Source organism: Rosa chinensis, chromosome 1 (assembly GCF_002994745.2).
Source record: "Rosa chinensis cultivar Old Blush chromosome 1, RchiOBHm-V2, whole genome shotgun sequence".
Taxonomy (NCBI): Eukaryota; Viridiplantae; Streptophyta; class Magnoliopsida; order Rosales; family Rosaceae; genus Rosa; species Rosa chinensis.
In genome coordinates, this window is record NC_037088.1 from 52965068 (window position 1) to 53108305 (window position 143238).

General features: G+C 38.1%; 10 protein-coding genes, 2 long non-coding RNA genes and 2 other non-coding genes across 15 annotated transcripts; 5 read left to right on the forward strand and 9 right to left on the reverse strand.

The window, feature by feature from the left end:
• Positions 1-24786: 24786 nt before the first annotated feature.
• LOC112174131 lies at positions 24787-25708 on the reverse strand. Its single transcript, XM_024311852.2, has one exon. The coding sequence runs from the start codon at positions 25557-25559 to the stop codon at positions 24990-24992; it is 570 nt and encodes a 189-aa protein (XP_024167620.1). The 5' UTR covers positions 25560-25708; the 3' UTR covers positions 24787-24989.
• A 4110-nt stretch (positions 25709-29818) lies between these two features.
• On the reverse strand, positions 29819-30385 carry LOC112169605 (probable LRR receptor-like serine/threonine-protein kinase At3g47570). The gene has a single exon (XM_024306664.1). The coding sequence runs from the start codon at positions 30383-30385 to the stop codon at positions 29819-29821; it is 567 nt and encodes a 188-aa protein (XP_024162432.1).
• Positions 30386-33300: 2915 nt separating this feature from the next.
• On the reverse strand, positions 33301-34792 carry LOC112169614. The gene is made up of 3 exons (XM_024306672.1): positions 34601-34792; positions 34369-34515; positions 33301-34182 (listed from the first exon to the last, which is right to left on the reverse strand). Exons 1-3 carry the CDS (start codon positions 34790-34792, stop codon positions 33301-33303), a joined length of 1221 nt encoding a protein of 406 aa, XP_024162440.1.
• Positions 34793-59364: 24572 nt separating this feature from the next.
• On the reverse strand, positions 59365-59880 carry LOC112181608. Its single transcript, XR_005804877.1, has 3 exons — positions 59830-59880; positions 59647-59754; positions 59365-59493 (listed from the first exon to the last, which is right to left on the reverse strand). It is a non-coding gene; the product is annotated as an uncharacterized LOC112181608 (transcript).
• A 285-nt stretch (positions 59881-60165) lies between these two features.
• Positions 60166-61214, reverse strand: LOC121051036. Its single transcript, XR_005804878.1, has 3 exons — positions 61123-61214; positions 60383-60473; positions 60166-60263 (listed from the first exon to the last, which is right to left on the reverse strand). It is a non-coding gene; the product is annotated as an uncharacterized LOC121051036 (long non-coding RNA).
• Positions 61215-69533: 8319 nt separating this feature from the next.
• Positions 69534-70763, reverse strand: LOC121051764. The gene is made up of 3 exons (XR_005806858.1): positions 70600-70763; positions 70047-70096; positions 69534-69694 (listed from the first exon to the last, which is right to left on the reverse strand). It is a non-coding gene; the product is annotated as an uncharacterized LOC121051764 (long non-coding RNA).
• Positions 70764-84111: 13348 nt separating this feature from the next.
• On the forward strand, positions 84112-88221 carry LOC112182155 (RNA-binding protein 24). Its single transcript, XM_024320603.2, has 6 exons — positions 84112-85095; positions 85210-85342; positions 85622-85739; positions 85851-85887; positions 86008-86281; positions 86376-88221. The coding sequence occupies exons 1-6, from the start codon at positions 84880-84882 to the stop codon at positions 86441-86443; spliced, it is 846 nt and encodes a 281-aa protein (XP_024176371.1). The 5' UTR covers positions 84112-84879; the 3' UTR covers positions 86444-88221.
• Positions 88222-90980: 2759 nt separating this feature from the next.
• On the forward strand, positions 90981-92078 carry LOC112182156 (60S acidic ribosomal protein P1). The gene is made up of 4 exons (XM_024320604.2): positions 90981-91120; positions 91222-91294; positions 91490-91699; positions 91798-92078. Exons 2-4 carry the CDS (start codon positions 91226-91228, stop codon positions 91849-91851), a joined length of 333 nt encoding a protein of 110 aa, XP_024176372.1. The 5' UTR covers positions 90981-91120; positions 91222-91225; the 3' UTR covers positions 91852-92078.
• Positions 92079-92657: 579 nt separating this feature from the next.
• On the reverse strand, positions 92658-96448 carry LOC112182154 (granule-bound starch synthase 1, chloroplastic/amyloplastic). 2 transcript variants are annotated; one of them, XM_024320602.2, is made up of 14 exons: positions 96290-96448; positions 95858-96198; positions 95677-95757; positions 95499-95597; positions 95307-95396; positions 94774-94837; positions 94577-94677; positions 94382-94491; positions 94062-94305; positions 93803-93979; positions 93503-93694; positions 93321-93407; positions 93101-93229; positions 92658-93016 (listed from the first exon to the last, which is right to left on the reverse strand). In XM_024320602.2, the coding sequence occupies exons 2-14, from the start codon at positions 96179-96181 to the stop codon at positions 92894-92896; spliced, it is 1821 nt and encodes a 606-aa protein (XP_024176370.1). In that variant the 5' UTR covers positions 96182-96198; positions 96290-96448; the 3' UTR covers positions 92658-92893. The 2 variants fall into 2 exon arrangements, with proteins under 2 accessions (XP_024176370.1, XP_024176369.1); XM_024320601.2 differs by having other exon boundaries at positions 96286-96444.
• A 4035-nt stretch (positions 96449-100483) lies between these two features.
• LOC112182158 (vacuolar protein sorting-associated protein 8 homolog) lies at positions 100484-110471 on the forward strand. The gene is made up of 19 exons (XM_024320606.2): positions 100484-102076; positions 102214-102525; positions 102638-102877; positions 102997-103123; positions 103221-103378; positions 103510-104143; positions 104758-104822; positions 104914-105015; positions 105109-105251; positions 105497-105552; positions 105820-106484; positions 106587-106777; positions 106885-107176; positions 107652-107939; positions 108043-108152; positions 108514-108847; positions 109353-109754; positions 109850-110096; positions 110189-110471. The coding sequence occupies exons 1-19, from the start codon at positions 100643-100645 to the stop codon at positions 110212-110214; spliced, it is 5826 nt and encodes a 1941-aa protein (XP_024176374.1). The 5' UTR covers positions 100484-100642; the 3' UTR covers positions 110215-110471.
• Positions 110472-110856: 385 nt separating this feature from the next.
• Positions 110857-113167, reverse strand: LOC112182159 (mediator of RNA polymerase II transcription subunit 4). Its single transcript, XM_024320607.2, has 3 exons — positions 113015-113167; positions 112370-112478; positions 110857-112269 (listed from the first exon to the last, which is right to left on the reverse strand). The coding sequence occupies exon 3, from the start codon at positions 112236-112238 to the stop codon at positions 111015-111017; it is 1224 nt and encodes a 407-aa protein (XP_024176375.1). The 5' UTR covers positions 112239-112269; positions 112370-112478; positions 113015-113167; the 3' UTR covers positions 110857-111014.
• Positions 113168-113223: 56 nt separating this feature from the next.
• TRNAC-GCA lies at positions 113224-113295 on the reverse strand. Its single transcript has one exon. It is a non-coding gene; the product is annotated as a tRNA-Cys (tRNA).
• An 813-nt stretch (positions 113296-114108) lies between these two features.
• LOC112182161 (pyruvate dehydrogenase E1 component subunit alpha-3, chloroplastic) lies at positions 114109-117156 on the forward strand. The gene is made up of 3 exons (XM_024320610.2): positions 114109-114748; positions 115285-116065; positions 116601-117156. Exons 1-3 carry the CDS (start codon positions 114506-114508, stop codon positions 116876-116878), a joined length of 1302 nt encoding a protein of 433 aa, XP_024176378.1. The 5' UTR covers positions 114109-114505; the 3' UTR covers positions 116879-117156.
• A 10106-nt stretch (positions 117157-127262) lies between these two features.
• LOC112182164 (28 kDa ribonucleoprotein, chloroplastic) lies at positions 127263-128757 on the forward strand. The gene is made up of 3 exons (XM_024320613.2): positions 127263-127869; positions 127986-128291; positions 128381-128757. Exons 1-3 carry the CDS (start codon positions 127324-127326, stop codon positions 128429-128431), a joined length of 903 nt encoding a protein of 300 aa, XP_024176381.1. The 5' UTR covers positions 127263-127323; the 3' UTR covers positions 128432-128757.
• The last annotated feature ends 14481 nt before the right edge of the window (positions 128758-143238 follow it).

Here is a 143238-nt window from a genome sequence, read left to right on the forward strand (position 1 = left end):
GTTTTAGTCCACAGATTATGGACAAAACCATTTTCAACAAGCCAGAGCTTGTGTTCTTGAGGATGTTCACTCTGAACATTAACCAGGTATCTTCCAACATAAGGACTTGAAACAATAAAGAGAGTTGGAGGAACTAGGTCTTCTGGATTATGTCTTCCTATCAGACTGTGGAATTCATGCCAGTCTGATTCATTAAGTGCCATGACAGGAACTCTAGCACTTTCTGGACTTTCAAGGAAGAGAATTTTTTCTTTTCTTACAGCACTCTGCTGTATATGACTTTCTTCAAATTGTGGTCTGGCGTTCTCATATAGTTCCTCAGCTAGTGCAAAGAGTTCCGGGAACATTAGACCACTGCTTCTTTCTTGAAAAGCAAATAAGAGATTATCCAGGATTGCCTTCTGGTGATAAGCTAGTCTCCTGCCAGTTCTGAACACAGGAGTGTCAAAAGTTCTTAATTCATAATTAAAAACATTTATGACTCCAGTTGGAGTTGGTCTGCTTTTTGGCAAAGCAGCAGCCATCAACGGTCTTGATGAGCCTTTACCGTCTGCCGTTTGAGACGGGCTAGCCAATCCTTTACCCTGGGATTGATCAGTTGAGGCTAGTCCTTTAGGACTTAGCAGAAACCTTTTAAGAACCTTTTCTTTGGTTTCCATAGGATCTTCTTGAAGCTCATGTTCTTTCCCAGTCCTTCTGCTTCTGGGATTACGACCTTCGTCGTCTTCTCTCTGGCTGAACATTGCCATTTCCCTGGTCAATGCGTCTGGAAGATAATTCTTGTTACCTGCAATTAATTCAACATTATAATCATATTGGTTAAGAAATAATTGCCAGTTTGCTAATCTTCCTCTATCAGCAGCTTTATCAAGTTTGAAGTTTTTGAAATTCTTTACTCTGGCACAATCGGTGCGAACAGTAAAGGGTTTTCCAAAAAAAAGCTGGAGAATTTAAAATCGTTTTCTTGATAGCCAAAATTTCTTTTTCCCCTGTGGGATAATTTAGTTCTGCAGGGCTGAACTTGCCACTACAAAATTTACAGATCTTTTCAATGTTAGTTCCAGGCGCCTTTGCCAGAACCACACCGGACCAATAATTATCGCTCGCATCTGTCTGGAGGATAATTTCATCATTCTCTTCTGGTTGTTGCAGAGGAGGGAGGTTTTTGCAGAGATTTTTTATCTGCTTCACGATTTTTTCATCATCTTCTGTGAAGTTCCATTTTCTTTTGGAACTTGTCTTAGGAGATAACATCGCTGTTAACCCTGAGATTTTAGGGATGAAATCTCTCCCATAATTTATGACACCAAGGAATCTCTCTAGACTCTTAGCATCAGGAATTTTGTCTGGGAACTTCCAGATCTTTTCAAGAATATGAAGTTGGAGCTTTATTACTCCATTTTTGATGTTTATCCCTAGGAAATCAACTTCATCAAGGATAAAGAAGATTTTCTTTTCACCTAGGATGATTCCATGCTGAACTATCAGCTTTACTACCTCATGGAGGTGTTTCATGTGTTCTTCTTTGTTTTTGGAGAAGACTAGGATGTCATCTATGTAGACGACGCAAAACTCTGCCACATGCTTGAAGATGTTGTCCATCTTACTTTGGAAGATTGAGGGAGCTTGCTTTAGACCAAAAGGCATTACTAACCATTCGTAATGGCCTTGTGGTGTTCCAAATGCAGTGAGAGGTATGCTCTCAGGATGCATCTTGACTTGCCAGAAACCCGACTTTGCATCGAACTTCGAAAAGACTTTGGCTCCTCTGAGCTGGTTAATCAATACTCTTACTTGAGCAATTTGATAACCGTCTTTGACAGTCTTTTTATTGACATCTCTGTAGTCAATAACCATTCTAGCTTTTCCTCGTAGGTTTTCTGCATGATTTCTCACGTAGAATGCTGGAGCATGATGAGGGCTAGTGGAAGGTTGAATTAATCTCTTGTTCAGGAGATCTTCAATATCTTTTCTGAATTCTTTTTGATCTTCCTCTTTGTAATGAGGAATGGCTTTAACATGGCAGATAGCATTCATGTCATGCAATTTCAATTCACAGACCACTGGGTCTTTTTCCCAAAACTTCTGAGGATTTGTATCCACATTTTGCTCTAGTGTTTTCTTGATTTTTTCAAGAGTGGGAATTTGCTGAGACTCAAGCTTGTTCTGAAAGTGTTTGAGGTTATGCTCATGGATGAAACTAGCTTCTTCATCTTCACTAGTTTCTTCTTCTTCTTCTTCTTCTTCTTCAGAAGATTCTTCAACAAGTAATTCTTCTTGTTGCTTGATTTGGAGTATGGGTTCGAATTTTGGTTTGTAGGGGGTAAGATCACCACTATTCTGTTGCGATCTCTGATACTGAGTAGTAAAACCGGGACCAACCACAGTTCTGGCTTGTGTGAGGCGGTCTGCCCAGAACACCCTTTCTCCTTTCCTGAAGCCTATCGCTTCTTCGTCCTGAATGAATCGTTGTTGGAGAATAAAATCATTTCCCAACAAGAAATCAGATCCTTGGCCTTCAGATTGCCAAACATTCTGGATGATAAATGTTCCTCCACCAATGGTGATATGAACATTTTTTGCTACTTTTTTCATGGTGAGATGGCTTCCATCAAATGTAACACCAGTAGCAGACTTTTTCTTATCTTCTCTCCAGAGTTCATCTGGAATTGCAAATCTTTTTGCAACTGTAAAACCTGATCCATTATCTACAAAGGCATGTAGATGATATTTTCTGTAATCAGGGAATTTGAGTCCAATCTCTATGTAGTTGCTGTATCTACTCGTAGAGACGACTTTCGATTGATGAAGCTCATTTTCCTGAGCTTGTTCCTTTGGAATGAATGGTTTGCATTCTTCTTTTGGAACTTTTTCTGGATGAGGTGATTTATCAAAACTAGAAGGTTTTGTATCATCCCAGTTTGTAGGAACTATCTCTTTGATGTCTGGGTCACTGAACCATGACGGAGGGTCATATCTGAATTTATAATCAAACTTGCCCGATGGTTGGCCAAGTAGATCCCATGTTTCAGTAGCCTCTTGTCGTTCTAAGAGATGAACAGTTTTTGGTGGTTTCACCAGTTCTACATTTTCTGGTATTTCAACCAGTTCAATTTCTTCATCAATTTTTTCTTTATCGATGATTTCTTCCTTTTTCGAGGAAGATGGTTCCATGGTTTCCTGGAACAGAGTTTCCACTTCTTTCGCCTTTTGTTCAGCGAAATATTCTTCATATTCTTGCTCAACCAACTGGCTGACAAGACCATTTTTGGTTTTTCTTCTTGCTTCAGCTATGAAGCATTCTTTATGATAAGTCTTCTTGGACTCTTTACAAAACATAGGGAGACCATTCTTTTCATGACATAAGCAGTAGTCACAAACGAATGTACCAGGGTTCACCTGATAAGAAGACATGAAGGATTCTGTCTTGCTTTCTTCCCAATTTTTGATTTTCAAAACATTCATTTGTCTGGATTCGAAGTACTCTACTTCAGAATCGATCTCAGACTCGTCTGATGAAATTTCTTCTTCAGACCAGGCAGAGTAGACTGACCTGTCATCATCTTCATCATCAGAATAGGCTATTTCGTAGCCTTTCATGTTTGCTACCTCTACTATTTGCTCATATTCTTCGAAGAGAGCTTTAGTAGATCTTTTACCCTTTTCAGGGCATTCATTGGCATAGTGCCCTTCAGCTTTACATAACCAACATCTGCAAGCTTTCTTGCTTGGTTGTTTATGCTGATGAGTATTCTTCTTTTTCTTGAAGAATTTCTTTTTAAGTTCTTCATCCTTTTGTTTCTTGTAATTGGAACTCTTATTGAATTTCCAATCTCTTTTCTGATTACTCTTTTTGAATTTTTTAGAGTAATATTTTTCTTTTTTCTTTTTTTCTGTGGAATTTGGCTTCATGACATCCCCAGTTTGTGGGCATATCCAGTATTCCATAACAGAAATTTTCAACTCCTTTGAGTTGTTTCTTGGCCATCTTAGCTCTAAGATTGGCTTTGCATTGCTCCTTCAGTAATTGCCGGATTCTGTCGGCAATTCCTCCAACTGAAAATCTTTCAATTGGTTTTTCAGCTATGCTTTCTCTCACAGCTGTTCTCCATGGTTCAGGGAGTTTCCTGTGCAACAGATTAACTAGATCAGTATTCTCTAGTTCACCAATTGTACAGTAATATTCCTGAAACTCATTCAGGTATTCTTCGAAATATCTCATGTCACAGATCTTAAGAGCATAGATATTCGATTTTGCCGTTTCTTTGGCTTTTTCACTCAGATTTGAAAGATCTCCACAGAACTGATCGTACAGTGGTACTGCAAAATCATACGGAGATTTTGAATTTTTGATTTCTTCAAGCCAGTCTCTTCCTCTGGCAGTTTCTTTGAAGGATAGGTAATACTTTTTTGCTACTCCAGTGAGAGTAGTTTCATAGTACACCTGCAGATCTGGTGCTTCAAATTTGCCAAGGGCGAGTGCAGAAGCCATCATCAGGCTATCTACCCATTGGTCAATGGTTTTTCTTTTATCTAGACTCTTATCTAGATTTAACCAGATGCCGTAGTTCGTGATAGGAACTCTAGGCAGATTGTCCTCTGGGACAAATCTTTGGGAATTTCTTTCTCCTTTTTTACCCGTGGGGGCTTTCTGTAATGGGAGTTTTACCTTCCCTTTTTCTCTGCTAATGAAAGTTCTGGAGTTTTCTCCTTCTTCCATTTCAATATCTTGATAAGGAAAGACTTTTCTCGTCTTTCTGATTTTGAATTTTTTCATTTCCTCGATTAGTTTTTCTAATCGATCAGGATTTTCACAATTCTCAGCTTCTTTATAGAGTTCAGAGAGCCTCTCAGCTCTGAGCATATTGACTGGTCTGTTCAGATCAGCCTCCAATTCTTCTTCAGAAATTGGTTCTTCAATAGTGGGTTTTATACCACTGACACTAGCTTCTCTAGTGCTGTAGCTTCTTCTCAGAAGATTATTCTTGTTTATCCTGAGGTTCTCAGGACAGACATCACTTTTTCTGTGATTGTCAAAATTAAGACTAATTTCTCCAGTCTTTCTACTCTCGTAGATCTTTGCTTTTGCTCTTTCCGGCTGCTTTTTTGGACCGGATAATTTCCATTCAAGAGGAAAAGTCACTTCATTCCAAGTAACCTTGTGGATCTGTTGTGAATGGTTCTTCTGATTGGTGAGGAATCCAGTAGTAAGACCTGGGATATTCGTTATCCTTGTCTTAGGGGCTACTGTAGTACTCATCAATTTATAGTATATTCTATATACTATAGCAAGTTCTTGCATATCTTCTTTCATAGATATGCCATCTGTCTTGACTCTCAGTCGTAGACAATGAGCTGCATCTTTCAAGCTGGTGGTGAAGTTGGGGAAGCAGTTGAAATATGCTACTTGATCACATAAGGATGCTTCGAGTGTTTCCAACAAACTAGCTTGGAAGTCTGTTAACCTGTTGTCCTGTAGAACACATAGGACCGAACAGTTTATGCCTTCACGTGCAAGCAGATTTATGCCTACTTGGACTGCTCCAATATGCATAAATTGATATTTTTTTGCTTGAGCTCTAGCAACTTCTGAAAGAGTGATTAATAGAAGATCAGTCTCTCCACCTGCTGTAGCAGGGGTTGTGATTTCCAGTAGTTTAAAATAATGGCTATCCATTAGATCAAACTTTCCCCTTTTGTAGATTTGTTTAAAATCTAATTTTGGGATTGAGGAGTTTTTTACCTCTTGTTCAATTTCATTGAATTCGAATTCTTCAGCATTAAGGAGCTGTACTCCTTTCTTTTTTCCAAAGATGCTTAACATTTTCATTTCTCCTTTTTTCCGGGTTTTCATACCGGATACTAGTCTGACTAGTAGATGGTTCCAGAAAAATCATGTTTGGAACACGATTTGTGTCTGGTTTTTCTAATGGTTTGAATCCATTAGTTTTCTTTTTTACTGTAGGCCCTTTCTTGTCCTTCAGTATATTTTTCATAGATTCCAGCGTTTTTTGCTGTTCATTGATTTTTCTACTGACGACTGTCAGCTTTTCTTCTTCCGTTTTTGGAAGTTCTTTGATATAATCCAGTTTATTTTCCAATCTTTCCAATTGGTGGATTATAGCAGGTAATTTTTCTAGATGAGTTTGACATCTAGATATTTCTAGTAACAACTTCTGATATTTCTCATCAGAAGATTTCAATAGAGAATTTATTTTTTCTAATAACAATTCTGACATTGTCCCCATTAAGGAGGGGTTCTCCTTGAGCTACTTTACAAGCTCTGATACCAGTGATGTGCGGATCTAACCAATGCTCAAATAATCAAGAGGTTTTTGTTCCTCTTCCAGAACTTCTAAGAGATTATCTATCTCCTCTTTTATTCTATATATTCTAGTCTGTAGTCTATAGATAATATCCCAGTAATTGGGAGAATCTCTACTAAGATTATCTCTATAGGTTTTTAATTTTCTCAATTTCTCTCTCTCCTTTTGCAGTTCCTTAGTAGTAATTTTGCAGATAGCAATCAACTCAAGTCTATCAACAATCGAAATTATGAATGGTGAAAATAACCGTTTACCTTCGAGTATAGAGGATGGATTTGTACCTGAAATATGGTTAAACAAACAAATTCAAAAGCATGGGCCCACTACGCTCCGTCAATTTTATTTTTACCAAAGGAAGAGATAACTATTAAGGAAAGTAAAAGACTTACTAAAGACAAAATGTCCTTAAGTGTAAACTTTTGTCCTTAGATGTATAAAATCAAAAGTGGAGGAGTTATTTGTGTTTTGGACTTCTACTAGGGGGGTCTTTGTAGTTTGCTATTCTTTTAAATGTCTCTCCGACTGAACCAAAAGCTAAAGTGTGGTTTCTCAAAAACTATAGTAATTTGTACGTGCTTTAGCTTTCCTTTGGTTCTGGATTACTTAGTCTTGTAAAATTAGGTTTTTTTTTTTTTTTTCACTGCTTCGGAATTCGGATTAGAGTTGAAACTTATATAAAGGCCTATAAAAGTATATAAGCTCAAGCCCTTCATTATTGTAAGTACCTATTCGAGCTTAGGACAGCTTGGGAGTTCCACATCACTGATAAAATAATCTGGGGTTCACATCCAAAACCAATTGACAATGGATGGAGTGGCCCAAACCCTTATAAACCCATAGGCAATGTCCCATTTTTCCCATGTGGGATATATATATATATATATATATATATTCTCAACACGCCCCCGCACGTATGGCGAATTTTCAAGCCATATACGTGGACAATTTTTGGGTGACGTGGAGCCCGTGTGGCCGTTAGGCATGCACACGTGGGTTAACCGCTCTGATACCATGATAAAGTAATATGGGGTTCACATCCAAAACCAACTGGCAATGGATGGAGTGGCCCAAACCCTTATAAACTCATAGGCAAGGTCCCATTTTTCCCATGTGGGATATATATATTCTCATTTTTCCCATGTGGGATGTATATATTCTCAACAATCACTCCCTTCCAAAGAGTACAAGACAGTAATAGTATCAGTCCACCAGCAGTTTGATAAAGACTTTCAGCACTCTCTACAAGTCTAAAGAAGATCCATATATATAAAAGTACTGACAAGAAAGATCAACTTCCTCGTTAGTCTCTGATTAGCAAATGTGACAACATAACCATTTAGTACCAGCACCACATTTTCATCGAGAGTATTAAAAAACCTCTATACTATATAGTTCTTTCATCATTGAATACTAGAAAACAAAGAAATTTTGAATAAAAGGACATGCTATCAATGGAAAGTAGTTTTTTTTATTTATTATCATATGACATGGGTTTAAATATCCTAGAAGTTTGCATGAGAAGCAAAACTAGTTAGGAGGCCATGCATGTTAATTAATATTATTATTGTTGGGAAGGTCTCAGTTGTGGTGAAATGTCACAATTGAGTCGCAAAAGATTACAATAGATACCATCAGCATGAAATGAAACCCTACCTATATTGTCAGCAGAGTTTGTCATTATTGTTTTGATTTTAGTTTGGTCTAATAACTTCAAGAAACTGAGCAGGTACTCTGAAAAGACATGTATTCCTGTAATGAAGCATGTCACTGTTAGCTAGACTTATACTAGCTCTTGCAACAAATTTGATCAGGCAAGTGAAATGTCTAGCGAACCAGCTGCCTTCTTGCATGGCATTATACAACAACAATTCTATAGGGCTCAGCAACAATTACTTTAGAAAGTTCATTTGGCAGGCACCATCCAAGAGTTTTGATTAGGTATTGTTGTAATCTGTTAGTCGTGAGTTCTTGTCATTCTAACTTGTTTTACGAATATATGATGATATTGGACAACAATGAACATTAATTAAGTATTTGGTACGTGTATCTAAAGGGTTTCATATATCAAGAAAAAGGAAGAAGAGAGAAATTGAATACACTGGCCAGCATCTTGTTTAATAAAGTTCAATATAGCATGTGTTTAATGATTGATCTTAAGAAAATAATATTAGCGCTCCATCTAATTCTACTACCATAAGTCGGTTGCGTGATACTAAAGGTGCTTGTACTTCACACTTTAGCTAGCTGAACGGTAAGTGTACGTCCATGATTAAATTTCTTGAAGCAATTACAAAACGACAAGCTCTAAATACACAAAACTAACACTTCAAATATTCCTTTTAAGATTTCACGGACATAATTATTGCTGGGTTCGTAGTCACTATGACTTCAACTCTATATTTTGTGAAGGATTGTCGTATTGTAGCCCTAGCTAGGTTCTGCTAAAATTCATGGTGAATGAACAAAAGGTAGAAGAAGGCTAGCAAGAAATCGAAGAAATTCTAAGAAGGAAGACTTAGAAGAAAGACTACTGGTATTTGGTATTAGCATGATAATTTTACAAAGCTAAGAAGCTTATCTCCAATACATGATTAGACTTGGTCTATTTATACCAACTTTGCTAGCAGAGAGCTGTAACAAACTTCATTCTCCATTTCCAGATGATTGACACGTGTAGTTTGACTGTTAGAACTTTGAATTTCTTGTGCGTGTTGACCAAATTTGCTGAGATTACTCTTACAGGTTCTGTAAAACCAATTAGAAGAATATAATTGGTCTGTCATCAGCAACAAGAGTGACAGTCTGTGATGCTGTATGCAGTCGTGATTATCATGTTCCAATGAGATTTCATGGTGGTTTTATATGCATATTCTGTTTTATCAAATAACGGGGAAATTAAACATGCATGTTGACCTTTTTGGTATAATATTGAACAAATATACACGAGAAAATTAGAATTATATGGTATTTGCCACTTTTCTGGTATATGATTGGACATATACGAAATCCGACAACTATTAAAGAAGAACACATGATTAGAAAGTTGATGAGTAATCGCTACAGATGATGAAGAACAGACGGTGAAAACAACCATGCAACTTTTTCATTTAAAACAAGATTTTGTGGGGGTGTGGAATCCAGTTTAATTCTTATAATTCTACCACCATGCATGATAGAACTCACTGGGCCGGTTCATTTTAATCACTAGAAATCAAGGATTCCTCACCTAATCTCTTGTTGCTATTGGAGACTGCAGTATATGTATATTACTTGCTTTTTAATACAGCAGGTATGGATATCTGTTCATGATTCGTGACTCTTGCTAGCTTCCAATCTGAGAAAAAGTTGAACGACGAGATGTGATTATTGAAAGGGCATTCAAACAATTAAGGTTCTTTCTTTCTGTTTTTCCTGATTCTGACAGCAGAAATTAGGGTTCTTCAATACGCATGCATGGATGCATGTTTGTGTGTTCTGTCTTGTTCTTATGAACTTCTAGCTACTTCAGAGTATCAATAATCTTTCTCCTACTTGTGCAATATGTATCAGAGAGTACTACTCAATTCACAATCTAATCATTTGTTAATTAGCTAGCACACTTATGAGTCAGAGAGAGTGACAGGTTTTAAGCCACGCGCAGCTTTTTCGTTTTCTAACGTCAAATGTTTTGGTGAAGTTATAAAATGTCCCACGAGGAGACAACACGTACAATTAAATTTTGGTTAGTACCTAATTGCAGTTAGTGATGTCGATCTAATTATCAGTTTATTTGCCATATAAGAACACTGTATGAGAAGACAATTCACCTTTTTTTTTTTTTTTTTTTTTAAAGTTCCTTTTAATTTCTTAGTTTAGTGAACTCTGGAAGAAGACTTTAATTAAAAACTTATTCATACATTTTGTTACACTTGTTCTGTTATATATTGTACTCAAGTTTTTGTTTCCATGTGGTTGTTGTAAACTTGCAGTACAATTTTAAAGAAAAGAAAGAAAAAAACAAAACAAAAGAATCTCTGTAGCTAGATTTGGTTACTTGTGTATCATTGCTGTAGATTCCATTGAGATTGGAATATATATGATACAAATCAAGTAAAACATTTGATCGTTTCTAGAATCCATCCAAATGTCTACTTTTCGATTTTTAATTCTTTACGTACATATATTTAAAGACGATGCTCTTATATATGTAACGTAGCTGAAAAATTAAGAATTAGTTATGTCACTTCAGTTAGTAGGGTTGGCTTTATCAGTTCCATTCCATTTGGGCCTTCAAAGCCCAAACGCTAAACCAAGACATGATCAGGAACCTTTCATAGAGCTGGAAAGGCCAACCTCGACAATCATATAGATAATGGGCGCTTTAGAGCATCTGTAGTGGGGACCTATTTTTGGGTCCAAAATCAAAATTTGATCTAAAATTAGTGAAATTGTATTGCAAGAATTTGACCTATTTCTCCCCGAGACCTAAATTTTAAACCGATTTGGTCCAAGGAACTAGGAGGGACTCAAATCCATTTGGGACTCAAAATTTGTGGAACCCACCACATGGCAAACAAAATCCCACTTGTCTCTGATTTGATGCTTTTGATGTGGGGACCACCATCAAACCACCAATAGGGAGTGGAGTGGAAGAATTGTTTGGTCACAATTTCTTTTATATTTATATCTAAAAACTTTAAATTTTTTTTGTTATTATGTTTCACTTATATTCAACCCATTTTCATTTTCTTCTAGGGAACCACGTAAGGAGAAAAAAAAACCATTAATTTGAGGCTTGAAATGTGAAGTATTGAAGTTAGGAGAAGAAGACATGAAATTTGGACAAAAAAACGAAAATGTAATTTTTCGTTGAGTTTTACAGTGAGTTTATGGTGAGCCACCGCCACCCATGCAAAATCTCTAATCTAGCCAATAAGAACTTTGGTGGTGGAAATTTTTCACCATTTGAAAGTTAGATACCCCTTACATTAATGTCCATTGCACTCTAGCATGCAACTTGACCCATTTTTTGGTCCATATTGTAAGAGACTTCTTCTCCCATTTTACTCATAATACAGCTGACTTCAAATGTCAAAGATACCTTATTTTCATCATCTTCTTACCATTCACTCATTCTCTCTCAATTTTAGCTCCATTGTCTCTCTACAACTCATCCACCACCCTTAAATCCAAATACCAAACTCTATCTCCATGCCACTACTTCTAACACCAAACAATTCACTATTTATTTGTGCATAACATCACAACTTGTCAGGTTTTGTAAACTTGTGAATTGTGCATTCTTTCTAGTTTACCATTTAGGTTTTCCCTAGCTAAGAAAGGATTTGTACGTCAATCCTCATGGGTTCAACATCCTTACTTAATTTCCTATTGTATAACTTGTACAATTGCACCTCTTGCACTTGAGAGTGGCTTCAAAGCTAACAAGCATCCATCATGGAATGATTAAATTAAACTTTGAGGTTTTTTTTAGAGGTGATGATGTGTTCTGAGTCATTTGTATTTGAAATGAACATGGTAATCTCGTCATGGCTGCTACTAAAAATCTTGTAAAGATGGATGCGTTAGTAGCTAAGCAAAGCCTTTTGTGAATGAGTTTTAACACTTCATAATTATCAACACATTTTAGTATCGGTGGAAGATGATTTAAAATTGCCTAAAGATGGCATAGATTATGTTTGGACATTTCCTGTAGGTGAGTTATCAAGAACTTGTCTTCATCGTTTGAGTCCGTTCGATTTTCTCATAGTTTTTTTTTTGTTTTTGGAGACCAATTTTGTAGCTAAAGCAACTGATGCTTTGATATATTGTGCAATGGCATTTTCATTCGGTTGTACTGTCTCCCCTGTTTATGGCTTTATGCTCAATGTTCAATTTTGGTCAGTTAGGAGGGATTTGTGCTACAAATTTCTCTTTGTAATTTTAGTTTTCTCTAAATAAAAAATTACAAAGATTAATGAGAAATTTGTCAGTGGCTAATTTCCATGGAGAACATTTATTATTATTTTTTTAAAGAGAATAAGTTGTTCAGTCCATTAATAATTCAAGCAATACAAGCATGACCTGCCTCTGAAGGATATTAAAAAAGAGACATCACTTAGAGCAGAATATGTCCCGAATACAGCCCTTTTTAATATTCATTTTACGTCAAATGGTGACATGATAAAACCATGAATGCAAGTAAATGTTTTCTATCTCTATGCTATGGAATTTGAACACCGACAGTTATGAGTTAATTATAACTTTATAATTAAAGTGAAACCAGCCCCCCCCCCCCCCCCCCCCCCTCCCTCTTAAAGTAGTTTTTGAAACTGACTTCCAACTTATCATTAACAACTAATATCAATTCCATTCGATCACAAAAGAAGGAAAAGATTTGTGCAAAAACTGAAAAGGAGAGCAACCCTTTCAAAAAAAGAAAAGAAAAAGGCCATTGTGCACAACTTAGTTAAAGCTAGTTATCTTGGCACATATATCTAGTGGAATATGATGATACGGTAAGCAATCAAAACCTCTTTAAATTCATAGTCTTGATTACCAATTAACTTTTTTTTTTTAATAAAAATATTGATATCATTAGAATCAATAGCCGTAATCCAATTACGGCTAGAATCTACAAATGCTATCTAAACCAATGCTAAACTTATTATGCTATCTAAACCAATGCTAAACTTATTATGGTCTAAAGAGATGCTTGCTTTTAAGCAAGTCTAATTGAGTAAGACAAACCTCGCTTCCTAAGGAAAAATCAATCATCTAGCTCTCACCTACCAGCACTTAATTGTAGTACAAGTAAAAACTAGAAGGAAAATGATTTGTGGCCTCAATGAGGCCTAAGATTTGTGGCCTCAATCCTAGGTGTCATGCTATGTCACCTACACACATCACCTATTTGCCAAATCATGTCATGTAATTCTTGAGTAAAAAAACTATCTTGTGCTTCCAAAATCAAATGGCTCTAAATTATTTTGGTTTTCATCTAAAAATAAAATATATTATTTTGGTTTTCTTTTTCTTTTTCTTTTTTCGTTATATATATAATTATATATATATATATGTTTGTGAATATATATATATATATATAATTCGTCAAAAAAAAAAATTATATACAAATATGTGTTTGTGTGTATAAATATATATATATATATATATATATATTAATGTCATAATTTCAACCCACAAAATTAATAAAAAAAATTGTCTAAAAAAAAGTCAAATTTAAAATTGATTCCACAAAAATGGAAAGAAAATATATTAATATCTTAATTATAACCCATCAAATTTGGTAAATTGAAGTAATATTCAACTCTTTTAATAAATGAATTTAATAAAATTAATGGAAGATTAGTTTACCTTACACTAATAAGTTAATTAGAAAAGTCAAAAATTAAATTGGATCCACAAAAATGGAAAGAAAATGTACTGAAATCGTAATTAAAACCTATGAAATCTGGTAATTGAAGAGGTAAGAAAATATCATTAATAAATTGAATTGATAAAATTCTAGATTCCATCATTTCAAAATTTCTCGATAATTTAATATTGTCGCATCCAAACGCAACATTAGGAAGTGTTCCTTAAAGGTCAAGTGAGACTTCATTAATACAACTGTTTGTTTATTTTTACATGAAAAAACAATCATAATGTTATTAATACTATGTAGAAATTCAATGAACAATAGGTGTATAACACAGCAATAATCAAAGAAAAAGTGCAATTAAGCCGGTGTAAAATAGAAGTCATTGTCCACATTAACATTAAAGTCAGCTAACATGTCTTACATGAACAAATAAGTAATAAGTAGCTAATAATGAGCCAGTAAAGTTTACTAGAGACTTTTCCCTAATGGTATATTTACACTGAAATAGAAATCATCATCCACACTGAAATTTAAAGTCAACTAACATGTCTTACAGTAACAAATAAGTACTAAGTATCCAATGATGAGCCAGTAGAGTTCACTGGAGACCTTTACCTAATGGCATATTCACACTTAAATAGAAACCATCATCTACTGAAACTGAAAGAGTTAACATGTCTTGCACAAACAATGAGCCAGTAAAGTTTACTGGAGACTTTTCCCTAATGGCATATTTACACTGAAATAGAAATCATCATCCACACTGAAATTTAAAGTCAACTAACATGTCTTACAGTAACAAATAAGTACTAAGTATCCAATGACGAGCTAGTAGAGTTCACTGGAGACCTTTACCTAATGGCATATTCACACTTAAATAGAAACCATCATCTACTGAAACTGAAAGAGCTAACATGTCTTGCACGAACAAGTAAGTATTCAGTAGCCAATGATGAGCTGGTCAAGTTTACTGAGGATCTTTTTCTAATGGCATAATTACACTAAAATAGAAGTCATCATCCACATTGTCTTACAGTAACAAATAAGTACTAAGTAGCCAATAATGAGCTAGTAAAGTTCACTGAGGACCTTTTTTAATGACATAATTACACTAAAATAGAAGTCATCATCCATATTGAAATTTAAAGTTAGCTAGCATGTCTTACATGAACAATAAGTACTAAGTACCTAATAATGAGCCAGTAAAGTTTACTGGAGACCTTTCCCAAATGACATATTCACAATAAAATAGAAGCCATCATCCATTGAAACTTAAAATAAACTAGTGTGTCTTGCACGAACAAGTAAGTACTAAGTAGCCAATAGTAAAGTTCAACGGGGAATATTTCCCTAATAACATATTCACACTAAAATTGAAGCCATATATCATTCACATTGAAATTGAAAGTCAGCTAAGTACTAACATGTCTTATACGAACAAAAAAGTCCTACGTAACTAATAATGAACAAGTAGAGTTCACTGGGAACTTTTTTCTAATGACATATTTACACTAAAATAGAAGCTATCATTCACATTTAAAAATCATTATTGTCTATTGAAAAATTTGGGATCAACAAAACAAGTATACTTTCAAAAATTAATTTCCTCATGTGCAATATATTGTATTCCATACTAAGCAATTTCTTTTCAGATATCAACTTCCCAATCAATTTAGATATCTAGGTTTTCAATCACCAGATTATATGAGTTAAAATTACGAGTTAAATACATTTTCTTTCCATTTTTGTGAATCCAATTTAATTTTTGACTTTTCAAATTAACCTGTTAATGTAAGATAACTAATCTTCCATTAATTTTATTAAATTTATTTATTAAAAGATTTAAATATTACTTCAATTTACCAGATTTCATGGATTATAATTACGATATTAATATATATATATATATATATATATACACACACCACATTAATTTTCCATCGAAAATATATAAATTTTTTGGACGAATTATATATATATACACCCATACTTTTTTTTGAATATGTATAATGAAAAAAAATCCAAAATAATGAAAAAGAAAGAAAGGAAAAAAAACCAAACAATATTTTTTTTAGAAGAAAGTTAAAATAATTTAAAGCCGTTATATATTCAACAACATATTTATATATATATATATATATGTATATTTTTTTTTACGAATTATAGATAAATATATATATATTCACAAAAATATATAAATATAAATTTTTTTAGACGAATTATATATATAATAAAAAAGAAAAAGAAAAAGAATAAAATAATGTATCTTTTCTAGAAGAAAGCTAAAATAATTTAGAGCCATTAGATTTTGAAAGGATAACATAGTCTTTTTATTCAAGAATAGCATGACATGATTTAACAAATTAGTGAGGTGTATAGGTGACATGGCTTGACACCTAGGATTGAGGCCACAAATCTTAGGCCTCATTGAAGCCCTATATCATTGCTCAAACTAGAAATATCTCATAAAACTCCCTGAAGCCAATTAAATCAGGCTTATCACCTACCTACCAAAATTAGACAATAACAAGTTCGTTCCCCTTAGGGTCAGAGCTTGTTTCTTCATCAGCACCGTTCAGCTTTGCCAGCAACTTCTTTTTGGTTGTCTTCTTCTTCTCAACTCTACTCTCAGGCTTCTTTTCTTTCTTTATGTCAGTAGTGCCATAAGAGAGCTTGTTCAGACTCCCCACATACCTACCCCTATTCTTCTTTGCATACTAGACCCATCTCTGCAGCAACTAAATTCTTTCTGCCCATAGCCAAACTCAACCTCGATCAATTTCTTTGGAGAAATAATAGCTTCCAGTTAAAACCTAGACCTGCGTTTGCCAGACACAATCTCTACAATCGAGTCATGCTCCTCCAACTGCTGAATAGTCACCATACTACGAGGTTTCTGAATAAGATACACATGATGTACAAGAAATTGCTCTAGCAGTGTATTTGGAATTCTTGTTTTGAAAACCATATTTTGACCATTGACTAAAACCTTAGTGTTCAAAGGTCTCCTTCCCTGATTATTGATCATACCACCAAAACTGCCTTGCGATGAAGACTGCCCTTCCAAAGCAGTTGGCGACGGTGCAGTGCCTTCCTTCTTTAATGTCGGTCCAGAACATGGCAATCCTACATGTGTAACAAGCCCACTTATACCACAACGACCAAATAATTTTCGTACCTAAACTTCACCAGAAATTCAACGTTGTCCTCAACCCAGTATTGTTGTTGAAGGAGGAGAGCACGCGCTAGGTCAATCTCGACCCTAATCATCTACTTCCCAGTCTGAAAAGCTGGCTTGTCAATCTCCATGAAATCTCTCAAAGTATACCTGATCATTTACATGACCCGTTTAGATCTGAAAGCCGGTGAAATTCCTTGTAGAATAATCCACTAAAAGGATTTCACGAGCGATATGTTAAACAACGACAAGCATGGCCCGTGGCCCACCATTGTATCTATATTGTCCAAACTTAACCACCTATTAGGTGTTGGGTTTTAATCACAAAAAGGCCTCGGTACAATTGGGTGAGATCCACCCACTTAAAAGTTATATTTTATTTGTCACTTTTCCAATGTAGGATCTTTCCTCTCCAACACGCCCCCTCACATGCAACCTAGCTCTAGGTTAGCACGTGAAATTAATTAATCCAATTCCCACTTTGGAAATTGGGACACAAGCCTCATATCAGAGACTTAGTCAATACAATCCAATTCCTACATTGGAAATTGGGACACAAGTCTCATATCTGAGACTTGGCCAATATAACAATCCAAGGCCTACATCGGACACTTGGTAACAATCCAATCGGAATTTTCCGATGGCAATATAAGGTACCCAAATTCAGGCCCATGACAATTGGAAATGCAATTGGAGAGAGACCCGCTCTGATACCATGTTAAACAGCGACAAGCGTGACCCACCATTGTACCGAACTACCGATATTGTCCTAACTTAACCACCCGATAGGTGTTGGGTTTTAATCACAAAAGGTCTCGGTACAATTGGGTGTGATCCACCCACTTATAAGTTATATTTTATTTATCACTTTTCCAATGTGGGATCTTTCCTCTCCAACACGCCCCCTCACGTGCAACCTAGCTCTAGGTCTGCACGTGAAATTAATTAACAATGCAATTCCCACATTGGAAATTGGGACACAAGTCTCATATCGGAGACTTGGCCAATATAACAATCCAAGGCCCACATCGGACACTTGGTAACAATCCAATCGGAATATTCCGATGGCAATATAAGGAACTCAAATTCGGGCCCATGACAATTGGAGACGCAATTGGAGAGAGACCCGCTCTGATACCATGTTAAACAGCGACAAGCATGGCCCGTGGCCCACCATTGTGTCGATACTGTCCCAACTTAACTACCGATTAAGTGTTGAGTTTTAATCACAATTATATTGACCTTATATTGCCATCAGAATATTTCGAGGTAGATCTCACCCAATTGGACCGGGGCCTTTTGTGATTAAAACCCAACACCTATCGGGTGGTTAAGTTGGGACAATATCGGTACAATGATGGGTCACGGGTCACGCTTGTCACTGTTTAACATGGTATCAGAGCGAGTCCCTTTCCAATTATGTCTCCAATTATCATGGGCCTGAATTTGGGTTCCTTATATTGCCATCAGAAAAATTCCGATCAGATTGTTACCAAGTGTCCGATGTAGGCCTTGGATTGTTATATTGGCCAAGTCTCCGATATGAGACTTGTGTCCCAATTTCCAATGTGGGAATTGGATTGTTAATTAATTTCACGTGCAGACCTAGAGTTAGGTTGCACGTAAGGGGGCGTGTTAGAGAGGAAATATCCCACATTGGAAAAGTGACAAATAAAATATAACTTATAAGTGGGTGGCTCTTACCCAATTGTACTGAGATCTTTTGTAATTAAAACCCAACACATATCGGGTGGTTAAGTTGGGACAATATCGGTACAATGGTGGGCCACGGGCCACGCTTGTCACTGTTTAACATGGTATCAGAGCGGGTCTCTCTCCAATTGCGTCTCTAATTATCATGGGCCCGAATTTGGGTTCCTTATATTGCCATCGGAATATTCTGATTGGATTGTTACCAGGTGTCCAATGTGGGCCTTGGATTGTTATATTGGCCAAGTCTCCGATATGAGACTTGTGTCCCAATTTCCAATGTGGGAATTAGATTGTTAATTAATTTCACGTGCAAATCTAGAGCTAGGTTGCACGTGAGGGGGCGTGTTGGAGAGGAAAGATCCCACATTGGAAAAGTGACAAATAAAATATAACTTATAAGTGGGTGGATCACACCCAATTGTACCGAGGCCTTTTGTAATTAAAACCCAACACCTAACAAGTGGTTAAGTTGGGATAGTGTCGGTGCAATGGTGGACCACGGGCCATGCTTGTTGCTGTTTAACACGACACTATCTCCACTAGACATATGCCGTTGTACATAGCTAGTGCCACCGGCGCACGGATAAAACCTCATGGCGCTCTTTTCCAAACGTGATCTCGATCTGCCTTATCTGAAAATGTGAACAACACTCGAATGCGCTCTGCCTCTTTAACACGAAGGGTTCCATTAACCCTTCACACCCTGCGAAACATGCCCAGAACTTCATGAATCTTGAATTCCCTTACTGTGAGAAGCTTTCCCACTATAAAAATCTCGGGTTGTCTCAACCTCTTCCCTTGCGACAGTCGTAAATCCATTGAACTTTTCCCCTCCGCGATGGTGAGGAAAGAAGCAAGGTGGCCTACCATGGCATCAACAGAGGACATCTTGATTCTACTGAAGTTTGCAACCCCAGCTTTTCAGAGAGAGAGAGAGAGAGAGAGAGAGAGAGAGAGAGAGAGAGAGAGTCTGTGACTTTTTACCAATGAACCATATCAATGAGAAAATGTGCTAATAAGCTAAACCAACAAATTAAATCTGTGCACACTCCTACAAAAAAAAAAATTAAAAAAATCATAATTCAATCATTCTTGATAAATTTTTTGATAAGCCATGTACAAGAACCGAACTATAAGAACTCTCACAATTCTCATGTTAATGCCCCCCCCTAAATTCTTATTCCCTCTCACATACATTTGGACTCTTTTGCCTTGTGATTTCATGTTTTTTTTTTTACCAAGTTGAGATTTAGGTCAAACTAATTCTCTAGGGAACTGAAAATAAAGAAGCATGAAAACCCTATAAATACCCACTCGATTTAGGCAATTAACAAGCCAGTATTAACTATACCAGTTGATGCCACGTCACAATTTCATAGGAGACTCACCTTCGCCCTGATTATATCAATCAGTCACTGACCATAAGGTTTTGGCCGGTATCGGTTGTCAATTATGGGAGTGGTCCGCTTTTGCTGAGCCCGCAATTAAGGCAATTAACTCTGCAATTAGTATGGAGATAAATTCATGTCATGAATGCAGCGATTATTACAGCATTAATCATGATAATAATTACGCGCAATGATTGCGGCTATGAATGCGCAATGAATGACCGTCGTAAACAAGTCATGATTAACCGTCGTTAATGCAGCAATGATTATCATCATAAATAAATAAGTTAGTGCGATCATAAAAGCAAGAATAATGGTGGCTTTTCTCTCAAGTAAGTCCCTGCCTATATAAAGGTCACCCGAAGTCAAGGTAAGGCATCTGATTCCAACTCTTTCTACTCCATCACTAAGAAACATACTGACTTAGGCATCAAAGAGTTTTCTACAAGTACCCCCCCTCCTCTTTAAGCCGACGGTCAAACTTCAAGTCAACGATCAAATGAAGCTTCTTGATCCTCTATGGAATTTTTCATCACCAACAAGTGGCGTCGTCTGTGGGAGTCACTTTTCCATAAAAAGTGATGGTGGGAGCTGCACCTCAAGGAATCTCAATTTTGTCACTGAGGAGTGGCAGTGACAAAATCCAATCCCCAAACATACTTACCCTAAACCTAATCCAAGATCCGAACTTGCCTCTAAATGATGAAATGCAAAGACTGAGGTAGCTGCAGCGAGGCCAGCGACGGTGCTTGCCAAACCAACAGAGTAACAAATGCGGGCACCGGCGGAGGGGGCATGCAGCATACTGATTGGATGAATAATTGGAGGAACCAGTACAAGCCAATCCAAAGAAACATGCGCTGAGGAAAATGATCGAAGAATGTAACTGAGCCGATCCTCGGGGGCTCGCAGCTAAAATCTAAAGGGACGTTGGTAAGTCTCCAATCAAAATAGCAAATGGGCACCAACCCAAGTAACACCTTTAGCAGTTACTCTTGTGATTTTTGTTTGCAATTGATCTTGAAATACAATAGAATCCGGTGGCTGGAATGACTAAAATATTGTTCGCCTAACTTGGGCGACCTTGTGGACCTCACCCTCGTTGCAGGCAGGGGTTGGATGATGGACCACTCCCTCGCTATAGGTGGGGGTGGGATGCTATGCCTCACCCTTGAGGCGAGGGTGGGATGGCATGCCTCACCTTCGCTGCAAGCGAGGGTGGGATGATGGACCACACCCTCGCTGCAGGCTGGGGTGGGATGGCGTGCCTCACCCTCATCGGTGATGGGGTGGGATGGCATTCCTCACCCTCGCCTGAGGTGAGGGTGGGGTGATGGACCTTACCCTCGCTGTATGATGGGGTGGGACGAGGTGACGGATCTTACTCTCATGGGAAGCGGAGCAACGTAGATTACGAGATTGTCAGAGGATGCGGACCTCTCAGGGCATGGAGGCAATCCCATAAGATATCGCTGGTTGGTAAACCAAGTTTGGTTTCAAATTCTCCAATACATTGCTTTTTGTTTTATTTTTCTTCCCAAACTACTGCGTGCACAGAGAAGAAAAACAAGGGGGGCATGTAGGGAAGTAAATTATATGTCATGAAAAAGAATTCTTAAGGAGAAGAGTTTTTCTCAAAGAGTTGTTTACAAAGAGAAAAGCTCTCAAGGAAGCAAAGGCTCATGGAGGTGAGTTTCTCTCGAGGAGGTGAATTCTCGAAGAGACAAAAAAGTTAACTTTTAAGGAGGCAAGCTCTCGAGGGAGCAATCGAGCCAAGCACTCAAGGTTAGTACATACGATGATGATTCTCGAATGATTGATAATTTTTTAAAAAAAGGCATGTTGGTAAATGCTCGAGGAGGTGGGCCCTCAAGGTAGTTATCGTGCCAACCATTCGAGACGATCATCGAGGTCGGCGTCATTGACGTCGAGACAGGAGTCACATCATCCAGAAGGGCGTCACCAACGTCGAGGCCATGGAAACACCAATGACGGTCATCAAGGCCAGCATCATCGATGCTGAGGCAGGCATCACGGTCATTGAGGAGGGCGCCACCGACGTCTGGGCCGGTGTCGGGGTCATTGGGACAGACCTTACCGATGTTGAGGTCATTGAGACAGACGTTACCGATGTTGAGGTCATTGAGACAGACGTTACCGATGTCGAGGCTAGCATTGGATTCATTGAGAAAGGCATCGCCGACGCCGATGTCGCTGTCATTGGGAAGAAGACGTGACCGACATCGACGCCAACATTGCGGTCATTGAGGAAGACGTCATCCACGCCTACGTCGCAGTCAATATAAAGAAGACGTCAAGGCCGACATCGCTGAATGTTCAGAGAGTTCAGCGATCACTGACGTCGAGGCTGGCGTCAAAGTCGTTGAGAAAGGCGTCGCCGACGTCGAGGTCCTTGGGAAAGGCATCACTGACGTCGAGGTCCTTAAGAAAGGCGACGTCGACGTCAAGATCCTTAAGAAAGACTTACCCGATGATGCGGTCATTGAGAAAGGCATCGCCAACGTCATTAAGAAAGGTGTTGCCGACGTCGAGGTCATCGAGAAAGGCATTGCCGGCAACCCGGTCATTGAGAAAGGAGTCAACGTCAACGCTGATGTCGTAGTCATTGAGAAAAGCATCACGATCATCGAAAAAGGTGTCGCGGTCATTGGGACCGGCGTCACGGTCATCAAAGTCGGCATCGCGCTTATCCAGAAAGTCATCACTGTCATCGACGCAGGTGTCGCTGTCCTCGAGAAGTCCACTCTGTCATCGACGCCGAGATCGCAGTCATCAAAAAGTTGTCTCCGTTATCTGGGCTTGCATCGCGATCATCAACACCGTCATCGCGGTCATTGAGAAGTCTTCTCCGTCATCGATGCTGGCGTCACTGTTATCGACGTTGGCGTCGTGGTCATTAGTACCGGCGTATCAATCATCGACGCCAGCATCACGGTCATCGAGAAATCATCTCCGTCATCGACGCTGATGTCACGATCATCAGTGTCGGCTTAGCGATCATTGATGCCGACATTGTAATCATCGAGAAAGGCGTTGCCTTCACGGCTATGGAAACAGCGATGACAATCATCGAGGGTGGTGTCACCTTCATCGAGAAAGGCGTCACCGACACCGAGAAAAACATCGTGTTGAGAAGCGTTACCGTCATCTAGACTAGTGTTGCCGTCATCGAGACTAGCATTGCCATCGTCAGGATGAGCATCGTGGATGCCTAGATTAACAGTCATGGCCTAAGGAGCCAATGTTTAAGGATTCAAGTGATTGAAAAGGTTGAGAAGCTTCAAAATCGGGGAGCGTCATCGGGGCCCATGTAATTCGACAGGAGAGACTCATCTATCACAGGGAAATTCAATACCGTGTGTTCACTATACTCGGTGGCGGCGTCAGGAGCCAATATAAAAAAAATTAAAAATAAATAAAACACGGAGAGAAGAGAAAGAGTTCCGCAGCAGGGTCTTCAGGCTCGTCATCTGGCTTGAGCCGCACTGGGAGCACGGCTAAAGGACTAGGCCACTCGCCAGAGGCACCCCACTTAGGCGAGACAGGAAGCTAGGCTCAGGCGTGGTAGGTGAAGCACTGGGGGCACAACGCGCTGTTGGAGGTGCCATGAGCAGACTAGTCCGAAGCTGCGAGACAGAGGCAGATTTGAGTTTTGGTTTGGGGGACGACGCGTCGTTGGACGTGCCATAAGCAGACTAGTCCGAGGCTACGAGACAGAGGTAGATCTGAGTTCTGGTTTGGGCGTGTCAACTTCTTCGACAAGATAAGATGCAGACTTTGAACAAGGAACGAGGATCTTCTTATTGGAGCACAACGACGCTTTCAATGCAAGGAAGGCCTAGATGAAATTCAAGGAATGGTGCTCAAAGAAAAATATAAAGATGTAGAACCCAAAGAGACAATTTGAGCTTTAGAAATTTTCTCTTGGGACGAATTCCCAAAGAGAAAATTTGGGGGCATTGTGGAAGTAGTCAACTTTTGCTGGGCCCGCAATTAAGGTGATTAACTCCGCAATTAGTATGGAGATAAATTCATATCATGAATGCGGCGATTTTTACGGCATTAACCACGATATTAACTACGCGCAATTATTGCGGCTATGAATGCGCAATGAATGACCGTCGTAAATAAGTCATGATTAACCGTCGTTAAGGCAGCAATGATTATCATCATAAATGAGTAAGTCCCTGCCTATATCAAGGTCTCTCGACGTCAAGGTAAGGCATCTCATTTCAACTCTTTCTACTCCATTACTAAGAAACGTACTGACTTAGACATCAAAAGGTTTTCTGCAAGTACCCCCCTCCTCTTCGAGCCGACGGTCAAACTCAAGTCAACGCTCAAAGAAAGTTTCTCGATCATTCCCGGTCACCTCCCACTCCAATCCGCATTTATTGGTGAGTCAAAACCATCTACAAAATTTTTCGTCACCAACATAACCAAGTGGGATTGTTAGGTTGAACCGTTGAAGTCGACAAAACTTTGAAACCCACTGAGGGATCCACGTAAAAGTTAAAGACTTAAAGGTAGTGATGGCCGGGGTAGATTACAATTGACTGGGTAGATTATAATTGGGAATTAGCCATTGAAGGTAAAAAAAATTATTAAATGAAAACTTTCGGCCAAACCCTGATCATTTAGTTATGGTATGATCATGTATTGCTTCTGATAGGAATTGCTAATTTATGTAGATTAAATTAATCTAGAGGTTACAATAGCGTTATAGGGTGACCCGGCCTTCGGTGTTCTAGATTTTTTATTTTTTATTTATTTTCTTTAACTCTGAAAAAATCAATAAGATGATTTCGTAAGGACCCTTCGTGCTATATATAAAAAGACAATACATCTACACACTACAAATATTTCATATGCATGGACACATCGTAGTTCATAGTAATCTCATCTAAGACGAGAAATTTATAAACAAAAGTAAAAAAATAAATAAAAAATAAGAATAATAATTAAAGAAGAAGAAAGGCTTTTATTGTATCTGAGCATACTATTCATGGCGCTTCTTTCCACCTACTAGAAACAGTACTCCACTGTTCGGAACCAGCTACCGACGAGCCTCCGGTACTTCCACACTTAGCCACCGTCCTCGCGCTATCAATCAACTCCTCAGTTCTAGCTCCCTGCGACAATATCTCCGATAGCTCCTCAGGGCTTATGACCAGGTTTACCTTCCACACGCCGCTGCTCTTGTTACCGTACTCCGGAAACGCTTCCGGAACAGCCTTCTTTCTCTGGTAACTGTCGCATGATGACATGCGATACGGCGTGCATAGGCCGCTGTTCTGATGATATAAGTTTGGTGTTTTGATGGGTGTTTTGTAGGGATTTAGAGGTAGCAGATGGTAGAGCTCGTGGGGGTGAAGTTCTTCGTTGTGTAGGAGAGGCTGGGCCAAGAGGTCGAGGCTTCGGAAGATGGCGTGGCCGGGGAACTCGTCGGTTATTGTGCTGGCGGTGATCGGTGCATAGAGCTCCATGATGCCGCCACTGGAGGTCATCACCTTGACCATCTCTGCTTGATCATCTGTCTCAGCTCCGAACCCTTTAAACACACAATTGCCCATATGACAAAAGAACAGAAACAAATTAGGATGTGGCTGATTATGGGAAGGAATTAAGATTAAATACAGAGGGTTGCTTCTTCCATGGCCAAAACGATTCCTACCGGACACAATCTTTTTTCTTTACCAATCCAAAAAGGAATGTGTCATCTATGTTGTTCTTATAGTGGGGCGACCCTACCTATATTCTTTAGGAATAAGGACAATATATTATATGGTGGTTAATTAGCTATTATTAGTTTAGTCATTAAGTATATTTTTATTTCACCTATTTAATCACATGAAGAATATTATCAGGTCATGATTATGCAATCTTGGCCCGATAAAACTCAAATATTTTGGATTTATTAGCATTATATATGGTTGGCTCTAGAGGATCCACATTGGTATGATGCTTACCTTTATGTAATTATTTGTGGTTTTTCTATGTTAAATTTTATAGATGACAACCATTATAATGGGGTCATATGGCCAATTGAAAACAAAATCTATACTGCTTAATTTATCGCGGAGTAGTGGTGTGCTATGGAGGATACTTGTAGTAATTCTGTATATATGATGTATTGCATGCGTGCAGCAGGTTAATTATCGATGAAGCATTGAAGCTCATTACTAAATGTCTGTTAGCCCACCGTGCAGTCTTAGCTTTCTCTCTTAGCTTTTTATCAATTGGCTCCTTTACTTGTCGGCTACCAATACCCTTTTGATATTTAAAAGTTGAGAGGGGGCTTTGAGACTTTTCATTTCCTTACCCTAGACCAAAAAAATTAGCGTAAATGTAACGTAATGTATATTAGCATTTACTATATAAGAATCGAAACGGTAATGAATCCTACCGAAGATAAACTGTTTGAAGGTCTGCTGAGGTCTAGACCCGATGATTCCAGCACATCCCATCTTATGTAGCTAAACTAGTATGTTTGTATATATAGACAAATGAATTTGTAAATTCAATTCACAATTTGCCATGTTTTTAGTTTCTATATTCATGATTAACGAGTTGATCGAGGGGTGAAACACGACAAAGTACTAAAATCGTTGGCAAGCTGGTGACTAAAAAGAGTTGATAGCAAAACAACAGTATCAAAACACTTTTAACTTACTTAGCTCACGTGAATCAAACCGTTGTTGAATCAAATTTTAGCATAAAAACGGTACAAAAGGCTAAATATTTCTCCACCACAGAGTACACCATGCACATGCACAGTTTTCACCTTTCGGTGACACTCAATTACGTTTTGAAATTAGTTTTCCTTGGTGATGATTAAATTATACATATATAAGTTCAAGTGCATGCATGGTACTTTACTATAATGCTAATTAGCCGAAAGAAAGTTTGCCTAAAACAAGGAAGGTTCTGAAAAGTTTTGGAATATATATGACAGAAACTATAAATTGGCTATGATTATCAACATGCTATCAATCTTTTCCTCCATGATAATGGTGCTATTGGTGACTAACAAATAAGAAGACAGACATTCATTATACTTATGGCCTGTTTTAGCTAGGCTGTGATTGCACTATAGCTAAGCTGACCCGGGGTTGTCTAATTGAAAGGATCTTAGACGTACTCAAACTATTCTATCATTAATTTTTTATTAGTAGCTTAAATAGATCAATCTATGAAGTTGCAGTTACTTACAGACCATGCCTACCGACTGGATTAATCTAGGAATTAAGGACGTGGTTTGAATTAACTTTGAACTCTGAACTTTAACGAGCTCGATCATTTTCTAATCTTGTTGATCAGTTCTATGTTCTGGAATAGATTATCACTTTGAAAAACAAAACGCCTTTTATAAATACAGGGTATCAAATATTTATAATTATTACCTATTTGGCCGGCCAGGTTTAATGCAGAAATGTTTATAAGGTATCAAAACAAACTATTCATTACAATCACGTTCTCAGTAGGTACAACTTGATAAACACGTGGGAGAATGATCACGTAGATGTATGACTTGATAAATTCCGATGTGATAATTGGTTATTCAAATTCAAAACTCATTCAACATTATGAATAAGTGATACCAAAAGAACAATCAATGACGGTAAACTGAGAATTTAGTAAAAAAAATAAAAAAATAGAACAGGATATGCTACATTGCTACGGATGGGGCAATACGCTGTGTACGTACGTCGTCTTGGTCAAGTGTCAAAATACGACTCTGTTGGAATCTTGATGCCATTTGACCAGGCAAAGGCAATGTGCATGGGATCTTTCTAGTTTTTAACTCATAATTTTACTTAGGTCATGCACACGTTTTTATTTCACGAACTTTTTTGGTCTTTAGCATATTATGCCAAGTACTGGCCGATTCAGATGCTTTGAAATGTGAAGCATCTTTTATGTTCACAAGCAGCATAATATAGTTCGATCATGATCCATTTGTGATGTCAAAGTTGTAAAAAGGGACTCGTGCGTCAGCCTATGAATTCATATTCTAGACCAAATTGATGACTTTGATGGATGTGAAGAACATTTTGCATGAGAGCTTCTAGACAGGATCTCTCTGATCAATATTGCTTAATTATCATTGTGAGATAGAGATTATGTGTGATATTCAACAGGCGTATGTGCTACGTACACCTGACCCAGTATAAAAGTAACAAAAGTCGTTCTGACTTCGGTAATCAAATTGTGCAGTCGCGACCGTGTTTATATTTTTCACGCAACTTATTGTTCAAAACATTTTACTTTTATTATTGGAATTCTTTTTACCGGAGAATAAAAATATTAATTATAAATATCAAGGGTTGAAATCATCTTATAAGTGTTAGGTCATTTGCACTATCGGTGCATAGAATAATTTCCACTTTTTACCTTTAAGTGAGTTTATTGCTTTGATGCTTGAATACAAAATAACAAAGGCATCGCAATTTGGAATGAATGTTGATTTCAGTAAAGTCGACGTTAAATTCTCTTTTTTGTCTCTGGGTCAACGAGATTAAATTCTCTTTAAACAATAAGATTTTGATGAAATGAAAAACCATATTTTAGACTTTAGAGAGTGTAATTGGCCGTTAGTTTATACATGCAAGGACTCGATCACAAATTCTGTAGGGAATTTTGACTAGATCTATATATCGAGGTAAGAACATTAATGCATACGTATAAAAGAAATATATACATGAGACTGTTGCATGAACTACATGGTCAATGGATTAATAATTCGAGGAATAGGTATATGAATAATTAACCTAGAAGCCACCAACACACAAATCAAGCTAATATGGTCTACGGGCTGCTGATCATTGATCATTGACGAAGACTTTGTCAGGTTTGGTGTAACATCGTTTAATTAACTACGGGCTAAACCGTGCACCTCTGTTTTCGAAGTGTATATAATGCAGATGATGAGGTTGCTTCTATATCTAACCAACTCTACCCGAAAGATACACACATTAATCCACTCTTTCAGGTTTCATCACCATATTCGTACCCGCAAGAGCAGAGACATCGAATAATTAGGAGTGAATAGCCAAGGTTGATATATACAGGAAGATGGGAAACTTTGCTGGGAAGGACAAAGGTGTGGTGCATCCGGTTGATGAAAATGAAGGAGAAGACAGAACGCCGTCGCCGAACAGTTTGATGAGAATTAAGGTGCGTCTGACTAAGAGACAACTCAAGGAGTTGATGGGGCAGGTGGAAACGAACAAACTAGGTCACGGGAACTCGGAGGAGCTAGGCAGCGCGATCCTGCTGGAATGCTTGGAAGGTAGGCTTAGCGCTCGTGTTGTTGCCGCTGCTGCTGAGAGAGATCAGAAGGTGTCAAAATACGAACGGGGTTGGATGTTGAGCACCGTTTCTGAGGAAGAAGAAGAACATCAACATCTGCTGTGATTAGATATTCATGGTACATAACACACAGCTGCAATATTGTTCAATTGAACTACCATTCTTTTAATTTCTTTTTTGGGGGCCTCGATCATGAGTGGAATTGAGGAACAAGGAAGGAACGATATTTTGTATATTGATGATTTCAAGATTCTTTTATTGTTTAAATTGTGGGTTCATTGTTGCCAAGTAAATAAGAGTTTATAAGGAATATAGCGAGATGTGAGATCGAGTTCCAATTTGTCTCCGGAAAGTGAGAGACACCTGAAAGCATACGCTACGTTTCCTTTCTTTAGTTGATTTTTCTTAGGTTTGCCAAAACAACACCGTATCAAAGAATTGTATAAGGCTTGGCTTGATATCGCAATGAACTATTGGAGTTTCACAATGATTATGAAGATATTCTAGCGCAGAAGCCACATCAAGTGCAATGCTTAGCCTCTGATCGATAAAGATTTAATTTCTTAGGTGCACGTCTTACCTGTTGTGTTCCAGAATTTGGATGCAACCACTCCTGTAAGCTCCCCTTCTCCATGTACTGATACACCAGAGCCTTGAATTCATTCCCATAAAAATAGACATGAGAGCATGCGGTTACAATCTTGACCACATTTCGATGCCTGATATTTCTGAGCATGTCACATTCGGTTATGAAACTCCTAGATGCTCCATGGCGTGACAACTTAAACACCTTCACAGCAACTAGATGAACTCTATACTTGGCCAAAAAAAGGTAAGTTCCATCAAATGGGGTAACAAGAGCTACTTTGTAAACGGACCCAAAACTACCAACACCAATCAAATTTCTTGAAGAAAACCCATCAGTAGCTTCTGAAAGAGCACTGTATGACACTGGCAAAAGATTCACCCTCAAATATCTCCAACCAGCATATGCTATGGCACTTCTCAAACGAAGTAATGACAACATATTGCTCCATCTTTTAGTTTTCTTTTTCGACAAACGAAGAAACACCAAAGACGGATCCATAGTGAACTATTCTTAGAAACCCGACGACTATTAGTCTGATATTGAACTCTAAATTCCATATCTGATTCATAGCAGAGGGAGAACCTGCTCAACACTTTGTGCTTGACTTGCTTTTTGACTTTACTTGCATCCAATTGGTTGTGAAGCTTAGTTCGAGAAGCCTAGTATGATTCTTGGAAAGCCACCACTTAATTACCCGGAGTTTTCTTGCTTGGTAAGTTAAGTTGGTGGGATTGCCGACAATTAAAGAATCAGACTATGAACACAGAGAATTACATTACCAACCACGTCGTAAGAGAGAATGTGCCACAAGTATAATGGGAGTAGCAAAATGATATATAATAGCCCAGGCTGAGTCTCCAATAGTTGGAAATAGCCCGGACAAAGAGAAGCCCAATTGCGTGAACTATCGTCAAATATCTTGAATCAAAATTTAGAAGGGATTTGAACCCCACCAATTACTCTTTTATTTTTTTGGTCAAAGGATACTTCATTAAACAGCCCAAGGCAAGAGAAAAATACGGAGCGAAGCCGGAGCAAAGCCCAAAGAGAGAAGACACCAAGTCAAGCCCAAAGGACGACAAGGAACCTAACGAAACTAAGGGGGTGTATTCAATTAAGAGTCTACAAGATTTTTTTGTATTTTAAAAGTCTGTGGGTATTCAACTGAGATTTTAAACAATTCTTTAAAATCTTAATATATTCAATTAAGATTTAAAATTATCCATTCAAATCTGCTGATATTCAAAAGTATATTGATTTTTAAAGATTTAATTAAATGCTGGATTTTGGAGGATTTTATAGTGCTTTTTATACATATCAAAACTCAAAAACAATCCAACCACTTCCCAAAAGATTTTGATGGATTCTTTCTCACTCAAAAAATGAAGAACCTCTTGTCTTAGACCTATTTTCCCACTATCTTCTTCTGCCTCTACTCCCATCTAATAATTTTTTATTTTATTTTTATCACTATAGCTCTAGAAGCCTTAATCTTTCTAGCTAATGAAGCTCACTTTCAATGGTATTATTAAGATGATACATACACACATGATTCTTTTGTAAATTAGATATGAAATAAATTATGTCATTAGTTTATTACTTTATTTTTTGTGTAACATTTTGGCTGGTTAGTTTTCTCTTATTGTTCATATATCATTATACACAACATAAAGAATGGTAGATTGTCATACTTTCTTGTCATTGATATAGCATTATAATTGGATCCATACATCCATTGCTTAATTAAAGAAGAAGAAGAAAAAAAATTAACCTACCAAAAAACATCATAAGGATTTGTAAAATCTAAACAAATACTAGTAAATCAATCCATTAGAATCAATCAGAATCCATATAAAATTTAAACAATCCGTGGATTAAGTAAATCCATGAATTCTAAAAACTCAAACAAAGTCTTTTAAAATCTGAATTGAATACACCCCCCTAAAGAAAAAACCCAGAAATCTGGAGAAACAAGAAACGCAGCAAACAGAAACGAAAAAGCAAAGAAAATAAGAACCAAAGCTTCCCAAATCCAAAAAGGCAACCAAGACCTCGGCTGAGTCAAGGGCACTCAAATTCCGAGCTAGAAGGCGGAGGGCATGGCAAACCATCATGAGAAAGAACAAAAACAAGGGAAGAAGGTGGACGATCAATCCAAACCTCCGGGCACTTCTTCCGCACAACTAGCGAGGCCACCAAGTCGGCAGCTGAATTCGCTTATCTAGGAATCCAAAACCAAGCACACCTTTGAAACAAGGTAAAATCATTCTTGATTTTTGAGATAATAGGAGCAATTTTCCAATGGCAAATGCTTGTATTATTGATGAAGTCCACTAATGACTTTGAATCAGATTCAAGGAGAATTGAGACATGAGGGATGCGCTTCGTCAACTCCACCGCCACCAAAGCAGCTCTAGCTTCAGCCTCTAGGGAGGAGCCAGACAAAGTTGAGGTCTGGGGCTATGTGTGCATTCGAATTTTGAGGGGTGGATGAATTTTTGGGAAAGATATGGGATTGAAAGTCGTTGTGGTTGTTGGGAAGGAAAAAATCTGAGGAAGGGTTGTGATGGGGAATGGGGTGTGGAGTAGCATCAGGGGCAGAGGTTGGGTTTGGAGAATGGGACGCTATATTTTGGGGATGATGATGGAGGTTCAGATTTTGTGGAGCGAGAGTCAAATGTTGAGGGTAAGGGGTTTGGTTTCGGTTGCAGTGACTGTGAGGTGATACTGGAGGGGCTAGGTTTGGATGAGGAGCTTGGACTGCTCCCGTATGAGTGGTGCTATCAGTAATAGAAAGGGGAGACAGGAAAGTGGGGAGATGATACAAAGAAGATGAAAGGGGAAGGGCAATACGTACCTAAGCATGATGATTTTATGTTGGAAGTGCATTCACTGAACTGACATTGTGGTGTTTGCAGGTTAAATATTCAAAAGAAACCCAACCAACCTTTCTAGCAACAGAGATTGGATCAACAAGGATTGCGTCATACACAAAGGCATTCCTAGCCTTCCAGATTTCCCAAAGAAGGTAGGCAACTTTAGTAAGGAATTGAGCTTTGATTGTTTTACAGCCATCCGTTAGGGGAATGATTTTCTCAAACCAACTATCAATATTATCAATGGACTGTAGATTGACCTTATAGTGAAGCTCAGAAACAAACCAAGCACACACCGCACCAGGACATTAGAGGAAAATGTGCTCAATAGATTCTGGATGCAACTAACACACCGGGCACAATGGGGTTGGGGTAACTTTCCTTTGATGTAGATTCTGATAGGGTGGAAGAGCGTTTACCAACATCCTCCAAATAAAAACTTTGATTTTAGGAGAAGCCTCGACATTCCAAATTGACTTTCAAACCAAAGTGTTCACTCTATGTGAAGAGTGAGCATGCTAACTGGTGGGTACAACATTAAGGGTGTGAATGTAGTGATAACCAGATTTGACCGTGAAATCCCCATTCCTTGTGATCCCCACTGACAATTTTCTCAATCTGATTACATTCCTCAATAGAAATTAAGTCCTGAATCAGATTTAGACACCAGCTATGAGAGCTCCAATCAATAATGTCTTTCACTTTATGAGGTCTAGAATGATCAACAAGAAGGATAGGCCTTAGAAAACCTGAACCAGGCCCTGTAATCCACCGATCTACCCAAATATCAACAGTCTCTCCATTCCTAACTTGCCACCTTGCCCCATCGACAATAAGAGCTTTGCCATCCAAAAGGCTGCTCCAAGCCCATGAAGCACAAGAATCCTTTCCAGCATGTAAAATATCTGAGTTAGGATAGTACAGACCCTTTATTATTAGAGCACACAACGAGGTAGGGTCTGAATGAATCCGCCGTACTTGTTTGGCAAGAAGAGCGATATTAAACTTGCTCAAGTTCCTAAACCCCAGTCCACCGCAGTGCTTAGGCTGACCCAAAAATTGCCAGCTTCTCCAGTGAATTTTTGACTCATGTTTCTTTTGCCCCCACCAGAAAATTTGCCAATAAAGCATCCAATTCCCTGCAGAGGGTGATTGGCAATTAAAGCAGTGCATAGGAAAGGTTGGAACAGCCTGTGCTACTGAATTGATAAAAGTTTCACGCCCCGCCATAGATAAGGTACATAATTTCCAGCTTTGAATCTTATCAGTAAGTCTCGCCTTGATGAAAGAAAAGGAAGCTTTCTTTAATCTACCCCAAATAGTAGGAAGTTCCAGATAGCGACCAGGGTTCATAGTAGCAGGAACTCCAAGGATTTCACACAGCTCAAACACCTTTGCGTCAGAAATGTTAGGAGTGCACTACAAAGTAGATTTATTTGAATTAACCTATTGTCCAGAAGCTAAGCAGTAGACATCAATAATTCTCATAATCTCTAAACAATTACCAGCATTAGCTTTGAGAAAAAAGAGAGAATCATCCGCAAAGAAAAGGTGAGAGAGTAAAGGTCCTTAATGGTTGAGTTTGATACCTTGGAGAGATCCAACCTCACAAGCTCGCTGAATAAGAGAAGAGATAACTTTCGATATAAAAAGGAATAGGTAAGGAGAAATTGGATCACCCTGTCTTAGCCCTCTTGAGGGCTTGAAATAACTGCCAACTTTCCCATTAAGAGTCATAGAAAATGACACCGACTGAACACAAGCCATAATTAGTTTGACAAAATCAGTACCACGGCCCATTCTTATAAGAACCTGTTGTAAAAAAATCCCACTCCACCCTATCATAAGCCTTGCTCATATCGAGCTTCAAGGCCAACTCCTCAATGTCATCATTCTTTCTGAGCTTCAAATAATGGAAAGCCTCATGAGCAACAAGAATATTATCTTGGATTTGACGACCCGGAACAAAAGCAGATTGAAATGGGGATATAATACTAGGTAGGAACTCCTTCGACCTATTAGCCAACATCTTAGAAAGGATCTTGTAGGAGTAATTACAGGCTAATAGGACGAAATTGATCAACTTTTTCTGGACAAGGAACCTTGGGAATAAGAACAATGTTGGTTCGGTTAAGCTGCGAAAGAATCTCAGTAGAATCAAAGAATTCCCTTGCTGTGTTATTCATAGTATCATTAATAATACTCCAAAACTTATGAAAAAATAGCCGTCCGGGCCTGGAGCTTTCTCAGCCCCCATTTGTAAGGCTGCCCCCTTAATTTCTTCAATTGAGAAAGGTCGTGAAAGGGAATGGTTCATCTCAGAGCTGATCACCGAGTTTACTGCATTTAATGCCTCATCCCACTCTCTTTCCCCTGAACTTTGAAAAATATCCTTGAAATAATGTTCAATTTCAGACCTGATAGTGCTTTCTCTGTCTAACCAGGTATCAAGGTTAGATTTCAATTTAAGGACTCTGTTGCGTTGCCTACGCTGAATGGTCGTCAAGTGGAAAAATTTGGTGTTTGAGTCTCCTGCTTTGAGCCAATTGATCCTTGATCTTTGTGTCCAGTACCTTTCCTCCTTGTCCCATTGATCATTTACCTCCCCAATAAGAAAGTTCTCTCTGTTGCGATCAATATCAGATGAGGAATCTTGAATCACACGTAACTCTTCTAGATGGAAGTTGATAGCTGTACGGTTATTAGAAAATTTGGATCTGCTCCAGTTAGTTAAGTTACGACTACATCTTGCACTTCTAGAAACCCATTGGGCTGCACCAGTTACATTGTTTTCATCCCACCACGAATTTTCGACAACTTCTTTGCATTCTGGGTCATCAGCCCACATAGGTTCAAACTTGAACAGTTTGGGCCCTCGAACCACAAGAGGATCAGAGTCAAAAATTAAAGGGCAATGATCTGAACCCAACCTTGGATAGTTGAGGACGCTAGAATCTAGCCACATTTCTAACCATTTTGTGTTCACAACCCCCCTGTCAAGCTTGATCTTGATTAACCCAACCCCCGACCAATTGTTGCTCCATGTTAGCTTCTGTCCTTTTGAGGGGACCTCAATTAGATCATTAGCATCCATGAAATCTCTTAAGAATCGTCTCTTTCTTGGGTTCCAAGGGTTTCCACCTTCTTTTTCATGAGGCCAGAGAAACTCATTAAAATCCCCAGCACAAAGCCAAGGAAGATCAATAGAACCTGCCAGATTATTGCAACTATTCCAAAAAACTGGCCTTGAACTCTTATTCAGCGGACCATAAAACCAAGAGAAGCGAACTAGAGAGTCATCCCCTTTAAACTGAACAATAGTGTCAATGAGATATTTGGATTTAGAGAGAATTTGAACTGATACCGTATCATTCCACCATAGAGCTAGGCCACCAGCTGTTCTGAATGGTTTCACAATGATACCATGGGAAAACTTGCATTCCTGTCTCAACTTCTTAATCTCCTTATTTTTCATCTGAGTTTCGGAAAGAAAAATAATGGATGGGCGAAATTTCCTTATTAGCTCCTTTTGAGCTTGCTTTGTCATGGATTGCCCCAATCCATGACAATTCCAAGTGAGTTGTATCATTGTGGACTTGTGGTTGTAGGCCAGCCACCACTACCTTCAACGTATTGGCTCGTTGAACTGCCATTGTTAGCATTCTCTGTCATTGGGGTAGAAGGTCCACTCATTGCAGTCTCCCGATTAGTGAACTTTCTTATCTTTCTTGGTTTAGGAACTGGTGGGAACTGGTGGGGATTCAACTTGCAGGGGTCTTTTGGATTGGCTCCCATGAGAGCTAATAGTTGAGTTCTCACAAATGGTACCTGGGCTTTGTGTGGGATTATGGTGGGTGGTTGTTGGAGTTGGGGTCTGGAGTGGGGCAACAGAGTTAACGGAGATGTTGGGAAAAGATTTTGAGAAAAGAGTGGCCAATATATGTGTTGTTTCAGCATGATTAGCCCCATATGTGGGAAGGTCAAGTAAACCAAAATTGTTACGATTTATTTGACTTTGCCTTTGTTGGGGATCAATGACATTTGGGCCATTAATAGGAAGAGGACTAAAACCAGGGGTGGGCCTAAAAGGTGGCTGAGGATTGGGTTTATAGGCGGAATATTAATGGGAAGGTTTGATTGTCCCATTAGGACTGGATAGTTGCAATCCAACTGGTTGCCAACGGTGGTATGGTATTTTTGTTAGAGATTTGAAGTGTCTGTCTGACAAAAGGGGTTGTATGATAGGGGACTGAGCATTGATGTGACTAGAGGAGGGTCCTTGAGGCTCTAAATTTTGTCTCATTGGTTGACTTTGCAAGGGTAAAATAGCCTGACCTGGAAATGTTCTTCTTAATTATCTGCTAAGAACCTGCCGGAATCTGGGTATGACCATTTCTGTTCTATCTCCAGGGTGGTATAGCTCTCATCCATTCCCCATATTCATTGTCTGGATTCTCAGGGTTAGGATCAATTGGACAGGGTCTTCTTGATGAGTCAGAGTGCCCCAATCTTCCACAAACAAAGCAGAAGTCAGAGATGTTCTCATACGAGAAACTTACCCATTTCATTGAACCATCTTCTCTTGGTAATTGATATCCAGTGGGCAGAGGCTCTCTAGCATCCAGCATAATCCTAACACGAAGATAGCTATAGGTACCTTCTTCACTTTCTAGAGGCTCGTCCATCTTGATAAAGACTCCAAACTTTTCAACCATCTTGCTCACATTCTCCACATCAAACATATAGGGGGGAATTCCCCTGATCTGAACCCAGAAAGTAATCTAGTTACAAGGTAGCTCCTCTATGGCCAAGGTTTTTGGCCATTTCTGAAAATGGACAGAATATCGCATGATGGACCAGGGGGAACCTTCCAGAATAGCCATAGCAGCATCCTCATCATCAACTGTGACAGAAAATATTTTGTCGTTGAGATCTCTCTCATTGCTAGCCTTCACACCAATATTCCCAAATCTGGAAAGAACAGTCTTGATGGTGTTGCAAAGGGTTGGCTTGTTTGGTATTTTATCTGCAAAAAACACAGCATTCAACCTGACCTTTCTATCTAAGTCTCGCAAAGAGAGTTTCTTCCTCATCTGCACTACCAAGCACTCATCAGATTTCTGTGTTTCCTCCATATCTTCAGAACAAGACCAACATGCTAGAATGAGGAGCAGGAATAGTAGTAGTGTTTGGGTAGTAAAGAAATGGTTTGGATATTTTGAAGAGGCTCTATGGTGCTTTTGCATGGGGTTATATATTGCAGAGTTGGTTGAGAAATAAATGATGTGAACAGGAGCCTGGCTTCAGCAAAGAGATGATTTGAGTTGTTCAGACAGGAGTTGCAGTAATTATACCCAGAACTACATCAGTCGTTCTCCATTAATGAAAGATACATAGCCCATAAGGACTATGAATGGTATCATGACAAGTCTCAGACCTTAACAATTAATACAACCAGAGGGACTAGAAACCATAGCATGTCAAAAAGAAAGAGACAAAAGAGAAAGAGACTGATTATACGCATTTATATGCGTGTAATTATATCTAAAACACTAGAAATAAGTTAATCCCCATGTCAATTATTATGTAATTAATCCATTTTTTATTTATTTGTAGGTAATAAGCGGAGTTGCGGAAACCGAGAGAAAATAGTGCAAAATTGAACCAACTTAGAATTTCCAACAAAAAGATGAGAAAAGTTTACGGTCGATCAATGAGTTGACTAAGGTCAACGTCATCAGGGTGTGAAGCTCATATATTGGTACTTGGTGGAAGAGAAGAAAAATGAAATAATAAAAGAAAATGAAAATGAAAGAAGAAAATGGATGCTGCACGTGTTGACCATTTAATTAAGCAAACCTTTGCTTAATTAATCCTTAGTGACCAATCCTCCTCCTTTTCTTATTATCACGTGCAGCACATTTTGTTTGATTTGATTGAGCCAATTAATGGCTAACACATGGCAGACTACCAACCCATTCCTTCTCCTCTTCCGCACAGCCACCCATCCTTTCTCTTCACAATATATATTGACCCACGACCTAATTTCCGGGGGGACACCTGCAGCGCCGCACCAGAAAACCAAAAACAGAGGCAGCCCCTTTGGGCTGCTCTCTTTTCTCATTCTCTTCTCCTATCCTCTCCTCCTCCCTTTTCATTTTCTTTAGTTTCTTTAGTTTTATTTTGGGAATTTTGAAAGACTCACTCAAGGCTTTAAGGGAATCATCATCAAGAGTACCACACCTCTATTTTGGGTAGTTGGGTGAAGAAATTGTTTGGTTCATACTAGCTCATAGCTAGAAGTGACCAAGCTAATTCTTCCCTCTCTTCCTTATTATCTATTCCATAATTTTATTTGCTATTGATGATGTATTTAACTATGGATAGTGAGTAGTTCAATTTTGGGAGTTAGGGTTGTGAACCCCTAACTCATCTTGTATAAATATTGATGCTTTAATTTTAATAAATGCAATTTCCATTGTGTATGCTTTAAATCCGAATTTATTGGTCCTTAGAAGCATGTTTCTAGGCTTTGTCAACCTTTGGAATTATGTTGTGGGCAATTACGATGAATAGATTGATAAATTGACAACTTATTAGTCTTGTGGCATTTAGGATTTAAGTGTGGTGACCATTAGCTAGCTTAATTGTAGCTAAGCTTGCTTGGGTCTCTATTATCTTGCTCTCTAGGCCTCTAATTTTGGATATTGCGGCCTTAACCGGCGTAATGCCCAAATTAGAGAGTTGATTGTGGCCTTAACCGGTATAATCAATACACCGAAAGGATAATTGGTTTAGTAGCCTTAACCGGTACTATATACGGGACTCGACACATATAGGAAATGCATGCATTTGTGAAATTGGCTTCGATATTTGCAAGGGGGTTAGTGTGAATCACCCGACACTCCCATGTTCCCATTAATTTGAAAACCCAAATTTAATTTTCTAGTTCGTTAATTAGTTGTTTAGTTTACTTTTCGGTTGCGTTTAATTTAGTTAATTCACAATTCAAAACCCCCTACAAATTTCGACTCATTTGTGCATATCCACCACTAGGCTCTTAGTTTTGATTAGGCTTTGGTGAAAACCAAAGCCGAGCATTACTAAGGCTTGGTGCCTTAGATTAGCCTTTTTATTCACTTTATTTTTATTTTGTTTGCTTAGTGACTTTAGTTCCGACCACCCAAGGATTGTGGGTTAGCCACTAATCCCCGTGGTACGATAATCTTTGGGCTCAATATTTCCCTTACTTGACAACGATTCGTACGCTTGCGAAAGTTTATGAGTCAAGTCAATGGCGCCGTTGCCGGGGATTAGGGTTTAATAGCCTTAATCCCTTGGTGAATCGGTTCTTTAGGTCACTTTAGCATATTTTTGTTTCTTTGAAAAAAAATATATATATATATTTGTTGATCTAAATAGTTTATTATGTTTTGTGTAGTTATTTTTCTATTTTCTTTTTAAGTTTTGGTTACTTATCTCATTCTTGGGAATCCATAGGTACTTATTTTCTATTACATTGAGCTATGGATCGGTGGAACTATGGATGGGAAGACCCATGGGGATATGAGCAAGAAAGTTTCTATGGTGGAGGTTATCAAGCTTATGAGCCTAGGAAGGAATTCGTTGAAGAACTACTAGCTCAATTACAAGCTTCTCAAGCTCTCTTGCAAGCCTCCCAAGCTCGATTGCAAGCTTCTCAAGAGATGCTTATACATTCCAACGAGCAACTTAAGGCTAGTCTTGCACAAGAGCCACCCTTCACCATTTATGAGCATGAATCTTTCTTTGACCAAGTGGAGCCTATTTCAAGAGAAGAAGTGTATATCAAGCATCTTGAGCAAGACTCTTGTATTCAAGTTGAAGATGACGATAGTGATGTTGATGTACAAGAAAGTGAGCTTGGTTATGAAAGTTTCAATACAAATGAGGTGAGAGACTACACTTCGGAGGAATGGGTACAATATTGGAAATCTAAGCTTCCAAATGGAGGGGATATACTTGAAGATGATTCCGAAGAAGAGGATGACTTGTCTAGTGAGGAGGATACGGAGTTTGAAGTCATACACCATAATCCCTTGTTCATCGAGGAGGATGCGGAGCTTAAAGTCATACACCATAATCCCTTATTCATTGAGGTAGATATTCCCATGGAGGAAGAGAGTCCTTCAATACTTTGTGATGATGAAAAAATTGAAGAGCCAAGGACTTTCTCGCCTCCCAAATCCATGGAGATCCATCATGAGATTCCTAAGGTGGATTGTAGAATATTGAGCACTTACATTCTTAATGAGAGGATTGGGATCAAGGTAAATTTACCTCTCAATCCACCATTAAGTGGTCAATGTTTCTACAATGAGGTGATGGATTGGAAAGGAAGTGGACCACTTGCACTCACCCTTTCCCATCACTCTCAAGAGCTTCTACCACCTATTGTTCCTATGTGCATCATTTCTACACCACTTGAGAAGGAGAAGGCATGGATAGCTCCTAGAAGAAAAATTGAAAATAAGAGGAAGATTAAGAAGCTATACTTTTGGCCACCAATTGGAGTATTCTTATGTAGCTCTTGGTCTTGTCTCTATGACACGTCACGGAGTCCCTTAGCCCCAAACAATAGGGTGGTCGTACTTGAGAAGTATCCACCTTAACAAGATCATGTTCTATGGACCGGCTTGGGGTCTTTAAAAACAAGCGCTTCTAGGGAGGCAACCCTAGGTGATTTTGAAATTTACTTGTTCATTTTGCATCAATAAGGCTTTTTTGCCATCTTTTTGGGAGGATGGGAGATGTTCGGAGTTGGAAGTGTGAAGAAAGAATGCATTCTGCAGTGGGCAGTTTCTGTTCAGATGTTCAGTTGACTTTGAGAAACTATAGTTTTCAATATACATGGTAATTTGAGCTGAAAATTTCTGAAAATATTATCCTTTGGGTCTGCTATCTTGTACCAAAATTTGAGCCATTCTGAGTCTCTGGAACTTCAGTTATTTGGTGGTCAATGTGTGAAGGTCAAAACAGAGATAGCTACTGTGGAGTCACTTTGGGAAGCTACACCTTCTACATCCCAATCAATTTGGAGCTAAAATTTTTCAGAGATGTGTCTTCATATGTCTTCTATATACAGGAGAAACAGTTTTTAATTTGAACCTTCCTAGCTTCAGATTTATTGTTCCAAGTAACAGAGGACAGAAACAGGGCATAGCAGAAACTGCAGAACAGATTAGTGAGTTTGGAGGCCAACGATTTTTGACTCAGAATTTATATTTCAGTGAAATTTTACATCAGATAGCCTTATGAGTCTAGTTTCATATCTTGTTGGTCTCACCTTCTTTGCACTTCTGGAGCTTGAGATATTACAGTTTTGGTGACTGAGGGTCAGCAGAAAACTTCATGACAGATTGGCAAGTTTGACCAGCTTTAATTTTCATTTCAATTGGAGATAGGTGGCTAACTTTATATGGATAGAAAGCTCTCTGAGTCTACTTTCCATTTCAAGTGGCTCACCTGATTATCACTTTCTGAGTATGAGATATGAGCATTTGAATACAGAAAGGTCATTGCTGGAAGTTTTCTGCACTCACTAGTTTGTGTTCACTCGGGGTGGTTAGACTTCTTGCACTTCAACTCTTCAATGGAGGCCATTGTTGTGAGATGTGTTGGAGGTGATCAAGCCCATGTAATTAATGAAGGACCTTGTCCTTATTGGCTTATTCTTTGGTGGCCTATTTGTGACGCATTGCTCTTTGGACACTATATATTTCTCAATGGAGTCGATCTTTCATGAGCACCTAGAGCTAGCTTGGAGCATACGTTAAGGAAGTCAAGGCCTTGTGCCTTGAGGTTGGTGTCTCATATTTTCTTCTCCGAAGGTTGTGAGCAATGGAGGTGTCTACAAAGGGGGTTTTCCGTAACTTTACTCCGCATTTAGATTTTTATTTTCATGTTAATTTTTGTGCTTTCGCCCGAACTTCACTCTCATGCCTAAATCCAACACGGATTTTAGCTTTCGAGCGGGCGACTAAAAAAAATAAATTAGATTAGCTTTATGTAATTATATTTTAGTGGTTAATGCCTTTTCCAACCCCAATGACGAGTCATGGACTTAACTTGTTGTGATTGTGAATAGACTAAGCATGATCTAGGACTTTGAATTTGTTTTGTGATTAAGTGTATATGTGATCTATGCTTGACTATATGTGTGCACATAGCCTAATATTTGGTTCGTTCATCATAGTTAGGGAAGCATATAGATTATTCGATTAACTTGCATGCCTTATTTGTGAGTTTTTGAGCCTAATATCCATAGTGTATGCATCGTTCATTCACTTATTCTTTCATGTGTGTACAATTTCATGACATTGCGTATCTAGAACTTGCTTGAGACCTCTCGAGGCTACTTTTAGCTTGCGACATGATAGAAAGGATGGAGGCATTAGGACTATATACCATCATGGCCAAAGAAGCATGTGCCCAAAAATATTTACCACTAGATTGCCACTTTGAGCCTATTTATATAATTTATCCTTTTTGTTCATTACCACCACAAATTCCTACCTAGCCTATACACTTTTATCCTACCCTTCCATGGTAGTTGGTGAAGCGATTCGAGAGAATGACTTTATGTTTGAGTGCTTCCAAAGAAAAGAAAAGTCAAAAGTGTGAGGTTATAAAAGAATAAGTGTGGGGGTGAGTAATATGTATAGAAAAGAAAGTTCTCAAAAAAAAAAAAAAAAAAAAAAAAAGAAGAAGAAGTTTGTGCAAATATAAAGAAAGTTCAAGGTAAAGAAAGGTGATTCAAAAAAAAAAAAAAAGTGTTGAAAAAAAAAAAAATTATTATTAGCTAGTATTATTTTTATTTATAGTATAGTGTAGTGTGGGTTGTATATCAGGATTAGAGTGAGTGACTTAGCATTCGAAAGCAAAAGTCTTAAATCTCTACAAGAGAGAGTTGCTTCACCGATTTCTATGGACTTTGTATTTCCTTATCCTTCATTTCTATTAGCCACTTGCCCTTAGCTCCATTACAACCAAATAAAAGACCTCTTAATCTTGAATGTTGTGGGCTACCTAGCGGAGACGAGATCGAAGAGCAAGCATATGGCGGTGCATGTTGTGAAATTGCTTTTGAGTGAAACACATGTAACCCCTAAACACTTGAGCGGTAATATTTAGTGAACCTTTGTGAGTTTAGTGGGTTATATCGGGTCTTCTATGTGCCTATTTGACTATGGTGGATTGATTTGATGTATGGATATCACATGCATATACTTGAGCATTTCTCATATGTGCATCTTAATTGCCTTACAAATTCATTATTCCTACGTTATGCTTTGTCGACCTCATGATCATTTACATAATTAGTTCTCCGAGGGTTATGGTTGGAAAGGCTAATACCGCACTTTCTTTATGTTTGAGGATATATGTTTGAGTCAATAGATTTTTGGTTATTAATTTATATTTAGTTTGCTTGGGGACAAGCAAAGTTCAAGTGTGGGGGTGTGATTATACGCATTTATATGCGTGTAATTATATCTAAAACACTAGAAATAAGTTAATCCCCATGTCAATTATTATGTAATTAATCCATTTTTTATTTATTTGTAGGTAATAAGCGGAGTTGCGGAAACCGAGAGAAAATAGTGCAAAATTGAACCAACTTAGAATTTCCAACAAAAAGATGAGAAAAGTTTACGGTCGATCAATGAGTTGACTAAGGTCAACGTCATCAGGGTGTGAAGCTCATATATTGGTACTTGGTGGAAGAGAAGAAAAATGAAATAATAAAAGAAAATGAAAATGAAAGAAGAAAATGGATGCTGCACGTGTTGACCATTTAATTAAGCAAACCTTTGCTTAATTAATCCTTAGTGACCAATCCTCCTCCTTTTCTTATTATCACGTGCAGCACATTTTGTTTGATTTGATTGAGCCAATTAATGGCTAACACATGGCAGACTACCAACCCATTCCTTCTCCTCTTCCGCACAGCCACCCATCCTTTCTCTTCACAATATATATTGACCCACGACCTAATTTCCGGGGGGACACCTGCAGCGCCGCACCAGAAAACCAAAAACAGAGGCAGCCCCTTTGGGCTGCTCTCTTTTCTCATTCTCTTCTCCTATCCTCTCCTCCTCCCTTTTCATTTTCTTTAGTTTCTTTAGTTTTATTTTGGGAATTTTGAAAGACTCACTCAAGGCTTTAAGAGAATCATCATCAAGAGTACCACACCTCTATTTTGGGTAGTTGGGTGAAGAAATTGTTTGGTTCATACTAGCTCATAGCTAGAAGTGACCAAGCTAATTCTTCCCTCTCTTCCTTATTATCTATTCCATAATTTTATTTGCTATTGATGATGTATTTAACTATGGATAGTGAGTAGTTCAATTTTGGGAGTTAGGGTTGTGAACCCCTAACTCATCTTGTATAAATATTGATGCTTTAATTTTAATAAATGCAATTTCCATTGTGTATGCTTTAAATCCGAATTTATTGGTCCTTAGAAGCATGTTTCTAGGCTTTGTCAACCTTTGGAATTATGTTGTGGGCAATTACGATGAATAGATTGATAAATTGACAACTTATTAGTCTTGTGGCATTTAGGATTTAAGTGTGGTGACCATTAGCTAGCTTAATTGTAGCTAAGCTTGCTTGGGTCTCTATTATCTTGCTCTCTAGGCCTCTAATTTTGGAAATTGTGGCCTTAACTGGCGTAATGCCTAAATTAGAGAGTTGATTGTGGCTTTAACCGGTATAATCAATACACCGAAAGGATAATTGGTTTAGTAGCCTTAACCGGTACTAAATACCGGACTCGACACATATAGGAAATGCATGCATTTGTGAAATTGGCTTCGATATTTGCAAGGGGGTTAGTGTGAATCACCCGACACTCCCATGTTCCCATTAATTTGAAAACCCAAATTTAATTTTCTAGTTCGTTAATTAGTTGTTTAGTTTACTTTTCGGTTGCGTTTAATTTAGTTAATTCACAATTCAAAACCCCCTACAAATTTCGACTCATTTGTGCATATCCACCACTAGGCTCTTAGTTTTGATTAGGCTTTGGTGAAAACCAAAGCCGAGCATTACTAAGGCTTGGTGCCTTAGATTAGCCTTTTTATTCACTTTATTTTTATTTTGTTTGCTTAGTGACTTTAGTTCCGACCACCCAAGGATTGTGGGTTAGCCACTAATCCCCGTGGTACGATAATCTTTGGGCTCAATATTTCCCTTACTTGACAACAATTCGTACGCTTGCGAAAGTTTATGAGTCAAGTCAGAGACCAGACTAAAAGAACCTGGGGGTGGGTGTGGATGAGTTGAATGAGACTTAGACCAGAAATGAAGGAAACTTAGAGGTGGGTGTGAATGAACTTAAAGAGTTTGATGACATAGTTGGGAAGATTGTTAAAAGCAAGAAGAGACTGAGACAAAGCTCAGAGCACTACGATGAAACGTAGAGAAATGGATACAATTTACTTGTAGGTGTGCTAACCAGACTTCTGATCTTTCACATTTCATGGATACTCTATTGCGCAGTTTTAACAACTGTCATATTACATATTGAATATTTGGGATTCAAAATTATGTTTAGCGAATCCCCATACATGGGATTTTCCTGCTACACTACTCCAATGCATCGCTTTGCAAGAGATTCATCCTATCTAGGATTTTCTTCTTCTTTTTCATTTTCTTAGGCAAATGATACTTCAGCAATAAGCCCAAGGGGAAAAAAAACCCAAAGAACGATGGACATTCTGAACATTACTGGCTAGCTATACCAAGGAAGGACACAAACAAACTGTGTGGTGGAAGATGTTGGAATAAGTTTCTAAGAAAGAAATGAGAAATAATGGGTTCCTAATTAAGAAATGTAGCTGGAGGAGAAGCGGCCCAACTTATTCAAAAACTTTCGTTGAGGACAATTCTACTCAGAATGGATCTGGGTAAGGCAGAATCAGATTCTAGTAAAAAGATAGGCTGAGAGAGAGGCGGCCCAACTTATTTGAGAAATTCCTCGAGACGAAATCCCCTCGAGATGAATCTAAGTAAGGCAAAATCGGGCAGCTAGACTAAATCTGTAGCAAGCAGAAAGCCCTCCCCCACGTCATTTTAATTACACATCACTACGCACACTAATTAGGATATTCGCTCAGTCTCACTTATAAATACTGAGTATGGTGAATAATTGAGATAAGCAAACAATTCATACTCTACTTATTACAACTTAAACACTAACTTAAGCATCAGAGAATCTTTGGCAAGTATCTCCCCTTTCCAACTTGACTTGCCAATGCCGATCCAAATTTCGAGGGTACAGGAACAACCTCTTGACCAATAAGCCTTCACTCTTAATCCAGCAAACAAAGTAGGTAAGGAGATCTTCTATTGAATTTTTCCTCACCAATATGTTGGCGCCATCTGTGAGAAAAGATTTTCCGAAACTAACATAGAAGGAGTGGAGGATTTTGAACCAGATCTATCCAACAAGACTAGATTGGATGGGTCACAAAAGTACCAGCACCCCAACACTATTGAGTAGATGGAAAAGGTACTCGCTCATCTGCGAAAGAAAGAAAGAAGAACCTAGAGAGACCTACAAACAGGTGCGCAAGGAGAGTGAGCTAGACCAGATTGAATATTCAAGCGAAGAGGAAGCAGAGGAAGTGGTACTCAAGAGGTCATCTCGTGGAGATGCAGAAAATTCAGCAGGAGGAAGCTCAAAATCTATCTCAAGTAACTACCAGAAGAAAACCAAAACAACAAAAGATGAGAACTGGTAATCCCAAATAGAGAGAGTGTTGAAGGAAGTGAGAAATGCAAGTCCTGGGGAGCTGACTGTGACCGATGTGAGTGAAATAGAAAAATGGATTAAATACTCGTTACTCCTCATACTTTTCCCTGAAAAATAGTTTGGTCCCTCGCCTTTTAAATTAAACTGAATAATCCTTATTCTCTCTAATTCTCATATAACAAGTCCAAAATGATCCGAAATGACTATTATGCCCCTCATTTTCTATTTTTATTATTATTTTATCCTTATTTTTATTTTTTTCTCTATTTTTTTAATTTTTCTCCCCTTTTTTTATACTCTCTCTCTCTCTCTTGGCCGCACGGTCTCTCTCTCTCCCTCGACTCTCTTCTTCTTCTCTTCCTTTGCCATCACCGAAGACCACCACTTCCGGCCACCATCTCACCAAAAACCTAAACTCTCCCCTTCTCTCTTCTCAGCCGCGCGTCCTTCTCTCTCTCCCCTGACCTCTCGCTCCCTCTCTCTTCTTCTTCCCTCTGCAACCATCGGAGAACACCATCTCCGGCCACCATTTCATCACGCCGCCACCTCCAATCGATCCAGCACCTAAATCCGAAGCCCAAGCCTCACCATCGACACGCACCGCCTCCGGCCTCCACCCGCGACCACCCAAGGCTGCGACGCTGCCGCCTCTCAACCTCCATCGATTTTCCACCATCACCTCGCCATATCGACACCACCGTCATACTCAACAAGCCCTAGAGAGCAAAACCCAGAAACCCCTCTGCCCGCCGACGCCTGACGACGTCGTTCGAGCATCAACGGAGCTCTCGACTCTGCATGCCTTCGATTTCTAGTTTCTAGCTCGAATCGAGCTTCAACACCTCCATAAACGAAGTCGGAGCTACACTATCTTTCGAAACCCCAAACTCCCGACCTCCGATTCTGACCAGAGCCGCCGCACGCGCTTCACACGCCGCCACTGGTGCGTGGGATAAGCTAGCTCCGCCGCTCACGGCTGCTGGAGCTTCAGACCGCCTCTATTAGGTAATCTTCGTGTTTTTCCTTTGATTGGAGCTTCTGGGTTGACAAGAAATGGAATCCCTAATTGTGTTGTTTAATTTTGGATTGTGAGAGGACTATGGATTTCTGCGTTTTTGGAAGTTTTGAGGGAGGAGGAGACTGTTGGGTCAGTTACGTTGATGTGAAGGAATGGTTTCGGTCTAGATTCGACTAATGATGGTGGCGCTGTGAGATGGTGGCTGGAAGTGGTGGTCTCCGGTGATGGCAGAGGAAGAGAAGAAGAAGAGAGGTCGAGGGAGAGAGAGAGAGAGTATAAAAAAAAGGGGAGAAAAAATAAAAAAAATAGAGAAAAAAATAAAAATAAGGATAAAATAATAATAAAAATAGAAAATGAGGGGGATAATAGTCATTTCGGATCATTTTGGACTTGTTATATGAGAATTAGAGAGAATAAGGACTATTCAGTTTAATTTAAAAGGCAATGGACCAAACTGTTTTTCAAGGAAAAGTTTGAGGAGTAACGAGTATTTAATCCTAGAAAAATCATGATCCATTGAGCAGATTCTCAAAGTGGAAAAACCACACACGTTTGTGACGCCCATCATCCAACAATACGACAAAACTACTGATCCGGTAGATTACCATGGAGACGAATGGCAAGAGACTCTTCTGCAAATTTTTCCCCTCGAGACCGGCGAGACAAGAACATGGTTCAGTGATTTGAAACCCGGATCAATCTCCAAATGTTAACAACTGAGGGAGTTGTTCGTCTCTAAGTACTTTTGTAACAGGTTGCACAAGAAAGATATGGCATGCAACACCATTCATGGTGAAGAAAAAAGTGGGATAGAGAATCAATATTTTGATGAATGTTTCGAAGCTGAGCAAACGCATATAGGGTGGTGCACATCCGACCGTGTAACAATGTCATTCAGTGAGTGACTCATCCCCGGCACACAAGTATACAAAGACATGATGAGATGGCCGGCTAAAGACATGGGCGAGATCAAAACTCGAACCGAAATACAAATCAAGCTCGAGGAAATTGAAGTAGCGCAGGCCACAGGGGGCCAAAGGTACAACGGTGATCACGTCACATAAGCAAGAAGAATTGACTTGGGTCTAAGCAGAATAGGACAGGCAGAGGAATTAGAGTTGGCGATGAGAACATATTTTGAATTGGGAAGATTTCAAAGCACGCAGACCTGATTCATAATCAACCATCTCAAATCCTAGTCAATCAAGGTTAAGACATTCACGATTCTTAATATTACATTTTGTTTTCAATAAAGGGTGAAATTGTTGTTTGTGGCAGGCAACAATTAAGTCTTCAGTCAGTTTCTATCACATTTCTTATCTTCATGTGTATTAAGTCGGTCAATATGAAACAAAAGAAAACCTTTTTTCAGCATCTCAAAAATGAATGATGAAACATTTAAAAAGTGCCTTTCTTAAAGGCGGTGTAAAGAGTGCTCTCTTTGGAGGCGGCGTAAAGAAATACCTTCTTTGGAGGCGACGTAAAGAGTGACCTCTTTAGAGTCGGCGTAAAATAGTATCAGCTCGGAGGCGCCGCAAAAAATGTCCGCTTTAGAAGGGGCGTAAAGAGTGCTTTCCTCGAAGGAGGCGTAAAAAATACCCTCCTCTCGGAGGCAGTGTAATAAGTGCCATCTTGGGAGACGGAGTAAAAAAGTGTCCTCCTTAAAGGTAGTGTAAACATGAGAATCACGAGGAGACGAATCACATGAAGACAAGCAATGTAAAATCTAACACAGCAGCTGGGGAAAACACAAATAACATTGGCGAGAGTCGACAATGGGTGCAAGAAATTTTTCCTTCCCGCACTTCGAATTTGTGCAGAAATGAAAAAGGGAACATTGTGGGGGTGTAAATGTTCAAATAGGTTCCTATTTAAGAAATGGGAGATGATGGGTGTAAGATCAAATATGGACATAACACATATCATCATAAAGTAATTGATGATTAGCTTAATATCAATCCTAGTTAACATGGATACAAACAGTAAATCATTACTAGTGACTTAATGAAGTAGTGTATCAATTCATTAAGCATAGTAATCCATTGCTTAGTCTACAAGAAAGGCTACAAGTTGTGATACATTAGGAATCTAACAGTGAAACCTAAATCGACAAGGAATGCTTTAATGGGAAGCTTCTTGAGGTTTAAGTATCATATATATACAGATGAATTGGTCCCTGATTACTACCGACGTTTTGCATATTGTTCTGTCCATTGAGAAGCAAGTTGGTAAGTAACAGAAGGCCATATTCAGTGTTCGTGTTTGCAGCTGCATAAGATGGAATCCATGCCAATAATTGCTGAAGGTAAGCCTTAATCCTTTTATGATTGTGTGCATATGTTGTGAGCATGTATATGGTTTCTAACAATTGGTATCAAAGCATAGGCTCACATATATCAAAATCGTTTTAGGGTTTTGCAAAACAAATACAAAAAAAAAAAAAAAGGGTTTTTGCTTTACGGGTCAAGTAACTGACCAGGTCACTGACCATGTAACTGGTCATGTAACTGATCAAAGTAAGTTACTTAAGTCGATTGCTGCATCTGGTTAATTATCAAATTCACACTTCCGCTGTGATTTTTAGCAGCAAATTGGGGAAAAAGCAAAAACAGGTTTTTCTGTGAAATTGATTTCGATTCATAGCATGATAATTGAGTTTTTGATTGTGCTCAAGAACACTAGTTGCATTCCAGGCGTGCGTTAGGTTAGAGTAGATGGTGACCGGATGAAATTTACAATTTTTTGATTGTTCTATGGTTTCTTGGAATCGAAACAATTTTGATTGTGCTTGAATATGCATGATGAATTGATTGATGATATGGTATTGTATCTGTGATTGTGTAAAATTGCATGAAGAACAAAAATCTCCCAGAATTTGTTTACACATTATTAAAATTGACAGATACGAGAGCGTAATTTTCTTACAAGGATGAATCTGGGTAGAATATAAAGTTAAAAGCTCATGAGTTTTGTGGTTTTCTGTTGTCATAAGTGATTATGATGCACAAAGCATTCTTCATTGATGTTGGCAGAAAACAATGATCAGGTCACTGACCATGTAACTGGTCAGGTCACTGACCATGTAACTGGTCAAGTCACTGACCATGTAACTGGTCAGGTCACTGACCATGTAACTGATCGAGTAACAAAACTGAAATTGTGTTTTGTGTTTTAAAACTATGCTTCAGTTTTATCTTCCAAAGAAGTGGTCAAGTATGGTTTTAGAATACAAAACAGCAATATGCATGCTTGATGAAAATAAATACGGATACTTAGAAATTTTTCTTCTGTCTAAAGATGTGGATAAATTTCTTTGGATAACTTGTTTTCATTGAACATGGCATATTGATAAAGAACTCCAGGATGTTATGCTTCTGCTCAAAAGTGTTGCTTAACATTGTTTTTGTTATGGACTGACATGAATGCAAGTATGGTTTGTTTAGGTTTTCTGTATGTTTTTGTTTTGGTTGCTTAAAGCTTAATAAAACACAAAAAACTTAAAGTTATTTTCTTTACAAATTGAGAACTCACATGAATTTTTGTTTTGCTCCTTAGGTAACTCTTACATGAACTTGAACAGTGTCTTGATGTTAACTGGAACCGACTATAGAGCTTGGCTAGATTCTGTAGAGAACTATATGGGAATGCATGAGAACATAGACTATTGCTTCACTGAGGACAAACCTGAAGAGTTAACTGAAAAGAGCACTAAGAAGGAAACTGATCTTTACAAGAAGTGGCATAGATCCAATAGAATGGCTAAGAACCTCATTCGTACCTCTATGTCCAAGACTGTCAGAGGAAGTATAGAAGAACCTGAGCTAGCATCAGATTTTTTGGAACTCATAGGTGCTAAGTTTAAAGAAAGTAAAAAGGCAGAAGCTGCTAGGCTAACCAAGGAGTTTCATGATTTGAAGTACATGGGTTCAGGGGGAGTCAGAGAGCATATTATGAATATGATCAATATAAATGGCAGACTCAGGGAGCTCTTGATGGGGGTTAGGGATGAGCATGTAGTGCATTATGCGCTACATTCGTTGCCTAACAGTTTTAGTCATCTTAGGACCAGTTACAACTCTCAAAAGGGTAACTGGACTCTAGATGAACTTATATCCATCTGTGTGGATGAGGAATCTAGGATCAAGGAAGAAAAGGAACCTGCTACAACCATTAACCTCATTGAGAAGCCTAAAAGGAAAAAGCCCCAAAATAAGCTCAAGCCTATCAAAGCCATAACTAAGAGTTCAACAGCTGCAGTGGCCAAGGAAAACAGGTCATTTAGGTTCAAGTGCTACTTTTGCAAAAGAGTAGGACACATGAAAAAGGACTGCACTGGCTATAAAAACTGGTTAGCCAAAAAGGGTAAGATTTTTTCTAATACAGTTTTTTCCTTAGAAATTAATCTTATAAATGTTGAACCACAGTCTTGGTGGATAGATTCAGGCTCACCTATTGATATTACTAATTCTTTGCAGGGATTCATAAGGAGGAGAATCCCAAAAAGTGATGAAGTGAACCTGTGTGTAGGCAATGGCATGAGAGTGGCAGTCAAGGCTATTGGAACCTTAAAGCTCGATTTAGGATTAGGAAAATTGTTAGTTTTGGACAATGTTTTTTATGTACCTTCCATGAGAAGGAATTTGGTTTCAGTTTCTCTTTTAGTAAAATCTGGTTGTAGACTTGATATGGATAGTAATGGAATTCTTATTTCTAAAAATTCTGTTCAAATTGGTTCTGGTGTTATTATGAATGATTATTTACAGTTAAATTGTTCAATGGCTCAACAAGAAATTTTACTTGTTGAAAATAACACAAACAATACTAACACTTTAACAGGTGTTAAAAGAACCAAACTAAATGAAAAGTCTGCATTTTTATGGCATAGAAGACTCGGCCATGTTTCAAAAGAGAGACTGAAAATTTTGGTGAAAAACAACATCCTAAATGAACTTGATTTTTCTGATCTAACAGACCGTGTTGAATGCTTTAAGGGAAAAATAACTAATACTAGAAAGAAGACTGCATATAGAAGCCAAAATTTATTAGAACTCATACACTGATATATGTGGACCATTTAGACATCAAACTATCTGTGGGAATGTGTATTTTATCACATTCATTGATGACTTTTCTAGATACAGTTATATTTATCTACTTTCAGAAAAGGCACAAGCATTGAAAGCCTTTCAAATCTTTAAGTCTGAGGTAGAAAATCAACTAGAAAAGAAAATCAAAACAGTGAGGTCAGATAGAGGGGGAGAGTTCTATGGAAAGTACACTGAATCCGGCCAACAAAAGGGTTCATTTGCCTTGTTTTTGCAAGACAATGGAATTAAAGCTCAATACACAACACCCTATAATCCACAATAGAATGGTGTTGTAGAGAGAAAGAATAGGACTCTTTTGAACATGGTTAGATGTATGATGTGTACAACCAGTTTGCCTAAATTTCTGTGGGGTGAGGCTTTAAAAACTGCAAATTATATTTGCAATAGGACACCTAGCAAAGCCATAGAAAATACTGCTTTTGAGCTTTGGTGTGGCAGGAAACCTAGTCTTCATCACTGTCATGTTTGGGGATGTCATGCAGAAGCTAGGATTTATAATCCAAGCTTGAATAAACTTGACCCCAAAACTGTTAGTTGCTATTTTATAGGTTATCCAGATAAATCTAAAGGCTATAAATTATATTCTGCTCATCATTCACCTAGAATTTTTGAAACACATCAAGTAAAGTTTCTAAGTGAAAAAGTTCACAATACAAACCTTGAGGATTTAACCTCAGATTTTGAGGAAATTGTGTCAGATGAGAATGTAAGTGTAGCATTGCCTTTAGAACAAGATGTAACTGATCATGTCACTGGTCACGTAACTGACCATGTCACTGACCAAGTAACTGTACCTGGTCGAGTAACTGGCCAAGTAACTGACCAAGTCACTGACCAAGTAACTGTACCTGGTCAAGTAACTGACCATGTCACTGACCAAGTAACTGTACCTGGTCAAGTCACTGACCAAGTCACTGACCATGTAACTGACCAAGTAACTGACCACGTAACTGGTCAAGTAACTGAACCTCACCATCCTCCAGTGGCTCAGCCTAGAAGATCACAGAGAGCAAGAAAACCAACTTATGGGGGGGGGGAAGAGAGTGGCTACATTGTTTATCTGCAAGAAGCAGAAATTGAAATGGACTGTGCAGAGGACAATGATCCAACTACATTTAATCAGGCCATTGAAAGTAGTGAATCTCATCAATGGCAGCAAGCAATGGAAGCAGAAATTAATTCCATGAGTCAAAATGCAGTTTGGGAATTAGTTGAACCTGACCCCAACCAGAAGCCTATAGGTTGTAAATGGGTTTTCAAAACCAAAAGAGATGCAAATGGCAATGTAGAGAGACATAAAGCAAGATTAGTTGCCAAAGGTTTTACACAGAAGGAGGGCATTGATTTTACTGAGACTTTTTCTCCAGTTTCTACAAAAGACTCGTTTAGGATAATCATGGCTTTGGTGGCTCATTTTGATATGGAGCTGCACCAGATGGATGTTAAAACAGCTTTCTTGAATGGTGAACTAGATGAAGTGATTTATATGAGGCAGCCAGAAGGGTTTGTACAAGCTGGAAGTGAAAACTTAGTGTGTAAGTTAAGAAAATCAATTTATGGCCTAAAACAAACTTCTAGACAGTGGTACAAGAAATTTGATTCTGTGATTTCTACTTTTGGATTTACAGAAAATCTTGTTGATGAGTGTGTTTATTTGAAGACTGTTGGGAACAATTTTATTTTTCTGGTACTCTATGTGGATGATATACTTTTAGCTAGCAGTAACATTAAACTGCTTAAAGATACCAAGAGTTTTCTGTCAAAGAATTTTGACATGAAAGACTTAGGAGAAGCATCTTATGTACTAGGCATTGAAATTAAAAGAGATAGAGCACAGAGACTACTTGGTTTGTCTCAACAGAATTATGTTACCAAAATTTTAAAGAGATTTGGTATGGAGAAGTGTGCAGCTGGAGAAGTTCCCATGTCTAAAGGAGATAAGTTAACCAAGAAGCAAAGTCCCAATAGTGATGTTGAGAAAGAAAATATGGAGTCAAAGTCTTATGCCAGACTTGTAGGAAGTTTCATGTATGCACAAGTCTGCACTAGGCCGGACTTGTCTTTTGCAGTAGGGATTTTGTCAAGATTCCAATCTAATCCAGGCCATGAACATTGGGTAGCTGGGAAGAAAGTGTTGAGATACCTGCAGAGAACTAAAAGCCACATGCTAGTTTATAGGCAAGTGGAGGATCTGAAACTCATTGGATTCTCAGACTCGGATTTTGCAGGAAATTATCCAGACTCCAAGAAGTCGACTTGTGGATATGTATTCATGCTTGCAGGAGGTGCTATTGCTTGGAAAACTATGAAGCAAACTCTTGTTTCAACTTCTACTATGCAAGCCGAATTTATTGCAGTATATGAAACTGTGTGTGAAGGACTTTGGATTAGGAATTTTCTCATGCAGACCAAAGTATTGAGTCACATTGTGGCAGACACACTTGTGATTTATTGTGACAATGAGGCTGCAGTTTTCTGTAGCAAGAACAGTAAAAGGTCAAACAATTCCAAGCATATTGATCTAAAGTATTATAGTGTTAGAGAAAGAGTAAAGCATGGTGAAATAGTTGTTTTGAGTATTGACACAAATTCACAGCTAGCAGATCCTTTCACCAAGGCATTGTCAGTAGCAGCATTCCAGAAACATACAGCAAGCATTGGATTTTTAGCTAATTTAGATGCTTAGGTTCAGTAGAGAGTTAGTCCAGTTGGAGCATTTAAAATTCTAAAGTTTTTTTTTGAGTTCTTGTGTTTTAGTTGTGATCTTTTATTTTGTTTATCACAACTTGTTTGTAATGACAGATTTTATTATTAATAAATTTTGAGGTATTTTCATATTTTGGTTATTACTGCAGTTTTTGCTGAATGTTCTGAAAATTATCGATTTTGTGTTTAAAGTTATACTTGCTATCAGATGGCTTAAATCATGTATAGCATGATGTTGAGGTTCAAGCAATAATTTTAAGCCATCAGTGTTCAGTAAATTTGCTTGAGTTTCTGGTTTTAGAAACATAAAGTAGGACCTAATATATGTTTACTTGTTGATACACATTAACATATATTGTATCACTTCTGGTTGAACATATGTGGGTTGCAGAAGCTTGTGTTTGTGGTTTTGAAACTCTGCATTTTTGTTAAAATGTATACTGTTTCTTGCTCTGCATAAGTAACTGTGATCTGACCATGTTGGAATGGATTTTCGATTTGAGTTTGTTATCTGGCGCGCACTTCAGTAAGTTAAGTAGGTTTTGATGTTCTCTGGTGCAAATCATCGAGCATGATATGTGTGAGTCCAAGGGGGAGATTGTAAGATCAAATATGGACATAACACATATCATCATAAAGTAATTGATGATTAGCTTAATATCAATCCTAGTTAACATGGATACAAACAGTAAATCAATACTAGTGACTTAATGAAGTAGTGTATCAATTCATTAAGCATAGTAATCCATTGCTTAGTCTACAAGAAAGGCTACAAGTTATGATACATTAGGAATCTAACAGTGAAACCTAAATCGACAAGGAATGCTTTAATGGGAAGCTTCTTGAGGTTTAAGTATCATATATATACAGATGAATTGGTCCCTGATTACTACCGACGTTTTGCATATTGTTCTGTCCATTGAGAAGCAAGTTGGTAAGTAACAGAAGGCCATATTCAGTGTTCGTGTTTGCAGCTGCATAAGATGGAATCCATGCCAATGATTGCTGAAGGTAAGCCTTAATCCTTTTATGATTGTGTGCATATGTTGTGAGCATGTATATGGTTTCTAACAATGGGTTCCTAATCAAGAAATGGGCCAAAAGAGAAGTAGCGTGATCTATTCCTCAAGAAATTTCTTCAAGGACGAATCCACTCGGAGTGGATCTGGGTAAGGCGAAATCGGGTTCTAGTGAAGAAATGGGCCAAAGAGAGGCAACCCAACCTATTCGAGAAATTCCTCGAAGTGAAATCCTCTTGATGTGGATTTGGGTAAAGCAAAATCGATCAACTTGTCTAAATCTAGAGCAAGCAGAAAGTCCTCCCCCATGTCATTTTAAGAGTTATGTTATGGACCTAGTAACGCGCGAATTGTGGAAGTTGCAAACCACTGCACTAATCAGGATATCCGCTCAGGCTTGCCTATAAGTACTTGATAAGGTGAACAATTGAGGTAAACAATCAATCCCTCCTCCACTTACTACAACTTAAACACTAATTGATGCATCGATAGGAGAATCTTTTGCAAGTATACTCTCCTCTTCCAACTTGACTTGCCAACACTAATTCAAATCTCGATAGCATATGAACAACCTCTTAACCAAGAAACCTTCGCTCTTACTCAAGTTCTACCGAATTTTTTGCATCAAAACAAACTCGGAGATGAGGAACAATTGTCACGCAGTTTCTTTTTTGTCTTTTTGTTTTGGTATGTGGGAATCATTCACATGAAGAATATATAGTTGGTAAGAATATGTACTTCTACATTCTCGTATGAGCATGTATTGATCAACAGATATAATCCAAAAGTTGTCGCATTCCAGTCAGTTGCTGGAACGTACGTTTAATGGGAAAAAAAATGGATTCCACAAAAATTGCCAAAACAGCATATGCCAAATTGTTGTGATGAAAGTTTGGCCCAAATGATAATGGCTAACAACATTCTTTAGGTACTTAATTCTTACACTTTATAATCATTGAAAGTACAAAGAAGAATCTTTTTTAAGCGAACATAATTTCTTGGACCCTTCAAATAAGAATGCTGTGCTGCGTGTGTACTAATTTGGTTAATACTAACAAGCAGGATATCCTAGCTAGCTATATTAACTTGGACGAATTGTTTATTTCTATCATTTTTGGTAGAAGTCGAACGAAAGAGATCGATATTAGTTTTTTGATGTGTTTTTTGGTTATCGCCGTTGAGTTTACAAAGAGATATTTTACTAATTGATCGGCATGCATGAGCTCAAGGAAATAATAGGGGTCTTATTCGATAAGCATGCAAAGCGAGCCTATTACTTGATATTCATCTAGGTTGTATGGAAAATGGCATTGAAAGTGATTCCGCCCTTTTAATCGTTGTCCTTGAGAGAGGAGATGAGGATTTTTCTAAGGTTGCACTACTAGAATTCTGTTCATTTACATCAGTCCAGAACCGATGTAAAACTAAATTCTGACCGATTTCTTTGTGGCTGATGTAAAAAATCCAGACATCACTTTAAGCGCGTCAAAAAACCGATGTTTAGTGGTTTTGTGTACATCGCTTTTTTTTATGTGAAACGATGTTTACTGGTTTGTCGTACATCCTTTCTTTTCAAATAAACTGATATGTTGCTTGTTTGTAGACATCACTTCTATTTTTCAAAACCAATATCCTGTTTTTCATGGTAAATCGATTTTGGTGACATTTCGATATGTTGATAATCATGAGACATCAGTCCAGTTTTAGATACTGATTTCTAATCTCTGAATTGACATCGTTTTCTTTGACATTAGTGTTTTGTTCTCCATTTATATACATCAATTCATATATATAAGAATGATGTGCAAACAATCATCTAGCTGCTGGCGGTGGGAAAATATCTAGAAATACATTTCTCATCATCCAAAAATCGGAGCTTTCCATTAATTTTCTCATCTTCATTCATGATTCTACATAATTCACAAAATAAAACCCAAAACCTCCAAAGGCTATCCCATAAACATATTAGCAACCAAGTACATCAGTTCTACATACACCATACTTTCCTTCAAAGCAAAAACTAGCCTTACATCAAGGTTGGTTGATCGGAACAGCATTTGCATCAAGGAATGGATTGCCACTCTGCAGTTCCAGATGGGTTCAAAACTTAGAACACTTTGCTAAAAGACACTAAGAGGCTAAGACAAGATCAAATAAAAATAATATGCATGCTAGAGTATCTGTTTCTTGAAAGAATTTATCATGATTGCATAAGATACAATGTATAGGCTTTACCATGATTGCTTTTGTGCTGTCTGCCAATTCGCTCACAGTATCTGTTTCTTGACATGCTGTAGACCATAAGTCCAAACTCTGAGAACCAATACCAGCTGCGAATTTTACCTAGAATTGCAGCAAGTTATATATTTGAGGACAGAAGAAGAACAAATATTTCTAAAGCAGGCTACAAGTTAGCACCTGAGACATTTCCAAATGTAGCAACAAATTCTACAAATGCATCCAAAGCTGGAAATGGAGATTTCCCCAGGAAGTATGTTGCTGAAGCATCATTGGTGCAACCATTCAATGCAAATTCTTGGGGCCAACTGTAAGATTTTCCAAAACTAGGGTTGACCTGCATAAGAAAGAATTTATCTAGTTAATACGATATATTGCGACTTAAAGAAGTATAAAAATGCTATAGATTGTCCTCAAACTAAATGTCAAGACTCGAGAAGTTTGGCATGTAATCAAACTAAAAAGTAAACGTCTGAACTCTAATATACCTCTGTGTATCAAAATGCAGGGTCTTAATTTATACAATCAAGATCAGATTTGCAGACTAGAAGCTTCCCACAATCAACTTCCAAATTGCAGATCAAAGACGCCATGAACATCTCCTCTTCAGACTGCTGTTGGAAACCATAACTTTGATCATAAGATATATCATAGTTAAAGAAGCACTAGATATCAAAACATTGGTAAGAAAAGGCCAGGTGTCAGATACCATTTAGAAGGGTGGGTAGCATACCATCATGTCCTTAGTTTTGAAGCGCCTAGTAGGTAGAAGCACTGAATTCTTCCCTGCCTTTGATGATAGAGCTAAACGAAAACAACGATTCCTGGTATACACAGCAGTGTCCACAAATAGGTGACTAAAGTATGCAGAGCTTGAATCTTTTCTAATAAACAGATTCTCAAATCTTCCATTCCTCCCTTTTGCACTTGATATCCGTGAGCATATATGATAATATGTCATCATATAGTGACAAGAGTTGGTATTTCTATAGGGAAAAGTAAATGAAAGAACCGTAGTAAATGAAGTAGCTATCTGTTCATCACTAGAAAAGGAGGCTATATGCAATGTAGAATTTGCTTCTTGCTTATAATCTCTGTTATATTTTTACTTGGCAAATATAAATTAAAAAAAAAGGAAAGAATGAGAATTAATGATCATAATATAATGATAAATTACAAACTCAATTTCCATTAATGAAGAGAAGTGGCACAAAATTTTGGTCATCTTCATCAACACATACCTCGGTGACAAATGCACCTACATGTGAGTTGTCCTTAAAAGCAGTCTTCTGAATGCGAATAATTAAATGTCGAGAGAACTTTGCTGCACAGGGGCACAAATACAACAACGAGTTTCAAAAACCAAGCAAATGAACCATATAATGGTACCAAACAAAATCAACATCTTTTTACATTCCGTTTTCTCAGATCATTTCAGACTCAAGATTCAAAGCACTAACAATAAAGATTTACCATTTTTCGAGTTTCCTGAAGATTTGGGATTGACACTGGGGTTCTCATTCTGACTCCCGGTTGCATGACCACTCTCATCACCTTTCTCATCATATGAACCCTGCGAACACTGCAAAACAAGAAACAACAATTAAAAGAACAATCCTTACTTCACAGGACCAAAACCAAAAACCTTACTTCACAATTAAAAAATAAAACAAAACCAAACCAGAAACCTTACTTCACATTTTCACAATTAAAAGAACAATCCTTCCACTTACTTTTGGATCATTATTGCCCTGGAAATTGCCTTGGAAAGTATTGAAGTTCTCTTTCAGACCCTCTTCCTATTACACCACCAAACCCAAAATCAGTTCCACATTCCCAGAAAATGTATAACAAAAAATCAGTACTGCCATCACAAACAACCTCCTCCGAATCTCACTCTTGAAGAATGCAGTCTTCTTCAGGGAATGCAGGTATCCCCAAATCTCCACCCATCTATAATTAAAACCCTAAAATTGAAAACCCCCAAAATTCTCAGGACCCAAACAGAAAACAAAGAATTCAATTGTAGTGACTCACCATTAACGCGATTAATTCAGATTAAAACCTGTTGTAGAGGATGTGTTGCCAGATTGAAATCTTCTGAGATCTTAGAGAGCTCGAGAGCTAGAGAGAGAGAGAGAGAGCTTGAGGGTACAGGTGATAGCGACGGCGAGGTGGTGGAGGTGGTTAATGAGAGAGAGATAGTAGCGGGAGTGAGCGGAGAGGAAGGCGATGCTGGCCTTGGAAAGAGGGATGGAGAGGAAGGAGGGGAGAGAGAGCTTGCGGGTATAGGTGATAGCGCCGGCAAGGTGGTGGAGGAGGTTAATGAGAGAGAGAGATAGTAGAGGGAGTGAGCGGAGAGGAAGGCGATGGTGGCCGTGGAGAGAGGGATGGAGAGGAAGGAGGGGAGGGATAGGGTTTCGGGCAAGAGTGAGAGAGAGAACGATGAAAGTGAGCGAAGGTAAAAGTAGGAAAAATAACAAAGTGTGTGGGGAATGAAAATTTTGCTCCCGCGTTCCCGAAAGTTTTTAACTTAGTCTTTCCGCGTTTTTCTATATTTTGGAATCAAAATATAGACATCGGTCAACAGTAACAACCGATGTTAATTATGTAAATAGAAATCGGATTTTCAAAAACCGATGTTATAATATTTTTTTACATCACGTGCAATCTCAACTGATTTAAATGACGTGATGTAAATGAACAGAATTCTAATAGTGTTGGTCCGATCATGGAGGATTGTAGAACTTATATGATGGCCTTCCAGTCTATCTCAATGCGACATGCATGTTTATATAGAAACAACTGTGTAGCTGACCGCATTTATAGCTCATCTTGCTAGCCTTTTTACTCTTGGTTTAGTTAGAGAAGACTGCGGCTATTATTCAACATGTTCTCCCATGAGGATTTGTCAACAGTACTCAATGGTTCGGGGTTAAGGTTTTATGTCCCCCTACTGCAAAATTTTAATTTAATAATTAATGTTGCGTAAGGATCTGAGCCTACCATGTTGACAAAACTAATAGTATGATAATTCTGTAGAATAAATTAATCAAATAAATTTTACCATGTTTTATTCTTCGATCTCCTTGTGGAGGTATATATAGAGATACATCGTACCTACAAATCAACTAATTATAACAGAAAACCGAATTGTAGTTACTTACGAAATATTAAATCCTAATTAATTATAGAATATTGACAACTTATTCCAACATGTACATGCTACTAAAAAAAACCTCAATTGCTTTACCTTTTTACTTTGGCATCAATTGCCGTAGCAATTGAGACTCTATTGTTACGGAAAATGTTCCGTTGCGATTAAGCCTTATAATTTGCGACGGCAAATGTTTACTGTAGTAAGTTTTTTATCAATTGTAACTCAATCTCGCCTTGTCGTAGTAAGAATTATTTTTCCCTTGATTTTTTCTTTTGGTTTCTGTGCCTTGTTTCCCACTAACATCGATCTGCAGCCCTAATCTATAGCCCCAATTTACATTCTCTCTCTAAGGGTCACTTTTGGTTTCAGCCAAATTGATGATCGTTAAGGCATTGATAACTGCCTTAAAACTAGTACAGTTCAGGTTGGACAGATTCAGTTCCTCCATTGGTTTAAGCCAGTTAGATACCTTAACGATCATCAATTTGGCTGAAAATTTGCAGAGATGATTTATACATTAGAACATAAAAACTGAACGGTCGAGATGTGGATATGTGACCAAAAAGTGACCCTAAACTCTAAATGCGCACTTTAATTTCAAAGCGAAGCTTCACTCTTGATAGGACCTGTGTGTGTGTGTGCGTGCGTGTGTGTGTGTGTATTATACAGGTCTTCTATACTAGGGAGGTCCTTAACTTAGCTTAAGGAATGGATTTCCATATTTTGACTACTTTTTTATCGCATATTTACATCTTAATCATTCAGTTTTTAAGTATATATGAGTAGATCACTTCTGTAAATTTTCAGCCAAATTGATGATAAGGCATCCAAAACTGCAATTTACACGAACAGTTTAGTTTGGATAGATTCGGTTGGTTTGTGTAAATTGCAGTTTTGGATGCCTTAACGATCATCCATTTGGCTAAAAATTTGCAGAAATGATCTACTCATATATATCTAAAAACTGAATAGTTAAGATGTGAATATGTGATCGAAAAGCGGTCAAAATATGGAAATCCATTCCCTAAGTTAAGTTAATGACCTCTTTAGCTGAGCAAGATATCATACATACATACATACATACATATGTGTGTGTTTACATCCTAAGCAATTAAATAAATATTTTTTTATATATATCGTACTACTTCTCATTTAAATATATATGCGTTCATGTGTGTATTATACTTTCCGCGCCCTAATTCTTATAGTACGTCGTTATACAGTAAACCATCAATTGAATCATAAGTTGCTTAAATAGTCAAGTTTTGTTAAACAGATAGATGAACGTATACATATACAGTCTTTATAATCGATCACTAATTGAGATTGCATAGATACTTTTTGAATACTCACCTGAAAAAAATGAACGTTTTCTATCATCGTCGACTCATTGTTCACTGGCTAGGTTCTAGAAAGGAATTGAAAACAAAAAAAATAAAGAGAAGAAGGATCCGAGAAATATAAATCCTTGTAACACAAAGATCTTTAGGCAAAACTGCCAATAATCTTATATATAGACTATGGGACCATTTTAAGAATCAATAAACATGAGATGAGATGTGTACAACTACTCGTCATCGGCCAAAACGCATTACTTAGTCAATGAATGCATCCGATGATATGGTGATGCTGATAATTAACTAGAAGCTAGCCATATATATTAAGACCAACAAGTACAAATTTCCAAGACTTGCACCTAATCATTGATCATTGTTATTCATTGACGAAGAATTGTCAGCTCTCTTTGGTCTTCTACGTTAAACCTACGGGATAAACTAAACCACATGATGTATTTCCTCATGTGGTGCCATTCCCATGTCTATTTACGCAGACGTAGATGTTCTTCAATTTTCAACCAACTCTCTAAACCATACACTCATCCACTAATTCAATTATCACTTTGACCCATAAGATAGCCAGAGAGGAAGAAAGATTTGAAAAATGGGGAATTGGGTTGGGAAGGAAAGGAGTGTACACCCAGTTGATGAAGGTGAAGGAGTACGTGGAGTTGGATCAAACAGTCTGATCAGAATTAAGGTGCAGATGACTAAAAGAAAGCTCAAGGAGTTTATAGCGCAGGTGGACATGAACAACGGCGGCGATAACTCGGAGGAGCTTGGCGGTGTGATCCTGAAAGAATGCTTGGAAGGTAGGCTTAGTGCTCGTGTTGTCGATGTTGCTGCTGAAGAAGATCGTGATCCATAGGTATCAAAGTCTTCGAAGTGTAGGATGTTGAGCACCAGTTCTGAGGAAGAAGAGCACCATCATCAGTTGTAATTAAGCTTCTAAAGTTACAATATTATCGTTTCATTTCATGTTCAGTTTGAACAAAAGATGTTAGTACGTGTCAGTTGTTCGATTCGCGCGCATGGAATTTAGATCTGTTGAGAATATATATACATCTCATATGAGAAAAATAGGGTCTTTCTAAATGTACCCAGCAAATATCTAAATATACTCAGCAAATTTTTTACACTCAGCAATTTTCCAATAATACCCATATGTTTAAGTAAACCCAGCAAAGATGAAGAATTACAAACCCAGCAGTCAAATCACCAATGCCATAAACACAAAAACTCAACAACACATTAGAGTTGATATAATTACTCGGCTATCTCCAATTGGGTCTTTCAAAAACCTCAAAACCCCCAATTTTAACACCAAAAAACAAGTAAAAAGTTGCAAATATTAGACAAAAGAGATAACGGAGGGAGGAACATTTTAGTGTTCTTGGGAAGGAAAACATGGAGCAAGAAACTTGGGATTCCAAAAAGGGTTTGCAGAGGGGGAAGAATGTAGTGAATGAGTTGTTGATGGTGAATGATTAGGGAGGCACTTTTGGGTTACCACATTTGATGAAGGCCGCGACGGAGATTTTGGGAAATGGAGGATTGGGGTCAGCTTACAAGGATGTGAAGGGTACTGGGTTGTCTGTGGTGGTGAAGAGGATGAGGGAGATGAACAGAAGAGTTTGTTGGGTTTGTTAATCTTCATCCCGATGAAGTTTTGCTGGGTTTGAAATAAGGGTATTATAGGGAAATTTGCTAGTATAAAAAGTTTGTTGGGTATATTTAGATATTTGCTAGGTACATTTAGAAAGACCCGAAAAATGGGACCTTGCCTATGAGTTTATAAGGGTTTGGGCCACTCCATCTATTGCCAATTGGTTTTGGATGTGAACCTTAGATTACTTTATCATGGTATCAGAGCGGGTTACCTACGTGTGCATGCCTCACGGCCACACGGGCTCCACGTCACCCAAAGTTGTCCACGTGTATAGCTTGAAAATTCACCACATGTGCGTGGGCGTGTTGAGAATATATACATCCCACATAGGAAAAATGAGACATTGCCTATAAGTTTATAAGGGTTTGGGCCACTCTATCCATTGTCAATTGGTTTTGGATGTGAACCCGAGATTACTTTATCAAGATCAATTTTATTTTCATTAGATTGTTCGAGTGATCAAGACGTGGGTTTCAAAGTGCATCAATTTAGGTCCTGCCACAAGTCCATAACAATAGTGACCTCTCTCTAGAAAAGAAAAAACCACGGCCCCCTTCCAGTACGTCTAGATTTAGGTCCAGTCCAATGAGATCTAGATTGACGGTTTGCGAGAGGCGGTGGCTTCCTCATCGAGGCTTATGCCCTAGCAGTTTTTCTTTTGTTTAGTAAAGTTTTCCCAACTCAGTCTCTATTCTCCCTCATTAAAATCATCAGATCTGAAACCACCATCCATCTGACCGCTCTCCTCCATCAACGTTCCTTCTGTTAAGGGTAGCATAGTAATATGGTTCTTCCTATAGTATATAAGGAAAAACATTGCTATAAATCATTGCTCTAAACTATAATAAGAATTTCCAATCACAATGTAGTCCTCAGCTTTTTCTGCGTTTCTTTTCCTTCCTTCTTCTTCCTCCTTTAGATTCATACCTAGAATTCTAGCATGGTATCAGAGCCATGGCAGCCTGACCATCTCTTCATCGCTGCTTCTCCGCTACAATTCTCTTCATCGCTGCTTCTCCGCTGCAATTCTCTTCATCCTTAGTTTCTTTTTGTTTCAATTCAGAGAAATCTAATCGAATAAGCCCCAAAATCCCCCAATAGGTATTCCCAAACCCTAGAATTTTCGATCTCTCTCAATCCCTCGTCATCACCTGGCCGCCATCCTGTTCCGAACTCTCACCGTCTCCGAAGTTGACATTTTTTCTTCTTCTGCTTTCTACTCTGTCCTACTCGCCGATGACCACTGGACCTCAATGGACTGCTATCTCCAATTGGAGGACACGATAACTCGAAGGCTTCCAATGAGACTCCCTTCGCATCTGCGCCATCGATCGATTTTGGTCTAGAGAGAGCTAGGGCTTTGTTGATGAAATTTCATAGAAATCTGTGGTTTGAGATTTGGCTTAAACACTGCGTTCCATTTTCTTCTTAGTAAAATCTTGATTGATCTTTCATGAAAGTTCAATTGGTTAAATAGTTTCTTGAAAATTAAGTTAGGTATATTGAGTGCTATTGCTGTGTGATCTACTCTGCTTATCGATTGCCCCTTATTACCTGGATCATCAACTTAATCTAGTTAGGTGATGATATTTGGTGTTATAAGGTTGATATGTTGTGATTTGGTGCTCTGGTGAAATCTATTCATATGTTGCTTGGAGATATTCAATTGTCCTGTGTCGCAGCCTTTCCCCTTCTTGATTTTCTTTCAGCATTTCTTCAATTTTCTTCTGTACAATTACCATTGAAACCAATTCTGTACAATTTCCAAGTCTCCTCTTGATTTCCTGTAAGTTGTTCTTTGAATTTGCTTCTGTACAATTATCAGTCAAAATACCAAGAGATTCTTTGTTTTCTCTATGCATTTCTGTACAATTACCAGTCAAACTACCATTCATTCCTTTTGTTTTCCTGTTCATTTTTAGTTTTTTGCTTCTGTACAATTACCATTCAAAACAAATCAAGATCAAAATTTGTAGAATTATCATTCAATCTTTTGTCTTCTGCACTTATCTTCATTTTTCCTCTTCTTTCCTATATTCTTCTGGGCTGAGGCTGTAGGCATTTCCTAGGACTGTACTGTTATTGTGAAAAGTGATAGAAGATAGATGTACAGTCATAAAGATGTTGGGGGTGTTGAAGGTGAGAAGATGTGGTCTGGATGGCTTGGTCAGGATGTTTTTAGGATGTTGGACAATGGCCATTGCTTCAATGATTTGGTGAATTGAAAGTGGGAATTGAAGCAAGGCTGCTTGTGGTTTGACTAATAAACCAAAAGAAGTGATTGTTGATATTGATGCCAAAGTTGCTGGTTATTGTTATCATCAACTGAGTTGAAGAATAGACCAGAAATTCTTGATGATCTCACATATGTAGCGGCAAAATATGTCCTTTCTGTGGATGAGAAGTTGTCAAGTTGACAAAGGCTTGATAGGAGTATCACAAGGCTTGGATGAGATTGGATGCATTGCAGCTGTTCACTTATCACAGCACGAGCATTGAAGAAGATGAACTGTGCATTTGGGATTTATATCATGTGTTCCAACCATAATGCCTGGTACCCAAGCATATGGTTGAGGGGGGATGTTAAGGGTAGTATAGTAATATGGTTCTTCCTATAGTATATAAGGAAAAACATTGTTGTAAATCATTGCTCTAAACTGTAATTAGGATTTCTAGTCACAATGTAGTCCTCAGCTTTCTCTGCGTTCTTTTCCTTCCTTCTTCTTCCTCTAGATTCATACCAAGAATTCTAACACCTTCATGGATAGTCATCTGCCAGATCCTAATTCCTTGTCTTGAGTGGTTCCATCTGTTACTGATTAATCGTTTGGCGGTTGTCAGAACAGTTGCAAGGTTCAAGCCTTGTGACAGGGAGGAAGTTGGGATTCCTTTTCCGGAAACTCAAATCTCTTCCAACATGAGATGAAGAAATGGATCGTGCATCCAAAATCTAGCGAAAGTACTTGGTGGAGCTCAACCTTCCTCTGATGGTGGCGTGAGAACCAGAATGAAGACAATGAGTTAGTGCAGACATCAGTTTTAGATTTTTGTTCTTCCTTTTCGTTTTGGGCTTCCCCTTTGTACCACTTGTGGGATGTAGTTGTCTCTTGTTTGAATTTAGCCCTTTGTGGGTTGTCTGTAATCTACTAGACTCCACTACAAAAAAGAATTCGATTGGCCACGGCGCAAAGCCGTCGCCAAAAGCCAAATTGCCGTCGCAAAAGACCAACGGCGACGGCTAGGCGACGGCAAAATTGCCGATGTCGTTGGTGGCGTCGCCATTGCTATTTGCGACGGCAATTACGCCGTCGCATGAATTTTGGCCACGGTATTTACGCCATCGCATGATTTTTGGCGACGGCATAATGGCGACGCCATCAGTGATTTTGCCGTCGCCAAAGGTCATTGGCGACAGCAACATTGCCGTCGCAAAAGTGCATTTATTGATTAAAAAAAAAAAAACCTAGCATGAAACTTTGCATACCAGATTTCTTTTTTGAGCAAAAGAAGCCATATATATAAATCATAAATTTCATGTTTTTTCACATTATTTCCCGCCAATCTTGAAAAATACAAAAACATTCAAAAATTGAAATACATAATGCTGACGCCCAGTAGGCTGAAGTATCATGACCTACATACTCTTAGCTATTGAGGTGATTGAAAAGCTTCTTTGCCTTGATGAGCCCATATTCAATTGCTAACTCATAAACCTTGGACGTTGTAGCAACCGATACTTGATAGGACTCATTGTTTTGACAAATCCCCTTGATTAATGCATCTTGTCCCAGAACATATCTCTTGGCAACCATTGTTTTGACAACTTCCGCAGCAACAGTTACTGCCAGAGCTAGAAATGAACTGACTTGTGTGAATAGCCTGCAATTTTATGTAAATTATGTTAAGCTATAGAACATTGTACCACTAAGCAATAATCAGAATTCAAGCTAGCTGATTGAATGTTCTTTCATGTATAGAAGAGACAACTATGCATGCAAACATTAAGGCAAAAATCTTTGATCTAGGCATGTCCTTGTAAGGTGCACCCCCTTATTTATATATAAATATAGTGTTGGCAATAAATGACTTTGAAGTTGCTTTGTGACAATTACAATCTTTAAGTTTCTTGATGAGAATTATATGGGATTTATAAAACCTGAGAAGTGCCATCATTTGGATTAGTATTAACACCCACAGAATAGATAAAGAAAGAGAAGAAGAGATAAATTACCTGCATCCTAGCCTCATCTTGTTTCCCAAGACCTCTCCATATAGTTCAACCTGAAACATGGTAGTGATGGTACCATTAGAAAGAAAGGGGGTAAAGGTAAAAGCAAGAAATATATCGAGGAGACTAGAAGTAGTCCTTAAAATCATATTGCTCCCATGATACCACTACTGAAAAATCATATAGCAAATACATATAAATGCATCAATAGCATATCAATCAAAATCTGAATCAGAAGCATTCCCATATCTTATGAATTCAAGAGGGAAGAGAAAAGCAGTTACTGCTCACTCCAACTAACGTTATGATTTTACTTTATGAATAATATATTTTTACATGAATTGCTTCCAAACAAACATGTAGCAAATAACTGCATTATACACATCATATACACCTAATTCAAGCCAAAGTGTAGATACCACTACTGCCCATGATTAAATTAAAAATCAATACTAAACATAATATGTAGAAAGAATAATTAAGTAAATAGCAGAGCTGCACTATCCAAAACCAGATTCTTTGATTATCTAGATAACAGAAAAGGTATGAAATATACCACAACAACATATCCAAAGCCAGATGACCTATCACCAGTCGATGAAATCCCGGTAACACTACTGAAAGTATTTTCACTACAGTTTTCATTTGCTTGGCTTTAGCTACACCTTTTTCCATGCTTTTGGCTGCAATCTCTGGCTTGTTTCAGAGAAGAGAGAGAGAGAGAGAGAGAGAGAGAGAGAGAGAGAGAGAGAGAGTGTGTGTGTGTGTGTGTGTGTGTGATATATATTACACACAGATGTGCCTATCTTTTATAAAGTATACAAGAGTCACTGATAGCCATACCCCTTTGTGGATTGAGCCAAAAAAATAGTTAGTAATTTTAGAAACCAAAACTACAAAGAAGTTAAATAGTTAAAAACTCATGTTTGTACACTTTGACCAATTTTACTTTGTAGAACCAAGAAAATGGGCTGGAGATTCATCCATAATCTCCACAACATTCATCCACTTCAACTGCTCTTACTGTCATGCAGACATTACAAATGAGAAACTTATTACGTATATTAATGGCCCATCATATTTCCCAAGGCTTCTTAAATATACACTTCAATTTAGAACTCAGCTGAGCTACAATAACAACTATCCAAATAAAGCAAGATCACACCTTCACTTGCAAACAGATAGAAAAAGTAGAGTTCATACCAGTAGTGAAGCAAATGATCACAGCACCGTAAACTGCCCAATAGTAATCAAATGATGTTTCCTAATTGTTTCAGTTGCTAACACTAGCCAAACAAATAATGCAGACTAAGTATCACATCAAACCCAATTAGCAAAATAAAAGAAACAGGCTCTGAGAGAATGTGGTCGTTTATTTTGATTGGAACTGCATACAATAGTAACAAAAAAAGGAACCATGGTTTCAGGTCTTTTCATTCCAAACCATAAACATTCACTACACGTACAATAAAAAAGGATGATGTGGTAATACCCCCCTCTCGAGGCCTTAATGAGTTGTTGAGTGAAAGTAGAACAAGAGATACTCCGCAGAGAATGCTGTGGCAGCAATCAGACAAAGAGCACCTTCAGGCAACCGAAGAAATTTAAATGCAAGAAATTAAAAGAACAGAAAGAATTAGCCATACTTACAAGATCATATAACCCAGTAAAATAAATATAGCCAACTTACAAAGTGCACATATAACCCAGTTAAACAAAACAAAGGTATAGCACAGATGAGTGATGGATGGTCAAAATGATCAATAATTAAGAATTTGAAAACAAGAGTATAATGGTACTGTGATATTGTAAAAGCACCCATCCTGTGATAAAAATGTGGACATGGCGTTCACCATCTTTTAACTATAGTCTCCAATGTTAAAAGTTCAAGCCCAGGGAATCCTAATGTGTAGCAATGCTTCAAGAGCTAAAAAGCAAAAGGAAACCAAACAAAATCGCAATGGTGAATCATCAAATAAGACTAAACCCAGCCCAGAGCTAAAAAGCAAAAAAGAAAAAGAAAAAAAGGCAACCAGAAATTCACGAAAGCCAGAAACCAAGGTTGGGGAGAAGTTTGAACTAGCAGCAAGAAGCAAAAATAATAATAATTAATAAAAAATAAAAATAAAAACAATTCAATCTAAGCATTTATCAGGGAGGCTCCACTCTACCATCACAGTTCTGATGAGAGACTTCAGGATTAACAGCCTTTTCCCTTTCCTCCAATGAAGCTTCAACAGAGGAAGGAAGGCATGAATTAACTAGTTTATTTAAGAGCATCAAACAAGGAGAAGCACATTAACAAACAATTTCTTGTTCTCATGGTACATAGCTATCTACAGGAACATGAGAATGGTTTTTGACATGAGAACCATGGTAATATATAAGGGAGATTTGTGCATCCCTCAATGTATTGAAGTCTCAGTATTATTCTACCAAAGGAGCTAACTGAACATGGAAAGAGCAAAAGAACCATGGTAATGTACAAGGGAGATTTGTCATTTAACTTGCAACACCAACTGAACATAGAAAGAGCAAACTGAATATGAAATCGATGAAACCCTATCTATGCTACTACAGAAGGGCGCTCCACATCTCTCTCTCCCCATTAAAAAAAATCCATTCTACCATTATCATTCTTTTCACAACTAAACAGCAACTAGCTTAGAGTGCCTACAAAAAATTGCAGTGTGCATAAGAGGCAATAATTTTCACATAACATACAGAAAACGAAGAACAAAACTGAATATTTTTGTAAGAGAAAATGAAAGTGAAGCTGACCAGTAACAAGAAGCAAGCTAGATGAAAGTTGCTTAAGGAAAACAACTCTCTTTCACTTAAACCTTCCGGCCAATATAAACAACACTGTCCCGGGTGTAATACTTGCCTCTTGTCCCCCTGAAAACAAAACTCATGACTGTTGATTTCTAAAAAGCTGTGCTGAAAGTAAAGTTACCGACTTTCTAGTTCACTGTAAAGTAAAACATGTACATTTTCAGTATCCAAACGATTACCAGACTAAAAGAAGCTAACTGAATGTAAAATAGCGTAATGCGGAACCTAGACAAAGAGACCCAGATGACATGCAATAAGGAAACTAAAGAATTTTTGAACTATTTGACCAACTCACTGAAAATGCCCAAATGTCTATGAAATTTCCAGCTAAAAACACTCATGAGAGCCATTAAAATGTGAATAATGGTAGGAAAAAAAAAAGGAAAATTTCCCTCAAAGAATTCATCTTTATGTAAATTCCAACCTTGTTAGGGCTAGCAATTATTAAACAATACCGAAAGATGATCCAATTCCATCCACGAACAAAAACCCCTATTTAAGTTTGGGATACAAATCGGAGACCAAGCAAAACCCTAATTTTGATTACATTCGCTCGAGCTAACCCAATTTAGAAAATTAACATAAGAAAAGTATAAGCTTCGATACAGAAAATTTGAGCAATCAAAGATTGAACAGAGGACTGAGAAATGGGGAGGGAGGAGGATGATTACCTAAAGCGAAGAGTGGAGATGGTTCAGATCGCAGTGAACGACGGCGTTTAAGGGACATTGAAACCCATCAAAACCACAGATTCGCTCTCCCTCTCTCATTCAAAGTACCACAGACTTACCACAAAGCAAGGATGCCGGCCGATAGCATGACTTCTCTAAGGACTTTTGTTGCAGACTGAGCCTATATCAAGAACAACACAGTCAATGAAAGTATTCAAACCATAGCTAATTGCCTAATATGAACACTAAATTTCCAACTCATCACTTATATAGTTATATCTAATGAGGTTAATATTAGCATTCATTCTTTGTTTTAGCGTCCTTATAGTGGATGTAATGAACTGGCCTTAAGCAACCATATTAATAGGTGCAGAAATTCTATGAAAGACCGTCTTGTTCCTTGACGAAACAAATGATAATAGGTTGGTTGTTTGCATGTTCACTACCTAAGAGAATTGCTGGTTTTCACCCCTGGTCATGAAAATTTCATACCATTAGAAATTTAGAAGTTGTTGATGCAATTCATAAACGTTAAAGTTCAACTCAAGCAAAGTTCAATTCTGATTGTGTTCCTTGTCCACATTATCATGCAGACATATATAACTATGAACTGTAAATGCAAAAACTAGTTTCTTTCCATCTTCTAAACATGTTCAGAAGATAGGCATTACATATGTTTCTATACTCCTTGCCTCCCTAGTAATAATAGAAAAAGAGAAACTCTAGCCTCACAGAGAGTTCTTGGTTACTATAAGCATGACAAAATTTTAATTAGAAAATACATTTGCATTTGACAAAAAATAAAAAACTTTAGTTGTACCTCAAATTCGAAGCTTCATGCTAAAGGAGAAGCCGAGTTTATCCTATTTAAGCAGCTTGCGTTCATGGCACAATGAATCCGATTGAGCATTTGAACTTGTCCTATTAATTAAGTGTCAGATGCATTTGTATATAACTGTTGTTCCAACAAATCATATGTATAAATTATGAAGGAATATAAACTTACCAAGCCAACACAAACAAAACCAAGTGCAAATCCAAGTACTATGCACATGTAGAATGTTGAAACCCAGGTAGTTTTCTGAGATAAAAGACATGAATAAGTTGACAGCAACAAGTGTGTAATTCAAATGAACATAAACCTCATTTGAACTTGTCCTAATAATTAAGTGTACTCATATGCGCATAAACCTCATTTGTTTCTTGTTCAGCCTAAATTTCCAGTACAAAGGAAACAGTAAGTTTTTGGCAAGAGTACACAAATCTCACAAATTATTCCCACCTCTATTGCTTTCTAAGAGCAGGAAACTGAAAGTCGTATTTTCACAACTACAAAGTCCAAGATTCCAATTATGCCTACTCCCTCATAATAAAGCTATGAATCAAGCTAATCTGACTTCCAATTTTCAGGAATCGGAGTTGAAAGGTTTTACTAGAACAATACATCAGTAACCAAGAACATTGATTCTCCAAGTACATAATAAACAACACTAAAGCATTTTCGCTAAACCCCATCAAACCAAGAACATGACAAACACCACTATTTCTACACAGAAGTATAGAACACAGCCTACACCATTTCAATTTTGATTAAAGTGAAATAAACACATAACAGGGGAAATTGAGAAACCAAGAACTGGGTTTCAGATTTCAGATTTTCAAACAGATCTGAGTTTTTAGAGAGAGAGAGAGAGAGAGAGAGAGAGAGAGAAGGAGAGGGCAAGTCACTACCGGCCAGATTGGGTTCGAGGAGAGGGTCGGACCGGAATCAGATTCGAGGATTGATTGAGAGAAGATTGATGTGTCATCGGACCACTGTGCCCATGCCGTTGACCATCATCCGCGGAGGAGTTTGGGGGAGAGTGAGTCTGAGGGTCGGAGAGAGAGGGATGAGATTCTGAGAGTTTGAGAGATTGCTATGGTCGACTTCGTTGTCGGGACCGGGTGGAGCGAGCGGGAACAAGAACAAAGTTTCTGAACCCAAAAACCTAAAAACTTGCGAACATGTTTAATTTTGGCACCTATATCCACCCAAACGTCAAAAAATAAAACAAAAGAAAATGTATAAAATGAAAATACACGACGGCAAGTATTGCCGTAGTTAAAATTAAAGAAATTTGGCGACGGAAAGAATATGCCGTAGCCATTGAGGGCATATTTATGCGACGGCAACGCCATGCCGTGGCAAATAATTTTTTTCTTTGCGACGCCACATTTGCCGTAGCAAATTTTATATCAATGGCGACGGCATTCTCACGCCGTTGCTAACCGGTGAAGCTAAATGAATTCTTTTTTGTAGTGCTCGTTGCCCTCAATTAATGCATTATACATTTTTAATAAAAGAAAAAGGTGCATCAAAATCGAATTTAGTTCAAGGGAGATGATCCATCCCATTGTAATTTGGAACAAACATCATCTATTTAGTAATTGTAGTGATGTCAAAGGATTTCACTAAAGCTACTCTTATATTCTCTAATCGTAGTTTAAGCTTAGTGCAAACCATTGGTGCTTTTAGATTAATCCATTGGAACTTTCCAAAAGGGGGAGTGAAATTTATACTCCCCAAATTACATTCTGCACTCCCTATTATTTTTTTAATAATTTCTTTTGTTCTCCTTATATTTCTTTCCCACATTACCCTTACAATCATAACTTTTTGATTCTTTTCATCTGTCTCTTCTCTCTCTTGGAACCTCTCTTCCTTCTCATCATCTTCCCGTTTCTCTGATCACACAATTATCCCTCTCTTTGGCTTCTACGATTTTTGTTACCTGATATGGGAATTAGATTAATTAGATTGTTTCCCTCTAATTGTCATTCTTGATTTGTCTCGTGATTAAACAACCAAACATCTTGTCTCCTTTGCTCTCACAATCTCGATTTGCCTCTAAATAAGATGGATTTCGTGTTGTTTTGACTATGATTGAAACTCAAAGATCGAAGAGGAACAACCCAGAAAACTTTTTGATAATTCAAGTCTCAAATGTGGGTACAAATCTGGGTTTGAATATGCCTCTTGATTTCGAAGGATAAAGGCTATTTTCATACTATATTGTGAAATTGGTTAAATATATTTCAAACAAAATACCAATTTGTAAGACCAAGCAAGACCCAATCTGTTCCACAATAAAATTCTTCCAAATGAGTTGCAGTATTACGAAAATAGAGTCTTTTTGAGATAAATTTTATGTATCAACAACCCAGTTTTTTAGTATGGTGGAGGAAGAAGAAAGTTTTTGGGCTTTTCCAGTTCTTCAGCCATGATGGCTCTATTGAAGGATTTTTGAACATTTGTATTCATAATTTTGGCCTTGTCGCCGGGTTCTTTTCTATCGAGAGTAGAGAGCAGGGGAAATAAATAGTGACTAAGCAGGGATATTTTCGGAAGAGAAAAAAGCATCAATCAACTAAAACTATTAAAATATTAAGAGGAAGTGTGATTTTCAAAAAGAAGAGAGTGCAAATTTCACTCCTCTAATAAAGAGACCAAAGAAAAAGAAAAAATGTAGTACCATCATATTCTGTTATTGGGGCTTCACCTTCTCTCCTTTTCTGTTATTTTGGGCTTTAAAGCTATCATATCACATTCTTAAAAAGTATACCTCAAGTACTGATGTAGGATGAGATTTTATCCAATTTCAACAAAAAATCTCGAAAAGAAAGAAGCGTCTTCACATTAAGCAGAATAATTTGAATATTGAAAATTGGTATTCAAATAGGCTTCTTAATGATGGAATTAATCATAAATTGCTATTTTGGATATATGGGATTCTCGAGCAAAATCTTGATTGGGATTCCAAGCGTAATATTCTTTAGTATCTAGGATTCTATTTGCAATTTTTATTTAATAAAGTTTAATCAGGTTTCCTAGTTTTAGTCTACAATAAATTGTTCTTTATATTTTCTAGTTGTATTAGGTTTATGCTATGTGTCATATATAAGGCACCTCTTAGATTGTAATATTCATTCAAGTTATCAATAAAAAAACCAAATATTAGAGAAGTTTCTCTATGTTTCTTACGACTGTACCCGTAATTGCTAGTGAATTCTAGCTCATCTCATATGGCTTTTGACACTTGACAGAGCCTCTTGCTATCGTGTACACGCTTCCCGCATCATTTGGTATCAGAGCGGGTATCGCCCGCTTCTTAGCAAATGACGATCCAAGGGAGAAGTTCACTACCACCAACCTCAACAACGCTGGTTGTAGAGTATCTATCAAAGAAAGTTTCGTTGAAGAGGAACATGCCAATGGATTCGCCCTAGGACAACCTCATCAATCCAAAAAAAAAAACATGGAACGTTGGATATTCACAATACGACGACTTCCGAACTACATGTGTCATCAAAGATAAGGTATGCTCTGTAATAATTGACAGTGGTCTACGAGAGAACTTTGTAGCAAACAAAGTTGTGGATTATTTTCAATTACCAAAAGTGAAGCTGACGGATCCATACTGGATTCCATTTGGAGAGGATGAATATGCACAAGTAACAGAGGTTTGTAAAGTTCTTGTCTCTATGGGAAAATTTTATAAAGAAGAAATTACTTGTCATGTGATTGACATGGACGACACTAATATGCTTTTTGGAAGACCATGGCATGAAAGCGTCAAAGGTGGTTATTGCAAAGACAACACATATTTATTTAGGTGGAAGTCGCACAAAATTAAAATCAAGCCTGGAAGGAAGAACATCAAGAATGACCATCCTGAGGTGTGTGAAAAGGAATATGAAGAAGCCACTTTGAAGATTGAAGAGAAACTCATTAAGGACAAAGAAGCTGATTCATTCATCACATCGATATCCATGTCATGCATGCCTAATTGTGTTCAAGATCAACCCAAGGAGAAGTCAATGCCCATTCCTTTTCAAGTGGAGGAGTTCAAGTGGAGGAGTTCAAGTTTCAAGATGCTTATTCTAAACTTGTCTACGGTATTGGATTCATGGTGATAGCTTTTAATTTCAAGAATATTGAAGTTGATGGCTTATCATGTTTTATTCCTACTAATGATCGAGTTGCGTACAAGAGGAACTCGAGGTCGAGTTCTTTTCAAGTGGAGGAAATTGATGTAGGACGAGATTTTTGCCAATTTCAACAAAAAATCTCGAAAAGAAAGAAGCATCTTCACATTAAGCAGAATAATTTGAATATTGAAAATTTGTTTTCAAATAGACTTCTTAATGATGGAATTAATCATAAATTGCTATTTTTGATATATCGGGATTCTCGAGCAAAATCTTGATTGATATTCCAAACGTAATATTCTTTAGTATCTAGGATTCTATTTCCGATTTTTATTTAATCAGGTTTAACTAGGTTTCTTAGTTTTAGTCTACAATAAATTGTTCTTTATGTTTTCTAGTTGTATTAGGTTTATGCTATGTGTCATATATAAGACACCTCTTAGTTTGTAATATTCATTCAAGTTATCAATAAAAAAAAACCAAATATTAGAGAAGTTTTTCTATGTTTCTTACGGCTGTGCCCATAATTGCTAGTGGATTCTAACTCATCCTATATGACTTTCGACGCTTGATGGAGCCTCTAGCTATCGTGTACACGCTTCCCGCATCAAGTACCCTGGCCAGTAGTCCTCATATCAGAGTCATCTCTTCCCATGGAGAAAACAAGAAACATTTCAATCAGGGACCCTTAATTTTTCATTTCCTTTCTGCATCTTCTTGTGAGGTTGGGACTTGGTGATGTTGAATGTAGAGGAAGTGGTACTAACTTGTGGGACTCGGTCTCTTTCCTTTTCATGCATGCCACGTTTTTGATGATCATATATAATCTGACTTCCAAGCTCACAGTTTCTGCAGAAACCACTCGTGAATGCCAGAACGCAATGGAACGATGATGCAATAAAACCCAATTATGTGGGCAGTATTACAACTCCAAGGAACCACGTACATCTCTGCAAGACATCACAGTCACTAAGCTAGCTCGGTCAAACAAGATATAGCTAGTTACACTCATACCCCCACAGTAGCTACAAATCGACTCGACTAGGTCAGACCTTGTCACTTAAACCACTGGATTGCTCTAGATGAAGAGTATGAGACTCATTAGAGGATGAGGTGGTGGATGCCCTAGTTTCCTCAACTGGGAAAAGCTTCAAAAAGAGGCCAGGAAATAAGGTAAGAGATGGTAATGGGAAAAAGCTAGCAGAAGTGATAAGAGGGGCATGTGCTTTGCTGCTGCAGTTTGCCTGCCTGGTTCTGCAGCTTTCTCCTCATGTGGATATTATAGCCTAATACCATAGACACGACACACACCACATTTTCTCATGCTCCACATCTTTCTTTCTTCCAGCTCTTTCACTTTTCTCGTGGATTTGATTTTCGATCTCACCCAGCTAGCTAAGCTCCATCGGCTTGATTGCTTGTCCTTAAGCCAACCGAAGCTTTCTTTGGCACGATTTTTCAAGCAACCTAACTGTTTGTAATTAATCTTTGGGTTACTTTGTGGATTTACTAATTAAACAACAGTGGGAACCCATGTGGGAGTTGCATAGCATGAAGTGGATCTAGACAGCAGAACTATAGTAACATGTGGTTTGTGATCTTTTTCTTATGACGGCATGTGTGACACTTATCATTTTGAAACTCTTTGGAGTTTGGGTTACTGTATTGGAAGTGCTAGATTAATCTCATTGAATTTGTATATCAAACAGATGGCTAGATAGTGATATGTTTTTGGAACTTAATTGAGCTTTTTGTTTTTTGTTTTTCAGATTAGTTGAGGTTAACGAAATTTCGAAAAGAAATAAAAAGCAAAGTAGTGACTACCGGAATACATTTATAATTAAATAACATCGTACAATCACTGCGTACTCTAATAATAAAATTTTGGCACCATCAATGATCCAAAAGTATTTCCCTTCATTTATGTCTCACAGTCCCAAAATCACCACCATCACTTTACCCAAACTACCACCAACATCACAAGCAATCCAGCCTGCAAGCACAATCGTACATCCTTGCTCGTAACAAGAAGACCAAGTTCTGCTCGCGGGCCATTAGAAGACGATTATAGTAGAAACTGTATATTAGATCCTACCCAGAGCGGAGCTCCGCTTTGAAATTAAATTGCGGAATTAGAGTTTAGGGTTACTTTTCGGTCGCATATCTACATCTCGACCATTCAGTTTTTAGGTACTAATGTATATATCATCTCTGCAAATTTTCAGCCAAATTGATGATCATTAAAGCATTGATAACTGCCTTAAAGTTAGTACGGTTCAGGTTGGACAGATTCAGTTCGTCCATTGGTTTAAGCGAATTAGATACCTTAACGATATCAATTTAGCTGAAAATTTGCAGAGATAATCTATACATTAATACCTAAAAACTGAACAGTCGAGATGTGGATATGTGACCGAAAAGTTACCTTAAACTCTAAATTCGCACTTTAATTTCAAAGCGGAGTTCCACTCTGGATAGGATATGTACGCATATATTAAAATATTCGGATTTTCTTGATAGACCCACTATTCGATCACATATTCGCATCTTAACCATTCAGTTTTTAGGTATATATGAGTAGATCATCTATGCAAATTTTCAGCCAAATTGGTAATCATTAAGGCATTCAAAATTACTATTTACAATTATGAACACGAACGGTTCAAGTTGAACATATTCGGTTCGTTCATTGATTTTATCTAGTTCGATACCTTAACGATCATCAATTTGGCTAAAAATTTACATAAGTGATCTATACATTATGACCTAAAAACTGAATTATCGAAATATAGATATGTGATCGAAAAGTGAGTCTATTTAAGGAAATCTGCATATTTTAAAATATGCGGAGATTCTTAATAGAGAAGGACTGTATATATATATATATATATCTATATATATATATATATATATATATACAGATTTTATCTAAAGCGGAGTTCCGCTTTGAAATTAACGTGTGAAGTTTGAGGATGATTATCCAGAACGGAGCTCCGTTTTCAGTTGCATATCCACATCTCGACCGTTCAGTTTTTAGGAACTAGTGTATAGATCATCTCTGCAAATTTTCAGTCAAATTGATAATCGTTAAGGTAATGAACGAACTGAATCTGTCAACCTGAACCGTACTAGCTTTAAAGCAATTATCAATGCCTTAACGATCATCATTTTGGCTGAAAATTTGCAGAAATTATCTGTACACTAGTACCTAAAAACTGAATTGTCGAGAACACGTTAATTTCAAAGAGGAGCTCCGCTCTGAATAGGATCTGTATGTAATATGTATGTATCTATATATATATATATATATATATATATATATATTAAACTGTAGTTAGGATGCAACCTATCTAGCTCAAAAGTCAAAACTTTTTATGGACATTAAGCAAAACCCTATACGAATTAAAAAGTTTTTATTTTTATTTTAAATTGAACACGAATTAACAATGACCACATTGCATGTTAAGATATAAAAGGGATTTCCTCTTCCTAGCTTAGTCTTTTTGCATCGCTTGTCGGGTTATCAATTAGTTAATAAACTAAATGCATATATGATCTAAATTCCGCATCTTAAAGGATGCAAAAGGCGCATAGAGAATGGAATTAGGGCCGGAAAATTGGCACATAACGATAACAATGTTGGGATTAATGGAGCACTATACCACTGTTTGGTGTATTTGGAATTGACCTTATTGTGCTTTGTCAAATGTGACCAGCTTTTAATCTTTTGGTTGAATTTGACCATCCTCTGCAATTAATTTCATTGCCATTGCCATTTGCCAAAGTATGATGTCCACCACACATGATGAGCAAAAATGGTACCTGTTTTGTAATCATGGCATTAGCATGTGAGATCAAAACAACAAAATCATTGATATATTATGAAAGAAATTTAGAGTTTTCAATCACAAGTTGAAAATAGATGAAGAGATGAATGATATTACAAATTGCAATATAAACGCTAGTAAATCTGAAAGAGTGCTAATGAATGCAATCGTCCCTATTTTAATTTCTATCCACTCATTGATATATTATGAAAGAAAAATAAAGTTTTCGATCACAAGTTGAAAATAGATGAAGAGATGAAAGACATTACAAATTGCAAAAATAAACACTAGTAAATTTGAAAGAGTACTAATGAATGCAATCGTTCCTATTTATATTTCTATCCACTCATTTAAATGCCTGAGTTATTATATAATTTCATTTACCCTTAAAATGCATGTGAAACTAATTAGTTGGTAGACAAATTTTTTTTGAGAAAGAGTTGTTAGTCAATTTTGTTTGAAAGACAAATGTAAATATAACATGACAAACAAAACAACCTAACATGCAATCTTTGATATCTTGCCTGTACGAATGAAACTACACAATGTCGATATGGTCTGCACTTGATAACATCGGCTGATTACATACATTTCTACTGTAATTTTATCATTTAAGCGTATGTACCGGACCAGATAAGATTGGTACTGACAAGTACTAAGAAAAACAAAACTACTTCATTATCTAGATATAAATATTCAATCCAAATACAGAATAAGATGAATATAAATTTACATCGACATAATAATGACACAAAGATGTAACCAAGTCACCCTAAGTAGGCAAAGCAAAGAGTTTACTAACCAAATGACATAATCGCGTCACCTTCATCTTCTATTTCCTCAAGCCAAGCTAAGACCTAAAGACTAGCCGCCAAGAGAGCCGACACCCAATAAACCCAGAAAAAGTTCAATGAATTAAAAAAACACAAGAGGTTTGACCGTTCTCTCCGTCAGTCCAAAAACCGTTTGTGGGGTGGAGAAAGTCATGATGAGTTTTTAATTATTTTTATCTCCGGTCAGACCTAATTTAGTAAATTCTCCACTCTCCCATTTCGACCATTATAGACGCCGCTTACCACGCCTACCTCTGCTTCTTCTTTCTTAATCATATTTAGTACAAGATTAGCAACTACTAATTAGATGGGGGTGCCCCTAAGTACTTTGACTCCCCATGAAAATACCAGGTTGCCCTATCTGCATGGTCAACCTCAGCTGTTATGAACCAAAACCCTAAACCTCTATAGCTATGAGATTTAGAGGTGATGAGCTTGTGAATCATTGGCATTAAGAAAAATTTGCAGAGCTGGTCATTATTGTGATGCAACAACTAACCCTGCCAATTCTTCAACTTTCAACTACTTAACATGATCAATTTGTGATATAATTGCACAACAACTGCTTAAACAATATGGCAAATGGCAATGTAATTCTTTCTTTCATCATGAAAGATGAGGTAATTCTGGACAGCAAAACACATAAATAAAATGGACCCATTGTCAAAATGGGAAACCAAAATTGAAGAGGATCAAGTTTTAGGTAAAACTGCAATGGTGGGCATAAATTGGGTTTTTAGTAATGTACTTAAGGAAGAACAGAGGTGCCCTTAGTAAAATTAGTACCCAAATTTTGTGCTGAAGAAAATTTAGGAGGTCGTGCCAGAAAGTTTTGGCCCACCATTTCCTGTAATTTTTTTTTTTTTTTTGGGTTTACAGAATTTTGCAATTGGCTGCAGCTTTAGAGAGAGAAAGAGGAGAGAGAGAGAGGGACAGAGACTCAAGGTATCATATCTCAGAGACCCACAAAAAAAATGACATAAACGGAGAGCACAGGAAAAATGGAAGGTTGAAGACAGCGAAGCAAATGTCGATCCAAGACCCACCTTCCCACAAAACCAAAATAAAAATGTAATCTTTATTAATTTGATTTTCAATTCACTATGCTGAAAATCCATTCTTTTATGTTTTTGTATTACAGCGAGAAAAGGTAATGGTCTTCTGGTCTTGGACATTTTCATTGGACATACTATTGTGTCGTGGGTGCCCACTAGCAGCTTTTTTGTCTTCTCTTTTTTCTTTGATCTTCTTCAAAATTTTTGATTTTGATTAATTAATTTCTCTGACTCTCTCTCTCTCTGTTAGTAGTGTGATTTTGGATATTATATAAGTATTTTGAAGCATTTGTTTTTTCTTCTTTCCCTTTCCACCCTCAACAGTAATGATTTTCTCGTTACGGGTATCATCCTTGTTGTTGAGGAATCTGAGGAGTTGTCCTAAAAAGAGAGAGTTATTATTATCATTATTATACCCTTTGAAAAACAAAACAGGGTTATAGAAGAAGAAGAAGAGGAAGAAGAAGAAGAAGAAGAATCACAGCTCTGCACGAGTGTGTTTCTTTTCATTCTGATGTGATATCCTTAATCTGCATAACAAAAATAAAACAACCCAGAAAAAGTTTCTTTCATTCTTATTCTCTCTGTTTTTGGGGTTCTGGGTTTTCTTTGCTTTGTTGGGACACCCTTGTGTTTGTGTTTGTGTTATGTCTCAAGCAAGGCAATTTCAGATGGTGGGGGGTAACAATAATATTCCAGGCCATCAATACAATGACACAACTTTCACCAAAATCTTTGTTGGGGGTTTGGCTTGGGAGACTCAGAGGGAGACTATGAGGAGGTACTTTGAGCAGTTTGGAGAGATCTTGGAGGCTGTTGTTATTACAGATAAAAACACTGGAAGATCCAAAGGCTATGGATTTGTAAGCCTCCCCATTTTATCTTTTGTGGATTTTGGTCTTTCATTATTTGCATGTATCTTTCTCTCTAAGCTTTTTCTGGTTTCTGATATCATAAAATTTTTGATCTTTTCTTAGGTCACATTTAAGGATCCAGAGGCAGCCATGAGGGCTTGTCAGAACCCATCTCCTGTTATTGATGGAAGAAGAGCAAACTGCAATCTTGCTTCTATTGGTGCTCAGAAAACTCGTCCACCCACTCCTCAACATGGTCTCTGTCTTTCTCATACTAAAAGTTTCTCTCTTTTTTATTTGATTTTGAGTTTCGATCACCAAATTATATCTTCACTTTGATATCCACTTTCATGAACATGTTAGTGATCTCCTGGATCATATTCTCAAAACCCATTTTCACAGTTGCTGCTGTGTTTGTTTGGTAGTGAATTGAAATGTGGATCTAAAAATGCTAGGATTGGATTGAAAAGAACATGAATAAAGTACTTTTTTTCTTTTTTTTTCTTCTTTTGATTCATTTATTTTGGTAATGCAGGTTTTGGAAGGTTTAGACCAGCACCTGGTTTGGTAGCTCCACCTGCTTTTCATGGCTCTTCATCCACATACTTCCATCAACCCAGTGGTCAATACACATTTCCTTATTCAGCTTATGGGTGAGTTATAAAATCGTAGGGAATGATTGACCCAAATCTTTCTTTCTTTCTTTCTGCATATTGTTATTCTGTATTTAATATATGAATTCTTCTGGGGTTTTGCACTTGCAGGTACTCTGGATATTCACAAGATTCCATATATCCCATGGTAAAATCATCTATCATTTTCATAAATTCCTTTCTATTTTGGGCTTCTGATGCAGCATTGGTTCATATTCAATATTCACAAACAATTGGATTAAACAATGTCATTCTCTGTTTCTTGCAGAACTATTATAGTGTTTATGGTGGTCAACAATTCTCACCTTACTACACCACCACAGCTGGGGCATCAGGGCCAGCTGGCATGTACCAAAATTACTACCCATACTATGCTGCTGCTCAATATGCACAGGCTAGTAGTAACCAAGCACAAGGCTTTGGAGTTCAATATCCCCAAATGGTGCAGTACCCATATTTGCCTCAACACTATGGTTCTTCAGCTGGGATTCTCTCACTTCCTTCTTCAATCCCAGTTGCTACTACCACTTCTACCACCACAGGTAAAAACATAAATCACCCTTTTCCACATTCTTTACTACTAATCAATTTCAACCATCTCAAGAGAATTTGATTACATGCAAATTCATGTTATAGGTGTAACAATAGCCTCTGGGGTAACTGGAGCTTCTGCAACCAATTCTGAACAGAATTCTTCGAGTTAAAAGATAATTAACCACATTGGTAAATGGGTTATAGTTGATCAGGTGCAAAAGTTAAGGGAACATGTTAATAAGGAAACCACATCAAAAGGGTGCCTTGCTGCAGATATATATCAGCAACCAGAAGAATAGAAGAAAAAGGGTACCAAAGTCTGCATTTTAGAGAAGCTTGCTTGTGCAACTAACATCATCATCATCATCATTGTCTTCAATCATCATCATACATGTTCGGGATAATTAGGCGAAATAGGGAATCAAGTCTTTTTAGTAGTTGTTAGCATTCATTAGGAGAAGAATTTTAAGGATCATAGGACTTAATCATTCATGTATTGGCTGGCATGGCATGGGGGTGGAAGCTAAATATTGGCTTTGGATTCTACCTCAGATACTAATTTACCAGATGATTGTGTCTAGGATGCATAGAGCATCCAATGACATATACCCTCTTGTTTATATTGGAAAAGTGAAGGGATGAAAAAGATTGATTTTATATCTTTGAATCCCAGTTTGGTCAAAGCTAGGAGGAGAGCTTGGCCATTTTAACTTGTAATTTTTTTTTGTTTGGTCCACTATTCATGATTGATACTTTTTGAGATCACAGGATTAGTTGGAAAAATAGAAGATTTGTCTCTCTTATTTCTCTGTTGGTAGATGCTTTTACTGTCACTGGGCAATGTTTAGTCAGTCTGATTCAAATTCTTTTGCATAACCAATCTCTTTCGAGCTTTGAAGAATGTGTTTGGCATCCAAGGGTATCTCACAAAAGTTGTCATGCTGGTTTTTCAGAATCTGCTTGTTTTTAACTTTTAAAGGTGCAAATTGAAATTCAGGTACACTAGGGAGGAAAATGAAAAGACAAGAGTTAGTAACCTTCTATAGCACATTAGCACCATCCAGATTATATTTAAAATTGAAATTAAGGACGGAGTTTGAGAGGGAATTTGGGTGTTCAAGAAAACTAGAGCGCTTTCCTAAATTCTAAATAGTAGAAAACAAACAAGAATAACAAGCACAAGGGCTTGTACACTAGTGATGCCAACAAATTGTTCATGTTTTAACCAAGAAACTTCGTGTTAAAAAAAGAAGAAGAGATAAAAACAGTTTTGGGGTGGCAGCGGGCCTGGGTCTGGGATGGAAGTGGTTGTGGGCTCGGAGCTTGGGCCCATTGGCTCTGACGTTGCAGGTGATGGACTGGTGGGGCCTGATGGGTTAGTGACTGGTGGGCCTGCATCTTCTATTGCTTTTGAACCTGATGTTGCAGGAAGCACAGCATTTGGGCGTGCGGAAATGGTGCCAAGGTGAGTGGAGCTTGCAAAAGGGGCTAAAGCCTAGCTTGGTGGTGATATCTCGTGAATTTCATCTTGATGAACTTGTCAAGGTCCCGGTTACTATTGGGAAGATCCCAAAGAAGAAGGGTCGCCCTAGGAGTCGCAGTAACAAGCCCAAGGATCATGATGGAGAACTTTCCAGCAGGAAGACCAACTTGAGGCTGAGGTTGTTGGATGTTCAAGACTCTGAGGTAGGTACTAGCTCCGACCCTAAGAGGAAGGAGAAAGTACTTGTTTCGGGTTCAACAAAACAAGACATTCTAGACTCAAGCCTTTGCAGAAGGGGTAATTTCTATATGTTTTTCTAAGACTTTTCTAGTTGATATTTGTACCACAATTGTGTGCCTGACAGATTAGATTAGATAAATATTTTTTTCTTAGAGGGTGAGATTATTCTTATGTAGTTTTAGGCTTGTTGTTCAGCGAGCGTCTCTTTAGATTTTAATGAGTTTAGTTGTGGCTTAAATAGGTTATCCGGTTTGTCTAGAAATCTTATATAAGTTCTGTTAAATTCTGGCATGTTTTCATGGCTTGATTATTAATAAAAATCAACCCTATTAAAAAAATAAAAAACAGTTTTGGTAGTGTGAAGATCTTTAGTTCTTTACCATGTTCCACATGGTGTCAAAATCCAATTCTAGTTATTCAATTTGTTGGTTGGTTGACTCTATTTTATGGTTAAAAGCGTTATAACACCCATGCATGAGGACAATAAAATTAAATTTATATCAACTATCTAGATTATACTCATAAAAAATGAGGTCTAAGGAACGGAAAAAAAAAAAAAAAAAAAAAAAAAAAACCCTAAAGAGATGAAAACCCTTCTCTCTCTTATTGTGCTCATTCTTGCACTCCCACTACTACTGCCTCCCTGTGTCTGCGATTCTCAAGCCGATTCTGGCCGACTTCCAATTCCAAGGCCTTTGGGTCCGATTCTCCCCTCAGCTTCAAGACGTCTTCGTCCCCCACCTATCGTTCATTCTGATGAACTTCTTCTACCTCTTCACATTGATCCTGGGGTCGTGGCCTTTGATGGCACTGATCATGGGGTGCCTGGTTCATTTGGACCGCTCCCTTGGGCTGGTGGCTCGAGTATTTGGTCGCGACTGAATATCAATGGCAGGGTGGACAATTTTATGCTCAGCGATGGCTTGCAGTCGCGGTGGCGGTCGGAATATGAGTGGAGATATGATTTTCAGACCTTTGAACTAAAGAAGCAGTTCGGGTATCCCGAACTCGATTTTGAAGAAAAATAATTTGCACCCTACTTTGGGAAGGTGGATGGATGCGAGTTTGCATTGTTTCATTGCCAGAGCTGTGTCCCAGGCTATGGCTACGCCGATATTGCAGTCAGGCTGACAGAGAGTGTGTCTGGGCTTGGTGATGGCGTTGCAGTCGAATAGGATGATGCCCTATTTGGCGTGGTGTGGACATTGGGGTTTGATCGGTTTAATCCGAGAATTGTTATAGAAGATGGTGTTGGCCAAGTCATGGCTCCACCTGCAACCTGGCAGAGGATGGGAGGAGCCGGTGCTGCAAAACAGGCCATTGGCGTTAGACCTCTAAGAGCTTGGGTGCCCTTTGAAATTGGGGTATTCATTGTTCCCTGGACTAGCTTATGGGCCCATGTTCCAATTAATGTTTGGGTTTTGCATTTGGGCTCTTGGTAGTTAGTTTGGAGCCTTACACTAGGGTGGTTTTTTACTATTAGTTATGGGTCTTGCGGGTCAGAAGTAAGGGTGAAAATAAACAAAGCCTTCTAAACTGGCAAAAGCTGCTGCTGAAGATGTTATGAGGCTGTTTTACACAACCAAACCTCCTAGCCCTAGCTTGATGGGAAAAAATATAGATAGGTGTGGTAGGGGCCTTTATACTATGTCTTATTATTCTCCATAGTTTATAGGCTCACTTCAAATAAGTGAGCGATTAGTTCGAATATAGATGGTCTGTTTCTACGTATCACAGTAGTTCTCTTACTACAACTTCTTGATCTGTCTAGTTGAAGACAACAAAAAGATATGTAATGGTCATCTTGGCATGCGTTAATGAAATCCACATTTAAAAAAAAAAAAGGTTGATAGTCAAATTAAGATGATTATGAGAAGAAAGGTGAATGCTCGGGTGGGGAACAGTTAGTTATTAGGGCAGCTTTTATCATTCTACCTTTGAACATATATTATACAAAATGTTGATATGACTTCTACTTTCAAAACTTTTTTCCTTAGAGGGTGAGATTATTCTTACGTAGTTTTAGGCTTGTTGTTCAGCAGGCGTCCATTTAGATCTTAATGAGTTTAATTGTGGCTTAGATAGGTTATTCAGTTTGTCCCAGAACCTTATATAAGTTCTGTTAAATTCTGGTATGTTTTTATGGCTTGATTATTAATAAAAATCAACCCTATTAAAAAAAAAAAAAACAGTTTCGGTAGTGTGAAGATCTTTAGTTCTTTACCATGTTCCACATGGTGTCAAAATCCAATTCTAGTTATTGGATTTGTTGGTTGGTTGACTCTGTTAAAAGCGTTATAACACCCATGCATGAGGACAATAAAATTAAATTTATATCGACTATCTAGATTATACTCATAATAAAGAGAATAAAGGTTGATAGTCAAATTAAGATGATTATGAGAAGAAAGGTGAATGTTCGGGTGGGAAACGGTTAGTTATTAGGGCATCTTTTATCATTCTACCTTTGAACATATTATACAAAATGTTGAGAGGACTTCTACGTTCAAAACTTTAAATCGCCTTCTATTTTGTTAGGTATATATTCGGGCCAAACAGCCCAAACAAATTAGACAAACTCAAGCCTACATGACTTGCTCACTAATCACAGATCGAACTTTGCAACTCTACGACTGGGATTCAAATTCGAGATATTCTTAATGGATGTGGTTACAGGCTCGTCAATCTAGTTCTAGATCATATTTGATTCATTGCTTAGTGAAATTGATGATTGATTATGTTTTGGAACCTCATTTTCAACCAAACAATCGAGAACCACCTAACATTCGAGAAACTCACTATCTTGCTCGCTTCTTCGACTTTATTTCTTTCAACCGTCCTCCGAAGTGATACATATAGCAGTTTTATTTTTCAGTCCTCAATGCAAACGATGTCGTTTTCATCTACATCAAAACATATTAACCACTTTTGGGTTATGGACCTTTTGACTTGTCAGTCCACATTCTTCAAATGGGCTTCAGAGATATGAGGGAGCCCATTTAAGCGCCTTTAAAAACCTAGACCTCGCTAGAAAATCAGAAACCCTAAAGCAGAGCCATTGTGGTGTTGCAGCAGCCGCAGAGCACTCTTAAGCACAATCACTCTCAGATCTCATCTTCCTCAGGTAAACCCACCTCTCCCTCCCTCCCAATTCCCCAAAGGTTTAGCGTTCATTTGTTCACTGTAAGAGTATTAATTCTGGTTCTGGTTTGTGGTTTATTGCAGAGCCATGTCGATTTCAGAGATTGCTTGCACTTACGCCGCTTTGATCCTCCACGACGATGGCATCCCCATCACTGTATGCTTCGTTTCCTTCTCTGCTTGATATTTTCATAAAAAGTTCGGATTTTTTGAGTTAATGGTTATTGGGTTATCTGTGCTGGGTAGAAATTGTTGTTGTTTTTTTCTAAGCTGTTATTGTTTAATCTATGTTTGTGGGTTGGTTGTGTGTTTGTGTTCTGAGGCTGTTGTTATGGTTGATTGGTTGTTATAGGCTGAGAAGATTGCCGCTTTGGTCAAAGCTGCCAATGTCTCTGTGGAGTCCTACTGGCCTGGTTTGTTTGCCAAGCTTGCTGAGAAGAGAGACATCGGTGACCTCATCTTGAATGTTGGTGCCGGAGGCGGTGGCGGTGCTGTTGCCGTTGCTGCCCCAGGTGCAGGCGCCGCCGCCCCTGCTGCAGCTGCTCCAGTGGAAGAGAAGAAGGTAGTCGAATTATTCTTATGAGATTATGGAATTTGTTTCTGTGGTTGAGTTTTTGAGGGGTTATCTGATATGGGTTCTTTGTTTGTTTGATTTTGCAGGAGGAGCCAAAGGAAGAGAGTGATGAAGATATGGGATTCAGCTTGTTCGACTAGGAGCTCCTTTCAGAATTATAAGCAGTGATTTTATGTTTCAGAACTTGTAGTACTTTTGAGACGATTTTACTTTATTTAATCTACTAGGGTTTCTCCCTTTTGGTTTTGGAATTGTGTATTGGTGAAGACAGATTGTTCAGAGAGTCATGAGTTTCTGGGCATTCATCTTAATTTTGAATATTTGCGTTTAAGCTTCGTGATATATAATTATGTTGCCCAAAGATTTACCTGCATGTGGTTGCTTGAGAGTATTGATGTGTTATGCATATAACTTGGGGTAGAATATACAAATTGCATGACTTAAGGCTATGGTTGATTCTCTGTCAGAGTGAAATTTCGTAGTGGCTTAATCTTTTAAGGAGCTAGGACTTTGATTGTGTTTGGGTTTTAGGTTTTCTAAACCATGGTAGAATAGTCTTGAGATGGATGAGAGCTAGAATCAATCCTTTCATGTGTGTGGGACACAAGTTACCGGAGTTTGAAAGCTGAATGGTGCCTGAATTGTTTGTTGTCCATAACAGCCATCACCTCTGCTCTTAGGTTTTATGTTTTCTCCGTCCAATTTGTGTTCTTATGGTCTTCTGCCACGAGTAGGCTGGTCACACATTTTTGAATTGGCCAGTGTTTAAACCCTGGAACATAAGTAGACCTTGTGGTGAATGGTAAAGCTGATTTGGTGTTTAAAACCCTGAACCCATTGGCATAAACTGTTTGGTGTTTAAACCCCTAAACCCATATTGCCTTAATTGTGGAGTTGGTGTTTTGCTTGATTAATTACGGTTTGGTGCAAAATACAAGAAAAGATAGATACAAATTAGAACAAAAAATATTGATTTTCATTTGCACTACTAGCTATTAGGCTGTGCGGTGAGAGCCACAACTGCCTGCAGAAACTAGGCTACGGTTTCACTTATTAATTATATACTTATGCCTCCACAACTGCATAATCTTTGTCACAATACACTCAAGGCGGGTCAGTTCGGACAGCAGATTCTGTTCCGTGTTCACAAAACTGAATCAACAGGTTGAACTCGTTTTGTTTTCATGGCGTTGCGACATTTTCCTTGGAGAGGGGTGCAATTTCTTCACCGTCACCATCTAGTCCGGGTTCGCTGTCAGCAACACCCAAACTTAGCAGCACTTCTTCCCACTTCTTAGCAGGTCCCTGTCCCAATGTGCCACAATCGCATTAGATATGGAATATCGAGATTCTATGGAATGGATTATCCATGATTTTCATGTATCATACCTTCCATGAGAAATCTTGAGACATGCAGTTCTTAATGATCTCAGCAAAAGCCGGAGTTCCATAAGTTCTAAGAGCTCTTGTAACAGTTGTGGCCACAGCTTGTACATCCACAGGATCAACAACGTCACACTGAAAGATTTATAAAGATTTATTTCTAAGGCTGAAGCTCACACTAACGTAATTGAAACTCAGTGCGAACCTAAAGAAAAATATGTATTACCTCGACATTGAAACTTCCCATCTGAAATCCTGTGAATCCTTCTTTAACAGTGTCTACCAACCCGCCAGTTGATGCAACAATGGGAACCTGCAAAAAGCAGGGGTGAATTAGTAATAGCCACCCAGTTAGAAAAAACAGTATGCTAATTCGAAGGAAGAACTTCTTGGAGGCACGGATCTTACAGTTCCATAACGCATAGCATGCAACTGAATGAGACCACAAGGCTCAAATCTGCTGGGAATCAACATAAAATCAGCTCCGGCTGTTATCATATGGGCCAGAGGAACGTTAAATTTTGCTACTCCTCGAGCTTTGTCAGGGTATTCTTCTTCCAATTGGAGAAGCTGCTTCTCCATTGGTTTTTTGCCAGTCCCCTGAGAGAATTGCAGAATGCAGCTTAGGTTAGTATAGATATAGCTTTTTAGTAATTAGGATGAAAAATTTGCAAAAGGGGGAAAACATCTTCCATGTCTGGTACTTACAAGAACTATAATCTGAACATTCTCTTTGATGAAGTGGGGAATCGCTTCTATAAGAATATCTGAACCCTTCTGCTCTTCAAGCCTACCAATGAAACCTATTACAGGGATGTTCTTATCCACTGGCAAACCGACTTCTGCTTGGAGGGCTTCTTTCAAAATAGGCTTTGCATCCGTCACCTAAGCAAGCCAAACTTCAAAAACTTGCCATATAAATCAAAGAATCTGTTCATGGAATTTCAAGATTAATAATTGTTCTTACCGTTGTCGCATCATATTTGACATCTGTATACTTGTCAGTTAACGGGTTCCATTCCTGGACATCCATGCCATTTACTATACCAAGAATTCCAGTTTTCCGAATAATGTTATCCAATTCGACTCCTTTCTCAATTGAAGAAAGAAGTTCTTTGGCGTAGTACGGGCTAACGGTCAAGACCTTGTCAGATTCTAAGATTCCAGCTTTCATCCAGTTAATTTTCCTCCCTTTCACTGGTTTGTCAAAGCTGTAGAATTGGAATGAGTCATACTCAAGATGCAATCATATGATACCACTATTCTATTGTGCCCAGAAAACCATACCCATCAATGAAGTCAAAGGAGCTTTTAAATGCAGCTGGCAGATTGAGAAGTGAGAAGTCTGCGAATGCAAATCTGCCTTGGTATGCAATGTTGTGAATGCAAAAGGCTACCTGTAACAAGATTGGCACACTACCTTAAGGAATTGCATATGACAGGAATGGGCAGAAGACAAATCGGTTTACACCAGTCACTTACTTTGGCACTCTTGTATATTCCTTTGCATTGATATATGGCTTTCAGGTAGCATGGGAGGAGGGCTGTGTGCCAGTCATTGGCAATGAAAACAACATCTTCTCCTGCATGTAGGAAGTTCATAGTATCAATTCATAAATGATTTTTATTATTTTATATAGTCAGTATTGGTTTAGAGAATTGTAGTTGAGTTTTCCTACCATATGGTCCTGAAAAATATTTGTTGCTGGTAAGATTCAGAACTCTCGGTGCCTCTAGAGCTGCCTAAAACATATAAGTTTATACAATCATCAGAATTGAACATAAAATTGCAGGAAAGAAAAAGAAATCAGTAAGGACAGGTATAAGATGCAAGGATTGATATACCATTTCCTAACAGCTTAAGAGTAACTAAGAGTATATGCAACACAAATTAGAAACTTTAGGCAAAAATCCACAAGGCAATCTCTTCAGCAAAAGCTGCCCTTTCGACCACTTCTCACTTAGAACCAAACACCTACACAACCATTTACTGATGTATGATGCAATCACTTGTGCAAGAAGCCTAAATCTTTAATTACAAAAAGCATCGTACATAGCTACATATAGTGGTGCCATAGGAGATTAACCGCATATCTAAAACCTTTTTGTGGTCATCTCTTGCATATTTAATGAAAGATCAACTTCACAGAGTAAATTTCAGAGGATTCCAATAACACATGCAAGCACAAAGTGACGAAGATGGAGATTATACCTGGCATAACATGCTGAATCTAAGTTGGTTGTCTGTGTAATCCTTACCAGCCCTAGGCCCATATATTTTCGATGCAGTTTTCCCCCATACCTTGAAAAACCAGAGTCACCAAGACACCAAATTAAAGTTTGTCCCTTTTCCAACTAATCAAACTATTCGACTTCAGAAACAACAATGACCCAAAAGACCAACCTTTTCGAGAAACAGCGGGTGATCCACAAAAACACGATCAACCCCTCGTTTGTGGCAGTGAAAAAACCGAACCGTCTCAATCTTCTGTCCTACTTTAAGCTACATACACATCATCAATGTCAAAAAAATTGAAGAGTTCATATCTAAATCCCGAAGTAGATTATATAACTACACACACCTCTACTGTCACTTCTGTATCCCATGCATCTTTGTACTGATCATAACGCGGTGAAACAGTCATCACACGGTGCCCATTTGCCTGAAAATTGATCATGTTCACTGGTCATGCTCTCATTGATCAATATATATATAATTTGGTAGTCAAAAACAAAGAATTGAAGGAAACAAAGGGAACTTACAGCCATAGCTGGTGGGAGACCTCCAAGAACATCTCCAAGTCCACCAGTCTTGCTCCATGGACCAACCTCTGCACCCACAAACACCAAATTCATCCCACTCCCACATACAATAGCACCCGAACGCTTCGAACTCCGAGTGTTCAATTTCCTCATTGCAATCGATTTCGCAGTCGCTACGTTCAAAGCTCTCAACCCATTATGAGTCGGGGCCTGCTTCCCAAAACCCAAGTTCTGAAACGTCGGTTTAGCCTCTGGGGAAGATGACACGCCGTAGTTGACATGAGCGCTTGTGGAAGTGAAGCTTGAAGCAGTGACAGTTGCCATTAATGGCTAGCAATGATCTGAAAAAGAGTAGAACTTTTGAGAAACTAGATCACTGTAAAGTTAGGAGAAAGCAATCATCAGCAAAAGGGAAACAGAAAGCTCACCTACCTAGACAAGGCTGCAGTGAATGAGTTCTTGTTCTTCTTCTTGACCAAAATGCTCAGGTGCCGAACACTCTGGGGCTTTAAAGCAAGTGGTCAAGAGGGTGTGGGTGTAATTTCCAGTTTTCACATGGCGACTAAAAGATCTTTGTTGAGGGGTTCGAAATGGCTAGGACCTCAAGATTCATTTGCGGTCTACAAGTTCCTGAGTTGCGGACCCAGTTTGCAAAACGCATGGTGGAATATGCTCAAAGAATTTCTCGTGTGCAAATTGTTCCTGGACTGATGTTCAAGTAGTAGGGCAGGGAGTTGGGTCAATGTCTGTCCACGTCCGGCTCCGTACAACCTTATTAGAAGAGAAATTTCATTCGTAATCAAAGATTACAATGAGTAAGGATCGACAATCAACATGGATGTGATAAAACGAAATTTTACTCACACTAGACATCAGACTGAAAGTCCAAACATACTGTTGGAATCCAGAAAACCCCGACTCTAAACAAAGTGTAAAAGCTGATTAACAATACTTCTTTAACAAGACAATGCTAATTTTTATTTTCCTCTCGTCTTGTAAGTCGTCAACTACAAACTTGAACTAAATAATAATAAAAAACTATCGCACAACGCCTTTATGGCAAAGTCAATTAAACATAACTTCACTTTATAACCCTTACACAGGAATAGTGCATCCTTGACATCTCATCTCTCGTCTAGCCAAGAAGACCAATTAAACCATACAATCTGCCAACACAAACTCGCCACCCAGACTCTAGAGTCCACCCAACCAATCATTTGATCGACCAAACATATACTCTTTATGATTCCGACCTGATGAAATTGGATTGTTGGAAACCCAGACTTGGGACTGCGGTAAACCCAAAACTACCACCACCCTACTATCGACACCTTCTCTCGCTTGTACCATCTCAGATACACCAAAACCGGGTATGGAAATACCAAATGCAAACCCTCCTCCACCCCTCAAGTTCGCATTTAAATTTTTCGAGCTTATATATTTTTAACCAATTTGAGTCTCGTATATAACTTTTATAAGGTTCATAAACAACATGTATGTGAGACAAAGGAGGGTCTTTTGTCTTTTACAATAAATTCCTTGTATTTAGGAAGCTAAGCACCAATGTGCACTCTATGTTTCTCTAGCGCCTTTGGAGTAGTACCAAAGCAGTGGCGGAGCCCGAAAATGATCTCAACTGGGGCACTCAAAAGTTTAAAAAAAAAAAAAATTTTAAAATGAAACTTAAACTTAAAATATATCAAAATTGTAATTAGAATAAGGTTAGGGAAAGATCAATATTTATTTTTGTACTAAAAAAGATCAATATTTTTTTAGATTACATATTTTATTAATCAAACTTATAGTTTTTAGATTTTAGACAATTTTTCATAATGAAAATATAATTTATCTTTGAACTTTAAAACTATATGAAAGAATACTATTAATTTTTTTTTCTGAGAAGAAATAATGGTATTAATGTTAGAAAAAGAAAGAAATAAAAAAACAATTAGCACATTGCTGAGAATAAATAATAGTATTAATGTTGAAAAAACAAAAGAAAGAGAAAAAAAATAGCAGATTGCTGCTACCAGCAATCGTACCAAGAACCAGCCCAAGATAAGAATAAGCCTCTACCACTACAGCAAGACAGCACTCAGAGTTATAATGAAACCAAATTTGTATATATATAAAAATCTCACTGGGGCACGGGACCCACCGTGCCCCAACGTGGCTCCGCCCCTGTACCAAAGGAGGGTCTTGAATGTATAATGAGTATGTCTATTTCTACGTACCACTTGTGGATACTACTACTAACTTCTTGTCTGTCTATTTCCTTAAATGACAATGGAATGGTATGTAACGGCATATTCTGGCTTGTGATTCATACTATTTCCCCTTGAACGAAAAAAAAAATGATCATGAGACAAATCGTGTTATATTTGAATAAGCTTGCTTGTTGGAGTGCGGCATTACTAAAACATTGTTCATAAAACTCGGCTTTTCCTTTAATAAATTTCAATAACCAAATGTTTAACTTAATTTATTCAAATTGGAGATCAAGTGATTAAAAATTCTCCGAGTGCACAACTTAAAATATGATTTCTTCATGACTTTTTTTTTAGACAGAAACAAAACAAGAAAAAAACTACAGAGAGAAACCTCTAGGCACTCCCCCACTCAGCTGATCTAAATAGAAAGCATGTGACAAAAAAAGGGGGAGACAATGGTGCCAAACTGCTGCAAAACGATTCTGAAGATCAAAGTTTGCTAATTTGTCTGCCACAAAATTAGGTTCCCTGAAAATATGTCAGAACCTAATGAAAGAGAAAGAAGAAGCAAGATTCCAAATATCCTCCATCAAAGTCTTAATCCGCCAAGGAGTAGTTATCTTCTTGAGAACACAATCCGAAAGCACTTTAGAGTCTCCTTCAACTACGACTCTAGAAAAGTTATAATGTTGAGCAGCATGTAATGCATCCTTGAGAACTGTAGCTTCTGCAATGAGAACTGAAGCAGGTCCCAAATTCTTCGAAATAGCAAAAATAGGTTGACTATCAACATTCCTAAAAACAAAGCCAAGAGAAGCATTACCTTGCCTCACAGAACCATCAAAATTTATTTTAATTTGATCATGATCCGGAGGATTCCATTTAATATGAAAATACTTAGAAACCTTAGTATTACACACTTTAAGATTAGCTTTGCAATAGTTAGCTCCCAGAGTAATAGCCTTGAAGAAGGTTTGAGAAGGGGAGGGAACTAACTGTTTAAAAACTACCTGATTTCTGGTATGCCAAATTGACCAAGAAATAAGGACTTGTGATATAGTATCTACATTAAGATTAGGATTATGAAACAAAGATTCTATCTAAGAAATAAAAGAAGAAAGCCAATTATTAGGAATAGATATGTTATTTGAAAATCTCCAAACAGCCTGAGCAAAGTTACAATGCATAAAAAGATGGTTTAAATTTTCAATGCCATTCTGGCACAGAGGACAACAAGAAGGAATATTAGGATTATAAAGAGAGAGCTTATCTCTTGTCTTCAGTCGATTTCTCAAGAGTGTCCAAGCAAAAATCTTAATTTTAGGAGGAATAATCAAATGCCAAATTTTATTGAAAACATTGGATTTAGAATGAGAGTCATTCTTCTGTGCAAGTAACCAAGTAGCACTCTTGATGGAAAACTTACCTGAGCCTGAAGGTCCCCAAACAAATTCATCTGGCATATCATTCACAGGAATAGGAATAGCAAGAATTTGCATAACAATATCATGAGGAAGCAATAAAGAAAGAGCATCTTTATTCCACTGAAAGTTTTGAATAGAAGAAACTATAAGAGTCCAGTCTAAATGGTACCTTTCATCTTTAGGGATTATCAAATAAAAAGGCTAAGGCAAAACCCAATTACAAGTCCAGAATAAAATGTCTTTACTATTCCCAATAGTCCATCTCACACCTTCCATTACTAAAGACCTGGCATCAACAATTCCTTTCCAAGCTAAAGAATTGGAAGTCTTTTTATTAACAGATAACAAGTGGGAATTTATAACGTATTTGGCAGTAACCAATTGAACTCACCAATTATGAGGTTCAGTGAGAATCTTCCAAACTAATTTACCTAAAGTAGCTCTATTGAAGCACTCAGCAGGCCTAATTCCTAAACCCCCCATGTCCTTAGGAAGACAAACTTGCTCCCAGGCCACATGAGGGGTCTTACCACCCCAAAAGAAATCTCTACATTGGTTATCAAGAGCAGTAGTAACTTTTTTAGGACATTTAAAACAAGATAGAACATGGTTAGGCATACCTGAAAGATTTACTTTAATAAGAGTTAATTTTCCACCTCTCAACAAAATATTGGCTTTCCAACCGGCCATCTTTTTCTGCATTTTCAAAAGTAAATCAGACGTATGGATAGGATTCTTCCAAAAAATAATGTTATAAATTCCAAGATATTTACCAATACAACTATACAAGATTTATGAATATTAATGCCTAACATAGTAGATATATCGCATTTGACGACATTAGAAACATTAGAGGAAAAGTGAATAACGGACTTATTAAAATTTATCTGTTGTCCAAAAACTTCTGAAAATCTGGCTAGAATCTGAGCAATATTAGCAGCAGCTACAGAATGAGAAACTTTGACAAAGGTTAAACAAATGAGATTAGATCCAAAACACGACATGTCGTTAATCCCTTTCCAATTTGACTGTAACCAAGCGACATGCGCGTCGTAGTTTTGATTCAAGTTTTATACCGACAGAGACGAACTACCGGCCATAGCTAGAAGAAGAAGAAGAAGAAGAAGCAGCAGCAGTAGAGAGCTTTGGAGATGACCAAGAAGCTCACACAATCGGAACCAAAACTCGCCATGGAGCTCGACCTTGACTCGTTCCTCAACTCACACCTCTCCTCCTCCGACTCCGACTCCGACCCCGACCTCACCTCCGTCCCGCGCCGTACGATCGACGAAATCCTCAACGACACCGATTCATCCAGGTCAGCATCCCCCTCCTCTTCCCCGCGTAGTTCGACCTTATCTCAGTTCCTCGCGTCCGATCCCAAACCGCCACAGAGCGACGCCGTTTCGGTCGCCAGCGGCAGAACCGAGGGAGCGGGGAGGTTGAGTCAATTGGAGGAGAAGGCGGTCCGGCCGGGTTTGAATTTGTACAGCCGGGCTAGGTCCGGGGATTTCCCGGACGATTCGGTCGGGAGAGTTTCGAGGCCGTCGCCGTGGCTGTTTGGAGGTGTGAGGACGAATGCGAAGCCCGGGGCCGCGCTCGCGGCGGCTGCGGCGGCTTCGAGGTCGATGCCGACGCCCCACGCCGCGGCGATCAAGTCGAGGAGGAGCGCCGGGAGCGGGAGTTTCCAGAAAGCTGTGGAGGCTGCGGAATTGGGTGAGAGATCGGAGGGAGGGTCCAATTTTAACGAGGATAGCAATGCGGTTGGTTCTGAAACGACGCCATCGAATTCGAATGAAGTAGAGGTGGATTTTGGTGGTGCGTTGGGGAGGAAAGATGAGGTTTTGGAGAGGGAGAGGGAGGCAGAGCAGGTGAGTCAGATTGATGAAGTTAGTGCTGGCAATGCTGGTGAAGAATTGGATGAGAATTCAACTAATTTAGATGCCACTGATGTTAGAGATAATGAATTGGATGAGAATGTTCGGGTTTCGGAGGAAGGTCCACCGGAGGAAGAAGATTTAGATGAAAATAGTCCTTCTTTGAAACATAGAGATGTTGAGGATGAGCCTACTGGTGAGGATGAGAAGCATCTTGGTGGTATTGATTATAATGATGAGGTTGGTGATAATGATAATGATAAAGATGGAGATGATCATTTTGATGATAAGGATGATGATGCATTGGGAACTTCAATCACTCAACTTGTGGAGGAGAGAATCGAGCAACTGGAGAGCAGGAGGATCAGTAAAAAAGCGGAAAAGAAATCAAGAAAGCCACTTGAAATCGCTGAGGAGCTAGAGAAGAAACAAGCTTCAACTGCTTTGGATTGGGAAGAGGGTGCTGCTGCTCAACCTATGAGACTTGAGGGTGTTCGGAGAGGGTCCACCACATTGGGATACTTCAATGTTGATGCTAAAAATACCATTACGCGGACCCTTTCTGCTCCGGCTTTGAGGCGTGATCATGGTACGCCGCAAGTCCTGGGAGTTCACAGTAATTACATTGCAATAGGAATGTCAAGAGGGGTTGTCCTTGTTGTCCCCAGTAAATACTCTCCTTATAATGCTGACAACATGGATGCAAAGGTTACATTCTGTTAACTCGCTCTTATTGCTTTTAATTCTTTTTGTTTCAAGTAGCATTTCCATATTTTACTTAGTCCTACCTATTATGAAATTGAGATAGGTAACTCATATTAATCACTATGGTTTATATTTTTCAGCTGATATTTCTTGGATTGCAAGGAGAGCGGTCTTATGCTGCGGTGACTTCTATATCCTTCAATCAGCAAGGGGATCTACTCTTAGCTGGATACGCCGATGGTCACATTACAGTTTGGGATGTTCAGAGGGCATCCGCTGCCAAAGTAATTACCGGAGAACATACAGCTCCAGTTGTACATACTTTTTTTTTGGGGCATGATTCTCAGGTCACACGTAATTTTAAGGCAGTTACTGGGGACAGTAAGGGTCTGGTACTGTTACATTCCTTCTCTGTGGTTCCCCTGCTTAATAGATTCTCCATCAAAACACAGGTAAATCACTATTTGGCATTGCTGACAGATGTAGGCATGTAGTAGTTGATGTGTGATCTTCCAACAATATAATTTATCAACCTGATCATCTTATTCATCTTCACTGGAACAGTGCCTTCTAGACGGACAAAAAACAGGCACGACGCTGTCAGCTTCACCACTCCTCATTGATGAATTGAGTGGAAGCTCTTCACTTTCCTCTCAGGGAAATGTGATGGGTTCAGGCAGCAGTATTGGTGGTATGATGGGTGGTGTGGTTGGTGGGGATGCAGGTTGGAAACTCTTCAATGAAGGATCCTCTTTGTTTGAAGAAGGTGTGGTCGTATTTGTCACCCATCAAAATGCTTTGGTGGTATGAAGCCCTCAGATGATAGAGTGAATTCCATGCACCTTATATTTTAAGAATTGATGCTTGGCTCTTTTTACACATTATTTTTTCACAATGTGTTAAACCTTGTGTCTTCTTTGCAGGTAAGACTAACTCCCACTTTGCATGTCTATGCGCAACTTTCTAAACCAGATGGGGTTCGGGAGGGTTCCATGCCTTGTACTGCTTGGAAATGCACAACTCAATTGCATAATTCACCTACTAATAGTGGTAAGGTTTGACTTTCCCTGTTAAATTACCAGTTGACGGATTCCTAAGATGAGAGTTCAGCCATTCATTTATTTGTTCATTTATTTCTTTGGATTAGAGAATACACCTACTGAAGCAGTTGAAAGAGTTTCATTACTTGCAATTGCTTGGGATCGGAAAGTTCAGGTAGCAAAGTTGGTCAAATCAGAGCTGAAAGTATATGGTAAATGGTCTCTTGAAAGTGCAGCCATAGGTGTGGCTTGGTTGGATGATCAGGTATGTGCCTGATTTAATGTCTTTTATTTTGCTGAATTTATGTTATTCTGCTTAGAAGAGTTCTGTACATGGTGTAGAGTCAAGTTTAGCTCACAACATGATGGGCATAATTTGAGGTTTTTTGTCTTCAGATGCTGGTGGTTCTCACGATAACTGGACAACTTTGTTTGTTTGCAAAGGATGGAACTGGAATTCACCAAACAAGTTTTTCTCTAGATGGTTTTAGAGGGGATGATCTCATTTCTTATCATACTCACTTCATCAATGTATTTGGAAACCCTGAAAAAGCTTATAACAATTGCATAGCTGTAAGAGGAGCTTCTGTATATGTACTTGGACCTACTCATCTTATTGTTTCCCGGCTTCTCCCATGGAAGGAACGGATTCAGGTTTTACGGAGAGCTGGTGACTGGATGGGTTCTTTGAACATGGCAATGACAATTTATGATGGCCAAGCTCATGGTGTTGTTGACCTTCCTAGAACTCTGGATGCTGTACAGGAGGTCATAATGCCCTACCTGGTTGAGTTGCTTTTGTCATATGTAGAGGAAGTTTTTTCTTATATTTCAGTAGCATTCTGCAACCAAATTGAAAAAATGGATCAAGTTGATGACTTAAACAGACAAAGTAGTACTGTGCACACTGAAATTAAAGAGCAATACACCCGTGTTGGTGGGGTTGCAGTTGAATTCTGTGTCCATATCAAGAGGACTGACATACTTTTTGATGAGATCTTCTTGAAGTTTGTAGCTGTTCAACAGAGAGGTATTATCAACCCAGTGTGCTTTTGCATTTAATGGTCTGGTAGAACTTCATGCATTTCTTCTTTTCTTTTCTGAAGTCTTGGATCTCTGGATTAAGAGTTATTTTATTTCAGTGAAAAATATGGGAATCATTCTTGAATTTCTTATCCTATGAAGAGGTAAACTCCATTTTGCTACCAACTATGATTGAATCTGAATGGCATTTTAAGAAGAGTACCTTTGTAGCATCAACAATACATAAAATGAAAGTACCAATTTTATTGTCCTACTTCAACGCATGTCAAGGGTCATTCTAAAGGCTGAAGTGCATTAAGCATTATAGGGTTGAAACTTTTCATCTTTGAGAATAACTTTGTTGAAGTCTTTGGATACCTGCATTTCAACTTCCTTTCATGATTTGATGGTAAGTTGATTAATACTTCAGTATTTGATAGAACAAGCCAATCAGGTTCTAGGAATTTTGTACTGCTTTTGGGTTGTGTGAGCTGCAGTGCTGTAGATTTGCAGCATCTGAAGTATGTGCTGTGTTCCATAGCTAGAAGTACACTACATACAAAATTTTCCTTTTTATCCACTATTGCATGCTACTAATATGTTTTTCTTGAATCTTTTTAGACACATTTTTGGAACTATTGGAGCCTTATATATTGAAGGACATGCTTGGTTCTCTTCCGCCTGAGGTACTTTATAATGTTCAAGTATTTTGGCTGTATTGGCAGCTATATTCTACAATCTACATAATGACATTCTTTCCCTTTTTCCTTTTCTAAGATTATGCAAGCTCTGGTAGAACATTACAGCCACAAAGGGTGGTTACAGCGTGTTGAGCAATGTGTCCTTCACATGGATATTTCTTCATTGGATTTCAATCAGGTCTCTACCTTTCAGATTTTTGCTTGTGATTTTTGTCCACTAGTTTTGTTTCTTTTAAATTTTCACCTCACATTAATTTTTCCTTTCTTGTAGGTTGTTAGGTTATGCCGCGAGCATGGATTATATAGTGCCCTGGTGTATCTTTTCAACAAAGGATTGAATGATTTCAGGTCACCATTAGAGGAGCTGCTGGTGGTCTTGCGAAATAGTCAAAAAGAAGGTGCTATGGCCCTTGGGTACGATCTCCTTAATGTTTCTTCCTCATGTTGTAATCACTTGAGTTTGGAAATGTTTTAAGTAGTTTGTCGTACTACTTAAGTTTGCCTCTCCTTCCAGCGACATCTTAGCGAATCTTGCTTCTCATTGGTTAACTTGATAAAAAACCATATAATGAGTTGTATCATATATTTCAGTTTAGTTTTGAGCTGCATATTGCTATTTGACTTTCCCATGGTCTTATTTTACTTTTTGTTGTTTGCAGATACAGGATGCTAGTTTATTTGAAGTACTGCTTTTCAGGCCTTGCTTTTCCACCAGGTACGGACTTCACTTAAGGTTGGGCCTTTCAATATCACAGGACACTAGCAGGATATCTCTTTCTATTATAAACCTATGTAGAAATGGCTTGGATCTTGAAGTAATTTACAGAAAAAGATATAGAAATGTCACAGAATAAGTATGAAGGGGTGAAGGAGGACCAGCATTCTGGAACACATGTTTAAATCACTTCAGTCTCTATATTTCCTAGGCTTTGGCTTCATTATTCAGATTAAGAAACTTTGCATCAATCATCTCTCTTTGCAGGACAAGGAAAAATTCCTCCTTCACGCTTGCCATCTCTCAGAACAGAACTTTTGCAGTTTTTATTGGAGGGTTCTGATGCCCCTAATTCAAGAGCACTCTCAAGCGAATTCCCAGGAGGAGAATATCTCAACCTTTATTATCTCTTAGAACTAGATACTGAAGCTACTTTAGATGTTCTGAGATGTGCTTTCACAGAAGTTGAAATCTCGAAATGGGACTCCTCTTCTCAAAATTCAGCTGATGCAGATACAGAGCTGCAGTATGGGAATAATTCAACGGCTCAAAGTCAGGATTCATTGGTCCAGAATACAATTGATACTCTTATTCACATTATTAGTAAGGACATTCCCCAGAAGGATGGATCTGCTAGCAGTGTTGACTCTGGATCAGTCGTAGAGTGGCCTTCAAAGAAAGATATTGATCATCTATTCGAGTTTATTGCATATTATGTTGCATGTGGAAAAGCTAATGTCTCGAAGACTGTACTTTCTCAGATTTTGGAGTATTTGACATCAGAGAATAACTTTCCAACGTCTGTTTCTGGAGATAGCATAATTTCAAAAAAAAGAGAGAAGCAGGTTCTTGGCCTTCTTGAGGTAGTGCCGGAGACTGATTGGAATTCATCTTCTGTGTTACAGCTATGTGAGAAAGCACAATTTTACCAGGTATATCTTCAAGTGTCTTATTAGCTTATGATGTTGTCTTAGAAACATGTTGATACAATTCATACAGTGTTGCTCACTACAAGGTTTCTTGATGTCTTTTAGGTATGTGGCCTAATTCATACCAGCAGACATCAGTATATTGCTGCCCTGGATTGCTATATGAAAGATGCAGCCGAACCCATTCATGCCTTTGCCTTTATCAACAAAACATTGTTACAGTTGACTGACGATGAATGTGCTGCTTTTCGATCAGCAGTTATTTCTAGAATTCCAGGGCTATTTAACTTAAACAGGTGATTCCTTAATTATCATGAATATTTCTTTTCTTTTTCATCTTTCACATTTTAATTGAAGTTCTTCCTCATTCATTCAATTTCTAACATCTTCTGATCCCATGTAGAGAGGGTGCATTCTTCTTGGTCATGGACCATTTTACCAGTGCAGAAGGTTCTCATATCCTATCTGAACTTCGCTCCCATCCACGAAGCCTTTTCCTGTACTTAAAAACAGTGATTGAGGTTCATTTATCTGGCACCCTCGACTTCTCAAGTTTAAAAACCGACAATCTTATGGGAGTAAAGGATCAAACAAAAGGAGTTGAGGCTTTCTTGGAAAGGGTCTCTAATTTCCCACAGCTTTTGCGTGATAGTCCTATTAATGTGACTGATGATATGATTGAGCTTTATCTGGAGGTGAGTACTTCATAAACTAGTGATCTTTTGTTATTTTTAACTAAGTTTATTGGATGAATCAATGTTTTCAGCTCATCATATTGTCTCTGAAATTCTTGATCCTTCTTGAGCTATTGTGAGCTTTAAGTGTGTCCATTGTGCTCCAGTCTATTTGGGTCAGTTAAAGTGTACTTATTTTCAATATATTCATTCTGGCCAACTTTGAACTTTGAGGCTTGAAATAGTGAGCAAGTTTGTTTTCTGGTCATGAAGCTTATTCAGTTAAAGTGTACTTATTTTCAATATATTCATTCTGGCCAACTTTGAACTTTGAGGCTTGAAATAGTGAGCAAGTTTGTTTTCTGTTCATGAAGCTTATTCGGTGTCATTGCGGTCTTTATGCGTTACTTCCAATTTGATTAGGTTCAGAAATTCTTGTGGAGCACTTGTTGGGATACAACTCAGGTTTTAAATGTTTCACTGTTTACTTCTGCAGCTGTTATGCCAGTTTGAATGCAAATCAGTTCTCAAATTCCTAGAGACATTTGATAGCTATCGCGTGGAGCACTGTTTATGCCTCTGCCAGAAATATGCAATAATAGATGCTTCATCGTTCTTGTTGGAGAGGGTTGGTGATGTTGGAAGTGCACTTTTACTTACACTTTCCACCCTCAATGACAAATTTATCAAGCTTGAAACTGCTGTTGGAAGTCTAAATTTAAGCGGGGCTTCACGTGGTTCTGCTAGTACAGAATACTTGAGCAATGCTTTGAAAGTGGAGGAGGTCGGTAAATATCATTTTTGAATCTAGCATGTGGTTAGGTTTTTTATGCTTTCTATAGATTCGTTGAAGTGTTATGTATAACTTGTAAATTTTTCCATTTCAGGTGAATGATATAGACAGTATATTGCATGCATGTATAGGATTGTGCCAACGGAACACCCATCGTCTAAATCCTGATGAATCAGAGGCACTCTGGTTCAAATTGCTTGACTCGTAAGTTCTGTTTTCAATTTGGTCTCAGCTAAGCTTTACTCATGCACAATTATCTGGCCATAATGCATTCTTCAATTTCAGCATTTTGTCTTCCCTATTCAGAAGCCGCCCCCCCCCCCCCAAAAAAAAGTAAAAAAAAATAAAGAAAAAGAAAAAAGGAAGCTTGTTTGATTATCTTGACTATAAAGACTTGCATAACTATGATATACAAGGGAGCATCCTATCTATTTTGCACTTTAAAAACTGGTTCCGTGCTCTCTGTTATCTGTCTAGGATGATCCGTGAAGGATTTCATTGTAGTCTTGCAGTACATGATCATGGAATTATTGAAGACTAATCATCCTCCCAACTTTCAATACAGGTTTTGTGAGCCTTTAATGGATTCGTTTAGTGCTGGTACAGTATCTAAAGGAGAAGATCATAATGGAATGGTAACCAATTCATTGGATTCACAAGAGGATGAAATGAATTTCACAATCAAGTGGAGAATCCCAAAGGCTAATAAAGGTGCTGATATTTTAAGAAAATTGTTTTCTCGGTTCATCAAGGAGATTGTTGAGGGCATGATAGGATATGTTCGCCTTCCAACTATCATGTCAAAGCTCCTTTCTGACAATGGTAGCCAGGAATTTGGTGATTTTAAATTCACAATATTGGGGATGCTTAGCACATATGGCTTCGAAAGAAGAATTCTGGTACAGCAGCTTTATTTTAATCTCAGTTATGCTAGTTATGTACATGATGTATTCTTGTTCAAGGGAATTATTGTGTCAAAGTCATTCTTGTGGAGTGTACTTACAAGGCAATGAGCATGAATAATTTCTATGTTATTTCTTAAAAACTAAAAAATAAAAACTACAATAAAATCTTCTCATTTTGGTGATTTACTCTTCTTCTTCTCCTAGTGAATATCTACAACATCGAAAGTTGGTTGTCAAAGCTACAATTGTCAGTTGCATTAAATATATCTGCATAGACAGAAGCAGTACACTTTGCAGTTGATTCATTTCTAGCTGTATTGTGGGGCTATTGAGCAGCACTCAAATCTTATGCAGAGTCTACTGATTAAGTGATATATTAAACTTTCTGCACTGACTGGATTCAAATTTAGACTCTGGATATCTAATTTGTTTCCTCTGAAGCTTTGTATTGTATTTCTTTTGTTCTTTTCGGTTGCCTTTAACTCTATCTGTCATGTAGGATACTGCCATGTCCCTGATAGAAGATGATACATTCTATACTATGAGCATCCTCAAGAAAGGAGCCTCACATGGGTATGCTCCTCGCAACCCAAAATGTTGCATATGCGATTGCCTCCTTGACAAGAACTCTTCCAGCTACATTCGCATTTTCAATTGTGGTCATGCAACACATCTTAAATGCGAAGTTTCAGAGAATGAAACATCAAGTCGTAGCTCGTCCTCTGGATGCCCAGTTTGTATGCCCAAGAAGAAATCTCAGAGGTCTAAAAACAAATCGGTTCTAGCAGAGGAGAGTTTAGTGAAGGTGTTTTCATCAAGAACCCATCATACTCATGGACCAGTTGTTCACCCACATGAAAGCACTTCTGAGAATAGCTATGGGATTCAGCAGATATCACGGGTATAGCAACTTCTTATTATCATTGTCATTATTGTCATTTTGGTTTCCTTGATTGTACATGAAACTAATTGAGAAACTGAACTTGGATATTGCAGTTTGAGATGTTGACCAATTTGCAGAAACATCGTGGATTAGTCGAGATTGAAAACATGCCTCAATTGAGGCTTGCCCCACCAGCTGTGTACCATGAAAAGGTTAAGCACGGACCTGTTCTGTCACCAGGAGAGAGCAGCAGTGATCTTGTGAGAACAGAGAAACAAAGTAAAATCAAGCAACTCAGGGAGGTAAAAGTAAAAGGATCATCTCTTCGGTTTCCCTTGAAAACAAACTTATTTGGTAATGGTAAGTATCTCATTAGGTCTCTTGTAAATGTAATGAAATTTGTGAGTCTGTGAAAGGTGTCCATTTCTAACATGTAGATATCCACTTTCCAGGCAAGGACAAGATCAGCAGGCGATGATACTATTGCCATCTACAACTAACAAGTAACAATACTGGAGTTGGATTCTGCAGAGGCTGTCCAATAATATCTATTAGGCACTAACCATGCTAGCTGAGTTTTGACCCGTTTTCCCTCCGTTCCTGTATTCTTTTTAATCCCTGTGTGTTTCTATTTAGATCTGGTGTAGTTACTTTGTAAAGTACCACAAATTTTGTAAATGATTTGTAGAAAGGCATCTGCCATTTTGTAGTAGTAAATCAAATATATTCTTTCCAGCTTCTAGTGACTTTATCTGGAATCTTGGTGATTTTCTGCATAGAACTTTCAGAAGGTAGTCTCCTAAGTCCTAAATAGCAACGTCACTGGGGAACACTGGCAGTTTCAGATAGTGTAATGTGTATCCTTCCCAAGTTTGTTGCCAAGGTAAAAATCAGGCAACTTCAGACTTCCCATTCAAGCGCTTATCAATAGAGACCTGCAATGAGCTTCTCTCTTATGTCTACTATTTTATGGAGATGAATGCTCGAGAAGCCCAACTGAACTGAGAGTATTGTATTTCAACGGCATTATTCAAAATTTCAAATCAAAGATGGCCAACAATGATAATAGTTTCTCCAGCTCTTGATTCAAAGTAATCAACTCGAAATAAAATTGGAGATGGGAAGGACCAAGTGCACCTATTGATATTCAAAATAAGTGGACTTTGAATGTAGTCAATGTACATGAAATACCAAAATTGAGATTCAAGGGAAACGTAAATGGAATACTAAAACGGCAGTCACATATGCATTCGGAAGTCAGAACAAAAGGACAGTCTGCTAATCATCATCTTCAAAGCTTCCTTCATCACTACTATAATCGCTACTATCATCTTGATCAGGAATATCCAGTTCAACATGCATAACTTGTATTGGCTCTTGCGGTTTATGCATTGCTTGAGGTTTAGGCCGTAAATGTTGATCCTCGACCTTAGGAACTGGAAGAGATCCCACTGGGGGCAAAGGCACTGGGTCCCCAGGCTTCCATCCAGGTGGGGGCATAGGAAAATCGGTAGGCAACTCCACAGGCATCCCAGGTTTCCAACCAGACGGAATTGTGATATTTGGAGGAAGCCGACCTTGAAGTGCACCAAAGTTTGGAGCTTGATTGGCTTCTGTTGGAGCAGGAGGTGGGGGCTCTATGATTGCTTCAATTGTTTTCTCCGTGCTGTCTACAGTCTTGGGCAAACCAACATCCAGGTTTGCAAAATTGTATAGCTGAGAAGCACGCATGTGCTCCTCCTGCGGGGCAGGTGGGAGTGATCCGCGAAGAGGAGCTTGTCCAGCCCCAAATTCTGGTGGTGCAAATGTTGTGTAGCTTATCCGATGCGCATATGACAAAATATCTGATAAATTCAACTGAGATGAAACAGTAGTAGCGCATGAAGAATCATCTTCTGAACCATCATCCAATTTTACCCTTTTGGGGCGGGACAAATCAGAGTAATCATCAACAAGATTATCAAGCACCTGCTCAACATCCTTGAGTTTCTTGGAAAAGGTAAGAAGTGAGACATCCTTGGACCGTACTTCATGTGCAATTTTCAGCTTAGCGTCCTGAAGATCAAGGATTTCTTGGAGTTCAGCAACAGCCTCAAAGAGTTGGGTTTGAAGAGCTGTGAACTGGGAGAGGACATCTTTGGTGGAGGAAGGACAGTTCTCAAGCGGGATTGAAAACTGAGATTGGGTTTGGGAAGAAAGGAAGGTTGGGAAGGAACCGCGGAATGCATTGAGCCAAAGGGACCGATTAGGTGACACTTCAAAGAGTTTAGACGAGAGGGAGGCCATTTGAACTAGAAGGGATTGGGCTCTTGGGAGGGGCGAGAGAAGAGAGACCAGCGATGGGGAGAGATTGGAATGCTGTGAAGAAGAAGAAGCAGAAGCAGAAGAAGAAGGCTGCTGCTGTAAAGGGAGTTTTGGAGGGGTAGGGTTTTGAAAAGCAGGTGAATTGGGGTTCGATAGGCCTAGCCTAGCTGGGGATTGTACAATTTGCGGTTGAAGCATTGTGGAACTTCACTTGTTTCTTCAAAGTACTCTACAAATCAAGAAATCAAAGAAACATTAACATTGGACAAAATATTCATGATCTGATAACAGGAAGAACTGGGTCTTAAAAAAAGAAAAAGGAGTCTCACCAGCCGAGACGGTAACAGCCAGGTAGAACCAGTGAGCTGCAAAATTCAAGAATTCAAAGTTGCTTTGCTTAAAGGACTCTCCTTTTTCTTATGTACAGCTCTTCATAAGCTGCAAAATTCAAGAAATTCATATTCTTAACCTGGTTTTTTTTTACTAAAGCAAATTTGAAGAACTAGTTCAGTTCTCTCTCTCTCTCTACAAAATGCAAAACAAAAACAAAAACAAAAAAGAAAATTTGTTCAAAACATTATAGTTTATGTAGATTACACTTTGAAAGCTTGGAAATAATATTACTTTTGGATATTATTTTCGGCCACACTACGCTAAAAAATCCAAACTTTGTTGGAAACAATTAATCAGCAATCTGAAATACGATTTTTAATAACAATGTTGAAGCCGTGGCCTAAAATGTGAATCTAAAATCCTTAAAACAGGAGGACTAAAGAGACGCCCCTTGGTGTAACTTCTCCTTAACCTAAAACCCAAAATAAAAAAGTTACTACCATCCAAAAAGGAGACCCAAATCAAAGGAAAGCAAAGCAATCCAGATTGCAGATCTTTCATCAACAATGGAAACGAGGAAATCAAAACTCAGAGAAACAGCAGCAAAAACCTGCAATGAGTAGGGAATAAGATAAACTCACCTGGGGATTGGTCTGTTTCATCGACGGAATGGAAAGAGTGAAGCTTTCATCACCTGCGATTTGCATGAGAGACTGGGACGGTGACATAGAGACAGAGCCTGAAAAGGTTCCCGTTTTAAGGAGAATAGGGGAACTATTGCCCTTGCCGGGTGGGCTTGGTCCAATGGGTTGCAACTGAATTTGACAAAAAAAAAAAAAAAATTTAGGAAAGGGCCCAACCGGGTTCGAACCGGTGACCTCTTGATCTGCAGTCAAATGCTCTACCACTGAGCTATGGACCCTTGTTGGCAAATAACTCCATCTATTAAATATTTATACATTTACTTATTAGTTTAAAGCATATGGTTTAGCATGGCATGTCGAGTTACTCTAGTAGTTAGTTTAGTTTGTACCCGTTTGTGTATTTAAAGGTGAAGAATAATGAGGGAAATAAATATAATCTAACCATCTCATTATTTTTTATATGTAGATATAAATTCAATGACAGTTAAGTATAACTGAGTATAGAATTAACTAACCACTTGAGTAGGACTGTATACTCTAGATGGCAGGGAGGGGCATAGAGCCTAGGAGTTTAGACAGGGCTTAAGTAGATTCCTAGGCTAATTTTTATTTATTTTATTTTTACAATATATAAATAAGTGCAATTAAAACAAGAACTATATTTAGTAGTATGATTTATTGAAAATATGAGAAAAATAAAAAGTAGTTTTTAAGCATTTGACTAAAAGAAATAATTTTTTTGAATTTCTTTTTTAAACCAGACTAATCTAAGCACCACTCGAACTAATCGAAGCAATTGATGCTTAGCGATATAATAATAAAAAAAATCTCGTAATACACACAAGACTCGACGTCTAAGTTCTAAGCTCCTCCCACGGCCCCTAGCACCTAACAATTTTTAAAACACTGACCATATCTAATTCATGGTCACCCATGTGATAAAATGAAACTCGTAGTCATAGACTTCCTAGTCCTCATCCAATGACACGTTGGAACTCATCCTTGTCCACAAGGTCACAATCACAAACACCTACATCTAACACAAATTGCCTCCCACATTCTTTTCTCCAATCATCTTTTGCCTCACATCCCTCACCATGAATCCAACCCAAAACCACTAACAAAAACACCTTTACCATTTTCAATACCCAAAAAAAAAAAAAGACACCCTTCACCTCAAATCCCCCGAGTGTCCAAGGACAACAATAATAGTATGCGACCCTCGGACTTAACAAGGCCTAATGTGACACCCCAAAATAGCATAGAAGCCAAACAAGGCCAAGTAGCAGAGTGGTGAATTTGGAACAAGCAGTTAGTTGAGTTGGGTGGATTTCCAACGCTCTTGAGCCCTTCAGGCGGTTATTTCCAAGCTCCTCTCCCTCGTTTCCTCCGCCTTCTCTTCTCCTCTTATACTTTTCTCTCTCGCTTCAACCTCCAAATTCCTCTCCTCCCTTGAACCCAAAATATAGAAACACAGAGAGAGGAGCCATGTCCTTCTCTGCCGCCACCACCCAGCCCCTCCGGCTCAACACCACCGCCGGCGCCGCTGCCAGATCCAATGACAAGGTACCCTCTTCTCTGCTGATGTCAAAGACTCCGTCTTTTTTGGGATCCACCCGCAAGCTCCGACCCGGTTGTGTAGCTGCCAAGCCCAATGCGCAGCGCCGATCCGCGGTGGTTTCGGTCTCCGAGGCTGTCAAGGAGAAGAAGGCCAGTGCTTCCACCAATCTGGTAATCACTCTCTTGCATCAAATTTCATTTCTTTTGATTGAATTCTTGGGAAGGTTTGGTTTGCCATGCATGGTTGGAATAGGAGAGAATTGGATTTTGGTTTTTCACTGTTGAAGAAAGATTTTTGGGTTTTGAAGAGCTGGTTAGCTGAGATTTACGAGCTGTGAATTGAACTCAATCAAGCACGATTCAAGTTGTTTGATTCAAAATTCCCAATCAAAAATTCAACTTGGGTGCATTTAGTTCAATTTGATTTGATTTGAGTGTTATGTTTAATGTCCAGCAATCTTCATTGTGTACATTCGATTAAGTGTAAAGAGATGTAGAGGTACCCATCTGAGTTCTTTGGAGATCAATTTGATTCGAGTATGTTTAAAGTAAGGGAAACTTCATTATATACATCTAATTAAGTTCAAAGGGATGTAGAAGTACCCATTTGAGTTCTTTTTTCCTAGTGTGGTTTGTGAAGATTTTATGTTCTTATAATGAAATGAACAGTGTCTGAGACTATGGTTTCTGAATTTTTGTGTATTTAGCTGATAACGAGAGAGGAAGGATTGGAGCTTTATGAAGACATGGTATTGGGTAGAGCTTTTGAGGACATGTGTGCTCAGATGTATTACAGAGGCAAAATGTTTGGGTTTGTTCACCTTTACAATGGCCAAGAAGCTGTGTCAACTGGGTTCATCAAGCTTACAAAGCAGGAAGATACTGTGGTGAGCACATACCGTGATCACGTTCACTCTTTGAGTAAGGGTGTCCCTGCTCGTGAAGTCATGAGTGAGCTCTTCGGAAAGGCTACCGGTTGTTGCCGGGGCCAAGGTGGTTCGATGCATATGTTCTCAAAAGCCCACAATTTGATTGGTGGGTTTGCATTTATTGGTGAAGGGATTCCAGTGGCAACAGGGGCAGCCTTCAGCTCTAAATATAGGAGGGAAGTGTTGAAACAGGCAGACTGTGATCACGTGACATTGGCATTTTTTGGAGATGGGACTGCTAACAATGGCCAGTTCTTTGAATGTTTGAACATGGCTGCATTATGGAAACTTCCAATTGTATTTGTTGTGGAAAACAATTTGTGGGCTATTGGAATGTCGCATCTGAGGGCAACTTCTGATCCCGAAATTTGGAAGAAGGGACCTGCATTTGGTATGCCCGGTGTTCATGTGGACGGGATGGATGTTTTGAAGGTGAGGGAAGTGGCAAAGGAAGCAATTGGGAGGGCCAGGAGAGGAGAAGGACCAACCTTGGTGGAATGTGAAACATATAGGTTTAGAGGACACTCACTGGCTGATCCTGATGAGCTCCGTGACCCTGGTTAGTATTTGAATTTTTGTTTCCTCATAATGCTTCTCTGTTGTACGTTGTAAGAGCTAACTTAACCCATTCATGTCCATCCTATTCATTTGTATTCTCTTATAACATCTTTATTCTTTACCTGTTAGTTTTCAATTACATGATGTTTATACTGTTGCACAACCAAATTAAGTAGATAGTTCTTTAGTTGTTTGGATATTAGATAGTTGCTTTCTTTTCAATTTTGAAGAAGCATGTCAGTTGGCTTACTAGGCTGGCATTATGGAGTTTCTGATTTCTTAGCACCTCTATCAGGTGATAAAATCATTTATTAAAGGAGTGTTACAGTGTTTGTCTGCCCATGACTTAACCATTTTCCCCCAACCTTTAGTGAAGTGTCTGTTCATTTGATCACTTCAATTATGAACGCCACATATCAAATTATCATTATTCTTTACCAGACTTTTGCACCTAGCATGGTCGATTCATTTTCTTTTCACGTCATTTAATTGAGGTTGTTAAATATTAACCGCCATTTTTGGTTCTAATTTGCCAGCTGAGAAGGCACACTATGCTGCCAGAGACCCCATCACAGCCTTGAAGAAATACATATTTGAGCACAACTTAGCCAGTGAACAAGAGCTGAAGGCCATAGATAAGAAGATAGATGAGGTGCTTGAGGATGCTGTTGAGTTTGCCGACGAAAGCCCGCTCCCACCTCGCAGCCAGCTGCTCGAGAATGTGTTTGCCGATCCTAAAGGCTTTGGAATAGGGCCTGATGGCCGCTACAGATGTGAGGACCCTAAATTTACTCAGGGCACTGCCAAAGTCTAATCTTTGTTGGACCTATAGCAATCAACTTGTGCTATTGCTCTGTTCCTAGATGCATGCTATTTAATTTTAGTTACTGCTAGCAGTTCTTGTCACTTAAAAGAGGATTGTAATTGCATTTCTACTGGAAGCAGGATACTTGTGTTTAGGGTGGGTCTTTCATTTGAATTTTGGTCATTCGCGTTCGTTTTAAATTATCACTCTTTCTGTAATTGCAAACAATACCTGAAGGGATGTTGGCTCTGTGTCCAATTTTATCAAAAAATTATATTTACACATTATTCTCAAAATTTTGCCTTCTTTGAAGTCCAAACTCTAAAGTGATATGGAGAAATTGTTCACTTGACTTCGAAAAATTGTTGATCCTGCTTGTACGTGATCCTGCTTGTACGTTATAGGGGGCCTGTGACATAATCAGTGCATTAGATACCATTTACAAATGATAAAGAAAATGAAGTGATGTGCGAAATTGACGCAATAACAAGTAAACAAACTAAACTATCAAGGTCCGCTATTGGAAAGATGAATGATGTAATGCAATTGTGGTATTATTTCACACTTTTACAAGTTCAAAGATAACTAGTACATGTTCAAAATCTGACTGAAAAATAGAATTATTACAGAGAAATATGGTGAACAAAACTGTAGGAAATGGTAGCAAAAAGAATGAAGATACGAATCTTTTTGAGGAAAAAAAACAAAAAATATGAAGAAGTGTCGGTTCAGCGGGCATTACAACATGAAAATCAACTTTCAGACCCAAAACTCGCCTGACCTCAGCTGGTGTCAGTCTCCAGGTCATAGGTCCTGATTCTCACCCCAGAAATCTCGAATCTCAGAGACCTTTTCTAAATTGAGGATGGTTGCCATTTGAGTGAGCCCAGCAAACTTGTCTCTAACAGTTTCTTTGAGTCAAGCTAGAGAAGTGGCTCACCAATGCCCTACAATCTCTGTCCAGCTGAAGGCCTCCAAGTTGACTGAATCTTTTCTGCATCATAATTACTTCAACCTCTTCACCAGCTGAGTTAGAACAAGACTTTACTTTTTCTCTATCTGCTGGTGCAGGAAATACCTCCTGATAAAGAAAAGATCATTCAGTTAAATACCTGAAAATTGAATTATTTTGATACAGGAAACAAATAATTTGTAGCCTAAATTGTAATCCTCTGCTTTCATTTTGTGTTTCTGTGTACTGCTGGTCCAAAATGTATTATTTTTCTTTATTCTTGAATAGCACATGGTTTCTTCTAAAATAAACAAATGTGCATTACTATTTTACAGACATTCAATAAATAAACAGCATACTTGATCATCATCTCCAACAATGGTTAAGACTTATGAGAGGCATGAATCCGCAGAAGACTATTGCATTAGCATCTTCTTTAGAGAATGGCTTCATGAATCTTGGTTCTCCATTAACACTTTGTAACGGAGCTAGCAAGCACGGTCGGAACATCACAGACGTGAACTTACAAAACATGCCTAATGCAGCATATCTGGATGCTACAGACGTTTAGGATAAAAAAAACCAGGGAGCAAGCTTCATAAAGCGGCTAAACAAGTCGATCATGGTAGTCCAAGCGATACAAGATTTTAAGATATCGATCGATCATTGTAGTTCCCAAGAATCTCAGCCCAGCCCAATTGAGATGCACACTTAAGAATCATAAAGCAGTCCTGCAGTAGTAAGGATTCTCACTCAACTGGCATTTAGGGTTTAGGAATCCACTTCGTACAGTGATAAGGGTTCTAACTCAACTGGGATTTCTTGTTTTGCCGAACATAGATTCGAAGCAAATTTGCCTATATATAACCACAGCTTTCTTGCGGTTTGGAGCATAAAGATAAAGAGTCAGCTCTGCAGCATTACTGAAGCTACAATCTTTTATTTTCTGAATATAATAAAGTAGCTAGCTAGGCGATGGAAGACCATGGCGAACCTAACTTGTACCTTCCACCAGAGATTATGGATGATATTCTTTTATTGTTACCAGCCAAGTCCTTATGCCGCTTCAAGTGTGTATCAAAACCATGGAAAGCCATGATGTCTGACACTGATTTTGTTAACAGGCACATCAACAGAGCCACTGATCGAGAACAAGGATGTATTCCTCCAAAGAAGAAGAGTGATATTCACTGACGCGGCCGTAACGGTCTTTACACTTTGGACTTAGATGAGTTTCTCAAAAATCATAACCATGTGCTTCTTAAGAATCATGTTGTTGGTACAGATAATGGTATTGATAACGATGATGATGAAGATGAACAAGTAGCTGCCACTGAGCTCGATTATATTTAATTATTTACCGTGAGCAGCCAAGTGTTCGAGTTCCGTTTTTCCATTCCTGCTATGGCCTGATTCTCCTCGAGTTATCTGATTTGGAGTTATTTTTGGTTAATCCTGCAACAAGTGAATCCAAGCAACTAGCAAGACCACGACAGCATCCTTACTGTTCTCACAATTATAATTATCACCTATATGGGTTTGGTTTTGATTCCTCCACTTCTCAATACCAGTTGGTTCAGGGAGACATCTTTACAGGTGATGAGGATTTTTTTTTTGGGGTGGGAGGGAAACTGGTTCAGTGTCTATAACTTCGAAACTGATTCGTGGCTAGAGGAATTATCATCCCCGCATCCTTACATTCCTATAAGTTCACACTTGCATCGAAACGAAAATGGGGTCATGTTGAATGGTCGTTTCCATTGGTTGAGGGAATCATTCAGCCGATACGATGAAGCAATTGTGATTGTATCTTTGGATGCACCGGTGTTAGAGACTCAAAAAATTCCACTACCGCTTGAATTATCCAGTGGTAGTCAATTGTTGAAACTAGGGGCCTTCAGAAAGTGGTTATGCATAACATTAGCGACACTCGAGCCCCATCTTGCACAAACATATAGCGAGTTTTGGGTCATGAAGGAATATGGAGTGAGGGAGTCGTGGACTAAAATGAGGGTCTCCATCCCTTATGCTGAGTTATCACACTCTGTTTCTGGACGGAATCTCATGATTTGATGGTTTTTGGAGAAAGGTTAGTTCTGTACAATTTTGATGAAGAAGATCCACAAACCTTCTGGAATTTATTAGTTCGCGAAATTGGCAAAGTTGGTAGAATTGGAGTATACATTGAGAGCCTTGTTTCAATTAGGAATCTCAACAGCATGAGAATAAATCCATAGATATACAGGAGACGTGGAGAGGAGCAATCCACTCAATCAATCTGCAGGCTCTTCCATTTTTTGTTTTTCTCATAATCAATCTACCTCTCTGATTATTAAGCAAACTACGTGAATTTGTGTGTGTGCGTATCTTTTTTTTTTCTTTTTTTTCTTTTTTTACACTAAATTCGTTACATTAGCGTTCCATTCAGTATCTGATGTGTTTTGTAGAATAAAAAACCGAAACTTTTGGATAGAACTTATTTTGAAGATCTTAGCATATAACAACAGAAATTAGAGATGTATTATGAATTGTGAAGAATTGTTAACACGAAAACAAGATAAACGATAACTAGATTATAGAATTTCTCCAAAATAAAAAAAAATAAAAACCAAACCCTCATGGATGCTTTCTTTCATGAGTTTTTCCTAAGGGTAAAAAAGAAATTTCTTTCCTAAACGGCTGTGTATTCAAGTCCATTACGTTTTTGAATTCCTGAAAACATTAGTTTTGACTTTTCATCACTGGAAACAATATTAGGTCCGCTAATACACTACTAGATCCACTCAATAAATCTGCAGGCTCTTCCCTTTTTCGTTCTTCTCATAATCAATCTAGCTCTCTGATTATTAAGCAAACTACGTGACTCTATGTGTGTGTGTGTCTTTTTTTTTTTTTTTTACACTAAATTCGTTACATTAGCGTTCTGTTCAGTACCGAAACTTTTGGATAGAACTTATTTTGAAGATCTTAGCATATAACAGCAGAAATTAGAGATGTATTATGAATTGTGAAGAATTGTTAACACAAAAAGTCAAAAACAAGATAAAAATGCTGCAATACAATAACCAGATTATAGAATTTCTCCAAAAAAATAAAAACCAAACCCTCATGGATGCTTTCTTTCATGCGTTTTTCCTAAGGGTAAACCTTGTTGCCAATAAAAAAATTTCTTTCCCAAACGACCGTGTATTCAAGTCCATTACGTTTTTGAATTCCTGAAAACATTAGTTTTGACTTTTCATCACTGGAAACAACGCTAGGTCATCTTTGTAAGTGGCAGGTGACAAAACTCTGCCACAACCATCATTGAGTGAAAGAACAAACTTGAAGATGGAAGAGTTACATATGGAAGTTAATTTGATAAAACAAAAAACACAACAGTTCCCTCTATTTTAGCAGAACTTATCAACCTCCATGATTTTTTGTCATGCATTTCCTAATTGTCTATCATCAATTTCTGGCCGGTCAAGAAGTATATGACATTGCATGAAACAATTTAAATCATGCAAATAACTCTAAATTCGTTGTGTCTTGCAAATTCTAATGGAATTTACCTACTAGTGAAATTGATACTAGATTGACTTCAAATAAACGCCATGCTAGCTATTAGTTTGTTTAATTAGCAGCTAGAGGCTTCCCTAACTCACCATCTTCTAGTGAGCAAACAGTAGTGATGAACAAAAGAGCTAGCTAGAAGGGAAGGAGAGGAAAATGGTATGGAAGCACTATATCATGTCTCACTTGATGTGCGACGTTACTGTGCTTCCCGGTCACGAAAATAACAGTGCCATGAAGGGCAATCACCTAACCACAGCTGCAATAGTAGGACAAGATGGCACTGTCTGGGCTCAAAGCTCCAATTTCCCCTCGGTTTGTTCCTATTACTTTTTTCTTTTTTGGAGTTTGTAGTTTATATCCAATTATTCACTTATGCGATATTTGGTGTTGTAGTTTCACGATGATAACAAGATAAAAATGTTGCAATACAATAAGGCGATAAGCAGATTATAGAATATCTCCACACCAAAAAAAAAAAAAAAAAAAAACGAAACCCTCATAGATGCTTTCTTTCATGAGTTTTCCTAAATGGAGTAAAATTCACACTCCATACTTTACAATCCACACACTATATTTCATTCTCTAGTAACATAAATTTTGTCCTTAATAACTTAGTTTTGTTTTTTCTTTAAGGATTTCAATAAAAAACGGAAACGAGAGAGTGTGACTTTCACTCTCCTTTTCTAAACCTTGTTGCCAAGTTAAAAGTTTCTTAAGAAACATTTTCATGCACAGGTCTCATTCTCTTTAACTTTGAAGTGACCAAAAAAAAAAAGTTAGAAAGGGAGAGATCGAGTTCAAAATAAAACATGACTAATGGGCGCATGAATGAAGATTTGGTGGTATAAGAAGTATCGGTTCATTATACTTTCATCATGATGGAGAAAATATATATAAGGGCATTCACCTAATCGCAGCTGCAATCTTAGGACAAGATGTCTAATATAAATTCAATTTGTATATATGTAAGGGATCTGGTGGAGTAACCATTATAAAGACGAGGGAGACATTGGTTATCGGCATCTATAAGCGGCCTGTGACTCATGCCATATGCAACACACTTGTTGAAAAGCTAGGCAATTACATTGCTAATACTCTTGGAATGTAATAGGTAGAGGTATAGGTACGGAAAATTTATCATTAAATTTATGGAACCTTTAGTTGGATTGTAATAGTCTTTAATTTGTGAACAATATTGTCTTGATTGTTAAACTCATCAATTTATTTGATGAGTAAGCGAAAACTATCATTTGAAAAAGGCAAAGTAGTTAAATTACCCCTTAACTTTTTCCATAATTGCCAATTTACCCCCTGACATGTCAATTTTGATTCATAACACCCTAATTTTTCTAATTCTTGCCAATTCACACCCTATCGTTAACTTTTAGATTTTCCATCCAATTTCTCCGTTAACTTGACCTCACGTGTTGGGCGTTTTCGTCTCTCTAATTGTCACAAAAAAAAAAAAAAAACTTAAGCATACACTAAGGAAGATAATGAGACTCCTTTTCTTTTCTTTTCTTTTTGAGAGAAATCAAAGGAAAAAAGCGAAGAGATGAAGCGTTCCTTTTTTTCTTTAACATGGAAGAGATGAAGTGTTCGTAGAAATGATTGAACCAAGACTGATTATATCTCTGAATTTGGAATGTATAAGTTGCAGGTAAGGAATAATAGTGACGCTCCAAAGTATTGTAAGTGACTAACCTCTAGATTTTTCCTTGCCTTTGAGTTCTAGTGAACATGATTTACAGTTTTAGGGTTGATGTCTTTTTTATTAGTGTTTAGAGTAAAAAAAAAATAAAAACAAAAAATAAATTTACCCTGATGTTTTGTTTTTGTACATACTGATATTCCTGAAGAATTGGTTTGTTGAAGAAATTTTTTTTTTTTTTTTGGGTGACAATTGAAAAGACGAAAACGCCCAGCATGTGAGGTTAAGTTAACTAAGAAATTGGATGGAAAATCTAAAAGTTAACGATAGAGTGTGAATCGGTAAGAATTAAAAAAGTTAGGATATAATTAAAGAATCAAAATTGAAATTTCAGGGTGTAAATTGGCAACTTCGGAAAAAGTTAGGGGATAATTTGGCTATTTTGCCTAAAATAACATGTTTCACATATGTTTGTAATGAATTTTTAGACTCGATGGAAATATTAATTAATTAATTGATGTCTCTAGAACTAATTGTAATTTGCTTTTAATTAAATATTTAAATTATATATCTTGTTCAAGCAATATTGTTGCCCTACGTTGTAGTACGTGTAACACTTGTAGAGTGTGGCTCAATTAGAGATGAAATACACAAATCCAATTGGTATTTTTTTTGGTACGACAGTTGGTCAATTTTTTCCCACAAAATATTGATAGAGGTCCAAATTTAACTCCTTTCTATTCTAGTCTGAAAACATTGCTATATATGACAAGCTATAAGTAGTAATGAGAGATATGATACGTGTGTGTGTCTCATCGATTGAATAGAAATAATTCTTAGTTCGATGAAGTAATTGCCCATCAAGCTCGTCAAGTTATATATGAGTATAGACTTGCATTTTAAAAATATGAACTGTCACATATTTTGGTAATGAAAAATTGAGATCGGACATGTATAAAACATTTTTCTCAGAGTTGCAAAACGTTTTTAAGTCATTAAAAAATAAATTCAAATATGTGGTGGGTGCCTTGGCCATACCAAGGTAGGCCGACACTGCAGTAGGGGAACTCCAGCTCCAGCCGGTTGAGACAGTCCCGGTGGAACATGTGGCCGCAAGCCCGAAGTCGGGTCACCATTTCATCGGGTCGGTGGGCATCCGCAGAGCGGGTACAGACTTGGTGGTAGGCCACGGTGATAATCCGCACTTGCCGCCACCTGGCGTCCGTTGCGGCGTACGATAGCCACCTGGCGTTGTCCATCAATCCTCCTTTTTTTTTTTTGTCCAGCTTTGACTCCTAACCAAAGAAACTGGTGAAAGTGATATGTGTGTGTGTATATATAAGAAGCGTAATCGGAGGTCCAATTGACTGGTGTTAAGGCCCGCTCACTTATGCTTAAATGCTTTTGGTCTTTGCTATCAGTTACAGTTACTGTATGGTTGTATTCAATCATATATGTTCTTTTTTTATTTTATTTTATTTTTATAATATATCAATCATAGATGTTGTTAAGGGAGTATGTATTTTAACTGTAACTTAACATTAATCAGGATGAAAATATAAGTATTGAAAATTAGGCCCGTTATAGTATAATTAAGCAAGAACTATGTCTCCCTTGGGTGAAAGACTCAAAATTCGATTGGAACTCGTGGATTCGACATGATAATTAAGTTGAGGGATTTGTGCCTCCCTCCCGTGAAAGACCTATGACTAAGAAATTTGTAGTGCTCAATATGATGATAGTAATTAGCGAATTGATAAGAAAGAACAAAATTTTGAGTTTGCGAATAACTTAGAGATTAATGCTTTGTTGATTTTATTTTCTTTGATAGCACTTGCTTTTTTTTTGTATTGGTTTAGATTTTAGAATTGTCTCACTTGAACAAATTAAACTTTTAGATTCATTCTTTAAACTCCATGTAGTATGGTGCTCTATTATGACGAGATGGCCAGGGAATAAGAAAGATGTTAGATATAGATGATATCAATTTTGTGGCAAGGATGGTAGTCTTCTGCTAATTCGTTTTGCTCAGTCCTACACGCTTGTCGGAGGGACTAATCTTGGCTCCAAGGTAGACCTCTACCTACTCATAGACCTCATTGGGCGCCATATATGCCTGAGTTTTTGTTGATCACAAAAGTTAGGTCATCATTGGAGGGACGGGTAAGTAACACCGGAGTTTAGAGTATATGGGGATGAGGGCTTTGAGTAGTTTTACAACAGCAAGGAGCGACATGATGAATGCAGTAAATGAGACATATGCTAAGAACAGGGCTAAGACAGTGAAGATATTGATGTAGTGGGTGATTGTTTGGGACTGAGAGGAAACCTCGTTTCAACTACGGGATTTCTATATGATTGTCTAACCGAAAATGGGGATGTTTATTGTGAGATTGATGGGAGTGGGTGGCTAAATTTCCAAGAAATTTTTTGATTGCAGAGAACAGTACTCTGGTCTTGGATATATTGAGTTTTTGGTGTTGGATGCAGTACTAGTCTCTCTGTGATTCTGTTCTCAGTAAGAAAAGCATGATATTTTCTCCATCATGATGAAAGTACAATGAACCGATACTCCTTTGACCGCCAAATCTTCATTCTTCCACTCATTAGAGCAAGTTCACCCGTAGTCAAGAAAAGGCAAAGTCGAGAAGTCAAGAATTCGACCAGTCAAGATACTATTCACTGCCATTGGACATAGGTTTACACCCGTTGTTTTTCTTGCCCGGTCAACACTGTTCACATTTTAACTGTTCACAATCACTGTTCACGTAATTTCACTAGTGTGGTTTCACTGTTTAACTTTACTGTTCATCAGATTTTTTATTTAAGAAGCCAACCCAGCGCTGCCAAGTGTCCTGCCGCCCACTAACTCTCGCTACGCGACAAAATCCTGCACAGATCGGCCATGTGGCGCTTCTGGATTGGTCCGTGTCTTCCACCCTTGGATTAAGCCGCGTCTGTCTCTTTGCTTTTCTTCCTGATGTCACCCATGTTCTCCCTTTTGCAGCGCTGGCAGCTCCTTGACTCTGGGCAAGAAAAATGTCATGGCCATGCCTTTTTTTTTGCCCTTGGTCATGCAAAGCCAAATCTTGACTGGTGAAATAAAGGCCGGTGTGAGGTGAAATTTTATTCAACTGGGCAACACCTCAGCAAATCTGAGCTCTTTGACCGGGCAAGAGCAATCGCTGCACTTGCTCTTAGGGCAACTCCAACTATAGGGTTCAAAACTATATTTTGTTTAATTATAAGACTTTTCATCTCCAACAATGCTTTTTAGGGGGAGTTGGTCCTAAAATTATAGGACTTGGGCTCATCCCAAGTCTCATATTTGAGACTTTTCCAAGACCAAGACTCGGATACTGTTCATAGGGCCCAGCAAATGGGTTATTATTTGCTTTTACTTAAATTGACCTTATTTAATCTGACAGCTCAGATTTGAGGAAAAAAAGTGATCAATGGCTCTTATTAAATCAAGGGTAATTATTTCTATTTTGTTTCAAAAAAATTTAAGAAATTACCAGAAAATTGAGGGAAAAAAAATATATACCTATTGGAACAGTAAATTGTGGGAAATTCTATAAATATCAACCCATTCTTTTCTATTTCCTCACACCAAATATCCTCTATCTCCTTCACAATTGTTTACTTTATTTAACTATATTAACATACTTTTAATATAATATTCATCAACATTACACTCATATTATATTTAATCAAGAATAGTGAAAATAGCACTCATATAGCACCTCATTGTTGGAGATGAGAATTAAGTCATATATGAATAGTGCAACAAGGGGGTGCTAAAATGAGAATAGCACCCCCAAATAGAGCCTATGGTTGGAGTTGCCCTTAGTCACGTTTTATTGTGAACTCTTTCCCTTTTGAACTTTTCTTTTTTGGTTTTTTTTCACTTCAAAGTTAAAGAGAACGAGTTTACAAACCTTTTAACTAACTATTGTTCTAAATAAAGTTATTATGAATGATATTAATTTGGACAGACAACTAATTAAACTACTTTCTTCAAAAACCTTAAAAAATAGAAACTCCTAAAACATTTGTTTCTCAAAACCCATTATATCTTTTTCTGCAAATTAGCTTTTTATTAATTCAAATGCATTTTCTTAAACAGCTCTAACTTGGACGAAGTACCTTAACGTAATAATGTAATATACACATAAAAAGCGCTACCTGGTAAAACTACTTCTACAGAAAGCACTTACAAACAAAACCGAATCATCTTATCCGTAGCACTACATAAGAAAAAATTGGATTTCTATCTGTGTAGGTTGAGCTATGGCTATGGCAGCCACATGCTTAAACATAACACCCTCTCCTCCCTCTTGGATTACTAACAACACCAGCCCGAACACCGGAGTCACAATTTCACTTAAACGATTCGTTTTCAGTTCCCTTCCATTTTCTTCCTTGCATCGCCGGCTCAGGTACTCGAAGAACAGAGCCGGGGTTTTGACGGCGTTGGCCGTAGTGGAACAGGAACAGGCGGTGAGTTCAGTGGCTGAGGAAGAAGAACAAGGTGTGGACGATAATGGGTATGAAGAGCAGTATGAGCACGAGAGACACAGCGCCGATGTTTCAGGTGAGGAGGGATTGGATATGGAGAAGCAGAATCGGCAGCCAAGACCGTGTGAGTTGTACGTGTGCAATCTTCCCAGAAGCTCTGACATTGAGGACTTGATGGAGATGTTTAAGCCACACGGGACTGTTTTCTCCGTCGAGATTTCCCGGAGTCCGGAGACCGGTTTAAGCAGAGGCTGTGGTTACATTACAATGGGCTCTATAGACTCTGCTAAAGCCGCCATTGCTGCATTGGATGGGATTGTAAGTCTTAAACCCTAAACCCTGAGCTACCCTTTGTTTTGTTTGTTGCTTAAATTTAGCACTGAAATTGGAACTATGTGAATAAGACTGAAACTTTGGTTACTGTTTTTGTGAAGGATGTTGCAGGGAGGGAGATGCGGGTTAGGTTTTCGGTTCATATGAGTCCGAGGACTAGGAACTCCGTGGCGTTGAATTCGGCACCGGTGAAGAACTTGGTGTACGAAAGCCCTTATAAGCTCTATGTTGGTAACCTGGCCTGGGCTGTCCAGCCTCATGCTTTGAGGAGCCATTTCAGCAAGTTTGGGACTCTGGCTAGTGCAAGAGTGTTGCATGATCGAAAAGCTGGGAAGAACCGGGCTTATGGGTTTATCTCATTCTCTTCGGCTGCAGAGCGTGATAAAGCGACCACTTTGGATGGAACGGTACTGTACATGAATTCTGACCCGATTTGATGTTGGAATTTGAATGCTGTTTCATTTTTTGATGTGATTTATTGCAATGACACTTTCAGGAGTTTTTTGGTCGGAGGATAATAGTTAGAGGACTTAAAGAAAGGGCTTAGTCTTGAAGCTGTAAACAAGGTTCATCTATCAGAACAAGGGGCCATTCATAATGCCTGCCAGATTCTAAATTGTGCACTTTGGCATTATAATTTGCCTAATTGGTGGAGTTTCGGAGTAATATGACTTGACTTCCAACATGGGCAACACTGCTGAGATTTTCCATAGATATGTTGTGTAACTTTTTTAGTAGCTATGTTGGTGATTGTGAAGAAATGTGTACCTCATGTACCCCTTTAAACTCTTCTGTACTCTGTCTTACTTGTAAGATCAAATATGGACATAACACATATCATCATAAAGTAATTGATGATTAGCTTAATATCAATCCTAGTTTAACATGGATACAAACAGTAAATCAATACTTGTAACTTAATGAAGCAGTGTATCTATTCATTAAGGTAAGTAATCCTATTCTTAGTCTGCAAGAAAGACTACAATGAAGTGTTACATTAAGAATCTAACTAGGAAACCTAAATCGATATGGATAGCTTTAATGGGAAGCTTCTTGAGGTTTAAGTCACCTATATATATACAGATGAATTGGTCCCTGATTACTACCGACGTTTTGCATATTGTTCTGTCCATTGAGAAGCAAGTTGGTAAGTAACAGAAGGCCATATTCAGTGTTCGTGGTTGCAGCATAAGATGGAATCCATGCCAGTGATTGCTGAAGGTAAGCCTTAAACCCTTTTATGATTGTGTGCATATGTTGTGAGCATGTATATGGTTTCTAACAATTGGTATCAGAGCATAGGCTCACAAAATCATTTTAGGGTTTTGCAGAACAAACACAAAAAAAAAGAAAAAAGGAAGGGTTTTTGCTTTACGGGTCAAGTAACTGATCAGGTAACTGACCATGTAACTGGTCAGGTAACTGATCAGGTACCTGACCAAGTAAGTAACTGACCAGGTAACTGACCAAGTAACTGGTCAGGTACCTGATCAAGGTAAGTTACTTAAGTCGATTGCTGCATCTGGTTAATTATCAAATTCACGCTTCCGCTGTGATTTTTTAGCAGCAGATTGGGGAAAAAGCAAAAACAGGTTTTTCTGTGAAAATTGTTTTCGATTCATAGCATGATAATTAAGTTTTTGATTGTGCTCAAGAACCCTAGTTGCATTCCCGGCGTGCATTAGGCTAGAGTAGATGGTGACCGGATGAAATTTACAATTTCTTGATTGTTCTGTGGTTTCTTGGAATCCAAACAATTTTGATTGTGCTTGAATATGCATGATGAATTGATTGATGATATGGTATTGAATCTGTGATTGTGTAAAATTGTATGAAGAACAAAAATCTCCTAGAAATTGTTTACACATTGTTAAAGTTAACAGATACAAGAGCTTAATTTTCTTACAAGGATGAATCTGGATAGAATATAAAGTTAAAAGCTTATGAGTTTTGTGGTTTTTTGTTGGCATAAGTGATTGTGATGCACAAAGCATTCTTCATTGATGTTGGCAGAGGACACTGAGCAGGTAACTGACCAAGTAACTGATCAGGTAACTGACCAAGTCACTGATCAAGTTCCTGATCAAGTAACAAAACTGAAATTGTGTTTTGTGTTTTAAAACTATGCTTCAGTTTTATCTTCCAAAGAAGTGGTTAAGTGTGGTTTTAGAATGCAAGACAGCATTATGAAAATATATTTGGATACTTGGAAATTTTTCTTCTATCTAAAGATGTGGATGAATCTCCTTGGATAACATATTTTGATTAAGCATGGCATATTGATAAAGGACTCCAGGATATTAAGTTTCTGCTCAAAAGTGATGCTTAATATTGTTTTTGTTATGGACTGACATGAATGCAAGTATGGTTTGTTTAGGTTTTCTGTATGTTTTTGTTTAGGTTGCTTAAAGCTTAATAAAACACAGAAAACTTAAAGTTATTTTCTTTACAAATTGAGAACTCACTCGAATTTTGTTTTGCTCCTTAGGTAACTCTTACATGAACTTGAACAGTGTCTTGATGCTAACTGGAACCAACTATAGAGCTTGGCTAGATTCTGTAGAGAACTATATGGGAATGCATGAGAATATAGACTATTGCTTTTCTGAGGATAAGCCTGAAGAGTTGAATGAAAAGAGCACCAAGAAAGAAACTGACCCTTACAAGAAGTGGCATAGATTCAATAGAATGGCTAAGAACCTCATTCGTACCTCTATGTCCAAGACTGTCAGGGGAAGTATAGAAGAGCCTGAGCTAGCATCAGATTTTCTGGAACTCATAGGTGCTAAGTTTAAAGAAAGTGAAAAGGCAGAAGCAGCTAGACTAACCAAGGAGTTTCATGATTTGAAGTACATGGGTTCAGGGGGAGTTAGAGAGCATATCATGAAGATGATCAATATAAACGGCAGACTCAGGGAGCTATTGATGGGTGTTAGGGATGAACAGGTAGTGCATTATGCACTACATTCCTTACCTAATAGTTTTAGTCATCTAAGAACCAGTTACAATTCACAAAAGGGAAACTGGACTTTAGATGAACTTATATCCATCTGTGTTGATGAGGAATCTAGGATCAAGGAAGAAAAGGAACCTGCTACAACCATTAACTTCATTGAGAAGCCTAAAAGGAAAAAGCCCCAGAATAAGCTCAAGCCTATCAAAGCCATAACTAAGAGTTCAACAGCTGCAGTGGTCAAGGAAAACAGGCCATTTAGGTTCAAGTGCTACTTTTGCAAAAGAGTAGGACACATGAAAAAGGACTGCACTGGCTATAAAAATTGGTTAGCCAAAAAGGGTAAGATTTTTTCTAATACAGTTTTTTCTTTAGAAATTAATCTTATAAATGTTGAACCACAGTCTTGGTGGATAGATTCAGGCTCACCTATTCATATTACTAATTCTTTGCAGGGATTCATAAGGAGCAGAATCCCAAAAAGTGATGAAGTGAACCTGTGTGTAGGCAATGGCATGAGAGTGGCAGTCAAGGCTATTGGAACCTTAAAGCTCGATTTAGGATTAGGAAAATTGTTAGTTTTGGACAATGTTTTTTATGTACCTTACATGAGAAGGAATTTGGTTTCAGTTTCTCTTTTAGTAAAATCTGGTTGTAGACTTGTTATTGATAGTAATGGAATTCTTATTTCTAAAAATTCTGTTCAAATGGTTCTGGTGTTATCTCGAATGATTATTTACAGTTAAGTTGTTCAATGGCTCAACAAGAAATTTTACTTGTTGAAAATAACACAAATAGTACTAGCACTTTAACAGGTGTTAAAAGAACCAAACTAAATGAAAAGTCTGCATTTTTATGGCATAGAAGACTTGGCCATGTTTCAAAAGAGAGATTGAAAATTTTGGTGAAAAACAACATCCTAAATGAACTTGATTTTTCTGATCTAACAGACTGTGTTGAATGCTTTAAGGGAAAATAACTAATACTAGAAAGAAGACTGCATATAGAAGCCAAAATTTATTAGAACTCATACACACTGATATATGTGGACCATTTAGGCATCAAACTATCTGTAGGAATGTGTATTTTATCACATTCATTGATGACTTTTCTAGATACAGTTATATTTATCTACTTTCAGAAAAGGCACAAGCATTGAAAGCCTTTCAAATCTTTAAGTCTGAGGTAGAAAATCAACTAGAAAAGAAAATCAAAACAGTGAGGTCAGATAGAGGGGGAGAGTTCTATGGAAAGTACACTGAATCCGGTCAACAAAAGGGTCCATTTGCCTTGTTTTTGCAAGACAATTGAATTAAAGCTTAATACACAACACCCTATAATCCACAACAGAATGGTGTTGCAGAGAGAAAGAATAGGACTCTTTTGAACATGGTTAGATGCATGATGTGTACGACTGGTTTACCTAAATTTTTATGGGGTGAGGCTTTAAAAACTGCAAATATATTTGCAACAGGACACCTAGCAAAGCCATAAAAAATACTGCTTTTGAGCTTTGGTGTGGCAGGAAACCAAGTCTTCATCACTGCCATGTTTGGGGATGTCATGCAGAAGCTAGGATTTATAATCCAGGCTTGAATAAACTTGACCCCAAAACTGTTAGTTGCTATTTTATAGGTTATCCAGATAAATCTAAAGGCTATAAATTATATTCTGCTCATCATTCACCTAGAATTTTTGAAACACATCAAGTAAAATTTCTAAGTGAAAAAGTTCATAATACAAATTTTGAGGATTTAACCTCAGATTTTGAGGAAATTGTGTTAGATGAGAATATAAGTGTAGCATTGCCTTTAGAACAAGATGTAACTGATCATGTCACTGGCCAAGTAACTGACCATGTCACTGACCAAGTAACTGTACCTGGTCAAGTCACTGACCATGTCACTGACCATGTAACTGACCAAGTAACTGTACCTGGTCAAGTAACTGGCCACGTAACTGGTCAAGTAACTGAACCTCAAAATCCTCCAGTGGCTCAGCCTAGAAGATCACAGAGAGCAAGAAAACCAACTTATGGGGGGGGGGGGGGGGGAAGAGAGTGACTACATTGTTTATCTGCAAGAAGCAGAAATTGAAATGGACTGTGCAGAGGACAATGATCCAACTACATTTAATCAGGCCATTGAAAGTAGTGAATCTCATCAATGGCAGCTAGCAATGGAAGCAGAAATTAATTCCATGAGTCAAAATGCAGTTTGGGAATTAGTTGAACCTGACCCCAACCAGAAGCCTATAGGTTGTAAATGGGTTTTCAAAACCAAAAGAGATGCAAATGGCAATGTAGAGAGACATAAAGCAAGGTTAGTTGCCAAGGGTTTTACACAGAAGGAGGGCATTGATTTTACTGAGACTTTTTCTCTAGTTTCTACAAAAGACTCGTTTAGGATAATCATGGCTTTAGTGGCTCATTTTGATATGGAGCTGCACCAGATGGATGTTAAAACAGCTTTCTTGAATGGTGAACTAGATGAAGTGATTTTTATGAGGAAACCAGAAGGTTTTGTGCGAGCTGGAAGTGAAAACTTAGTGTGCAAATTAAGAAAATCAATTTATGGCTTCAACAAGCTTCTAGACAGTGGTACAAGAAATTTGATTCTGTGATTTCTACTTTTGGATTTACAGAAAATCTTGTTGATGAGTGTGTTTATTTGAAGACAGTTGGGAACAATTTTATTTTTCTGGTACTCTATGTGGATGATATACTTTTGGCTAGCAGTAACATTAAATTGCTTAAAGATACCAAGAGTTTTCTGTCAAGAAATTTTGACATGAAAGACTTAGGAGAAGCATCCTATGTACTAGGTATTGAGATTAAAAGAGATAGGGCACGGAGGCTACTTGGTTTGTCTCAACAGAATTATGTTACCAAAATTCTAAAGAGATTTGGTATGGAGAAATGTGCAGCTGGAGAAGTTCCCATGTCCAAAGGAGATAAGTTAACTAAGAAGCAAAGTCCCAATAGTGATGTTGAAAAGGAAAATATGGAGTCAAAGCCTTATGCCAGACTTGTAGGAAGTCTCATGTATGCACAAGTCTGCACTAGGCCAGACTTGTCTTTTGCAGTAGGGATTTTGTCAAGATTCCAATCTAATCCAGGCCATGAACATTGGGTAGCTGGGAAGAAAGTGTTGAGATACCTGCAGAGAACTAAAAGTCACATGCTAGTTTATAGGCAAGTGGAGGATCTGAAACTTATTGGATTCTCAGACTCGGATTTTGCAGGGAATTATCCAGACTCCAAGAAGTCGACTTGTGGATATGTATTCATGCTTGCAGGAGGTGCTATTGCTTGGAAAACTATGAAGCAAACTCTTGTTTCAACTTCTACTATGCAAGCTGAATTTATTGCAGTATATGAAACAGTGTGTGAAGGACTTTGGATTAGGAATTTTCTCATGCAGACCAAAGTATTGAGTCACATTGTGGCTGGCACACTTGTGATTTATTGTGACAATGAGGCTGCAGTTTTCTTTAGCAAGAACAGTAAAAGGTCAAATAATTCCAAGCATATTGATCTAAAGTATTACAGTGTTAGAGAAAGAGTAAAGCATGGTGAAATAGCTGTTTTGAGTATTGACACAAATTCACAGCTAGCAGATCCTTTCACCAAGGCCTTGTCAGTAGCAGCATTCCAGAAGCATACAACAAGCATTGGAGTTTTAGCTAATCTAGATGCTTAGGTTCAGTAGAGAGTTAGTCCAGTTGGAGCAATTTAAAATTTTAAGGTTCCTGAGTTCTTGTATTTTCAGTTGTGATATTTTTGACTTTTGTTTATCACAACTTACTTGTAATGGCAGTTTATTATTGTCAATAAAATTTCGAGGTATTTCCAAATATGGTTTTGCTGCAGCTTTATTGTTTTATTTTGGAAATTATCATCTTGTTTTGAATATCATACTTGCTATCAGATGGCTTAAATCATGTATAGCATGATGTTGAGGTTCAAGCAATAATTTTAAGCCATCAGTGTTCAGTAAATTTGCTTGAGTTTCTGGTTTTAGAAACATAAAGTAGGACCTAATATATGTTTACTTGTTGATACACATTAACATATATTGTATCACTTCTGGTTTGACATATGTGGATTGCAGGAGCTTATGTTTGTGGTTTTGAAACTCTGCATTTTTGTTAAAATGTATACTGTTTCTTGCTCTGCATAAGTAATTGTGATCTGACCATGTTGGAATGGATTTTCGATTTGAGTTTGTTATCTGGCGCGCACTTCAGTAAGTTAAGTAGGTTTTGATGTTCTTTGGTGCAAATCATCGAGCATGATATGTGTGAGTCCAAGGGGGAGATTGTAAGATCAAATATGGACATAACACATATCATCATAAAGTAATTGATGATTAGCTTAATATCAATCCTAGTTTAACATGGATACAAACAGTAAATCAATACTTGTAACTTAATGAAGCAGTGTATCTATTCATTAAGGTAAGTAATCCTATTCTTAGTCTGCAAGAAAGACTACAATGAAGTGTTACATTAAGAATCTAACTAAGAAACCTAAATCGATATGGATAGCTTTAATGGGAAGCTTCTTGAGGTTTAAGTCACCTATATATATACAGATGAATTGGTCCCTGATTACTACCGATGTTTTGCATATTGTTCTGTCCATTGAGAAGCAAGTTGGTAAGTAACAGAAGGCCATATTCAGTGTTCGTGGTTGCAGCATAAGATGGAATCCATGCCAGTGATTGCTGAAGGTAAGCCTTAAACCCTTTTATGATTGTGTGCATATGTTGTGAGCATGTATATGGTTTCTAACATTACTGAGCAAGAGATAGTGAAATGTGGAGCTTCCTAGTTGGTGATACAATAACAATGCTCGTTAGTTTTGCCCTCAGTTTTTTCAGGCAATATGCGAAACTTTTTGTTTCTATTTGATTATCTGCTTGTTTGCTGCCTTATGCTTGAGTTAGTAGATATACATGCTGGAACCAATATGAAGATGTATGCACACAAAACTGAAGAAGACAGAGCAAGAGAAGATATTGAGATGTTGAAGAAAACAAGAGAATGCTTTACGTGATGATTGACCTGTAAACTTCTTAATGGTGTGTGATCTCCATAGTTAGATAGTTTGTTGCTCAGATTAGGATCGAAGCACGCTACTCGTACAAGATCTTTGACTAGAAGATAGGATGGTGCATTTGGGCAAATGTCGACAGCCAGAATGTTGAAATGTGCATATATATCGTCTCCATGGCTCGTCAGTTCAAGCTGATGTTTATCCACAAGCAAACATGGCAAGCATACGATTCATAATCTGCCTTGGATACGATTCATAAGCGTACAATTCATAAGTTTCAATTACTGGTGTCTTGCATAATCTACCTTCATTACCACTTTCAGAAGTCAGAACTTCATTCACACCAGCTCAATCTCTTGACATATTCCTGCAACTACAGTCAACCAAGTATCCGTATGAGGAACCTCCCTATGCCAAAGCATCTTCTCCTTAACTCCACAACCTTCCTCAACCCTGCCCACATTTTAACAAGTCAAAAACTGCATTACACAAGTTACAACTTACAAAAAGAAACTAAGCATTGCATTAATACAATGATACAGATTAACTCGGTGCATTGGTAAATCAGTCTACTATTATATGAAGTGCTATTTTTTTATTCTTTTATTCATCAAATAAGGAATTATGCGATATTGACTTATTGGGGGCAAACTATGTAAGACACAAGTCTCACCCTCGATTCTAAAAGAGAGAGGTTTGCCACACTCTAAGGACCCACCATCTGACCCTCTACAATTCCCTGCAGCACCATACTGATTATGGCAAGCAAATAAACACTGGGAATCTAACAGATCATTTGGTAATCTATCAAAAACAAATAGATAATAATGCAATCCTTAAGAACTGCAATAATGTGAACGAGAGATCGAATCTTGTCTCCCGGCCTAAACTTTTTTAGCATATATTTACCATGATTAAATTCTAAGGTCTCAGTATGTGTGTCTTCTCAACGTCATCCCACTGTCAAAGTACAATGAAAAAAATAAATCATCATCACCGTATGTCATTTCACCCATCTTTCATTGTAATTAATCATTACAACTGCATTATTCAAAATGTTCTCTACGAGAATTATTGTAATTATTGTTCTGTAGCACGGGGTCCAGATTTTATGTTCAGTTGCAAAATATTAATATTGCAAAATATTAATATAATAAATACAACCGAAGGTGGGGTTTAATATAATAAACTCTAAACCTGAGCATGTAAAGTTGTGCCTCTTTTGGTTTCAGAGAACATGGTGTGCTTTGAATTGCTGCAATTTTTAAAGATGTTTATTGTGAAATAGGTGATAGTGAGTTACAAAGTATGGAATAATCATAAGGTTGGTCATCCACAAAAAAAAGGCTTAGGCGCTCTGCTAGGGTTTTGAGCGCAGCACCTTCTAGGCTCCTTCTGATGGAGATTCTTGCATGGAATTGTCGTGGCATCAACAATGACGCTGCCGTCCAAGCGTTGACGAGGCTAATTCAACAGAAGCGGCCTTCGATCATCTTTCTTTCTGAAACTAAAGTCCACGACTGGGACTATATGAATGGCTTACGTCTGCAATTAGGGTATCTAAATTGTGAAGCAGTTTGGAGTGTTGGGCAATCCGGGGGGCTTGCCATGCTTTGGGCAGACGGAGTCGACGTTCGTTTTCGCTCCAAATCTGCACACCACATTGACGTGAAAATTAGGGCTGCTAATATGGGTGGGGCTCTGTTGCTTAACAAGTTTCTATGGGCATCCGGCCACGGCGGAGCGTCATTTGTCCTGGTCTTTGCTGTGGCAACTCAGGGATGAGTCTGATCTGCCATGGATTGTCCTAGGTGATTTCAACGAACTACTCCATGATTATGAAAAGGAGGGCGGTGTAGTTAGGCGAGAGGGGCAGATGTAGGGATTCAGAGACTCACTGTCGTACGGCGAATTGATCGACTTGGGTTATCGGGGTTCGCCGTTTACTTGGCGCGGTGCTGGCGTTCGTAGTAGGTGCAATGACGTCATGGTCCGATATGTTTCCTGCAGCTGTTGTTAACCATCTCCCTCCAGTTCACGGGGATCATGTGCCCGTGCTTTTGGGGGCTTTCATTGTTCCTCCATTAGCGGTGGTGCGGGGACGGAAGTGCTTTCGTTTTGAAGGGTTTTGGACGCGACATGAAGGTTGTAGAGATGCCGTTTGTGTAGGTTGGAACCCAATGGTGTAGGGTAGGCCGATGTTCCAAGTGTTGAGGAAAATAATGCAGACACGTTTCTCTTTGAACAATTGGCAACATTCTGCCTTTGGTAATCGAGGCCGGGAGATTGAATTGTTGAGGACTAGATTACAGGCTCTGTTGGACCAGCCCTTCACTGAGGCTAATCAGGTGGAGAGTTCTATTTTGCAGCAGAAACTTGATGGTCTGTTGCATGATGAGTATGTGTACTGGAAGCAACGTTCGAATGTATCATGGCTATCTGATGGTGACAGGAATACTAAGTACTTTCATAGGAAAGCTTCTAACCGGCGTGCTAAGAACCGGCTAGTGGGTCTCTTTGACAATCAAGGGGTTTGGCAATCCTCTCCGGAGGGCATTGAGGGAGTTGTATTGGACTATTTTACAGGAATGTTTAGAGGCTCTTCTTCGGATTACAACAATTTGCATGATGTTGTTAATCTTATACCCCCTAGGGTGACTCAGGATATGAATGAGTCTTTGTGTGCACCGTGTCCTTGTTCCAGATGTTTCCCACTAAAGCACCGGGTCCAGATGGAATGCCTCCACTTTTCTTTCAGCAGTATTGGGATGTGGTGGGAGGTGAGGTCGTGGCGGCAGTACAAAATTTTTTCCACACAGGTCAGATGCTTAAAGAAATTAATTTCACACACGTTTGTTTGATTCCTAAAGTTTCCAACCCGAAGAGCGTTAGTGATTTGAGGCCCATTGCTCTTTGTAATGTTATTTATTTACAAGATCTGTTCGAAAGTTATCACAAACAGGCTGAAGGTTTTCCTCTCTGAGTTGATTTCTCCTTTTCAAAGTGCCTTTATTCCTGGGCGGTTGATAATAGATAACACTCTGGTAGCTAATGAGCTCTCTCATTACATTCATAATTGTCAATCTAGTTCCGAGGGTGTTTTTTCTCTTAAGATGGATATGAGTAAGGCTTATGATCGTATGGATTGGAAGTTTCTGGAAGCAGTTCTTTTGAGAATGGGATTTGCCGAGACTTGGGTTCATATTATCATGCAGTGTGTTACTACAGTCCGCTATGCTTTTTTGATTAATGGCAAACCTAGTGGCGTACTGACTCCAACTAGGGGGTTACGACAGGGGGACCCACTTTCCCCATACTTGTTCCTTCTATGTGCAGAGGCTTTTTCAGTGTTGTTGGATAGGAAAGTAACGCAAGGTACTCTTCAAGGCTTTAGAATTTGTCTGGAGGCTCCTGTAATTCATCACCTTTTATTTGCTGACGATAGTATGTTGTTTGGGAGAGCTACTATGGCAGAATGTGTCCAGATTAAATCTGTATTGCAAGATTATGAAGCAGCTTCTGGGCAACAGGTCAATTTTACTAAGAGTAGTATTTCTTTCAGTAACAAGGTTGATGTTGAGTTACAACAGCAATTAGCTTGCTTCTTAGGTGTGAAAATTGTTGCCAAGCATGATAAATATCTTGGTTTACCTACGTACTTGGGCAAGAACCGGTCTGAGCCCTTCGCTCATATTAAAGAGCGGTTGGCTAAGAAATTGGAGGGTTGGCAGGGTAAACTGTTAAGCAGTGCAGGGAAGGATTTGCTCATTAGAGTGGTAGCTCAAGCATTGCCCTCTTATGCAATGAGTTGTTTTCTGCTGCCTAGATATTTTTGTGATTCTTTGCAACAGATGTGTGCCAGGTTCTGGTGGGGAAGTCGAGGTGATAATAAGAAGATTCACTGGTTGGCTTGGGAGAAATTGTGCCAACCAAAGCATTTGGGAGGGATGGGTTTCCGTGACTTGTTTGCTCACAATTTGGCTCTCTTAGCTAAGCAGGGTTGGAGGCTTCTGCATTTTCCTCAATCTCTGGTTAGTCGTTTATTTAAAGCTCGTAATTATCCTGATGGAGACTTTCTTTCTGCTCCAGTGGCCCGTACACCTTCTGCTTGCTGGAGGGGTATCTTTAAAGCTAGGGAAGTCCTTGTCAAAGGTCTAAGATGGAGGATTGGGAATGGAGAACGGGTGAGGATTTGGGAGGATCCTTGGTTGCCTAGGCCTTATCTCTTTCGGCCTATCATGAGAAGAAGAGATGATATACATTTGGTTTCGGAGTTGTTGTCTGAAACTGGAGCTTGGAATACAAGGTTGGTACAAGATTGTTTTGATGTTGAGGATGCTGCACTTGTTCTTTCTATACCTCTCAGTAGGAGGCATGTTTATGATAGGATGATTTGGCACTTCGACTCAAAGGGTGTTTTCACTACTAAGAGTGCCTACAAGTTAGCTTTTGAGCTTTTACATGCTATGTCTGCGTCTAGTTCATCAGACTCCTCTCTTTTATGGAAAGCAGTTTGGAAAGCAGAGGTCCCTGGTAAGGTTAAGGTGCATATTTGGCGGGTATGTTCTTCTATTCTCCCAACTATTGAAAATCTTCGTTCCAAAAGAGTCTTTCTTGGGGAGGGTTGTTGTTTCTGTGATAATGGAGATGAGTCTATTGCTCACATTACTAGAGATTGCAATTTTGTTTGTAATCTAATTGGTAGTTGTCCGGGGTTGGAATGGGTGATTTCAAGGTCTAACAGAGCGGGCTCTTTGGTGGATTGGTTTGCCTTGTGCCAACGCATATTATCTAAAAAAAATTTTGCGTTGCTATTAATGATTGTTTGAAGTGCTTGGAAAGAAAGGAATAGTCGGGTTTGGTCGGATAAACTTCTCTCCATGAACCAGATTCTTTTCCAACTGAATTCTTTCTTTACGGCTTTCAAGGCCTCTAGACCTGTGCATATGAAGGCTACTAGGAGTGTTAGAGTGTGGCAGCCTCCACAAGTTGGTTGGCTAAAGACCAATACAGATGTCGCTTTTTCAGGTGGTGCTGGGAGTTGGGCAGTAGTGGTGCGTGATAGCACTGGTTTGGTTGTTGGAGGAGCATGTGGTCGATGTGCTTTTGCGCAATCTGCAGTGGTGATGGAGGCATTGGCAGTGAGGGCAGCCTGCAGTTTGGTGGAGGAGTTTCACTTCACCCCTATTACCATTGAGTCTGACTGCTTGACTGTTGTGCTTGGGGTCCAGGCAAATGAAAATGAGGACATCTCGGAATTGGGAAGACTGGTGGAGGATATTAGGTTTTTATTGTCTTCTTTCCCTTCTTCTACTTTGTCTTATGTTGGCAGAGATGCTAATGTAGCAGCTCATAACTTAGCAAAAGCTGCTCTAGTTTCAGATTTTCATTATATTTGGGAAGGTTCCATTCCCCCAGCTTTGAGTAACGTTATTACTCAAGTGTGTACTCACTAGTTTGCATGATCAATAAAGATTGTCGTCTTCCTCTCCAAAAAAAAAAAAAACTCTAAACCTGAGCCTTCCAACTAGATTGGGTTCCAAACCCCCCTATTCAGTGCACCAACATAAATAGATGGTTAGATTATATTAAATACACTCTTAGGTTATTAATAAAAATATTAATTATAAATATCAAGGGTAGAATAATTTCCTATTCAAAAAAAAAAATATCATTTCAATTTCCAAAAAAAAAAAAAAATCATTACAACTGCATTAGATAACAACAACTGCCAACTGATAAGTTAATTTTCAAACGATCGTATTTCTAGGAAAAGTGTTATTACTTTAAGATTGGGATCCATTGGGATCCACGGAGCGCCACTGTCATGCATTTGCGGTCTGCAAAAGGGGTTCACACCATTTTTTCTCCCGCACACTAATCCATGTTGAGCAAGCGTTTCATGTATTATCTTATCACATGAATATGATTGTTCTTGCTAGCTATAAAATCCATAAACGTTTTCGGGCATAAAAGGTAGGAAAAGAAGCTCTTAATTGTGAATAGTTTGCAAAAGTAATTAGTGCATAAGGTTATGTGAGGTTTTGGAAGAAACTAATTGTGTATTTTTTTTGAAGGGAAATCAATGTATAAATCGAGTGTTGCAATCATAGTGTCAGATGTTGATCGCGGGCATAGTCGTGGGCTAAACGTGGTGGGTTGCCCGTTTGTATCGTTCATTGGCTGCCTCTGTAGACCAACACTTTAGAATCAACCAGATGGATCTCTTCAATTAGGATAATAATTTTTTTAATGAAATCTGAAAACATGTTATTTTAAAATTACCCTATTATACAATACCATTAACCGGACATGTTTACCTAATTTTCTCTTGTTATTTGAGTATATGCTTTATTTGTCACATGAGTATGAGAAACTGAATAGCTTACACATGGCATTAATCACGACGCCAATATTAACACAAAAACTTGAAGAGACAAAGCAAAAGAAGATGTTTAATATTAAAAAAGAAAAATAGAGGAATGGTTTTCACAATATTACTACTCTACAGTTCTTAAATGTTGTGTGACTTCCATATATGGTCACTGGATGAGAATCAGAATCAAAGAAAGCTTCTTGTATAAGGTCTGTTACTTCAAGGTAAAAAACACCAAATGTTGACAGCACAATGTTAACTGAACAGTAATTTGCTCCGATGTGCATATGTTTTCCTCGTTTATGAGTTTAGGTTCATCTTTATCCACAAACAAACACAGTGGTGAGCCTACAGTTTTTCTGCCATTTCAGAAAGACAGTTGTTCTAATAGCATCACAGTTGCACCAGCAGCAATGATAAGCAAAATCAATTCTCCATGATCCCTAAAATCACCCAATTGCTTTTATTGGAGACTAAAAGCTTCCATTCTCCATAAGTATTACTTTCAAGAACTGAAGCAAGTGCAGAGATTATTGGAGATTAATTTCAATTGCTTTTACACGTTAACCATACAATTTATAAGTTGTATGTGAAAACATCAATTCATCAACACAAGCACCCGACCACATAAAATGCAAAAATGAGCAAATGAATGGCGGGAAAATGATCGAGAACTTAATGCAATGACACTTCTACAAGGACTCTCGTGCAACACAATTTCAGCGATCGATAACCCACCATTAGAGTAATCTAGTCCCTCTGAAACATTTTATTTAACACGCGATAGGAAATGCTGGATCCCCATTCAAACAAAAGGGGATGCATGATCATGCATCAGTCATAGGATTTTGAGTAATGGGCATCATTTTCGGTGCTAGATAATGGAATTAACTTTAATCACATCATTTCTGATATAGAACTTACGAGAGGAAGAAGTATGATCCATATTGAACTACAATAGTAAAA

What these genes read in the sequence shown, in the direction of transcription:
- LOC112174131 (XM_024311852.2), bottom strand. Translation starts at nt 25,559, where the DNA reads ATGGGCAATTGTGTGTTTAAAGGGTTCGGAGCTGAGACAGATGATCAA.
- LOC112169605 (XM_024306664.1), bottom strand. Translation starts at nt 30,385, where the DNA reads ATGGATCCGTCTTTGGTGTTTCTTCGTTTGTCGAAAAAGAAAACTAAA.
- LOC112169614 (XM_024306672.1), bottom strand. Translation starts at nt 34,792, where the DNA reads ATGTTGGCTAATAGGTCGAAGGAGTTCCTACCTAGTATTATATCCCCA. An exon ending in TGAGCAAGGCTTATGATAGG is followed by an intron (nt 34,516 to 34,600) that starts GTGGAGTGGGAT and finishes GCTTGTGTTCAG; the next exon opens with TCGGTGTCATTTTCTATGAC. An exon ending in TTATTCAGCGAGCTTGTGAG is followed by an intron (nt 34,183 to 34,368) that starts GTTGGATCTCTC and finishes TCTACTTTGTAG; the next exon opens with TGCACTCCTAACATTTCTGA.
- LOC112182155 (XM_024320603.2), top strand. Translation starts at nt 84,880, where the DNA reads ATGTCTCAAGCAAGGCAATTTCAGATGGTGGGGGGTAACAATAATATT. An exon ending in TCCACCCACTCCTCAACATG is followed by an intron (nt 85,343 to 85,621) that starts GTCTCTGTCTTT and finishes TTGGTAATGCAG; the next exon opens with GTTTTGGAAGGTTTAGACCA. An exon ending in TTTCCTTATTCAGCTTATGG is followed by an intron (nt 85,740 to 85,850) that starts GTGAGTTATAAA and finishes TTGCACTTGCAG; the next exon opens with GTACTCTGGATATTCACAAG.
- LOC112182156 (XM_024320604.2), top strand. Translation starts at nt 91,226, where the DNA reads ATGTCGATTTCAGAGATTGCTTGCACTTACGCCGCTTTGATCCTCCAC. An exon ending in ACGATGGCATCCCCATCACT is followed by an intron (nt 91,295 to 91,489) that starts GTATGCTTCGTT and finishes TGGTTGTTATAG; the next exon opens with GCTGAGAAGATTGCCGCTTT. An exon ending in CTCCAGTGGAAGAGAAGAAG is followed by an intron (nt 91,700 to 91,797) that starts GTAGTCGAATTA and finishes TTGATTTTGCAG; the next exon opens with GAGGAGCCAAAGGAAGAGAG.
- LOC112182154 (XM_024320602.2), bottom strand. Translation starts at nt 96,181, where the DNA reads ATGGCAACTGTCACTGCTTCAAGCTTCACTTCCACAAGCGCTCATGTC. An exon ending in GATTCAGCATGTTATGCCAG is followed by an intron (nt 94,838 to 95,306) that starts GTATAATCTCCA and finishes TATATGTTTTAG; the next exon opens with GCAGCTCTAGAGGCACCGAG. An exon ending in CTCAAGATTTCTCATGGAAG is followed by an intron (nt 93,017 to 93,100) that starts GTATGATACATG and finishes ACATTGGGACAG; the next exon opens with GGACCTGCTAAGAAGTGGGA.
- LOC112182158 (XM_024320606.2), top strand. Translation starts at nt 100,643, where the DNA reads ATGACCAAGAAGCTCACACAATCGGAACCAAAACTCGCCATGGAGCTC. An exon ending in TAATTCACCTACTAATAGTG is followed by an intron (nt 103,124 to 103,220) that starts GTAAGGTTTGAC and finishes TCTTTGGATTAG; the next exon opens with AGAATACACCTACTGAAGCA. An exon ending in TGATTGAGCTTTATCTGGAG is followed by an intron (nt 107,177 to 107,651) that starts GTGAGTACTTCA and finishes TTACTTCTGCAG; the next exon opens with CTGTTATGCCAGTTTGAATG.
- LOC112182159 (XM_024320607.2), bottom strand. Translation starts at nt 112,238, where the DNA reads ATGCTTCAACCGCAAATTGTACAATCCCCAGCTAGGCTAGGCCTATCG.
- LOC112182161 (XM_024320610.2), top strand. Translation starts at nt 114,506, where the DNA reads ATGTCCTTCTCTGCCGCCACCACCCAGCCCCTCCGGCTCAACACCACC. An exon ending in CCAGTGCTTCCACCAATCTG is followed by an intron (nt 114,749 to 115,284) that starts GTAATCACTCTC and finishes TTGTGTATTTAG; the next exon opens with CTGATAACGAGAGAGGAAGG. An exon ending in TGATGAGCTCCGTGACCCTG is followed by an intron (nt 116,066 to 116,600) that starts GTTAGTATTTGA and finishes CTAATTTGCCAG; the next exon opens with CTGAGAAGGCACACTATGCT.
- LOC112182164 (XM_024320613.2), top strand. Translation starts at nt 127,324, where the DNA reads ATGGCTATGGCAGCCACATGCTTAAACATAACACCCTCTCCTCCCTCT. An exon ending in TTGCTGCATTGGATGGGATT is followed by an intron (nt 127,870 to 127,985) that starts GTAAGTCTTAAA and finishes GTTTTTGTGAAG; the next exon opens with GATGTTGCAGGGAGGGAGAT. An exon ending in CGACCACTTTGGATGGAACG is followed by an intron (nt 128,292 to 128,380) that starts GTACTGTACATG and finishes TGACACTTTCAG; the next exon opens with GAGTTTTTTGGTCGGAGGAT.